Raw genomic sequence first — 144,179 nt, forward strand, 5'->3', positions numbered from 1 at the left:
ACTTTTGATCCATCTTTTAGAACTCAGTTCAAGCAGCCATCTTACCATGAGCATTTTCTCAGATCCCTGTCCCCACTGGATCTGTGCTTTTCTTTCTGGGCTCATCCTTTGTGTTTCCTTTGCATTTTCTTCACACCATGATTACAATCTCCATCAAACTACATTACAATCCTGAGTTTTTGCTACAATGAACTTTTATCTTAGTTCTGAATCCCAGCTTAGAAAATAGATTAATTTAACTGAATACTCACTATGTGCCAGGCATCGTGTGCAGCACTTTAGATAGATTAGCTCATTGATTTTTCCCACCAAGAATCCTACTATCCCCCATTTTACAAACCACAAAACTCAGGCTGGAAAAACTTAAATTGTTTGCACAAGGTCACACAACTAGCATCAGGATTTGAAAGCAAGCAGTCTTTTGCCTACGCCACAGTTTTAACCACTATAATCTGTCATACCCCTTCAAGACACAGAATCCCAAAGGATGAAGAGCAGTCCACCGGGCAGCCAACAGAGAGCAGGCATTCTGGACTTTAAAACCTACAGATTTAAAAGCTCAAAATACAAAATAATATGGTGTCTAAGAAGTGGAAGAGAATGTAATGGCTGGTGATTCAGAGAACTGAGTGAAAACAAAACCTTGACAGCCTTGTTTTTTTTTTTGTTTTGCTTTGTTTGTTTTTTGTTTTTTTAATTAATTTATTTATTTTCAACATAACAGTATTCATTATTTTTTCACCACACCCAGTGCTCCATGTAATCCGTGCCCTCTATTATACCCACTACCTGGTACCCCAACCTCCCACCCCCCCGCCACTTCAAACCCCTCAGATTGTTTTTCAGAGTCCATAGTCTCTCATGATTCACCTCCCCTTCCAATTTCCCCCAACTCCCTTCTCCTCTCTAACTGCCCATGTCCTCCATGCTATTTGTTATGTTCCAAAAATAAGTGAAACTATATGATAACTGACTCTCTCTGCTTGACTTATTTCACTCAGCATAATCTCTTCCAGTCCCGTACATGTTGCTACAAAAGTTGGGTATTCATCCTTTCTGATGGAGGCATAATACTCCATAGTGTATATGGACCACATCTCCCTTATCCATTCATCCATTGAAGGGCATCTTGGTTCTTTCCATAGTTTGGCGACCATGGCCATTGCTGCTATAAACATTGGGGTACAGATGGCCTTTCTTTTTATGACATCTGTATCTTTGGGGAGAAGATATTTGTAAATGACAGTACAGACAAAAGGTTGATATCGAGGATCTATAATGAACTCCTCAAACTCAACACACACAAAACAGACAATCATATCAAAAAAATGGGCAAAAGATAGGAACAGACACTTCTCCAATCAAGACATACAAATGGCTATCAGGCACATGAAAAAATGTTCATCATCACTAGCCATCAGGGTGATTCAAATTAAAACCACATTGAGATATCACCTTACACCAGTTAGAATGGCCAAAATTAACAAGACAGGAAACAACATGTGTTGGAGGGGATGTGGAGAAAGGGGAACCCTCTTACACTGTTGGTGGGAATGCAAGTTGGTGCAGCCTCTTTGGAGAACAGTGTGGAGATTCCTCAAGAAATTAAAAATAGAACTTCCCTATGATCCTGCCATTGCACTCCTGGGTATTTACCCCAAAGACAGCCTCGTTTTTTCAAAGGATTCAGAATTTGGACTTTATCCTTTAGCCATTTGGAAGTCATCAAAGGATGTTAAGTAGAAATAGGACAAGATTTTATTTGTATACTAGAAAGGTATTTCTGTTGGCAGTGTAGACGATTTAAGAGTGGAATTAGAAAGCTTAAACTTGGCATTAAAACTGAATGACTATTATGTGTCAGGCATTATACCACATTTTGGAGTGGGGGACACAAGATGGAGGATAATACAAGAATGAAAAATAACCAGCCCTAATTTTAAGACATTCACAGAACGGTAATGGAAAGAGACATATGCAACAACCACAGACAAATCATGACTCTACATTGAGTAGCTCTAGTTAAAATTTGACACACAGGAATGAAAGTAGTAAATTTATGTCATCCTTTCCTGCATTTCCCTCCCATGTTCCACCAATATCCTATAAGAAGGTCAAAGGTAGAGAAAGGAAGTAGACACTATGGTTGGTAGACAGCTAAAGGACAGATAAGGTATAGAAAACATGTGGCTGTACTCCACCATCCATGCCCACAGAAGGCATCATAAATTAATCAGGGGTCTCTTTCTGTGAGTGCAAATGTGAGCTCAGATATCTTCTCAATGGAATATTGGAGGTACCCACAACCAGTTGACCAGATTGGCTTCTAAGTTAAAACTGTCTGCCTCCCCTGAGAGCTGAGGCTTCCACTGTAAAGTGAATGGGAGACTGTATTGAAGGGTGTTTACACCTTCCCATCTTCAGTGTATCCTGGTATTATTGTAAGTAACCACAAACTGGAAAGTGGTTGAGAAACGCCATTTCAGTCAGGAGTTAGAAAAATGAATATCCTTTCTCTGTCCCAGACAGGACAGCTAAGCAGATGTCCATATATATCTTTACAGTCACGAAGAGTGACCTTGCTGCTATGAGTGAACCCAAGATCTAAGACCTTGTAAAGCTGTCCAATCATCTGAAAGTGATTGTGCTGTAGAAAAGATAGGAAAGTGATCTTGTGATTAAAGTGTTCTCAAAGCCACTTTAAAAGCTCTTTTCCCCCTCATGTAACTTCTATGAGTATAATACATAAGACACAATGGTACCAGATTTCCCCTAGGTTCTGCCTCCTCCAGGAACCTCTGGGAATATCCTCCCATTGTGAATGGCCAGACAAGAGATAGAAACTCTATTTTTAACACTTCCAGGAGATGCATTTATAACCCACCCAGCAACTTTATGAAGTTGGCAAAAACATCCCTGTTTAACAGATAAGCAGAAGCAATTAGCAGATTAGTTTGATAATTTTCCCAATGATGTCCAGCTCTGCAGCAAGCCCAGGATGTGAACTCAAGTTCTTCCAGTCATGCACTTGACTCTCCTTCTGTGTCTGCAGCCACACTTTGATGGGCTCTGTCAAGGAGGTGGATCTGGAACACTGGGCCAGCCCACCTTCAGTTAAACCACCTTCAGGGAATGGAAATTAGGTTGGCAGGAAATCTTCCCACACTGGCCACTTTGTAAGAGAAAGAAGAGAGGAAATCCAGACTTTGCCTTTGGGAACAAGCAGTCAGCAAAGAAGGTCTGGATGTCCTTTATTAATAATCCCATTAACTTTCACCCCAAAGGACCCACATTGTGGTTTGCTGTGTTTCTGCCTACTTGAGACTAACATTGTCTTTTTTTTTTTTTTTTAATATTATGGGCCCAAATAACACTTTATGGCAGAACTGAAGGTTTAGCCAATATAATCCTATTTGGCTAATGCCCTTATCTAGTTGCATGGGGTTAGCTAGGCCTGCCTGAGAAGACTGAGAGAATTGCCAGTGGAAGCAAGTACCACCACATCCTTTCATTTATAATCATGCTGAGTAGAAATGAAATGAAATTTTCCAAAAGAGGAATGTCCTTGTGTACCTTTCCATTCTTCCTTCTGTCAAAAAGCAGGCTTTGGTCCAGAGAAAGGATGACCTCAGTTGGGAAAACAAGACAAATAACAGTTTATTCTTTGATTTTTTTGTTTTACTGGACCCAGGTCAGGCAATTGAAGAAAAAGTTACAGGGTTTTGGGACACCTGGGTGGCTCAGTTGGTTAAGCAGCTGCCTTCGGCTCAGGTCATGATCCCAGCGTTTTAGGATCGAGTCCCACATCGGGCTCCTTGTTCCGCAGGGAGCCTGCCTCTCCCTCTGACTCTGCCTGCCACTCTGTCTGCCTGTGCTCGCTCTCTCTCTCTCTCTCTGACAAATAAATAAAATCTTAAAAAAAAAAAAAAAGTTACAGGGTTTCTTCCCCATGTTCTTCTCCCCAAATTAATCATTTTATCTACAGCTGATCTCATATATGCCAATTCTGGAATCTTTAACTTCTCCGTACCCGTACTCCATTTCTTTAGGGACTATACTCCACTCTCGTCTAGGCAAAAGGAAGAAGAGAAGTGGACTGATCGAAGAGTTCTGCAGAGGTAGATTTCAGGTCTTGGTGACTGATGAGGTGTTGGAAGGGAGAGCAAATAATCTAGGGTAACTCTAGGGTTTCTCTACAGAGCCCCTCATTGTTTCCTTAGCATATCAAGACTGAGCAATGGCTCTGTTTCTGCACAGGAAATTGACCTCAGAAAATTCCATTTCCCCTTGATGATCCAGAGACTAAAATTGCACACATCTTCATGTGACCAAGTAAAAGAAGAATAATGTAAATATGAATACAAGTTTGTAACAAAATATTCATAAAGGCAGACCCTGACTTGCAGCAGAAGGGCTCTATAAAACATAGTCCATGGTATTCTCAGGTCGTTTAGATCCCAAGTGTTTCTTAGTTAGAAAGACTTGTGTAGATAAAGGTAAAAGTCGTGCATTAGCACTTGGTTTAATTTCTCCTTGCTTTGATGTGCCCAAAGTGTTTTCAAGTTTGAAAATCATCAAGCATTCCTTGCCATGCATACTTCTCCTAAAAATATCCTCCCTGTATATGCTTTCTTCTTTTGTTTATGAAAGCATGTGCCAAAGCACCGTCCAAAATTCTTGCAAGAAATGCATCATGGGTTTTTAACTATGACTATTATAGGAGTGAAAAAAATGTTTAATGTGTGCCTCCTATATGAAGGCATGGTGCATGGACTATATATCAGAAATGATGAAAATGTTAGCCAATCCTTTCTGGGTCATATACATCAGTGCTTCTCAGATTTTCCAGCTGTGGAGGTGCCTACCTCAGCACACAAAAGTGGTGTGTACAGCTGGAGAGCTCTAAAGATAGCCCAAAGTGAACAACACAAAAGGAAAACTTTCTAAATCACATATTTTAGATTATACATTCATGGAAATTTTGCATTATACTCTCAAACATATGTTTGCATTTATATTACAATGACAGAAGATGTCCTGTGGTTGTCCTACAGTTTTACATTATTCCTGTCACAGCCCCATGTGTCCAGATGCAACCACATCTCTGTCTTCTGTGTGTGTCCTAAAGACCATAGCCCTGCCAAACACTAGACCCAACACAGAAATGGGCCTTTAACACTGATGACAGCCTTCTTTCCCATTCTCAATCTTTCTTTCTGCTTGCCAACCTAACAGTTTAATCTGATTTTCCTCCATTTCTCTTCACCTAAGACCAATTTTTGGCACTGCTTTCTGGCTCTGACATTTAGCCTGCTCCTTCATTCTCATTTTGCAAACTCCCACTGACTACATTGTTTTTACATTCTTTGGCCCTTCCCAGAGCTGGTCTCTACATTTGTGAAGACCATCAGTGTGATATGACACTATTAGATTCTCCCTAGATCCAGGAGAAATCCCCCTCCACAACCACCCCCCAAAAAACATTAATATTTGTCTCACAGTGTTAAGAAGACCAAGTCTGGCTCAAGCAATATCCAATGTATGTTTCCTAGGGCCATCCTAACAAATTACCACAAACAACGTGGCTTGTAACAACAGAAATTTATTCTCTCACAGCTCTGGAGGATGGAAGTCTGAAATTAAGGTGGGAGGAAGGCCATGCCCCCTCCAAAAGCTCTAGGGGAAAAAATGTTCTTGCCTTTTCTAGCTCCTGGTAGTTGTCAGTAATCTTCGGCATTCTTTGGTTTGTAGCTGCATGACTCCAGTCTCTGCTTCCATCTTCACATATGTTCACCCTGTGTGTTTCTGTCTCTGTTTTCCCTCCATATGAAGGACACACCAGTCATTTGATTAGAGCCCACCCTAATACAATATAACCTCATGTTAATGTATTACCTTTGCAAAGACCTATTTCCAAATAAGGCCATAATCTAAGGCTTCAACTGGACATGAATTTAGGGAAGACAATATTAGTCTCACTACCCCAATAAGCATTGATTCTTTTCTCTGTGATGTTGAGAAAGAGAGAGGTAACGAATTACGTGATTTGTATCAGAATTGGATTTCTTTAAATAGTTTTATAGGTCTGTGAAGTTCTTCAACTCTGGCGCTCTCCCTGAGACAACTTCTTGTCACTGGATATTGCATCATATCTTGTCACTGGATATTTGGGGCACCTAAGGGCAACTGTGGCAATCACTACAATTTATAATGTCCCAGGAATGATCTGGCATCATCTCATCTTGGTTTGCTATAAGAATATGGACTATGCCAGGCACACATCAGAGTTCTCAAATGAATCAAATGCCACACACTCCCTATGACTTTGTTTGCCTTCACTAGACTCTAAGCACTCCGTCTGACCAATGATTGATGTTTACAGCCTTCCCAGCAAGTGCTCACTAGCTGCTTTTGAACTAAACACATAAATTGGTATTGATAATACACTTAACATTCACCGAGAGTTTACTATATTCTAGGCCAAGACAGTCCAATAGAAATATAATGCAAGTCACCTATGTTATTATTAAGTATTTTGGTAGCCACATTTTAAAAGATAAAAAGAAGTAGGTAAAACTATCTTTAAAGTACATTGTATTTAAACCATATGACTAAATGTTATCATTTCAACCCAATATATCCAAAATATTATCATTTCAGTATTTTAAAATTCTTAAAATACATGCATCTTCCCTTTTTTTTTTCATCCTAAGTCTTCGAAATCCACAGTGTATTTTCCATCTAAAGCACATCTCAATTTGGACTAGCCAATATTAAGGATCGGTAGCCACATGTGGCTAGTGACTACCACATCAAAACAATGTAGTTCTGGGAATTATACTAAATATTTAATAAGTATTAATTTTTTTAATATCATAGAAACCTGCAAGAAAATATCACATATATCCCTATTTTTCAGATAAAGAAAATGAGACTTACAGAGTTTGCATTATTTGCCCAAAGTGACAAAACTAATGATTGCACAGTTAGGAATCAGCTGTGGTTTTGGCAGGATTGTATGCTTGAAACTGTTGCACTATATCACCACCTAACTTGGACAGAAGAATGGGTGGATGAATGTAAGTTCTTTGGAGGTTATTCCATGAATTCTGGGTTCCACATTTTTCCCCCCTTTTTACTTCCCTCCAACAAACAAGTATATGCAGACACATACAATCATGTGCTGGACCAATAGTTTTGAACTTTCCTCAAATTAGTTACCACCTGCATCAGAATCACCTAGACTCTCAAGATTCCCAGGGTCCACCCCTGTATGATGCTCACCCAGGAGATCAATGAAGTCTCACAAGTTAATGCTATTAATTTTCCAGATTAGTGATTTGGATGCCCATTAAAATCATGTTCACAATGTTGGCTGTTAATAGAATCACGGGGAAGTTTAAAAATACCATGCTTGAGCTCCATCCACAAGCACACTCATATAACTAGTCTGGGTTAGGACCTGAGCATCAATATTTTAAATGGACAGCCGGGGTCGAAAATTCTGCACTGGAGTATGAGATTCACTCTCATCATGCATCTCTCTCCTAAACCAGTCTGGATAATTATGCATGATAATGTTTAGAAGAATCCAGAAAAATGAATTTAAAGCTGCTAAACCTCCAGGTGTCTAGGTGGTCAATTAGGACAATGAGCCAACCTGAAAGTAACAATTGAGCCTTTACCTACCCATTGCAACAATGCAAGCAAGAGGCAAAAAAGAGGGGCTGATTCCCCAGGGCTTCGCTTTTCACCCTAGCACCAGGTATGTGTCAGTGGAATGTAGCGCAGCTGGACAGACACCCTGGTCTCCTACCTATCTATGAACATGTAAGCAAAGGGGATAGAGGGAATGGGCTAGCCATAGAAAGAGACCGAGTCAGAGTAGAGAAGTGCCTCAGCCAAGGCGTCCAATAAAGAGGTCTCTGAATAGAAGTGCCCCGAGAAATAGAGATAGACATTTAAGAGCATGGTTGGCGAAGGGGAGGGCGGAATGCCGAATCCTTGCACCTCCCTCCAGAAAACAGCAATTCAAGTCTAAGAGAAGGAGGGTAGCTTCCTTCCCACAAGGCCTGCCAAATAAAGCCTTATAATTGCCTTTGGTCGGATCTAAAGGATCACATGTAGGGTTTTGGCCAACTCCTCAAAACATCTATTATTCTTACAGCTGTGTTAGACATGATAAGTCAATCTGCACATGCTGAACTCTCCATACAAATGTGTTCTGAAGAACAAGTCAGCTCCTGAGCATTGTAAATTAAGCAAAGCAGATCATGAATTATCCACTTTAACAACTTGACCAGCTTCCATAGGGACCCCTTTACTATATGCTTCTTAGCCCTCAGGACTCTTGGCTCCTCCAACTACTGCAAGGATTCATTAGGATTTTTGTCAGCTAAAAATGACAGAGGACCAATTTAGACTAGCTTAAACCATAAACAAAGCTTTTGTTCAAGGAAAGTAAACAGACCAGAGGCATGGGTGACTTTGAACATGGTGAAATACAGAGGTCCAAATGTGCCATCAAGAAACTTGCTCTTAACATATAATGCATTATTAGCCCCAGGAGAGGAACCTTTCTTTCCAACATTCTTTTCTCTTGCCCTCCATCATGAGGGCATCATCCTCAGGAAGCTCTTTGTACAAAGCATGAGACATAACCAACCAGCAGCTCCAAGATTATCTTTGCTCAGAGCTAGCTTTCTGAAAGAAGAGAGCTGCTCCTTACCCACCAGCAACCACTGCAAACTCAAGCAAGGACTGCGATTGGCTCCTCACATGTCCATTCCTGAGCCAACGACTGCAGCAAGGACAGCAGAGCCACAGGCTTGTCAGCCCCACCAAAAATACTTGGAGAGAGGGAGGAGAGTTCCCAGAAGGAAGAGATAGTCTTTAGGCACATTATATTACTAAGGAAGAACTACACAACATTCTATCAAAACTTGATGTGAGGAAATCACTTTGAAAATTTGTTTTTTAAAAACACTGATATGCTTGCAGATCTTATATTCCTAAAGATTAAAAAAAAAAAAAAGTGTGTTGGTTTTTTTTTTTTTTTTCCAGAATACTTAACAGGAATCAAGTCATTAAGCCAAAAGAGAAGAAAGGGGAGCTTCTTAGTGAGGACTGACCATAGAAAAGATCAGGCACTGAGCTTGGCAACTTTCTTTTATTTCTTTTATCACTTTTTTTTTTTTTTTGTCACGATAAGTGTATTCCTTAATCCCCATCTTCTATTTCCACCTTCTCCCCCTTTCTGGTAACCATCAATTATTCTCTATGGTTAAGAGTCTGTTTCTTGGTTTGTCTCCCTCTATTTTTTGTTTTCTCACTTGTTTTGCTTCTTAAATTCCACATATGAGTGAGATCATATGGTATTTGTGTTTCTCTGATGGGCTTATTTTCCTAAGCATTATAATCTCTAGGCCATCCATGTTGCTGTGAATGGCAAAATTCCATTCCCTTTTATGGCCAAATAGTATACCACATCTTCTGTATCCATTCATCAGTCAATGGACTCTTGGGCTGCTTCCATAGTTAAGCTATTGGAAATAATGCTGCAATAAACATAGGAGTTCATGTATCATTTGAATTAGTGTTTTTGTATTTGGGGAGTAAATATGCAGCAGTGTGATTACTGAATCATAGAGTAGTTCTATTTCCTATTTTTTGAGGAACCTCCACATTGTTTTCTACAGTGGCTGTACCAGTTTACATTCCCACCAACAGGGCATGAAGGTTCCTTTTTCTCCACATCTTGCCAACACTCGTTTCTTGTGTACTTAATTTTAGCCATTCTGACAGGTGTGATGGGCCTGGCAACTTAATAAGACCAATTCATTGAATCCTCAGAATGATCATCATTAGGCAAGATGAGAAAATTGGAACCCAACAAGATAAGGCCCTAGCCCAAGAACCCAGAACTAGTAAATGAGAGCGCAGCTCTTACATTCCATGCTCATTCTCTAATAAAAATGCTATGTTTTCTTACTATGATCAGTTGACTGCTTTTCCACAGCACAGTCATATATGTTATCTCATTTGATCTTCACAACAGCAAAGAAGGAAAGTAAGGCAGGCATTATTACAGTTATTTGATAATACTTCCATGAGGTCAGTCCCTTGAGACAAAGTTGTGGGTCCAGCCACCAGGGGAGGAGGACATTAGAGTATATACAAGGATTCCCTGGTACCTCTGAACATCACATCACCCATTTGGGTAAGCCAGGACATTCCTGGATCCTCACATCTTCAAATGGAATCTCCCAGAGAGAAACAATACATTCCTGCTACAGCTTCCCTGTGTCCCCACTCCCTTCCCCTCGACTTTCCCTGGAGATCACTGACCTAACTGCAGGTTAGTTGTGTCTCTAATCATAATAGCCCATCACAATTGGGAGTGCTCAAAATGCTAATAAAACCAAACTAATTTGATTTACTTTATATAATGGCACTTGATGTTTAAAATTTATTTCCAGTCATCAAGGAAGAAATACTAGTTAATGGGGAGAATTTGGGCTGTGGACTCAAAGAGATGATGGTTTGAATACTGTCTAGGACAGTTTCTAGCACATAGTAGGTATATATGTTAATTTTTTTTTTCCTTTCTGCATCTGTACATTTCAATTCAAATGTAATGGAGTGGAAAGAATTTGAACTGGAAGCCAGAGAAGTGTGTATTCCAGCCCTCCTCTGCCACTGCTTTCCTCTGTGACCTTGGGAAGGTGATATACCAACTTGCTGTTCCTTGGTTTCTTCAATCTTTAAATGAGGATAACAATGCCAACCTAGCCTACCTCTAGACTATTGTGGGGACTGAATAAATGGATGTTCATGAATTCACTGTGAAAAGTATAAAGAGCTCCCTAAATATTAGGGATCACAATGGGACATAGCCTTCATCAATAATCTTTGGGACAGCCTTTAGGGAACAGGAATGCTTGCAGAAAAAATGCAAAGTGGCTGTTACCTTTGCAAGGTCACTGCTGTGCTACCGGCATTGACAAGCCTGAAGAACAAGCAGGTCGAATACGGGGAAAATCTTTCATGCAACAGAAGATTTTTGTCAGCAGAACTGAGTGGAATGCCAAGTCACAGACGGTTCTCTAAAAGCATGATTAACTTCCTGATCAACACTTTGAAGCAATTTAGAAAAGTCACCAGAAACCATAGACTCCTGGAAGTTAGATGAGGAAGAGAACCTTGTAAGTTGTAATCTCAAATGCTTCCTTTTCCAGTTGAGAAAACTGAGGCTCATTCACATAGCTAATTTCAAATCTGTATTCCTTACTACTATGCCAAGTATTTCTTTATGATAAAAATGAGGAATAAGAATCCTCAAAATCCTAAAAAATCATTAGAGTCATTACTGCACAGAACCCTTCAACCTGGACCTCCGAGGGGACTGAACCTCCAAAGGTTTTGGAAATTGAGATGAAATGTGAACAGAATATAGAATCCCCATAGACAGCATAATTTATAAAAATTAGTGTGGCATTTGAGGCACTTGAGATGAAAGTCACCACAGAAATGCCCAGCCTTTCATGAAATAACTAAAAGGAATAGAGGGTTTCACATTTTATTATAGCTTGCAGGTTTCCATTACATTTCAAAGTTGCCCTGTTTAGTTAAAAGAGTTCAGCCCTTCCTGAAAAGACGAACTCCAGAGTTTTAACTCTTCTTTGGTAATTTAATATGACCCTGTAAATTTTTTTCCTCCAGGCTGGAAACTGGGTTTTGTCACAGTAGAGGTGCCACAAAAAGGAGATAGCCCCCAGCAAATGGTCCCATCCGGAAAGGAGGTAGGAGGTCTTTTTTTTTTTTTTTTTTTTTCTTATTCATTAGAACACTATGATCTTGTTAGGATAATGAGAGAGTTGTGTGCACCCAAACAAACGTAGCTCACAGAGGACATGTTCATAAACACATGTGTGCAAGTGTAAGCTTGGAGCTGAGCTACACTCTTCCTACCTAAAAAGCAAACACTTAAAAATCATCCTCTCAAGTGGTGATGCAACATGGGGGCTTAAGTGGGTAGGAGAAGAATCCATGAAACAAGATGGGATAGGGAGGGAGACAAACCATAAGTGACTCTTAATCTCACGAAACAAACTATGGGTTGCTGGGGGGAGGGGGGTTGGGAGAAGGGGGGTAGGGTTATGGACATTGGGGAGGGTATGTGCTTTTGGGTAAATTGGAAGGGGAGGTGAACCATGAGAGACTATGGACTCTGAAAAACAATCTGAGGGGTTTGAAGTGGCGGGGAGGTGGGAGGGTGGGGTACCAGGTGGTGGGTATTATAGAGGGCACGGCTTGCATGGAGCACTGGGTGTGGTGAAAAAATAATGAATACTGTTTTTCTGAAAATAAATAAATTGGAAAAAAAAATCATCCTCTCACAGTTTCAGGCTTGACAGTTCATTAGGCATCCCATTATTATGCCCCAAACTTTCATAAATGAGATACCCTTAGGTACTCTCTGTTATAGTTTTCATTGTGGCCCCTGTAAAGATATATTAAAACCCTAATCCCTAGTATCCTATAATGTGACCTTGTTTAGAATTAGGGTCTTTGTTGAAGAAATTAGTTAACATGAGGTTAGACTGTAGTAGGGCAGACCCTTCATTCAGTACGACTGGTGTCCTTATAAGAAGAGTTGAGATAGGTGGGGTGCCTGGGTGGCTCATTCAGTTAAGCATCTGGCTCTGAATTTTGGCTCAGGTCATGATCTCAGAGCTGTGAGATCGAGTCCTGGGTTAGGCTCCACTCTGAGCATGGAGCCTGCTCTTGGTTGAGATTCTCTCTCTCTCCCTCTCCCTCTGCCCCTCCCTATCTCAAAAAAAAAAAAAAAAAAGTAGAGACACACGTGGGAAATGCCATGTGACAATAGAGAGAGATCGGAATAATGAGGCTGTAAGTCACAGAACTTCAAGGATCGCCAGCAACACCAGAAGCCAAGAGAAAAGCATTGAGAAGCTTCTCCCCTGGGGCCGTCCAAGCAGACATGGCCCTGCTGACACTTTGATCTGGAACTTCCAGCCTCCAGAACTGCGAAAGAATACATCTCTGTTGCTTTCAGCCACTCAAGTTTGCGGCATCTTATCGTGGAAGCCCTGGGAAACAAATATGCCTTCAGCTTCAATAAGGACAGAAAATCAGGCCTGAGACAAGGAAAAGCAATGGGACAGGGGTGCAGAGCAAGTCAGCCAAGGTTCAGGGCCTCCATCACCTGGCAGGCTGGGTGCTTAAACTCGGGTTTGAAAAATGGTCTCTCCTGTCACACGGCTGTGGAGAGAGAAGCAAGAAAGCCACCTTTATTGCTGACCTGGCATCATAAAAATAATTAGCAAATTGCCCCAAGGTGCTTCCGGAAGGTGATTCAGATGTCGCTGCCGTTCAGCCTGAGAGAATAGTACAGAGCAGCCGCCAGCCTGCTAATGCACCACTTTGAGGGAACGGCCATGTTTATGAGCAGATATTATTCTAAATTGTTCTCCACGGCACAGAACATCTTTCCTGCACTGGGGCCATCCAGACTTAGCTCACAAAGAACACCCGCAGGTGAGCAATGAAGGTCATGTCAGTCCGAGTGAGTGAACGTGACAGCTCCCATCAGCTTCCAAAGCCAACAGGCAGCCCATGGAGCAACCTGGGACCAGGAAGATTGATTGTGCAACTTCCCAGGAATGGGCCATTGTCCAGGAAGTTCAGAGTGTAGAACATAGGCCCTTGAAATCAGTACCTGCAGAGCTTCACAGGCCTATAAGCATCTGGAGAAGGAAAACTAAATAGGGTAAGATGGTTTGGTAAGATGTTTGCAATCAAACTTGATGCCCAAGCTCCCTTGTCAAGTTCTAACGATCGAAGACTCTCATTCTTTAATCTAACCCTAAGCATGCTTTATCTTCAGTACATACATAAGGATTCATTTCATGGCTATCATTTTAATTTTCGCTTTCTACTATTCACTGCAAAGTTACACATTGACATTGAACATAGAGAAGCAGGGCAGGACAGGGAGAACAAATGATGGTCCTTGCCACCATCTAACGATGACTTTGATGTTCCAAACAGCACACTGAACTCTTCAGCTCTATGGTGTCTTTTAATCCTTATTGTTCTGAAATCATATATGAGGAAACCAAGGCTCAGATGATTTACACGGATTATCTACTCCAAATCCCACTACAAGTTGAGGCACAGGTGTAATTCAAGCAGAGAGCTGTTTGCCATCAAAATCTATGCTACATATACTGCCTCATTTTTGCAATGGAGGGGGAAAAAAAAATTCAAAAACTGAGACTAATTTGTGATTCTAACACTGTGAGTGAGTCTCCATGGATCTCAAAGACATTCTGTCTTTCCCTGGGCAGGCAAGGATTTCTAAACTGTAAAGTGTTGTTCTGCAGACAATGGACAAGTTTCTTTTTTGTTCCCTCTGGCAATGCTTGGCATGTGCCAACAGGCACTTTTTCTCTGCTTCCACAGGATTTTGAACAAAGCCAGTTGTGTGGATATTGTATGCAAGGCAGGCAGCATAAGCAAGCAATTGGTTTGTGTGTGTGTGTGTATGTGTGTGTGTTTAAGTTTTTATTTGTTTATTTGAGAGAGAGAGAGTGAGAGAGAGCATGACAGGGGAGAAGGTCAGAGGGGGAAGCAGACTCCCCGTGGAGCTGGGAGCTGTGGAACTGGATCCTGGGACTCTGGAATCATAACCTGAGCTGAAGGCAGTGGCTTAACTAACTGAGCCACTCAGGTGCCCCAGGCAATTGTTTTGTTTGTTTGTTTGTTTTTATTTCTTTTCAGCATAATGGTATTCATTGTTTTTGCACCACACCCAGTGCTCCATGCAATACTGCCCTCCCTAATACCCACCACCTGGTTTCCCCAATCTCCCACCGCCCCCCTTCAAAATCCTCAGGTTGTTTTTCAGAGTCCATAGTAATGTTCATCATCACTAGCCATCAGGCAATTGGTTTTTAAGATGAGACTGGTAGCAAGTTGAGGAGGCAAAGAATGAAGTGTATTCTCTACCCAGTATGGGAACAAGGGAGGAGGCAAAGGAAGTCTCTAGACAAAGGTAGTAATTAAGTCAATACAATCAAGGTACAGAATATCTTTGGTTCTTCCTTGGGAGACTCTCTGATCCACAGGGGGAAAATCAGTTGAGAGCTTTCAACAAAAAGCAACTCAGGATTACTGGAGAGCCCCCAGGTCTTCCGTTTAGGACATATAAAATGTCTCACTCCCCTGCTTTTAAATCAAAAACAGGAAACTTTATTCAGTAAGTTCCAAAAACGGTTAAACAAATTATGGTATAACTATAGATTATAGTAATATGGCCTTACTAAAAGTCTTATTTTCAGTAATAGTTAATGCCATGAGACAATGCTAATAAGAGAAGATTACACATAAAAAAAAGAGGATTCCAGGGGCACCTGGGTGGCTCAGTCAGCTAGGGTCCAACTCTTAATTTTGGCTCATGTCATGATCTCAAGGTCATAAGATCAGTGCCCAAGTCAGGCTCTATGTGGGGTGTGGAGCCTGCTTGAGGTTTTCTTTCTCCCTTTCCCTCTGCCCCTCTCCTGCTCATTCTCCTCTCCTCTTCTCTCTCTCCCCCTCTCTAAAAACAAAACAAAACAAAACAAAATATTATTCCAATGTACCCCTAAAATACAATTCTATTTCTTTGAAATATATATAATGTCTGTTGATCTGAATGGAAAAGAGAGTGAAATGAAACATACCGAAATTATTAATGGTGGTTATCTCTGAATGAAGAGATAGCAGTTGATTTTTATTTTTTATTTATAGTTTTCTTTATTTTTAAACATATTTCACAACTCCATATAATGCTTTATAGCAAGAAAAAATAATGTCTTTAAATATTTCCAGAAAATAAGAATATTGAGCAGTAGATTGCAAGAACCACTTTCCTACTCCAACTCTGCTTCAAATTCCTTCCCTGGGCCAGGTGTCCACGAGGAAAAAACACAGAGGTTGCTGTTCATATCTAGAGTTCCACGACTCCAATATACACCAGACCCATTAGTGAAGGTAGGCAAGCAGGAAGCATATGGAAGGAATTGAAAAAAGCAGGATGCGGGGCACCTGGGTGTCTCACTGGGTTCAACCTCTGCCTTCTGCTCAGGTCATGATCAGGGTCCTGGGATCAAGCCCTGCATTGGGCTCTCTGCTCAGCGGGGAGCCTGCTGTCCCCTCTTTCTCTGCCTGCCTCTCTGCCTACCTGTGATCTCTCTCTCTCTCTGTCAAATAAATAAATAAAATCTTTAAGGGGGAAAAAAAAGGAGTAGGAGGTACAGAGGAGTCAGACAGGGCAGAAAAATTGAGAGAGAACAAAGAGAGCTAAGGAGAGAGAGATACAGACAAAGCAAGTGTGGATGCAGATTTTTGAGATGAATTCTGATTTCATTGGGCTCTACATTTAAGTCACAGTCCTTTAAAACTGTGATTCTTCACAGATCTTCATCTGCCTTCATTATTAAAACTTGAAACATCTAGCCTAATGGGTTCACCACACAATCCCACCAGGATAGAAATTAATCTCTGTGCTAAGGCAGGGGTAACTAGAGGAATGTGATGAATTCAAACTGAAATGTGAATCTAGTGCCTCAAGCTAGAAATGACTCACCCTTGAAATAAAGCAATTATTTGTGTTATCTGCCCACTTCACCTTTGGCCTTTGGTTTATGTGGAAAACAATTCAGTTAAAGATGGTACTGATTAACTCCACTCCACTAAAACACTCACAGGTCCTTTCACTCCAGACCCCCACTTGCCAGTGACTTGGGGACAAAACCCCCTCCCGTCTGAGGGCTACCAAGGCCTCTTTTCTCAGTAAAACAATGTGGGAAACAATCATTTTCACTCTGCTAATAAAATTGAGATCTCCATTTTCTGTCTCTGTTACGTCCTTCAGAACACCCAGCTATTCGAACCACAGGACACACTCAATAAGTACTTTAACTCTTGGGCAATCATAGTTTTTCAACCTTAGAGAACTCCATGGAAAATCAGAGGCCATCAAGATCAAGGAACAAGTTATAGTAGAACTTTAGCTAGAAACCATGGAATGGCTGGACCATTATATTACCAAAGAGATTCCTTAATTCCTCATGAGTACACACCACTTTAGAATCTTTGCTCATTCATAACCTTCGGGTAGGTGGGAAAGCACTGATTTTCTGAATTTACAGAAGCCACTCAGATTTCAATATTCTCTTTAGGGAGACTTGAGGCTGAATCCCCACCTGATAAGATTTTACATTTCTGCAAGAGGCAAAGAGTGAAGTAGTTGAGAAAGCAGATTCTGGGGCTAGATGTCTGGGTTCAAATTCTGACTTGGGCATGTACTAGTTATTTAACGTTTCTGCACCTCAATTTTCTCAACTACTAAATGGGGTATGATTATGGTACCACGTAGAGTTAGCATAAAAATCAAATAGTTAAGTTCTTTACCTAGTCCCTGACACAGTACCTGAAATCATTTTAAGTAAATGGAATGATCACCAACCCCCATTTGATCATAGATGTGCTTGGAATTTATTCCCTACCTAATTTCTACGAATTTGAAGAAACTACAATAAAGGCAAGTATTCTTTGCAAGTTAGTCAATGTGTTTATTATTCACATCAGAAAGTATGTGAGCACTGAAAATTTTTCATGCCAGCAACCCCTCAGCTCCAGGCCAACTGTGACTATTGGTCACCCTATGACTAGTCCATAAGAGGATGTTACAGACTAGAAAGAGTCATAGAAGAAACCCATTGAGACTGGGAGTGGGGAACTTGATTTGTACTGTGTTTATAGGCTGCATACGCATGTAAAAATCATCCTACTGAGCACCAAAGATTAGCACACACCATGCACTTTACAGTAGTTATAGCCTGCCTTTAAGAAAAAAAACAAAAAACAAAAAAACTGGATCTAGAAAAGATGATGAGCTGTTGGAGAAATAAGATGGCCAACAGTGCAGGAGACAGTGCCCAAAGTGGGTATTTCCCTTCTGGACCCCTACAAATCTCTGCATTCACCCCCTTCCCTGTCCTTCTCTCATATCTGACTACTAGACCTCAGGTCTTGGCACCACATCTGTCCTCAAAGAAGGAAAAAATGGTTGAAGGAGCCAGAATTCAATAATCCAGGGCTTTTTATTGATGGTCCAAATTAAAGATGGTACGAATGAATACCATCCCACCAAAACACTCACTGGTCCTTTCTTTCCAGACTTCCACACACTGGTAACTTGGGAACAAAACTCCCTCTTGTCTGAGGACTATCAGGGGCTCTGTGGTCTCAGGAGCACAATGTGGGAAACAGTGGCATCTCCCACAAAACCCCTGGGGCTATATGACCACCAGAGCCATCTCCAAAACTAGTCAACACTCACTTATTCTTCCCCCATTCTCTCTGACTTTTCATGGACCTGGATTCAACTCCTGCCCAGCCCCTTCAGGCTGGTGCTTCCGTCCTGCTGTTTGGCTCTCTCAAGCCAGCTTCACCTTCCAAAACTTCTGAAAGACATGGACTCTAATCTGCGGACCCAATGTGCCTGAAATTCCCAGCATCACCATAGTCACCACTCCTACAACTGGAGAAATTTCCTGGCGGCCTTAAGAAATGAGGAGCTCCCACTCTCCCTTCAAAGAATTAGGCAAGAAGTGGTTAGTAAATATTTGGCACACACATCTTCAATCCACCCGACTACACCTCAACAGCCGTCACTCATCAATGCTGATTCTCCTCTTCAGACATGGAGGAGATCTTGGAGTCCTCATTAGCCCAGGACTCTGTGTGTGATTCACAGATGAGAGGAAATGAAACCTATTAGCTATCCCTACACTGGCTTCCAAATTCACAGAGAGACATAATTAGCTTTGTACATAGCCTGAGAAGCAAAGTTATAATAGTACCTGCAGTCTAGCCAGCCTATGCACTGCTTGTAGATGACCTCAGCTCCCTTGCTTCATAAAATGAATTTGGCCCTCTTCCAAGCAGTTGGTCTGGTTGGGCTAGGTTTGCCCTCCTAAGGTCCTAAGCACTCCAAGTATCACTTGCCCCACTAGCCAGTGCCGTTAATTTGCCACTGAGACAGTGACAAACTATTTCTTCTCCTTTTCAGCTTCTTTTTATTATTTGTATTATTTTTATTGGTGTACTGATCTCAATAAAATGTATCCATATTAAATGTTCAGCTCGATGAGTTTTGCCAAATGTACCCCAGCCCCTTGTAACCACCACCCAAAACAAGACAAAACATTTTCCATGTCCTCCAAAGTTCCTTGCCGGTGGAACATTTCCCATCATGGGGAAAAGCCGGCAAAAGTTATCCGTTCCCTTTATGCAGATGGTATCAGATTCCTAGCTGGCTTGTTAAATTGCACTCTTTCAAGGGACTAGTCCAACTACAGCTATAACATCAAACAGCACCTTGTATTCTCTATCTAAAACAAAGAAAACTCCATTTTGTTTCTGTCCCTGAACTATTGAATTTTATCTCCCCAGGCTTCATTGACCTGCTAAAGGTTTTTTATATGTTTTCTTATATCCTGGTTTCTCCACTTATCTTCTTTATTGAAGTATCAGTTTTTCAGAATAGACTGTGTAAGTCCTTTTATAGCATTGCACGGCAATCTTATATATTAGGTATCTGGTGGGAGAGGTGTAAACTCAGAAGATTGTGGTGGGTATTGTGCTTGGGACCTGCCATAATATTTTTTTGTGTCTCGCTCCCTGTAATATCACACATGATTAGAGTCTCTGACTTAAAATCTATCTGGTTCTCAACCTGCGGGGATATGTTATATGTTCCGCATAACCTTTCCATACTACTCCGGAATTTTCTCAAATTCATCAGCCCCACTAAAGGAGAATTGTTTGTTAGAAATACAAAGAGAGTCATGATGTGGCCGCTGTTCTTCGTAAGGCAGAGTCATTTTGCCAGATGATGAAGGATGTGCCAGGTTCTGTGGTTCTAGGTACTTGCCAACCTCTATGCCCAAGCAAGTTAAGAATAAAATATTTCTAGGTATTTCCATGCTAGCCAGCAGTGGCCTGGATGGCAAAAATGTGACAGACACCCAATCTGATTCAGCTGAAAGGAGACGGACACAGGCAAAAGCCTGAAGGAGAGAGCAGAGGTCCTGTCCCTGATGGTTTTTTCCCAGACCCTCATTGCTGCCTGGCTGGGTTATTTCAACAGCCTCCTAATTGGTCCCCTGCCCCTGGTTTCACCCAGCTCTGTCCTCTATACCACTGGCTTCCTATATCACTCTGCAACGGCTTTCCCATGACAACAAACGAAGCCCAAACCACACTATGATCTCCATAGGGTAGCTCACCTCTGCCCTGCCTCCTCTGTTCCACTCCTACTACTACACCTGAGTGTTCCCTTCTGTTGTTCTACAGGCCTTGCCCAGGACAACCTGCTCTCTCAGATGTCCTTACATCCCCAGCTGCTTTTTCCTCTGCCTGACATTTGTGTGTGTGTCTCTCTCTCTCCTTTTAGTTAGTTCTGCATCATCATGAATTAGCTTGGATGTTATCTCCTCCAACATTCTTCCCAAACACTTCTGAATAGCCGTGTCTCTCCCTCTGCACCCCTATAACCCTGTCACCATCCTTTCAGTGCTTCTGCATACCCCTCCCAATAATAGGGGTACCATTCCCTTAGAACACAATGAATAGGACTCCCTGGAGCTATCCAACATGGTAGTGTTGAGCCTTTGCACCCAAATCAGGTGTGTGCATGCCTGTCTCCTGCCCTTCTCCCTCACTACCCCCACAGCAAACTCCACTTACAGTCATGACCACAGCTCTTTTCAGAGGCTCTCTTTTCTCCTGTGGGTCTTCAGGTTCTCTTCTGAACCTTCCTCCTTCAAACCTATCAATTCCATCAAATAAACCCATTTTGCAGATTCTGTGCTTTGGGATTTGAAAGTGTTCATTTTTCCAATGGTTCTCAAGTTCAACTTTGTCTGAGTCAGTATCATTGACTTCCACTAGGGTCAGATGTGCCATGGGCAGGCAGCACCATTCCCCACACAGCCCTAAGCCCCAGAATTCCTCCCTGACCAGAGTTCCAGGGCTCCTTACAAAGATGAGAATTCAGCCACATAGTAGTAATAAGGAAGAGTTTGGGACCCCTTGCCCCTTTAGTCTTAGCATTAGCTCTTTACAGACAAGGGTCATAACTTCTATTTCTTTTAACCTTTTCTCTCTCCCCCAATGAGGTGACTTCATTCTGAAGGCCAAAGAGGTTGGCTCCATTGTCCTACCAGCCTCGGTGGCACTTGGGTTAATTTCAGTCCCAGAAGGCAGCCATTAACTTGTCTTCTTCCTGGCTGCTGCTTTTAGCAAAGGCTTAAGGAGAATGAATTAGAAACTGTTAGCCCTTGTTCTTCAGTGCATATACTATTTGTTTCTAGGTTTGGGCAAGACAAGGACGCTTACAGGTTGCTCAGTGCAGCTGCTGCATAAACAAGGATAGAAGGCAAATTTGCATAGAGCTTCATTAAAAAAACAAAACAACAAAAAAAATCAGTCTACAAGACGCCCAACTAGGCTGTGAGCAGATGTTACCTAACAACAGAAACTTCAGAGCAGGAGCCCACCTGATCACGGCGTTGGCCCCAGGGCGTTGTGTTCACCAGTCTCTGCCTGAGCATGAGCATCTCAGGATCCTTATTCTAATGTGTTCCTATTCTTAGAGAGAAGAGAGATGCTAAGAAACAAACAAAAAAAACAAAAACAAAACACACACACAATTTCCTCTTTATCAACTAGTTAAATTATAGGTATACATAGTAATTACTCACTTAATGATTTTTAGGTAAATGCACTTACAAATTGACGAATGATTTGGAGGTTAGAAATGTCATTTATCTTTAGTTGAGAGAAGTATATTCTTTTTTTTTTAAGATTTTATTTATTTATTTGTCAGACAGAGATCACAAGTAGGCAGAGAGGCAGGCAGAGAGGAAGGGGGGAAACAGGCTCCCTGCTGAGCAGAGAGACTGATGTGGGGCTCGATCCCAGGACCCTGGGATCACGACCTGAGCCGAAGGCAGAGGCTTTAACCCACTGAGCCACCCATGCACCCGGTGAGAGATGTATATTCTTAAATAATAAAAAAAAATTGAACCAAAACCCATTTTGAAACATAAGAATCCATAAGCAATTGCACTACTGGGTATTTACCCCAAAGATACAGATGCAGTGAAAAGAAGGGTCATATGCACCCCAATGTTCATAGCAGCAATGTCCACAATAGCCAAACTGTGGAAAGAACCAAGACGCCCTTCAACAGATGAACAGATGAAGAAGATGTGGTCCATATATATAATGGAATATTACTCAGCCATCAGAAAGGATGAATACTGAACTTTTGCATCAGCATGGATGGGACTGGAAGAGATTATGCTGAGTGAAATAAGTCAAGCAGAGACAATCAATTATATGGTTTCACTTATTTGTGGAACATAAGGAATAACATGGGGGATATTAGGAGAAGGAAAGAAAAGTGAATTGGGGGAAATTAGAGGGGAAGATTAACCATGAGAGACTCTGGACTCAGAGACAAACTGAGCATTTTGGAGGGGAGGGGAGTGAGGGGTTAGGTGAGCCTGGTGGTGGGTATGAAGGAGGGCAAGTATTGCATGGAGCACTGGGTGTGGTGCATAAACAATGAATCTCGGAACAATGCATCAAAAACTAATGATGTATTTTATAGTGACTAACATAACACAATAAAAAAAAAAGAATCTGTGATCTATTTTGTTGATTTGATTACTCTACATTTTCACAAACATGAGAAGAGTTGCCTCTAAAAACCTCGAAGAACAAATCATAACAAAATGCCCAATCTGGCGCCTGTGATCAATAGAGAATCTCTTTGACAGGGAGCCTCCTGCACAGTGAACCAGGTTGTACTTATTCTTGCAAGTTGAATGTTGCAGATTCTCAGTTTATTCCTAGACAGTGAAGTCTCCCAAAATCATATATTAGAAGCAGATGTACCATGGAAGAGGGAAGGACGGGAGCAGAGGGGTAGAAGACGACTTTGGTTTATTTCCTGAACATGGCATGTTTATTCATGTTTATTTCCTGAACATGGCAGAACATCATTCTCTGCTCTCAACCTTGGTCCTGCAGCAACCTTGAGTCCACTTTCAGGGACAGCCCATAGGCCTCAAGAATCAATCTGCTTCACTGAATTTTTCTTCATTTAAAAAAAAAAAAAAATCAACTTGCTCTTTTGAAGCCTCGAACTGCCAAGTGAAATAATTTGTCTCTCCACGCTCTGCGAGGTAACCAAAGGCGGTTGGGCCGTCCGCCTCTGGATCTCTGTTTGGCCAAGTTCAGATCATATTCTATTCTTCATTGTTCATCATAAATCAGTTCTTCTGGTCTTTTAATCACCCATATTGCTGTGTTCTAGACTGGTTCCAGGGCAGTAAATCAATTAGGAAATGTTTGTAAAGTGGCTTTAAAAAATAAAAAGTGTGGTTAAGTACAGCATATCACAGAAACGTGGCAGTGCACCGAACAGGGAATCTGGTGTTCTAGATATGGTCTTTGTGTGCACGGGGGCATTCTTATAATAAATTCCTCAGTCGTCGTACTACAGTGGATTGATTCATTTCCCCTTTGATATTTCTCTTATTTCCTAGGAGCAAAACCAAATCATATTTCTCTGAGATATTTGCTTGGGTTGAAAGATAAGGACAGCCCTGTTTTTACAGCAGGAGAGATTGTATTTGGATACGACCTTCCTGATGGCTAAGCAAACAAAGAGATAATCAACGAAAGAAGACTGGAGATTCCATCAATGGAGATCTTCAGGAAAATAAACACACAAGCAAAAAGAGAGAGTGCTTGAATTAAGCCCAAGGTAGCAAATAGGCCTCGAGTTAGGTTGAATTTGGATCAATTCTGATCCATTGGTAGCAGCCGCCTATAAAAATGGTTTTAATCAGGGATGTGGAGGCCATGTCCAAGCTCAGCGGGGAAGTACCCCTATCAGTTAGCAACGTCTTCCCCAAATGTAGAGGAAGCAGACAGAGGCATGCATGATATCTATCTTTTAGACGTTAGGCAACCTGAAGGCAAGATGTACAGGGGTTGGCCTCACACAAGACACCCATTCTCCTGCCGTAGGAGACTACAAACTCCATACAGGATATGTGGCTATCAGCTAACATAAACTACATGAGTGTTCAGAGGTATATGTTAAGCTCTTGGAGGTAGTGGTCAAATGCATTCCACTTGTGACATAGTGAAGTTTACAAATGTTCACATCTATGTTTCCTTATGTTACACTCACTTCATTTACAACAAGTGTATTTTGCTCCTCCTAGGATTCGGATAGTACCTGTGAGCTGGATATAACTGTGAATCAAAAATAAAATATAGGTGCTGGCTTTCTGGAATTAACATTTTCATGAAGGCTAGGAGGGAAGAAGACATGGGTATGGAACGCAATTTGGAGATGAAAAAACTAGTGGTGGTTATTATGAAGGGCACATATCGTGGAGCACTGGGTGTGGTACATAAACAATGAATTCTGGAACACTGAAAAGAAATAAAAGAAAAGAAAAAAAGAAAACCGATGTTCAAATAACATGTATAATTTATCCATTAAAAAAAAGTGACATGCAGAAGAAAAGGACTCTAGCCAAAAGTTCCCAGTGTCATTTCTCTCTTTCTAGCCCTGGGCTTCTACTCCATTATTTTGCATAACCCCAATCCCAGAGCTGACAGCCTCCTACTTCCTCTTCTCCGAGGACCCTGAGGACTGCTTATCTCCTGGGCAGTGCAGACCTTCTGGGACACCCTTCTGCACCATGAGGGCTTCTCCAGTGGTGCCATAGGCCCCTGATGGCTCCTTCAGAGAATGGGAACCCGGGTCTGGAAGGGACCAGGGGGCTTCACAAGCAATGTGAGTCAAGCCTGTCTTCAGACAGCAGTTAAGATCTGAGGTGGAGAAGAGAGGGAAAGGCATTGCAAATGGGCAGAGTGTAAGAGTAAGAGGTAGAAAGGGCGTGAGCTGCATGTGAAGGTAGAAAATCACAAAACATGGAAATGCTTTCAGGGGACAATGAGTAGACAGGTTTAATTAGCAAAGTAAAAAAAATGCATACATTTAGTGCCTGTCTCCCATAAGCAGTAAAATATTCCATTTAATCCTCACAGCAATGACATGAGTTAGGAAGGCAGACATCTTCCCTCATCACAGATTAGGTAACTAATAATCTTCATTGCTGGTAAGCCACATGCCCAAGGTCATAGACGATTAAGTGGCAGAGCCAGGATTCATCCCCAGGTCTTGCCCTCTCCCTAACCAGCGTTCCCTCTGGTGAGTTCATGGCCAAGCATGCAAGATCCTCGGTCCCAAGACGGTGAGACTGGGGGAAAGAGTGTAAGCCGACAACAAACTGGGCAGGAGAGAAGACAGGCAGACCAGTTTTGCCCATCTGACAATGTTGTTATCCACAGTGGCCTCATACGTGATGTGTCTGAGGAAGATGGGAGTCAGCTCTCCATCAGCAACCCAAGCCTTCCGTCTGCCACGAAAAGGAATCCTTGACTGTTTCTGCTTTGAGGAACTTTAAAAACCTAGAGATGAGCTCCTCCTAGGCTCTCCCCACCTGTCCTCTTGCTGAAGATACAGGTGGTTGGCTTCTCAGAACTGACCCCTCTCCTTCGTCTTTCCCACGGAAGCTCGGCTTCATCCCTTCTCATCCTCCCTCCTCCACCAGGCCACAGACGCCCCGTCTCAGCAGGTGACTCCAGCTTAATCTAATCTACTCTAATCTAAGCCAGTCACGGAGGTCCCACTCCCTTACCCAAATGGACTTAGATATGAGTATGTGTTACATTTGGGCCCATGGGATATGAGGATGAGTCAGCCTGGAAGTTTCTGGGAGATGGTTCTTCACTTTTAAGAGGGTACAAAGAGGAAATGACCTCTGCTTCTTCTGAATACATACTTTTCTCCTCGATGCATGATGCCTAGAATTGTGGCAGCCATGTTGCAAACGTAAGGGGACCAGGCTAAGGACAGACCAAGGTCACAGACTAGTAAGTGGCAGTGCCAGGATTCATATCAATTTAACAGCACTGCTCTTACCAGCTCTTGTCTGACATGTCATGTATTCAAAGAAAGATGGTTCCCTGTGCTGATTCACTACGCATGACTGTTTCTTTTGGGGCCGGGGGGTGGATTTGATAAATAAGAGGTTCTAAAAAGGTAGTATGGGCTATAGGGGGAAAGGGACAAAAAAAAATATTATGAGAACGATCACTTTAGCTATTAAATGGGTACCACATAACATCCTTTGAGAGGAAGGAAAAAATAATGGAACTTTTAAAAATTTTTTTGGTTGTTGAACTATGCTTCTTGAATAGGAACCACTCAGAAGCTAGACCACAATGATCACGGCTTCAATAGCGTGAAAACAGTACTGAAGGAAATGAGTCACCACACAGGAGGCAGCTGTCAAATGCACATTTGTTGGTTTTGTGCACTCTTTACTGTGGAACGGGGGTCTGCAAAGTGCAGCCCTATGGCCACATCAAGCCTGCTCCCTGTTTTTATAAATAAAGTTTTGTTGGAGCACAGCCAAATCCACTTGTTTACATATTGTCAGGGTTGCTTTTGTGCTGAAATGTCAGCGTTGAGTAATCACAGCAGAGACTCTGCGGCGCGTAAAGCTGATCGTCCTTTTTCTATCTGGTTGTTTACCGAAGCTTTGCCACCCCAACTTAGAAGGAAGAGGACTGACTGACAGGCTGAGGATACAAATGATATATCTATCACCCACAACTAAGGTTTTCGGGCGGACTCCCTCGCCGTCGAAAGTGCAGGATACGTGGCCTTTGCTTTTCTCATCTGCCGGATCTCTGTTGATTTCCACAGAACTGAGAGGATCTGTGTCCTAATCCTGGATCTGCCACTTACTCCCTATGTGACATGGAATAATTCACTTCACCTGGAAGGAAATAAAAATTGAAAGTTAAAGAGGCTGATGGCCCCTTCTCATGGAGGCTCACAGGTTACATGTACTCTAAGGATGAGATTAGCGTCATTATATATACATATATATATATCATGTGCAAATATATATACACGTATGACCAACCAAATATAAAAACAACTCACCTAAACCCATATGAATTCTGATCCATAATCCACAGCAACCAGCCCGAGAAACCAATCCATGACTCCCAATAACCAGCTCAGGAATCCAATCTGCTACTTATAAGTTAGACCTGGGGGAAATGAGACCACTATCTCTAGCAACTAGTCCAGAAAGCCAAACAAATCCTGTAACCATCAGCCCAGAATAGCCAGGGCTTGATTAATAACTGACAGCTTTGCTAATTTTCATCCTCACTTCCAACGAAAGACCAACCAGAGAAAGCCAAATATGTGCCCCACCCAATCTTACAGGTTACTCAGCTTTGAAGGATCCTCCCTGCATCTTCCTGGTGCCTCCGGTCTCCAATAAGGACCTACCCAAAGCCTTCTTTGTTTCCCACTAAAATGCTTTCCCACTCCCGTGCCTGTCTTTGAGTCTCTGTAGAAACAGAGGTGATGGTGAAGGATTCTTTTGCAGTATCAGGTTCAGCAAAAACAGCCTTGCGCTCCTCATTTGGTTGATTTCTGTTTATTTCCACAGATCTTGGAATCAAAGAATCTTAGTTCTAGTCCCGGATCTGCCACTCATTTCATATGTGACATTGGTCTTACCACTTAAAAAAAAAAAAAAAAATTTAAACAGGCAGTGTCCCTACCTACAGTTAGTTTATAGGCTACAAACGCTTTAAAAGTAAGATTATTTCCATACTGAAACTAGGTGCAAAGGACAGAGGTAGCCCTGAAGGAGTGACAGGTGTATCTGGGTCATAAACCTAGTAATTGCCTGGTATTGATTAATTGATCATCATTGGTATCTTTGACTACTATCAGTAGAGTCATTGAGAAAATATCTTTCCCCTAAATTCACAAATTTCTTCCTTTCCAAGTAAACCTGAAAGTCCCTCATTTCAAAATATGGTGCAGTCATTTGTTTGAAAATCCAATTTCACAAATGGCTCATCTGTTAAAGTAATATTTTAATGGATCTTGATTCAAACCTTACTCAAACCTTCTTTTCTAAGCTTTCCATTAGTGGAGTCAGTTGAGTTTATCCAAAGCACTATTGGTTTGCTTCATGGGTGCCTAGAAATTTCCACAAATAATACACTTTTGAATATTTTAGATGTTTTTAATCTTTTGCAGAATACTTACTTGGTTTATGGTGGGCAAAACAAAAGACCGATTGTACAGAACTTTCACTAAGATATCACCAAGTGCCTTCGGTGATAGTATCATGATTTTGTTGCCCATGAGCATTCTATAAATGTCCTTAGATAAGTCCCAAAATAAACTTATAAAGCCACAGTTTCTATTAGTTAAAAAAGCAATATATGAATATTTATTTGCATTTTTTAGCTTCAGCCCAAATGTTATGTGACATATAAGCAAAGTCCGTCTTGTAAGTTCTGTAATATCCCAGGTTCTCCTACTATATGCAAATTGAAAAGTACATGGGACAGTGTGGGGAGTCCTGGGATCCTGACTAAGCTCCAGACAGTAACATCACAGCTTTGGATCCCTATTTCCTCTCTTGTAGGATATCACTGAGGTTCATTTCAAGACTAAAAAGCTATCATCAGTGAGCTCCATGAATTTTAAGAAATAGTAGTAGAAAAATAATCTAAGGGTTTTGAAGGGCAGGGGGTGGGAGGTTAGGGTACCAGGTGGTGGGTATTATAGAGGGCACGGATTGCATGGAGCACTGGGTGTGGTGCAAACATAATGAATACTGTTATGCTGAAAATAAATAAAAAATAAATTAAAAAAAAAAAGAAGTAGTAGTAGAAAATGACATTTTCCAGATGTTCAACAGGATGATGTCCATCTGGAGGAGGCTTAACTTCACGAAATTTTAACAATGTTCACCTCGAGGAGCACTGGGGTCAAAGTGGAATCTAGGATGACTTCTGTCCAGGTGGTGTTCCCGACAGAACAATATTTAGTTAGCATCATCAGCATGGTGATTGAAAAGGTCAATGAGGGAAGGCCTTGACTCTGCCACTCATGGAGCAAGAGCTGAGCTAAATGCTGGGAATTTGGGAGTAAGACACTGCCCATCCAGATGCCACAGCAGGTAAGGAGAGAAGTGATTTGCAAATGAATAGAGACCATTCACTTGGCTCTGATTTCACTGTATGACCCATTTGGTAAAGAAATGGATGATTCTTGTTATCTTCCCAGGTAGTGTGATAGTTACCAGCAATACGTGTGGATTCCAGGGTTCAAACCCCATTTTGCTACTGACCAGCTGTCTTCTGCCTCAGGCTTTTCCTCATCTAAAAGGCATGCAAATCTGAACCTAATGATGTACTATGTTGCGTTGGCTAATTGAATTTTTTTTAAAAAGGCATGCATAATAGTCATACCTACCTTGTGGAATTTTCTGAGGATTAATTAGTAAATATATATAAAGTACTTTGTATGATACCTAGCAAACTGTAAGCATTCTGCAAACACTGGTAACTTCTAGTTCCTGTTTATTGAGCATTGTTGAAATAGTGTACGTGCATGATGATGTTTAATCCTAAGGTAGGTTCTTTTCTTTTCATTTTGTAAAGAAAATGAGACTAAAACAATTTAGGTGGGACCATGATTCAAGCTAGTCAGTCTGACTCTAGCATTAGCACTAAATGTATACTCTATAATTTGGGGGAGGGGTGGAGAGGATGTCCACCCTCTTCCTTAACCTGCTTTAACCTCTATGCAGGAGGTTATTTCATGTTAGAATCCACAGTGCCACACATCTTAAGGCATAGTTATTAGAGAAGTGTAGCTGCAAAAATGCAAGTGATGTAAATATTTTTATTTCCCCCAAGAGGGCCAACAAAACACTGTGAGGTTCATCTGATAGTGTACAACAATCTAAATTAATAATGATAAAACAAAACAAGCTGCCATTTATATTTAACAAGTATGAATAGCACATGTGAAAACCACAACCAACAGACTGCCCCAATGATACATAATAACTAATTGTCCTTCCAGAATATAGTGGGAATGTCAGCCTGCATGCAGCCATCCATGGGAGCTTTTTGTTTTGATTTAAGACTTTATGTATTCATTTGAGAGAGAGAAATAGCACAAGTGGGGGAAGGGGACGAGTGCAGAGGGAAATAGACAAGCAGACTCCCCACTGAGCAGGGAGCCCTACTTGGCGCTTGATCCCAGGACCCCAAGATCATGACCTGAGCCAAAAGCAGACACTTAACCCACTGAGCCTCCCAGGTGTCCCCATTCATGGGACTATTTGAAGCTGTCTGACTTCTCACTGAACACCAATTTCAGCCTTTCACAAACTCCAGTAGTACTTAATTTCAGTTTCTAAATACTAAAGTTTAATATCCCTTAATGAATCATGTAAAGTGTAGAAGTGCATGGCATTTAAAAGAAATGAAAGAAGAGGGGGAAGAAGGAAGGGATGAAGGAGGGAGGAAGGATAAGAAAACCTCTGGAATTTTGCATCACCTACCAATAAGAACTGAAGAAAAGGATATCCTAATTTGTAAAATCTTTTCTTCCCAAAGTCTAGTGTACAGTCTGGACTGTGTATACATTTTCTTTTCACTAGAGCTCAGAAACTCTATGAGGTCATGGTCAACCCAAAAGGAGAAATCCCATATGGCTTCGTCTTACAGCTCTGTCACTTCCACTTCACCAACCAATTAACAATTCATAATTAGGTCCAGAGTTGAAATTCCTTAGTCACTGCCCCCTATGAGGGGAAGTTGTCAGTAAAACAAAACAAAAATATGCCGCACTTTTCCACTTGCAGACAGATAAAATTCGCCGCAGTTAGCTGGAGAGGTGATGTGAGCCCCCATGACTACAGTATCCTAACTCTGAGCACTTTGTGATCTGGGCAAGAGAGACATCTGGCCACTTCCTTCAGAGACCCACAGGGCTTTTATTATACCTTTAAGGATGGCACTTCTGCACATCTATATCTGTACCTGCATCTTCTTCTCTGTAGGCTTGTTTCCCCTCTTGTGCCCTGATATCCCTGAATATCTCTGTGGGATTTATTAATTCTAATTACCCTCCTCACATAATAGGTATATGGCTTCATTTTAGCATGCACTAATACTGAATTCCAGACCAAGTCTTGGTGACTCTAAATATCACATCCGCCTTTTGTAATTAGTTTCTTTTTTTCTCATAATCTGCCCATTTGTATGGAGGTTTGGAGACATAATTCACTCCTTGAAAACTGTTCTTTCCTCTAAGTCCCCAGACACAGTCTGCATCTCCATTCTTCTCTTGAAGTCATACTTATCACCCAGAGCAATTATTTTCATGACTATTTTTGCCTTCCTATCTGTATGAGTTTTCTCGAGCTGCCTTATCAAAGTCCCACAAGCCTGGCAGCTTAAAATGACAGAAATGTATGGTCCTATAGTTCTGGAGGGTAGAGGTCTACCGTGTTGGTTCTTTCCACAGCCTATGAGGGACAATCCTCCCTGTGCCCTCTCCTGGCTTCCGGTAGTTGCCAGCAAACCCTGGTGTTCCTTGGCATGTAGAAGCATCACTCCAACCTCTGTCTTCACATAGCCTTCTTCTAAAGACACCAATCATTGGAATTAGGGACACCCTAACCCAGTCTGATTAATTACATCTCCAAAGATCCTATTGCCAAATTAAAACCATTCACAGAGACCAGGGTTAAGACGTCAACATACCTTTTTGAGGACATGATTCGACTGAGAACACCATTCCTGTTCACTTTAGATCCTTGTGCTTCCATCAACTGGACTTTAGGACAGATAACCTGTTCTGTATTCCCAGGGATGGAACCAGTTCAAGGAGCCATCTCCATCTCTGCCCAAGCTCAGAATGCCAATTCCATGATGCAGCCCCATGGACACAGCCAGCCATGCTGGCAAAACTGCCACTCCCTTCCAAGATAGAAATATCCGTCAGAAAAAAATAATGAAACCGTGTCTGTGTTTCCACCATCCTGAAAACCCTGCTGGTGCTGTTTTTCCACACCTACTTAGGAAGGAGCTGATAATAAAGCACAGCAGGCCCTTGGCCACAACCCGAACATACCCATCATGGTTTCATTTGGTCAGATTGGGTGGTAAAGAATGAAGTCTCTTATCAAACAGACCTGAATGTAGATAAATCCTGGCTTTGTCCTTTACCACCTACGTGACCAGAAACAAGATACCTCACCTATTTTGCCTCCGATTTTATATCTGAAAATGAAGTTATTAATAGTACTAGCAATGAAATTATTATAAATATTACAAATGAGTATGTAAAGTGTTTGGTTTGATGTCTGTAATGGACTGAATTGCATCCCTCCAAAATTTGCATATTGAAGCCTGAAGCCCCAGTACTCCAGAATGTGAGTGTATCTGGAGACAGGGCCTTTAAAGGGATGACTAAGTAAAAATGATGCTGTTAGGGTGGACTCGGATCCAATCAGACTGGTGTTATAAAAAGGAATTCAGAGGGGCGCCTGGGTGGCTCAGTGGGTTAAGCTGCTGCCTTCGGCTCAGGTCGTGGTCTCGGGGTCCTGGGATCGAGCCCCGCATCGGGTGCTCTGCTCAGCGGGGAGCCTGCTTCCTCCCCTCTCTCTGCCTGCCTCTCTGCCTGCTTGTAATCTCTGTCTGTCACATAGATAAATAAAATCTTTAAAAAAAAAAAAAGGAATTCAGAGGCACAGAGAGACACCAAAGATGCCTGAACTCAGAGAAAAGCACAAGATGTGCATCTATAAACCAGAACCAAGCCTGCCCACAACTCGGTCTTGGGCCTCCAGCCCCCAGACCTGTGAGATAATATATTTCTGTTGTTTAAGCCACCCAGTCTGTGGTATTCTTTTTTTTTTTTTTTTCTTCCAGCTTTCTTGAGGTAAACTTGACAAATAAAATTGAATGTATTTCAAGTGTACACTGTGGTGTTTTGATGTAAGTATGCATTAAGAAACAATTACCACAATCGAGCTAATTAATATAGCCATCACCTCACATAGTTACCATATTTCTTGTGTGGTGGGAACACTTAAGATCTATTCTCAGCAAATTTCATGTGTTCAAGACCCTATTGTTAACTACAGTCATGATACTGCATCATAGATCTCCAGAACTTATGCATCTTGCATAACAGAAACTTTATACCCTTTGATCAACATCTCCCGTTTCCCTTTCCTCCCAAAACCTGGAAACCACCATTCGACTCTCTGCTGTTATGAGTCCAACATTTTTTAATTCCACGTATCAGTGAAGTCATGGACTATTTGCATCTCTGTGTCTGGCTTACTTCACTTAGCATAACGTTCTCCAGGTTCATCTACATTGACACAAATGACAAGATTTCCTTCTGTTTTTCAGTGAATAATATTTCATTGTAGCTATCCACCGCATTTTCCTTATCGATTCATCCATCAACAAACACCTAGGTTGTTCCCGTATCTTGGCTATTGCAAACAATACTGCAATGAATATGGGGATGCAGACATTGAGATGCTGATTTTGTTTCTTTTATATAGATATGCCTAGAAGTGAGACGACTTCTTAATTTTTTGACGAACCTCCCTACTGTTTTCCATGGTGCTCTACTAATTTACACCTCACCAACAGTGTACACAGGTTCCAATTTCTCCATATGCTCGCCAGCATCTATTACCTTCTGTCTTTTTTATAATGACCGTTTTAACAGTGAAGGTGCTATGTCATTGTAGTTTTAAATTGCCCTTCCGTGATGACTAGTGATGTTGCACACCTTTTTATATACATGCTGGCCATTTGTAAGTCTTGTCTGGGAAAATGTCTATCGGACCACTTGTCCATTTTGTAAATCAAGTGTATTGTTTTTCTTAAGCTGCTAGGTTGTTGGAGTTTCTTATATATTTCCGATATTAACCTCATGTAGGATACATGACTTTCTGGGCTTGCCTTCCTCCTCCTTTGATCAAAATCCAAATGTCTTTCAAACTTTGGCTAAAATGGCTCCTTGATAAAAGCTTCCACTGGAAATCATCTGCCCTTTCTCTGCCACATCCCAGAGGCCGGGAAACAGAGTCCAGATCCACCTCCGCTTGCCTTCTCTGTGTTGCTGAGCACAAGTCCCCACAGATAAATTCTGTTTGAAATGAGGGAAAGTAAACATAAAGCTGCAGCTTGGAGTAAAGATGAGGAGTGCCAGGACATTGTCTACTTAGGAAACAGCTTTATGTTTGCAACTTTGGTAAAATTCAAAACAGGAAACCCTCCCAATTTGAATTCCAAATCCAATGGCATTCATAGGGAAGGAATTCTACCGGCCCCTCCAAGAAACACGAATCTTCCAGACACAATGAGGGCCTAGCTATCTTGTCCAACACCCCAGATTCTCAGCATCTCCTGAGTAAAGAGAAAATGAGTTCTCAAGGGAACAACAGAGGTGGCTACTGTCCCAATGGTGTCTGCAAGGCTGAAGGCGTTCGTGGCTTTCAAGCATAATTTAAATGAACCTGAAGAAAGTCTAAGTATTGCCAGTGACAAGTTGCAAAAGGTAAAACCTCATTGTGCACTGCCCACAACACACACCAAGGCAGGCTGGCCAGCAATGGGCATCAGAGACAAGAACTGGACCTCATAGCCACATGGCTATATTTAATGATAGGGTAACTTTGGACAAATCACTTAACCTTTCTGGGCCTCAGGTTTCACCTATCCAAAAAGAGAGCCATAGAAGTTAATGTTAAGTTCTTACTACACCCTAGACGCTCTGCCAATTGCTGTCCATGCCATATGCAACCAGATTGAATGAGTTCACATGTTTAAAGCTCCCGGTTCAGAATGCAACACAGGATAAACATTGAAAACAATAAATGATGGTTCTTGTTACTGTGAAGAAAGATGTTATCCCTACAGCCCGTTCAGATGGACTGACAGATTTTTCGTTTCTCACAGCTCAAGCACTGGCTTTATCCCCCCCAACTCCCCACCCCACCCCTCAACACCCACCCCCCGCCTCCGCCGCTGGATGGGGGCTTGGCTGCACGTCTAAAGATTCTCAGCCTCCCTGTCTTTGATCTTCTAAATGCGTGTAACAATCCCTGCTTCACAAGGTCCTTGGGACCAGATACCCAGGTGGGATGTGCAGCTGAAAGGCCTTGAAACATAATGTATTGTGTGCGTGAATAAGAGTATTCTGAGTATTCCCCCCACCACTGTGTTCTCTTCGCTCCCATTCCCACAGTAAATGACCATGACTGAATGCTTAAGGGAAGAGAAGATGTATATCAAGCCTCCCCATGGGCAAGTACAGAGGACAAGCTATAACTCCATGCTATGCCATCCCAGAGGTCTAAGCCTTGTACCCTTCAAGTTGAGAGGCCACTAATAAGCCACACCCTGGTAAAGTCAACAGAGCAATAAATGGGCCAATGCATTTGACCAATCTCTGTCCTCCCCACACCTTCGCACCACTCTGGCTGCAAGGAGAGCTGGTCTACTTAAAAGGCAGTTGCGATGACAATGAATGGCCTTGGTGGGATGGAGAGGGGTGATTAGAAAGGAAATCATGGATTTGGGAGAGGCACAAGAAATGTTTACTTCTAGCCCCTGCTTAAGTGTGCTTCCCCTGAAATGTTTCCTGACCACGCTGTCTGAAATATCCCACCTTTCCTCATGACTTTCTAACTCTGTGCCTCAGTTTCCCTTTATAAAATGAAGTTAACAATTATACCTCTTTTAGGGTGATGATACGGATTAAACACATTATACAGGTAAATGTTTACAACAGGTATGGTGCATGGGGTTTCACAAATGTTAGCTTTCATCAATAGTCTTAGTATTACTATTTCCATCTAATCGCTATTTTACTCTAGCAGGTATGATATTCTGAAAGCATTATCTTGGCTTCTGATTTCGTTTATGTGGTTGTTACCTGACTTCCCCACTGGGTCTCAACCTTTATAAGAAGGAGCCTAGACTCTGCACTAAATGCTTAACAAATATCAGTAGGTTGGATAAATGAATGATTTAATGAGTCAATGAATGAATAGGCAACCCCCACACTCACAGGACTCATCTCTCAAATCCCAACAACATATTTGTAGAACACAGTTTCTTTCCTTTTTTTTTTTTTTTTTAAGATTTTATTTATTTATTTGACACAGAGAGAGGGCTTGAGAGAGAGGGAGAGAGAGCACAGTAGGCAATGGGGCAGAGGGAGAAGCAGGCTTCCCACTGGTCAAGGAGCCCCTGCAGGACCCAACTCAGGACCCTGGGATCAAGACCTTAGTGGAAGGCAGATGCCCAACCAACTGAGCCACCCAGGTGCTCCTAGAACATAGTTTCTTATATGAAGTTTAGACACAAAGAAATAGGGACACTGAAAGATGGACTATCCACACAGGAATGTGGGTGAGCAGTAGGCTGGCTCTATGCCACGCACCATGCAAAGCCCTACTGATTGACTATGGATTGATTTAACCATCCTCATGGTTGTCTGTTCCACAAATATATGTTAAGTTCCAAAAAAAAAAAAAAAAATATATATATATATATATGTTAAGTTCCTGTCCTGGACCACGCACTGGGCTCCCCAGCCCCATCCACAAGGGAGGCTGTCTTTAATCCTGGGCTGCACCATACTGCTGGACTCGCAGTTATATACACAGGAAAGCAAGACTGGAGGCAGACCTCACAGTGAAGTGGGGAGGCTGGGGGCCACAGACCCCACAGCACTCCTCCTGAAACAGCTGAAGCACAATTGAGTCTCTTCTTCCTGTGACACCTGATTTCCTCATAGATGACTGTCACAGCCAGAGCTACATTGTCCCAAGGACAAGGCCATCTGGGTCCAGTTTCGTGAGCCTGCAAGGGCAGCTTTGTTTGTTCCGGTGGGGGCAGGGGGAGGATGTTGATAAGCATCACCATGATCCATGACTTACCATTCATTTCCTAATCAGTCATCACATTTTGTTCAAGCTTAATGCTGACCTATCCTATTTAACGCCACATTCCACAGAAAAAAGCTACTGCTGAGATGACTGAGGGAAACCCGCCAGCTCTTGGACTTGCTGCTGCAGCAAGCAAAAGGAACTTGGATTTTCGGGATATTTTCCCTCTTGTTCTCTAGAGGTTTTCACTTTGTTCAAAGACTGTATCCACCTCCTCTTCCCTCTTTCCCCCTATGGTGCTGAGACAACCGGAATTACTTACAGCAGAGCTATGTTTGGCAACTTCCTCGACCTCCTCTCCCAGCTCCAGCCCCCTCCCAGCAGCTGAACGCAAACGCATGCACATACACGCACTCCCGTCATCACAACTCCAAGACCTTCGGCCAATCACCTCCTTCTCAACCTACATTTCATCAACTCTAAAATGGGGAGATTGGACTAGGTCATCCTTTTCTGTTCTGCAATGACACCATTCCTGTTCCGCATGATTCTCAAATGATGGCGTTAGAGTCCTAAATTATCTGAAATGGAAGACAGGTGTCGACATAATCCAAGATGCCATCCGCCATCTTCCAATGGTTTTCCACATCTCCATACCAACTATCCTATTATTTACTCAATTATTTTCCTTTAAGTTGACTTTTTTGCTTAAAGGCCTGTATTTAAAAGGGACAACGTATCACTACCATAATCAGAAAATCATAATCTTTTGTCATAAACAGAATCATAACTAAAAGAAAATAGAGCAAACAGAAAATTCTACTTAGGTACTATCACCCACCTGAAGACGCTAGCCAGCTGCTTGCACCTCTGTGTTGAAATGGCAGCATAGCTAGTGTTGAAAGGTGGCTAGAGTCATGCTTCCACAAAAGGTGATTTCTCCTGGCCTTACTCACCATTGACATGGGCCACAGTTCTCTCCCCAAGGCGTGCTGGTGTTATTTATCAGAAAGGCTGGACGCCATGCCACCCAAGTTCACTCTCACATCCTTCTCTTTGTGTAAAACATCTTCACTGTTGTTCTTTGTTCACTATGATACAGTGTTGGAAAGTGTCCCTGTCTGCATTTGTGACCATCTCCTTCACGTCCGGGTACTGCCAGGCAGCCAGGACAGGGAAGCAGAATACTCAAACATACCCTTACACACAAGCACAAAATGACCCCCAACAGCTTAAAAAAATTTTTAAAAACAAAACAAACAAACAGCACCCTGCCTTCCCTGGCTCTTCCCCAAGTCCACAGCACTGGGACTCTCTGACCTTGGGCAGTTCAATGTTGCTGCCTTTTTGAAAGAAATCACTGCCAGCGTACAACCAAGAACAGCTTCCCCTGAACATCTGAGGAGACTCTGGGCAGTTTGTCCTTTTCCCTTTCCTCTCTTCAGAGACACCAAGAGGAGGAGGAAGAGCAGGGCAGAGACTAGAGGGGTAGAGGCAGGAAAGAGCACAGGGGAGGCGCTGCCTTAGTGTATTTAGCACGGTGTAGGGAAAAAACACTTCAGTGTCTCCTCCTTGGATGCAGTCTGGCACCTACTTCCAATTCTATCATTTTGCAGCAACATGAACTTGGGTGAGTTGCTCATCCTCTCAGAGCTATCATCTCATCCTTTGCAAAATGGCTCCTGTTGTGAAGATGTCCAGAGTCCCGTCAGGTACAAGGCCAGCCAGGCAAGAGAAGAACACTCCCCAGAGATACCTTCTCTACCTCTTTTAGCTTTTCTTAACTTTGGCATCATTCATGGAGGTCCAAAATCTGCCCTCTTCATATTTGTTTATTTGTTTGTTTTGCCTCCCAAATCTTGGGTCTCATCTGCAAAGTAAAACAGAGAGACAGAGAGAGAGAGAGAGAGAGCACGTGCTGTGAATTTTCATAATTTAAGGGTTTCTCCTACAATCTGATTATGGAAAGTGATGTATAGGGGCCCAGTGGAATGACAAGGGAGCAAAGAATGGGGAAGAAAAGACTTTACACCAGCAAGCCCAATAATCAGCCGCTTTTGAATAATCATTAGCAGCCTACTGGAAGCTCCAAGTCCCCAAAAGGTTTTCGGGATGAGAGAGTAACACCATGAATCTAGAAAATGTGGTGCATTTTGTGCATAGATTTGAATTAGAATTCTTGGTTGGTTTTGCATCTGAAGTTGGGGAGGTAGGCAAAGGCACAAAGAAAAACAGAGAAACACTTCCCCCTGCTGGTAATAAGGTAGATAGCAGCATAGATGTAAAAAATTTCCATGAGTGTGGATGTAAAAAATTTCCACTCATGCCCTAAATGTTTGCAAAGGATTCACTACGTGCATTTGAATTTAAATTTTATGGAAGCCATTTTCCCATATGAAGCTACCTTCAAATGTTGTAGAAGTGATCAAAAAACAGGGGCCTGTTTTCCAATGATTATGTTCTTCACAGGACATTATTTCTTTTCTTGAACAGGAAATACATTAATATGATTTTAAAATCAAAACAATATAAAAATTATATGTTGAAAAGTGTCACCCCTGTTTCTGCCTTCTTTGCCCATACTTCAGATGCTTTTATTAGATTTTTTATGTAAATACAAACATATGCGGCTATATAATCTTTTTCCCTTCTTTCTCACACAATAGGTAGTTACTCAACACTGTTCTGTATATTGTTTTTGTCACTGATATGTCTCAGAGATGTTTCCATTTCAGAACACTGTAAGCTTCCTCATTCTTTCTTCACCGAGCATCTTAAATACAGAAGGAAAAAAAAAAAAAAAACAAAAACACTGCCAGTTGGGAAACCATATACATTGGTTGACTTAATTGCAAAATGTGAATGATTTAAAATTTTTAGCATAGATATGACCTTCAGCCCACATGACCCACAGACAAGCACTGTCCATGACCCTTTGTAATAAACTTGTCTCCTGCTTAGATTTTTGTTCCGGTCCTCCTGTGAATTAGCATCTCTGCCGTGGTACCCACCGTGTTCTGTGCCAGAACAGAGCTTTGTCACCAATGAACTTTACAAGCTGGCGCTCAGAACTAAAACAGCTTCATGCCACTGAGATTTCTATTAAAAACCCAGGGTGAAGAAAAAAGCCTTTCGCTTCAGCTGAAATGTTCTCGTAAAGGGCAAAACGGAAATACAAACACCGCTGCCTTTTTGCTGGTTGGTTACCACAGCCGTCAGCACCTCCCAAGCGTGGCAGTGGGAGCCAGGTTTGGCGTATTTGAAACAGTTAGAAAATGGTGCTTCCAGTGCAGACAGCAAGTCAGTGAGATTGTCAAGGTCAAAGAAAAATCCAGTTATCTATAACAAACACTGACCGTACAATTAAATTATACCAGTCAGAAAAATGTTCGATCCTCTACAACTGGCTTTTCCAGAAAATTCACCCTCAAAGCAGTTTGCACCATTGGTTAGCATCCAGCTGACCAATTTCCTTTTGTCAGCCAACATACTGCAATACGTCAGTATTGCAACTAGTCAATGCGTCAATGCCACTCACGTTTCCGGGGTCCACCCTAGCAGTCCCCCACAGCTTCAGTGCGAGCACACAGATATCTTACCATCAAGGAACTGCTTCTCTCTACCCAAGGGCTTTTATGGCTACAGAAGTACGCTCTGTACAGTCCAGGCATGCAAGGCAGGACAGATGTGCCAGGACAAGAAGTTCCCCATAGAGCAATGCGGGATGAAAACTGGTAGATACATACCATAAATAGTCAGCCTCCTTCCCTCTTGCTGGAGTGATGCTGAACGGTGTTGTACCCAGACTCTCGGGGGACACAAGTGCAAATGAGCCCCAAATGTTCACAGTAGTGAGCCACTCATTGACACGTTCTGTGTTGGCTTTTTCCTTCTCCACTCTCTTGTATTTTTCCTGGGATCACCCCCTATGACAATCTGGGTCCAACCAGGAGACAGAAAATACACAGTAACCCACACAAAGCAAGCTGAGTACAAAGAACCATTAACTGTGCTAGAGGAACCTTAAGATACCAAGAGACTCTGTAAGGCACCCTGTGGCTTCAGATGAGCACCCATGGAAGAACCAGGCTGGGAGGGATCCAGACATCTTTGGAGAAGGTGTGGCTCTGCCCACCAGGGAGCAGAGAAGTCTGCTGCTATGGCCAGGCTAGGGCTGGTCCAGAGGTGCTTGTGAGGTCACACTCCAAAGAGCAAGTGAGAAAGCCAACAACTAGAAACTGATCTTAGGGTGTAGAGTCAGGGAGTCCTTCAGAGACTGTCTGTGCTGCAGCCTCTGGTTTCCATGTTGAAGGTGCCACACGAAAGTTATGACCACCTCTGCAGAGACCGCAAAGTTGCCAAAGGGCCATGTTTTGGCCTGTGGCTGAGGGAGATCCCACTGGTGCTCTCACACCCTTAGCTGAGCTTCATCCGGTCCAGAAACGGCAGGAGACCTTCCTCTTTATTACTATTAATAATAATAATAATAATTTTATTATAATAAAAGACAGAGTCTCTGAAGGACTCCCTGACTCTACACCCTAAGATCAGTTTCTAGTTGTTGGCTTTCTCACTTGCTCTTTGGAGTGTGGCCTCACAAGTACCTCTGGACCAGCCCTAGCCTGGCCATAGGCCATATCTACTGAAGTTAAATAATCACCAAACATGTGGTCTAGTAATTCCACTAGCAGGTATAGACTGAAAAGAATAAGAGTATATATTCACCCAAAGATACTACAAGAATGTTGACAGCAGCTTTACTCACAATAAGGAAAAACAGCAAATAACCCAAATGTCCCCCAAGAAGAGATTAGATAAATAACTTGTGATGTATTCATAACAATGGATAAAAAAGACAAAGTACTAATATGACATGATAAATCTCACAGACATTATGTTGAACAAAGAAGGAAGACTCAAAAGCAAAATTACTAAAAAATGCCATTCTTGTGAAGTTAAAGAACAGTGAAAATTAATCATTGAGGCTAAGTGTCAGAACAGTGGTTATCTCTAGGTGAAGAGGTTACTGACTGAGAAAGCACACGAAGGAACTTTCTAGAAAGGTGACAAAGTTCTGTATCTTAATCTCACTGATAGTTATACAGGTGTATTCAAATTACCCTATATTTGAAAAGTCCACAAGCTGAACACTTAAAATTAGTGCACTTTGACAAACCTTGAAGTTCTTAATTTTACCTGTTTTTTTTTAAAGATTTTATTTATTTATTTGACAGAAAAAGACCACAAGTAGGCAGAGAGGCAGGTAGAGAGAGAGAGACAGGCTCCCCGCTGAGCAGAGAGCCTGATGTGGGGCTCAATCCCAGGACCCTGAGATCATGACCTGAGCCAAAGGCAGAAGCTTAACCCACTGAGCCACCCAGGTGCCCCTCAGTTTTGTTTTTTTTTTTTTTTGAGGACTTTATTTAAACACCCCAGTTTAACAAATTAGTAACTGCAAATAAAAGGCCTTCGGAATCAGAGTTCTGGATTCAAGTCTCATTTCCACCACTTCCTACCTTATGAGAACTTGAGAAATCTACTTAGCCTGTCTGAGCATCAATTTCCTCATTTACAGAATGAGCATAATAACTCAGTTGTCTCCAGTCTGCAGAGAGGATTCTACACATAACACGTGAAAAAGCACCTAATACTTACCAACTATTGTGTTCAATAGCTCTTCATTCCTTCTCCAGGAATTTCACAGTCCCTTCACTTTGACTTCCCCAAAGCAGGGTTTGTGTCTGTGATGGCAAACGTGGGATGGGCTCATCCCCCACTGTCCATTCCCACACCTGAGGATAGGGTAATTGGTGGTGCTCCTCTTCCTTGCTGACCCCTAACACAATCTCCACGAGGTGCTCCCTGAAGCTGCACATTCCATGAGGGCTGGCACATGAAATAAAACCTATGCACCATCCTGACCCAGGTTATATTAATCTTTGCCTTGTCTGTAGCGTCTGGTACAAAGATTTGTCGAGGTTGTGAAAAACGATAAAAGAACTGATATTTATTTAGCATCTAAAGCTCAACCAACTCAGCCCAGGGTTATATATAGAGAGATGGTACCTCTTAAATCTTCACAAAAATCTTGTGAGAGAAGCATAATTCTTGTTGAGTAGTCAAAGAAAATGATGTTCAGTCTTACTGAAGTCAGAAGCACCAATTCACAGATCACAGGTGGCTAAGGCAGGTATAAATCCAGGTCAGTCTGTCCCAACGCCCAAGGTCTGTCCACCATGGCATGCCACACTTCATCAACTATGGAAAACCAATGCATGCCTAACATGAGACAACAGACAATTATGGATGAATCATTCAGAATCGAGAACAAGGAAAATAGACATGCATGATGCCATTAAGAGTGAGTTAAAAAGAAAACATAGGAAATGATTTCATGCCAAGAAGTAAATAAAAATAAGTGAGCCCTGATGGTTACAAAGGAGCAACAAAGAATCGCCAGTCTACCACAGTCATCATTTATTGGCTGCTAATTCTGCAGATTTGCTTTTTCAAACATGAGCACATGAGGTATTCTGTCAATGGAGCACAGAGCGCCTTGGCTAATCCCAACTGAAGGTCAGCTTCACAATCTCTGCAGAGCCCTGCCGATTTTTCTTGCTTTCCTGCCATTCCATGTATCTCAATCAGAGATCAGAGATGGGAACACAGAGCTGGCCTCGGACAAAACAGAGCTCTTTGTTGGGGATATAGTGGTGAGCATAGCTGCCTTCCTATGCCATCTTTACTATTATTTTCTTATTCTCTTCCTTTAAATAAGTCCATTTACTTGACTGTATTGACCCTCATCCTAGGAAGCAGATCAGTGAAATTATACACTTGATGTGCTAGCTATAGTTTTCCTTACAGATATTAAAATAAATATGGTACTTATGAAAGTTAAAAATGTTCACCCAAAATCATGATGAGGTATCACCTCACACCTGTCAGAATGACTAAATTGAAAACACCAGAAACAACAAGTGTTGGCGAGGATGTGGAGGAAAGGAACCCTTATGCACTGTTGGTGGGAATGTAAATTGGTACAGCCATTGTGGAAAAAGTATGAAGGCTTCCTCAAAAAATTAAAAATAGTAAGAGTACACTTATCATAAGCACTAAGCAACATACTGAATTATTGAATCATTATATTGTACAACTGAAACTCATATAACATGTATGTTAAGGATACCTCAATAAAAAAAGAAATGAAAAAATTAAATATAGAACTATAATATTATCCAGCAATTCCTCTTCTGGGCATTTAGGAAACAAAACCCTATTTCAACAAAATATCTGCCCCCTCACATTCATTACATTATTACTTATAAGAGCCAAGACATGGAAATAACCCAAGTGTCCACTGATGGCTGAAGGAATAGAGAAAATGTGGTCTGTATGTAAAATAGAATATTATTCATCATGAAAAAGAATAAAATCCTGCCAATTGTGATAATATGGATGAATCTTCAAGACAGTATGCTAAGTGAAATAAGTCAGACAAAGAATGAATACTTACATGTGGTATCTAAAAACACTAAACCCATAGATACAGAGATTATATTGGTGGTTACTAGAAGCAGAGTATGAAGGATGGGAGAAAATAAGTTATAAAATAAATAAGTCCAGGGGATATAATGTACAGCATAGTGACTATAGTTGATACTATACTATAGATTTGAAAACTGCTGAGAAAATAGATCTTTAAAAGCTCTCATCACAAGAAAGAAAAATTGTAACTATTGTAGTGATGGATGGTAACTAGATTTATTGTGGTGATCATCTTGTCATATATATGATGTCCAATCATTATGTTGTCACCTGAAATTCATGTAAGGCTATAGGTCAAGTGTATTTCAAAAAAGAAAAAAAAAAAAAAAAAAAAAAACGTTCACCCATCTAACATGTAAAATCAACAATGCAACCCCCTAGTGGGACATGTACCATTAACATGATGACAAAATATTGCTAAAGGTTGTTGAATTCTAGCCTTTTTTTTTTTTTTTTTTTTCAGTAGTAGCAGAAATTCAGTGGTACAAGCACCTGGCTGCCTCAGTCAGTAGAGCATTTGACTCTTGAACTCAGGGTCATGAGTTCAAGCCCCACATCGGATAAAGAGATTACTAAAAATAAATAAAATAACTTTTTTCTGAAGTGCCCATTTCTAGGGGCACCTGGCTGGCTCAGTTGGTACAGCAGTGACTCTGGATCTCGGGTTTGTGAGTTCAAGACCCACATTGGGCATAGAACTCACAAAAAAATAATTAAAGAAAAATTAGAAGTTTAAAAAAAAATAAAGAAAGAAATTTAGTGTCCTAGGGGATTTTAAGGAAACCCAGCCTACCCAGTCCACAGCATAGTGACTCTGATCAAAGAGTAGGATGGCCAGGAAACCAATTCTTCAGCATCCACACTGCTGCCACCCCATCCCGAACCCTTGGCTGCTCCTTGTAGATCACATAAAGTGCAAAGAGGGGTACTGGGGACACTGTCCTTGAGGAGGAAACAGAGGCACAGGGAAGAGAGCTGATGAGCAAAGATTGAACGTGGAAGTGATTGCAGGAAAGATCTTGAGCCTGAGACCTCTGACATACATCTTGAGATACGTGAATTACCCTTGTGCCTTGCAAAAGCTTCCACACTGTGCCAAGGAGATAGCCCACGGTCTCCCTCCTCCTCTGGCTTCCTCCACACCTCTGGTCTGGACAACAATTGAAGCGTGAGAAGAGGCAATCTGGGCCAGGAAGGAAGGTAGAACAGTGGGTTTGGATGACGATGGCCAAGGTGCTACTGTTCTGAACGCTCTTTGCACCGAGAATATACAACCAATGCATGAGAGCTTTAGGGAAATAGACACAATTCAAATGCACCTGGACCATTTGGGCCCCCGTTCTCCCCTAACGAACATTGAAGCATCTAGAAACGCACCCACCAGCAAACCCAAATCCTACTCCACAAAGATCGAAGAATAATTTGAGACAGCTTCCACATCTTGGTCTCTTTCCTCAACTCTTCCCTTTTCTCCTCACTCTATCTCTCTCCAGCCATGCCCCTCTGGCATCCCGTTCTCGGGATCTTTCTCTCCCAGGGCATCCAGTATCGTTTCACCTGGAGAGCACACCAGCCTCTGCAGATCTCCCCACCCACCGTGCTGTTCCACACACCAGCAGCCCAGCCCACCCTGCTGGTGATGGAGTCTTCCTCGTCTGAAGTCTGGAGGTGGGATCATAAACAATGAAACTTGAACCGTCTTTTTCTGTCCACCCGATTTTAGCTCAATGTAAGCAATCATTTTCCAGAGCAAGAGAAAGAGAGTAAATAACACAGGGCCCATAGCCTGCCTTTCAGTGAAGAGCCCCATCACTCTACCTAATGTGACGCCTCCCAATGGTGATCCTGTATTGGTTAGGTGTCAGGACCACTACACTGACAACTGCACGGGGGTGGTGTGTGTGTGTGTGTGTGTGTGTGTGTGTAAGAGGAGAGAAGATGACTCAGTTGTGGGGTATTCGCTGTCCGGAGGGGCAACTCCGATTAGATGATGATTAGAATAACGAATTAGTAACAGACATAATAATAAGGCATTACAAGGTGCTCATTCCATGTCTTGTTTATTATTCTCAACTGCCCTGCGAGGTTGCCGTTATATCAACTTCATTTATGTGGACCAGGTTGCCCAGAAGAGAGTATTTTGTGTGGTTTCTCACGTGAAAAACTTGATCCTACTTTTGGGGCAAGTGGTCCTTTGTCTTGGAAATCCCCATTTCAGAAATCCCTCTGGGTTACACATATACAAAGTAAGTTCATTCCTACCCACAGATTTTGGGAAAAGGGGCTGTTTTAGTGGAGAGGGTGCTTGGGAAAAGCTTGTGTTTAGAAGAGAGAAGCTGATAAGTGGAGTGATAATGGATCTTCTCTCATATATTTTCTTAAAAATTTGATTCTTTCCTTCTTTCTTTCTTTTTTAACATTTTTAAATCTGTAAGAATCTACATAGTGGGCCAAGAAGCCTTCTGGGAGAAGAGGGTTTGGTGTTTACCTACTAATTACATGTATTAGAACACATCCAATGGACAAGGGTGGACACATATAAGGCCAGATAATGGGAAGAAAAAGAAGGATCTCCAAGAGGAAATTTATCAAGGGATAGGAGTATGGATGAGCACCCCAAGCATGTGTTGTTGGAGCACAGTGATGGTTCTGAGTCATGAGTGGATGCTGTAACTCACAACACTGCTCTCCGGGTACCAGGCTGTGACTTAGGAAATATGGTTGCTCCATGGTGAAGCGGAAGAGCTGACATCTGATGGGCCATGGACCTGCAACCCAAGCCAATCAGAGAGGAGTATTCCTAGTCAAAGGTAACCCAGAGAAGGACTATCGTGCATTGTTCTGAGGGACCATTTCTGCTGACTACAGGGACAGCCCAGCTTCAGCATGGCGACAAGGTTGCCAGGTATCGTTTGATATAGGAAAAGATATTAGGGTTCAAAGCCAATGAACAAGAAAGAATTCAAGACATCTTTGATGCAAAAAGGTGGTTTTATTAAAGAATAGAGACAGTGTGTAAACCTGGCGATTCACAAACCTGTACCCCTGGGGCTAATAATGTATGCTAATAAAAAAAAAAAAAAAAAAAAAAAAAAAAGAACGAACGAACAGAGACAGGACCAGTGGGCAGAAAGAGCTGCACTAGGGTCATGAGAAGTGGCCCATTATATGCTTTCAAGTTGGAAGGGGGTTAGGGTAGCCTAAGTCTGTAAGGAATTTTGGAAGCAAGGTTTCCAGGACCTTGAGGGGGCTACTTATTGTTGGGAAAGTCATTTATTAATGTCTAATAAAACCCTAGTTATGAGACCCTTCAGATGCTTGGTCATGCTTGGAGGATGATGGCCAACATGTATCTTAGGGGATAGAGATAAAGGAAATTTCAAAAGCAATTTTTTTTTCCTTTTTTTTTTTTTAATTTATTTCTTTTCAGTGTAACAGAATTCATTGTTTTTGCACCACACCCAGTGCTCCATGCAATCCGTGCCCTCCCCATACCCACCACCTGGCTCCCCCAACCTCCCACCCCCTGCCCCTTCAAAACGCTCAGATTGTTTTTCAGAGTCCATAGTCTCTCATGGTTCATCTCCCCCTCCAATTTCCCTCAACTCCCTTCTCCTATCCATCTCCCCATGTACTCCGTGTTATTTATTATGCCCCACAAATAAGTGAAACTATATGATAATTGACTCTCTCTGTTTGACTTATTTCACTCAGCATAATCTCTTCCAGTCCTGTCCATGTTGCTACAAAAGTTGGGTATTCATCCTTTCTGATGGAGGCATAATACTCCATAGTGTATAGGGACCACATCTTCCTTATCCATTTGTCCATCCGTTGAAGGGCATCTTTCCAAAGCAATTTTTACATGTTAAAGTAGACTTACAGGATTCTGGGGATTGGGCTAAGATTACCTGTTGCCCTTAGCAAAATATTAGCTGAGTCCCTAGAAGAAGGTCACTCTGCCTGTTTCAAGGACTTGTCAATGAGCTATAGGTGTAGGGAAGTTTAGTAATTTCTCTTCTGCCTTTGTTTCCTGCATTATTGTTCTTCTCCCTCAGTGGAACCCCAGTGGGGATTCTTGGGCATCTCATGAAAGGCCCCTAAAGACAAGGGGTGGACAGGGGAAGAGACGGCACTGCCTGCGCATCTGAGCAGGAGGACTGCAGGTAGGAGGACTGTTAGCAAAGGGAACCATGTTGTATTTCTGTGAGCTGTTGAGGTCCACGGATTTTCAGGTTATGAGCATATGAGCCAGCTGAGGCTTAGAGAGGCTTAATAAGAGGATCTCAGCAGTTTTTAACCCTCGCAACTCACAGAACCACCCAGGGAGTTTCTCAGACAAACTGATGCTGTGTTTGAAACCTAGTCCAACTGAACCAGTCCTCTGGAGTGGAGCCAAGGAATCGACAATTTTTGAAAAGCTCCCTAGGTGAATCTAATGTGTGGCCAGGTTGTGAAGTACAGGACTAACTCAAGATAGAGGGTAGATGAGAGACAGTGAAAGGGAGATGCCGCCATTTTATGGATTAGGAAGCTGGGCGCTAGAAATTCAAACGAGCAGCCCCAGTTCATTCTGTCAGTAGCAAAGTCCTAGGTCACATCGAGGTCGGTCTGATTCCTGCCCCACATGGACTGTATTCTATCATGTTGCTTTCACAACTGGAGAATGAGAAAAAAGAAACCAGGACAGACAGAACAACAGAAACACCCTCCAAGACTTCAGCTTGGAGGTTGTTAAAAATATCCTTGCAGGAAGTAAAAGGATTTTACAATACTCCTGCACAGCAAGGAAAAGCCACTCAGGCCAGATCAACATATTTCAAGAAAGGCTTCTTTCTCCCCACTTCTTTGTAGCTGGAAATGTCAAGCTCAAAGCACTGAAGGTACGGAGGCCGGAGCTGCATGAAAGGGAGAAAGAACACAGCTGGTGTGGCTTGGACTCCGAGGGAATCGCAGGCGTGCCTGGGCTCCCAGCCACAAAGAGCTCAGACAAAGACCGCCACCTTGTGGGAGAAATAGTGCAAGACAGGCTGGTCCCAGAGCCTCAGACCAGGGCCTCTGGGCACTTGCACTTTCCTCAGAGTGTCTGTGAATACGCAGAGAATTTCAATTAGAGCTTCCCTTAGAATTTCAATCAGAGCTATCATTTATTGAAAGCTTACAATGCACCATGTTCTAAGCAAGGCCGTTCAAGGGGGCCCTTCACAAGCCACCCCCACCAACACACACAAACCATGGGGTTGGCGGTATTCTCTTCATGACAGCAATGAGGAGACACCCTAGAGATGTGTCTCTAGCTCAAGTCACAGAACAAGTAGTGATGAGCCAGGATTCAACCTTGGGCTCAGGATGGGGGATGCGGGATGATAGTGACCCTCATTTGCTATTAGGAATACAGGGTCCATTTGACTCCAGAACTCTTGGCAGAGTATGTGATGGGGGAAAATGCAGGCAGGAAAATGAACGCCAGCCAAAAACCTGTCCTGGCAACTGTCCCACTCGCTCTCTTTTTATGCCCTCTCCTTGGTCTGTAACTGGGCAGAAAACAAGGGTGAACCTGAGGGGCACTTGAGTGATGTACTGGTAAGTATTTAAAAACTGGCTTTGTAAAAAAAAAAAAAAACTGGCTTTGTTGGGGGGAACCCTCATTTGTGGCATTTTTCAATGTCTGTGGTATAAATATTCCCACTGTGGCCAATTTCAAGCTACCAACTTGGCATCAACTGCTTCACAAATTTCCTGAAAATTTAACACAAGCTTGTTGTCTGAACTGGCCCCAATATACCTATGGAACCGATTTGGTCGAAGAAAATAATACTGGGCAGTTACAAGTAGGGACCACCCCATCCCCCAGTCGGTCCAAATAACCCAGAGTGTTTTAGCACCCTTCAGTGATCTCATTCAGGTTTCTTCTCACAAGAGCTAATGTGTAATTTACTTCATTTTGGCAGACCCACACAACCGGGTTGTGCAACTGGCATTGTGCACAGAACACTAATGAATGAAAGCTCTGGGTGGGGCGCCTGGGTGGTTCAGTGGGTTAAAGCCTCTGCCTTCGGCTCCGGTCATGATCCCAGGGCCTTGGAATCGAGCCCCACATCGGGCTCTCTGCTCAGCAGGGAGCCTGCTTCCCCCCTTCTCTGTCTCTGCCTGCCTCTCTCCCTACTTGTGATCTCTGTCAAATAAATAAATAAAATCTTTAAAAAAAAAAAATGTCTTCAAAAAAAAAAAAGAAAAGAAAGCTCTGGGTTCCACGGGCTGAAAATCCAAGTGAGTGACATTCCAGACCAGAGGAATAGGTTTCTTGAATCAAACTGGAGAAAAGATCCATCCAAGTCAAGACTGGGTTCAATGGATGAAGGAACAAATTAGAACCCTTAAAAATGAAAAAGCAAAGTGAGAGTGGAGATGAACTACATACATATATGTATGTATGTATGTATGTATGTATGTATGTATATACTCTCTCTATATGACTTTCCTACTAGGGGAGAGGAGGTCACAATGAATATTCGTCTTTGAAAATCAATATAAACCTAAACAGATAATAACGGGATTTCTGTAAAAGAAAAAGGAGTAAGGGGCACCTGGTGGCTTAGTCAGTTGAGCAAGCAACTCTTGGTTTCAGCTCAGGCCATGATCCTGGGGTCATGAGATCAAGCCCCACATGGGACTCCTACACTCTGTGCAGAGTCTGCTTGAGATTCTTTCTCCCTCTCCCTTTGCCCCTCCCCCTGCTCATCCTCTCTCACTCTTTCTCGCTCTCTCTCTCTCTAAAGTAAATAAAATCTTTAGAAAGAAAAAGGAAGGAAGGGAAAAAAAAGGGGAGGGAGGAAGGAAGAGGGAGGAAGGGAGGGAGACAGACGGACTATGGTAACCAGGGATCATGCTTTCCTTTGGATTCAGATTCATTTTGTTGCTTCTTAGAACACTGGGTTAAGTTTGGTCTTCCTGGGAGGAAACAGTGGAATGCCTACCTGCACAGGCTAGTCACGTGACATTTATAAACCTCAGATTCCTTGTCTATAGAATGGTGGTATTGATGATACCTTCAAACCCACATCTTAGGTAAATTGAGTGTGAACATTTATCCACATTTTATTTCAAATTGTCGGCAAGGGAAAATACTTCAAGAACACTAGTTCAAAGGTTTTCTTTGCAGAGGAAAACAAATGTGATTTAATAAACATTACTTGACTGGAGGTTTAAAAGATGAATGTGTGGTTTACAGATTATTAGAATAGCATCAGGCTTAAAAGAGCATTGTACCTTTGAATATCTGGTTAAAAGCTACTGCATGTATCTAAAGAACAAGAGTTCGCAGAATGGAGTCAATCTAACTTCCCAGGAGGACTCTAAATCACATTAAACTCCATCAGAAAAAAAACACCAGCACTTTATCAGGAAGGCTGGAGCCTTCCCAAAGGGGCTAAAAATCACATCAGCCCACAAAGTTCTGCCCCAGATCAGATTTGGAGTGATTTCCTTTCGTGGTAACCATCACACTGGGCTGGTGTGAGGATTAAATGAAGTGCTAACAGCAGTTAACTTCTACTAAATGTGTGTCCTGTGCCAGGACCAGTGGTGAGCACTTGACATCCATTAAAAAATCATGTCATTCACCAGTTTAAAATTCTCCAGGGGCTTTTCCTTGCACTTAAGAGAAAACACATCTCCTATCCTTGATATCAAAGCCCTACATGGTCTGATTCCATCTGCTATCCCTTTACCCCTTGCCCAATATCCTCCACCTGCAAACCTTGTTTCTGCTCCTCAAACACAATAAAGCTGAATCCTGCCCCAGGACCTTCACACTAGCTGCTCTGCCTGCCAGGGCTGCTCCTCTTCATTTTCTCATGGCTGGCTTCCCTAGGACCTTCAGATTCGAGAAAGACCATCCCTAACCTGAAAGCTGCTAGCCCCTCATTCTCGATCATATGGCTCTACTTAATCTTCTGTAGGGCACGTATCTCTGTCTGAAATGCTATTTTTGCATTTATTTGATGACCACCTAATTCCACTGGGACAGAAGCACTGTTATGACAAAGGTTTATCTGTCTGGCTTACGTGCATTCCCTCCGACATCTAGAACATTTCCTGAGAGGGCACCTGGGTGGCTCAGTCAGTTAAGCTTCTGCCTTTGGCTCAGGCCATGATTGCAGGGTCCTGGGATGGAGTCCTACATTGGGCTCTCTGCTCAGCGGGGAGTCTACTTCTCCCACTCACTCTCCCTTTGTGCTTTCTTTCTCTCTCTCTCAAATCAATAAATAAGATCTTTTTTTTTTTTTTTTTAAAAAAAGGAGCATTTCCTGACATGTAGTAGGAGCCCAAAACATACTTGTGGAATGAATGAATGATATCAATCATATCTTCTCCTAAACCATATGGTTGCTCTATTACTCTTTTCATTAAACAAATAAGAAAACAGCACAGAGAGATGTGGAACAATTTTCCCAGTCAGACTGCTAGAACCAGCAAAGCTAAAAATGCAAACCCAGCTGTTGCTCCAAAGCCCCCAGCCTCTACCCCTTCATAGTCATGCCTGTAAAAACAAGCTTCTTCACTCATATAATCTATTTTATATATACTCATGCCTTCCACACCCCCTGCCCACCCACTGACTATCATTTCTTTTAAAACCAGGTTCAAGGCTGCCTTCCTACAGACTGCTTGCTTTACCTCTGAACTCAGCTTCCCCCAGCACCCTTCCATATATGTACATACTCATTTTTTTCCCATGTTGTCCTCATTTTTTACATGATCTGATTGCATTTATTTTACTTCAAATATATATTATAATTTAAATTGAAGCTTAAAAAGTAGGTATTGTTTGTACCTGCCAAGCATGTTTTGTCTTTACAGTGAGCACTCTGGCTCCTTGGGAATGGGGCCTATGCCCACGGGGCTTCCTGTATTAGGCAAATGTACATGAGACCAACAAGATAGTGGAGAACATCTCTTCAGTTGCCTATTAACAGAAAATGTGAATATATAAATAAAAATGCACTTTCTTCTCCCTTCCTTGTTGAAATGTCTAGATTTGGGGAACAACACAGATATTTTTTTTTTATTGCAAAACTCACTGTTTAACCACAACTATAACTTGTTCAACATATCTACCACATCAAAGTATGTATTTCTGATCACCTAAAATAGTGGAAATTCAAGTTTACATTCAAGCTAAAAGAATCTTGAGAGCTAGTCAAGCTTTTTTTTTTTCTTCTTTGAGAAATGTGGTTGGGGAGGCACAGAGGGAGAGGGAAACAATCTTAAACAGACTGCATGCTCAGCACAGAGCCCGATACAGGGCGGGATCCCATGACCCTGGGATCAAGACCTGAGCTGCAATCAAGTCAGCGACACTCAACCAACTGAGCCACCAAGGTGCCCCAGCTACTCAGGCTTTTATTATCATTTTTTTAAATGGTTACCTGAATCTCATCTGTTAATTATGATCTCACTCTTTTTCATAGAAAGCGTGTGCAAAACATTTGAATAAGTTCCTAACTTAAATCCAGAGAAGCATAACCATTGCTTTAGTATTCATTGCCAAAAATAATTACTGATGACTATTTTATTGTTTTCTTTGAAGAAGTGAGCATTTGTCTTGTCTTTCTCTAACTAACTTTGATATATCTTGAGGCATAAGGTTCAACTCCATGGAAATCATTCTCTAGGGACACCTGGGTGGCTCAGATAGTTAAGCATCTGCCTTTGGCTCAAGTCATGATCCCAGGGTCCTAGGATCCAGTTCTGCTTCTCCCTCTGCCTGCCACTCCCCCTGCTTGTGTGCATCTTCTCCTGCTCTCTCTAATAAATAAATTAATAAAATCTTAAAAAAAAAAAAAGAAAGAAAGAAAGAAAGAAATCCTTCTCAAGTCAAATCATTGTAGTGAGAAAGTTCCTGCATTTTAAGAGTTGTCCCCACCCAACCCATGGCCTCTCTGAATAACTGAGGCACTAATATGGAAAGAACAATTCATCTGCCTTGAAAAATATCACATTTGTATTGACACTGTGATGCACATCCGTATCGATTAGGAGGAAGTGTTGAGGTCAAGGTGGTTTACAAAGGGGTAAACACTGATGAACATTGGTGTTCATTAGGCTCCTGCACACCTGACACCACTTTTCAGCATCCCTTCCCATCTGTGGGAACATCTATGGGAGTTCCCCCCATAAACATAACAAAGCACATTCCATATTAAACAATAGGACTTTCATCAATTAGGATGATTTTTGCAATTTGTCTCACATAATCAAAGATGACTAGGACAAGTAACTGGGTTGCAGGAATATGGGGAATGTGGGCAGAGCCTTCACCCCCGATCTCTTATCTGTGTTTCACTCACCGGGTGCACAGTTTTTGTTTGTTTTATTTTCCCCCTCTCACAGACTGACTCTGTCCGTGTGGAACAGGACCTAGTGGTTGACTACTCCAGACGTGTGTTTACATCATGGCCACCAGAGAGGGACACCAGTTACCTTCAAACGTCACAAGTTCTAATTTGTGAGGCTCAGATCAACGGCTTAATCCTAGATTGTTAACGGTTGTCTATAAACCTCTTTATTTTCCTCATTGTCTATAAAGAACATGAGTCAGCAGTGTAATCAGTGCCAATTGAATTTAAAGCCAATAAAACTGGCCAATAAAATTGGATGTGACCTGAGATAGCCTAGCTGATAACCCACACTGCTCCCTATGGCAATGACTCAATTGGTTCACTATAGTGTGGGGCCATCCTTCAGTCTTGCAAGGCCAGAAGGTGAATATCAGGTCACGAAGAATGGATCTGAACCCCAGTAGTTTGACAATTAACCAAACTCTTAGAGCTTTGTACATTAAAATAACTCCGGGGACTGGAATTAGACTAAAAAATTAAAATCATTCATGGGGAGAGGTACTTCCACCCAGTGGAGAGATTACTTTGAATCTCTCCAGGTGTTGAACAGCATCTTTTCTTCCTATAGTAAACTATCCCCCCCTTTTTTTTAAGATTTTATTTCTTTATTTGACAGAGAGATAGCACAAGAAGGGGTAGCAGCAGGCAGGGGGAAAGGGGGAAGCAGGCTCCCTGCTGAGCAGAGCCCAATGTGGGACTCAATCCCAGGACTCTGGAATCATGTCTTGTTTCCATGATTTGATTCCAAGGCAGACGCTCAACCAACCGAGCCACCCAGGCACCACCACCCCCACTTCTAGTAAAATCCAAATGTGAAGCCAAATATGCCCCAAATGTTACCTAATGATCACAGAGTCACAAGAGGAACAATTAAGATCATCTAATTAAACTTAATGGCTTCCACCTAATAGCTGAAGGGGTTCAGAACAAGTGTTTCCAAAATATGCCACTTTGTCATGAGGATTATTTTGAACTAAAGGTAGTCAAGACCCAGCAGATTCAGGAAAAGCTCTTTACCTCCTCCTCAGCTGCCTAAGCTTACACAGGAAAGGGAGCCTGTAACACGAAGAGAACTATTACCAGTTTTTTTGAAAAAGTTCAGCTTTTTATTGTACATGTTACAAAAGAGGTTTAGTCAAAAAGACCGAAGTCCCCGTCATCATCAGACTCCTCAGATTCTTCTTTCCTTACTTCCATTTCTTCTCCTCAGATGGGACAGCAGAGTTGAAATGGGCAGAAGCTCTTGCTAGGGCAGTGCCAGCTGATGGGGCAGGTCTACTAGTGCCTACACTGCAGCTGTGCTGACATTGGCCAAGGTCACTGCAAACAAGCCTGGCCAGAAAGCTTCAACATTTACACCTGCTGCTTTACAGCAGGCATTGATCTTATCTTCTGTGACTATCACCTCATCATCCAGCAGAGTGGATGCAAGTGAGCTTCAGGGGGAGGCCAGACTGCAGGTAACTGCTGGATGGGCTCTGCCAGGCACCATGATAGTCACTGATGAAGGAGGACCTCACCTCAACATGGTCTCACCTTCCTTTGAATAGCTGAGCACCTTAGTGGCAGCTGAAGAAAGGGGTTAGAGATCCCTTCTTTCCTAAGAAAGGTACCTGCAGAGCAGGGCAAGCTTTGTTTTCCAAACATCTCTTGCCTTGCCATGAATAGCCTTCCTTCCCTTCATATCCCCAGACCTCTACCGCGTTCCTCAGCTGTTACCTGGCTGCCCTTCAGGTCTCATATGTTCATAGGGTTCCTCTATGTACAGAATGATATTTGTTTTTCTCCTGTTAAATCTCATATCCATTTAGTTGTTTGACCAGCCAAATAACCTAGCAGGGAAGAAGGGATAATTCTTCTGCCCCTACATACCAAACATATTCTCTCCATAGACAATGCCAATTCTAGACACTTTGGATCCCTTCCTTTCACAGATGCCTGTCAACCATCTCCCCTCTGAAAATATTCCTTACTCTAAGGTCAAATAGTCTTATTACTTAAGTATGCAATTGCTTGCTTAAAATCACTGTTTTCACCTCCTCAAATTTTCTACCTAAAATTTCTACCTAGATTCCACCTAGACCTGAATTGGATTTAAGGTATTCAGATAATATCACATAATTTCCACAGATCTTCCTTTCATTTCTTCTTTCCCTAATTTCCTTCCAGGAGGTGTGACTTTTAGTTTTCAGGGTACCATCTATCATCTAGAATATTCAAGAAACATATATATACACTAAAGCTATTTTTAAGATAAAAACAATTGGGTGCCTGGGTGGCTCATATCATGATCCCAGGAGTCTTGGGATCGAGTCCCACATCATAGTCCCACATTAGACTCCCTGCTTAGCAGGGAATCTGCTTCTCCCTCTGCCCCTCCACCCTGCATCCTCTCTCTCTCTCTCTCTGTCTCTTTCTTGCAAAAATAAATAAAATAAAGACAACCATCATGAAGACTAATTCTTATTACTGTAAAGCTCTTTTCCATCTTTATAAGCACATATAGAATATCTTTTATTTAAGCCATCTGCTATGTCACCCCAGTTGTCAAAATAGCCAGCAACTCAGTAACATTAATAGATACTGGCTCCTTAACTTCATAATAAATCTTAGTTTTGGTAATCTGATCACTATCATTACCAGTTTAAATCTTAAAAGCTGAGTAATATGAAAAAAGTGATGTCATCTGCGTTAAAGGAGTATCTTCTTATGAAAAAAAAAAAAGTGTTCACACCAGAAAGCATGGAACAAAAATATGATAAAAAAAACTCATTTAAGGGAAAGGTAAATGGCCATCAGAGTTCCCCAAACACAGATGAAAAATTCATATTTTAAAATTCTATCTTGGTATACCCACCATCTCCTTCCCCCAAGGCTAAGAGCAATTTTTTCACAAAGTAGCAAATCTGCATGTATCTTAATGGACAGTTTAATGTTAACTGATGGGCTCCATCACAGAATATTTCTTACAGAAATGAAATAAACATCCCATAATAAATTAACATCTATTATGCATATAGTATATACCCAGTACCATACTTAAGACCTGGTTTTCTACCTTGATTATATTCTCATTTATGGCACACTTTGACCTTTTACTTTATACTCTGACCTCTGCTCAACATGCAGAGCTTCCCCCTTTTTCTCTGTCCAAAGTACACCCATTCTATTGGGGGAGGGGGGTGCGGCAGGGAGGCAGAGGAGAAAATCCCAGATGCCAGGCTTGATCTCACAACCCTGAGATCATGAACTGAGCCAAAATCAAGAACCAGAGGCCGAGAGGCTCTTGGGTGTCTCAGTTGGTTAAACGTCTGCCTTTGGCTTAAGTCATGACCCCAGATTCCTGGAATTGAGCCCCAGGTCACATTCCCTGCTCAGAGGGGAGTCTGCAGTTCCCCGAGCTTGTGTGTGTTCACTCATGAATAAGTATCTTTACAAAAGAGAGACGCTTAACCAACTGAGCCACAGAGGCATCCCACAACTCCAACCATTCTTAATGATTTACTTCATCTGGGATGCATATTACAAACCACCGTCATTTATATGACTTGGCTACCCTGTGAATTAAGCATTATTTCCTCTGTTCAGAAAAGTAACTTGTTATCTAGTGAATGGCACTTCTTCAATACAGACTTCCCCACTGGAAGGTCTCACAACCACACCTTTTGCTGCCTCCTTCCAGTCCAGGGATTGGCAAACTTTTCCTATAGATTGCCATATGGTAACTCGTCTTACCTTTGCCAACCAGTCTCCATCTCAACTGTAGCCTTGCAGCCAAAGCAGCCAGACAACTGAAACCAAGCAAACCCAACAGGTGTGGCTATGTTCCAATTAATATTTATAAAGACAGGTAAACAGGATTAGGTCCGTGGTTTGTCTAGTCTGATGTTTCTCAGATGGTGATCCCTCAGCGTTTGCTGAAAAGTGAATCTCGGGTCATGACCCAGACCTACCAGATTAGACTCTGGGCATGGGGCTGGCACTGTGTGTTGACCAGCCCTCCAGATTTGGGAGGCATGCTAAAGTTTGAGAGCCACTGCTAATGTTCCTGATTACCCCCACAGGACTCTCCTATCGCATAAAGTATGAATAACTAAGGGGACAGATATGTCCCACTTCACCAGAAAGTGTCCATTCCCTGCCTCCCACCCCTCCCCTACTCCTCCCCCAACCCTCCTAACTTCTCTCCTTCTCTGGATTTCCTGCCCCAATATTCCAGGGGCTTGTGTTGCCCAATCCTGGTTCTCTGCGGCCAATCCCACTATCTTGCTGTCCCAGTTCCATCATCCATTCTACCAGCTAGGTCTCAGCTGCCTTCTTGAATTCTGCAGCTCTTCCAGCCCCCATTTCCAAAGCACCCCTACTCTTGAGCACTCCTAGAATGGCAAGGAATGAGGTTTCCAGTGTCTGCCAAATGTTGCCCAGGAACCACCCATCCCCCTTGCTAGCTTATCATCCCCCTGCACTGCCCCACCTCCATATTCTGACCCCAGAGCAAAAAGGCAATTCTTTCAAGCTCCTTCAAGACAAAAAGCAATCCCCCTTTCAGATTCACATTTGATAACGCTCTGCCCAACTATTACCTCCACCTGTACTGGTGATTTTATACTGCAGCAGAAATAGAGAGATAGCTGTGAGCTTGGAGTTTGCTATGGAAAGGCAAATAATACTTGTCCTCTCCCATACAACCTTACAAAAACTGTCACAAGAACTTAATGGGAGTTTGAACCCCACCTAAAAACGTGTTCTATTCTCACTGAAAACATGAACTTTCGAGGTTTCAACTGGGATCAGTGTTGATGGAGAGTCATTTAGGAAATGATATTGGTCAGTCTTTTGATTATGAAAGGCAAGACCTAGGGCCTGATTTGGAGTGGAGAAGCCCTGGGGAGGGGAGGGAAAGGAACCAATCCTGCCCAATAAGCCAATGGGGGTTAGGAGATAGACATAAACCACTGACCTTCACTGGATTAGCCCTCAGAGACAGAGTTTAGAGGATGGGGTAGAGGTGGGTGGTCAGGCAGGCTGGTCTGTAAAGAGGGGGAAATCACAGGGCCCTGTAAGGGCCTATTTAGCCAGAGCGATTCCATCCAGTTAAACAGTGATTTTGTTGTTTATACAGTAGAACTTAAACTGTCCCTGACCCCTTTCCCTCCCCCGTGGGACTTACTTAAAAACAAGTCCTAGAAACCAGTCCCAGGTAACCAAGCCCAAACACAAGGATGGGTCAGGCCAAGTGGAGGTATCCAATCAGTGGGGGCCCATACTGTCTCCCTAGCAACCAAGGAGTATGGGCCCCGCCCCTTGGGCGCCTTTTGGGTACCAATTCTGACTAAGGTAATAGGCTAGTTCAAATATCTACTACAGGGTAAATTGTAATTCAGTTGGTCACTTATGTGTGACCTAGCATGACTGTGTAGCTTTCTCTGTGTGTTACAATCTCATTGGCCACCTGTGCGTGGCCAGGCCCAATCACAGAGCCTTTACCCTTAAAAGCTAGTCTGTAAGACAAAGAGAGGTCACCTCTTTGTAAGAGATGGCCCCGATCGGTAGGTTTGACAGTCGGTTTGATTCTCAATGCTTGGCGTGAAATAAAGCTTTGCTTCACCCTTCGCTTTGTATCAGTCTCGCTCCTTTGATTATGGACCCAACAGCCCAGACACCTGGCAGGAGTATGGTGTCCAAGGATATAAATGGCGACCAATGAGTTGCTGCCATAATAAATAACATACATTTAGCAGTATATTATATCATTCCCCGCATTCCCAAAGTACTCATAAAATTTGTTAACCATCATCTTAGCATCAGACTTAGGGAACAAAATCGCAATCATGTTCTTTGAGAAAAGCAATTGATCCTTATCAGAATGTTCCAAATTCCGACACAGTGGGGTAGGGGAACAATGGCATTTTTTTTTAAGACCTCACACTCACTATTGTCAAAAATTATATAGACAATTATATTGTCACAAGAGATATCAAAGCAAAGAGGTCATGGTAAGAAATGACTGCTTAAAACAGATTAAAAAAAAAAAAAAAGATTTAAATATATGCCATTTCCCCTCCAGGTATTCACAATACTCATCTCTAGGACCTGTCTTCAAGAGTAAAGAAAAGTGCCTTTGAAGAGCCAAAGCAGTGAGGATTAACGACCCTCATTCTTTCAATGTAACTAGTTGACAAGGCTGCAAAATTTTCAAGTTACACTGTATCTAGTATGTGTATACCCAGTGTAACTTGAACCCATGGATACAAAGTTATTTCTTTTAGATTCAATGTGTATTATTGAGTAAAACAGTTATTTTAGATTCAATGTGTATTATTGAGTAAAACAGTTAACACACATTTTATAAAACTGTGAATCATCTATTTAGATTATAATCAGTTTTCACCTTATTACATTTTAGAAAATATTTAGGATTTTCTATAGGTTACTCACAAAACAAAAACAAAAAAAGTAAGATTTTATTTATTTATATGAGAGAGAGAGAGCACACACAAGTAGGGTGGAGGGGCAGAGGGAGAGGGAGAAGCCACTACCCACTGAACTAATTTATTTTTGCCAGCAAATGCCTTATTGTCTCATTATATTTTTAAAACTTAGATCACTATGCCTAATTAAATTTACGGAGTTTTGCTGAATGTTTGTGGGTGATTCTTAGTTATTCCCCAAAAGCTGAATAAATTTGATACATGCACATAAATATACCAAATGCCATGTCTTTTATCTTACTATACACGTAGTAAATAACACATATTTAGCACCATATTGTATTGCATTGTTGATAATTAAGGGAAACATCATATTTGCATCTTATTTTCTCTAATTTTAAAAATGGCTAAAACAATTATGTCTTACACTATTTTAATTTTCATTGCTTCTAGTAATCTTTTAAGATTCATTCCATGACTTTTTCTCTCTGCAGTCTTCATTATGATCCTCAAAAAGCATGACACTTTATTTGAACTGAAACAATGAAGCCAAACTGTTTCTCACAGAAAGTGAATCCGATTTGGCTAGTTTTATGTTGAAAACAGGCTCTGTTAGCAATGGCCACAGTCGCCAAACTGTGGAAAGAACCAAGATGCCCTTCAACAGACGAATGGATAAGAAGATGTGGTCCATATACACTATGCAGTATTATGCCTCCATCAGAAAGGATGAATACCCAACTTTTGTAGCAACATGGACTGGACTGGAAGAGATTATGCTGAGTGAAATAAGTCAAGCAGAGAGAGTCAATTATCATATGGTTTCACTTATTTGTGGAGCATAACAAATAGCATGGAGGACATGGGGAGTTAGAGAGGAGAAGGGAGTTGGGGGAAATTGGAAGGGGAGGTGAACCATGAGAGACTATGGACTCTGAAAAACAATCTGAGGGTTTTGAAGGGGGGGGGGGGAGGTTGGGGTACCAGGTGGTGGGTATTATAGAGGGCACGGATTGCATGGAGCACTGGGTGTGGTGCAAAAATAACGAATACTGTTATGCTGAAAATAAAAAATAAATTTAAAAAAAATAAAGAAAGAAAACAGGCTCTGTTAATTAGGGTATATGACACTTTCCATGCTTGACAAAGTTTCAACCTGAATGAGCTGTATCATTAGCTGCAAAGTTTTGACCAAAACAAAACTGAAGTATAGGATAACAAAACAAGATTTAAAAAAGCACTTTAACTGAAACCATTTATGAAAATGAACAATGTCTAGATGTTCCCCAAACTTTGGAATATATCAGGTTAAACAAGATACATCTAATTGGGAAAAAAAAAAAAAAGTCTCATTTATAGTCATTTGATATTTTAATAAAGTCTATTTGGTTTATTTCCCAGAAACTGAAAAAGTGAACAAGGACTAGATAAACAAATCCTTTGGCAAGTCAGGTGGTTTTCAATTCTTTTGCTTTGAAGGAAGGTTGAACAGTGAATTCATAAGTCATCAAATCTAATTTTTTGATACCAAGAATTGAACGGCATTGCTACAATAAAAGTCCATTCCCGGATATAGTGCCTGTTTATACAAATACGGTTTTTCAGGGCATACAGATGTAAAAATTAGAAATAAGAATAAAAGCTAAAAAGAAAAAAACAGAAGTGATGCTCAGCTTTCCAGAAACGAGACATATTCAACCATACACATATGAATTTGTAAAAGTAAAATATCCACTTCACCAAGAAAAGTATTTTCCAAATAAACTTTACATTCCATTAAATAATTAGGAAAAATACTTATTCTATTTTGACCATCTACAACAGTAATTTAAAAAAAAAAAAAACCTCAGCCCAGAATTACCCGATTTGCCTGCTGTCTGTATAATCTTGGGTATTTTACTTAATGTCTCAGTTTCCTGATTTTGCAAACTAAGGACAGTACTTACTAAGACGTAGCTCAGTGTTGTTCTAAAGACTGACCGAATTAATGCACATAGGAAGCGCTTAGCGCCATGCCGGGCACAGAGTGCGAGCTTTATAAGCGTTACCTGTTACTATTATTAAAGTAATCCACAGCAAACCCTCAAAATTAAAAGCTTGTGGGTTTGTCTTCACCGTTAGGAAGATGCTGGAGGGATGGACCAGAGGCACCCTCGGAGAATAAGAGGGGGATGTCCCCGGGAAAACAGGACGTAGAGAGGGGAGGAGAGACAGGAGGCCCCTGGAGCTCCCAGCTTGGAAGAAAACGGGAGCGGGTCACAGGCTGAGAGCGCAGACGGGTAGGAGAGTTTTGATAAGCAGTTCCACCTACGGTTCGCATCATGCCTGCGGATCGCGACTGCTCCGTGAAACAGGAGCAAGAGCGTCAGGCCTAAATGCCACCGGGAACCCGGCCAGCTCCGCACCGGCACCCCCTCGGCCCCCGGCCCGGGGAGTCGCTTGGCTCACGCGCCAGACCACCCCCAACTCCGAAACTGACCTTTGGCCCAGACGCCGCGGCTGGCTCGGCTTTGTTGCCGCCACTTCCGCCGCAGCCCGGCCTCGCGAGGGCGCCCGCGGGCCCGGAACTGGCCCCTCGCGGCCCCCGTCGCCGCACCTTCCTTGTTATTGTCACCGCCTTTCCCCCCACTCTTCCCCTGGTTCCCTTTCACTTCCGGGGTTGCTCTGGATCCGCTGGTTCCGTAACAACATCCCGTTGGCTTCCCTCAGGCGGCGGGACCGGTGCAGCCGCCGCCTACCAGGAGCGCCCGCCCGCCCGGGCCTGCGCCTTCCCTGGCCCAGGCCTCCATGGCCACTAACCCGCAGCCGCAGCCGCCTCCTCCGGCGCCGCCGCCTCCCCCGCCGCAGCCGCAGCCGCCGCCGCCGCCGCCGGGCCCCGGGGTTGGCCCGGGTGCGGCGGGCGGCGCGGGGGCCGGTGCAGGTGCCGGAGACCCGCAGCTCGTGGCCATGATCGTGAACCACCTCAAGAGCCAAGGGCTCTTCGACCAGTTCCGCAGGGACTGCCTGGCCGACGTGGACACCAAGGTTCGGGGCGCGCGGGGGCTGCGGGGGAAGGGGAGGACGCCAAGGGCCGTCTTCTCCGCCACTCACTCTCATTCGTCCATAGGCAGGCTGCGCTTTGACTTCAGCTGGGGCTCCTCCTGAGCCCTCCCCAGGTTCACTGTGCCACTGCTTCCTCTTTGAGAGGCTGCCAAGCACCAGGCACTGTGCAAGTCTCGGTGCGTTCATTCATTCGCCGATCCTTTCGTTCGTTTAACCGACTAGTGTTAATAACCTGCTACATGCAGGCACTGCTTAAGCTCGTGGAATATAGTGGTGAGCAACACTAAGTCATTGTTCTCAAGGAGACTTGTCTGAAACACTAACGCTAATCGGGCTTTCATCTCGGATTTCCCCCCCACACCCCTGCGGCTCACTTTGTATCCAAGTTATTTTTACGTCCTTTTTTGAAGATTTCTGGGCGGTAAGAGTCTTGTCTTTGTCCTTTGGGAAAATGTTTACGTGATAATGAATCAACTTAACTTGCAGTGTGGGGATGCAAAGGTAAGGAGGCAGACCTAGATGGCTGGAAGGTGGCTTAGGGAGATCGGGACTCTTGTTTTCACCCATGACTACCTGATTAAGGTAGTTTAGGTCAGGTCACTTCTCTGAAGTGGCAAGGGGTTGGGGATACGGTGAAGGGTTGGAGGAGAGGTGACAGCAGGTACTGAAGGGGAAAAGGGACAGGAAAGAGGAGTGAGTTCTGGAGAATAATGGGAAGAGGGGGAATGGTCAGCAACGTGCTTCCGTGTATAGAAAGAGTTAGGGGCTAGAAGGGGAAGGATTTTGTACCAAATGTCAGAGTGAAAGGGGTGGTAACAGGAATGGGTACAGTGAGGTGGTTCTGCGAAAAATGAGCAGAGAACACCAAGACAGAGCAGTCAGTGAGACAGATGGAAAAGGGAGTCTGGAATTCTGGAAACTCTTGAAAGAAACAATTAGAAAATTGGGGATTTGGTCTTATATTTGGTTGGGTCCATCAGACTGTAGTTTTGATGGAGTGAGGGTTTTCTCAGCAAATTCAGCTTTTTTGAGGAACCTCGTTTCTTTGAGAAAGGGGTGTTTTCAGCTTCCACAGATGCTTCCTTGTGACTTGGAGTTCACCTGGATTTGATGAGACAGCACACAATTGTGCTGTCTCCTCTGGGAAAACCCTTCAGACAGTCTGGGGGTATCTTCTCTTATAAGGGCTCTGGTCCACCTTATAGACCAGGAGTAGAATTCAGAATTGGGGTCTTTACATCACAGAGAATTAAGTATACTTGTGGATGTTTTTCTGTGTAGGAAGTATATAGTTTTCTCACTTTGTTGTAGGGAATATGCATAGCCATCATTTTGAAAATAATCCCTTTTGCTCCTTTTTTCCCCCCCAATGGGAGATTAGACAAGTCCAGGTAGATGTTACCCAAATAAAGGTGGTTATTTGTATCCATCAAGTAGAGATCTCAGTTTGCTTTTCTGAAACTTAAAGATCTGTATGTTATCCTTGTGTACCCACATTGGAAATTTAAATATGCTGAAAGGGGTGCTACATTATTTAAGACTTAACTTTTTTTTTTTTAAGATTTTATTTATTTATTTGACAGAGAGAGAGAGATCAGAAGTAGGCAGAGAGGCAGGTAGAGAGGGAGAAGCAGGCTCCCTGCTGAGCAGAGATCCCAGTGTGGGCCTTGATCCCAGGACCCTGAGATCATGACCTGAGCTGAAGGCAAAGGCTTAATCCACTGAGCCACCCAGGCACCCTAAGGCTCAACTTCTTCTTTCCCACTAAATGTTATTGTTGCATGTCAATAATATCCCTGCCAGATCCTCTCAAAGTAGAGTTTGAAAACCTTTATTGGGGGGAAGGAAGGAAGTACTGTTGTCTTGACAATCTAATGAAGCTAGGACCTTCTCCCAAGAAAAATGCACATACGTATTAAAATACAGTTTTTGTAATTCAGAAATGGTCAACTCTAGACAATTACATGTGGCTTAAACTAATACATAGTTTCAAGGAGTTCAGCGGCCACAGAATAAGGTCTCTTGTTTTAATGTTTGAAACTAGGGAAGAGTAGAACCGAAATGATACCCCTTCCCTGGCAGAAGAGTTTGCCTGGGTATGGTGGAAATTCCGCAGCCCTCGCGTCCTTTCTCTTTATTCTTGATGCCTGCCCCCCTCTTTTTCTCTTTGTCTTTCTACCTCTGTGAACTGCTCTTTCAGGTTATCTTGCTTCTCTCCCCATGACTGTCTCCCTCTTCCTCTTCTTAGCTTTACAAATAATTATGTCAATTTTAATTTAATTTAAGGTATTGCTTCTTATTTTATAGCACCTTATACTCCCTTTTCTTATTTAAAAAAAAAAAAAAAGGTCTTAAGTTTGAAAGTCTCAATAAACATACAGAAGGGGCGCCTGGGTGGCTCAGTGGGTTAAAGCCTCTACCTTCAGCTCAGGTCATGATCTCGGGGTCCTGGGATCGAGCCCCACATTGGGCTCTCTGCTCAGCAGGGAGCCTGCTTCCTCCTCTCTCTCTGCCTGCCTCTCTGTCAAATAAATAAATAAAATCTTAAAAAAAAAAAAAATACAGAAGCCAAGGTTTTCTTTGGTATGAGCTTAACATCTTCCCAGTGTGCTGAGTGGACCAGAGTAGGCCTGAGATGCCTCACGCAGAGGCGCATCACGAATAGAACTGTTGAGTCTCAGCTGTAAGAACACCTTACAATTGAGACCTCTTGTGGTATGGTGCTTTTGGTCACTGAACCCAGAAGACTGACCTGCTTTGTGTCAAACTCTAACCTACAGTATATACTTTGTAGGGTTGTAGCAATAACTGAAGTGTCAGTCACATGCATATTTAAGAATCAAGACATTTGATACCTATCAGGTGCTTTCCAAGAGCTGAAGTGTCATCCAGCCCAGTGTGTTTAAAACAAGGTGAGAAGTACCAAAGTCTGTCTCCATTCCAGAAGACTGTAAAACCTTCCAAACTGTCCTGGGGTCCTTAGCCAACCAAGAGAGGGATCTGACCATAACAGACCAAATCTCCTACCCAAAGAATTGGAACCTTGGACATCCTAACTAATGCTGAGGCTCCTGTGCTGTAGATTACAAACTGCCAGATCCCTGGAGCAAACCAAGAGGTTACAAAGTTATTCTGACCTTTTGCTCTGAGGTCACACTGGAGAGTATGAAGAGGGAAGAGCAAGAGAGGCCCATCATTCTATCCCCGGCAGGGAGCTCACCAACCAAATAAATGTAGCACCTTTCTCCCCAGGTAATAAAGGTCAATTTTGGATACTTTCTCAGTTACAAGTGTCTCCTGCTTACTGTGATTATTGCCTATCTTTTTCCTTTTAGATTTGAAAGGAGTATCAAAGAGCATATAAATTTAATCACCCAACAAATATTTGTTACATACCAGGCACTATATTAGGTGCCAGGATGCAGCATCCCTGCTGTTATGGAGCTTGCATCCCAGCAAAGAGAAACACAGGGAATAATGTGTAATAGGTTCTGTGGAAGAAATAAAGCAGGGTGAAGGTGGAAAGGGATGCTGATTTGTTTTCAGTAAGTTGTCTGGGGAAGATTTCAGTAAGATGATACTTGAGCCATCACTGAATGAACTGAAGAAGCCATCTAGCTATATGGGGCTGAGCATTCTAAGTAGAGACCACAGGTGAGGGGGAAAGTGATAGAAGATGAGAGAGAAGTGGCCCTCCTGTCCTCCCTTCACAGATCTGACAGGCCCTGGAACTCAACTCATAAGAGTTGAGCTTTTACTAGAGCAGAGAAGCCACTGGCAAGTTTTGAGCCTAAGGGCATGATCCAACTTCTCTGTTAGTATATGGATTGGTTTTAGGAAATTATCAGTAGTCCTGATATGGTTTGGATAATGAATTATATGATTACCCTGATTTTAGAAGATTTACCTAACTGCTGTATGAAAAATAGACTTCAGTTGATTAGGAGTAGAAAGAAGCCAGGAGATCAGTGACAAATCTAGAAAAGAGATGAGTGCCTTGGACCAGAGTGGTAGAAGGGGGGGTGGGTCTGCCCAGATTCAGACTGTATTTTAATGCTAATGATGACAATTTGCCAGAGGTGTGAAGCTGGTGAGAGTCAGGGATGACTCCAGGTCTTTTGACCAGAGAGCACTGGCAAAGAAAGAAAAGAGAGAGCATCTCAGAGGAAGGTTGGAATCCAAGATACTGCTGGAATCACTAGGCTTTTTATTGAAAGGAGAGTGTGGCAACAGGGAGAATTACCTATTATCCTTCAAATTGGAGCTTGCTATGGAGCCACTAGAGGGCTAATACGCTGTGATGTTTGAGCCCAGTGGGAAGGATTATGTTTTAGAATCACTGGGTGAAAAGAGTTAGTTTTAGTTCACATTGATGTTGGTTAAATGGAGGGGGGTGTGAGAAATGATCATGAGTGTTTCTTGTAGGATAGAAAATAGGTATCAGCAAAAGTCTGGAACTTGGGGAGGGATAAGCTGATATAACAAAGGGATGAAACTTTACCATCTGTGCTGGAGATAGTTATCTAGCCATCTCCTCTAACAACTGCATTTTAATTGCTTATCTGCCAAGCAATGTTGTAAACTATGTGAAAGCAAAGATTAAGGGAGTGGGAGGAGGAGGCTTCCATTCAGTGGAGAAATAAATGCCGGCCCCAACCACCTACAGTGCAAGAGTTGTTGGAAAGATGGTATATATAGAAGGAACATGGGGGAAGGCTAGGGAAGCCTAGTATGGGTGTCGGAATGACATCACAGAGCTTACCCTTGAGCTCTGAAGGTGAGAAGTTTGCCAAATGGAAAACAGGGAATGGTAAGTATAGAAGATTGAAAGGCATGAGAATTTATCGCAGGAGTATAAGCTTTGAAGGATAAAGAGAGCAGCAAATGGCAGAAGATGAAGCTGTAGTGTTGCTGAAAGTCATTCAGAGATGCTCAAACTCATCTACATAAAAAGCCACATGAAAGATAGAACATGAGTTGGGGGGGGCAGCCTCTAGGAATGGAGTGTGCAGCCTTGCTGGGGTGAGCAAACATTCCTTCTATGCAGTGTCCTTTTAAGAAGTGACACAATATGGGGCACCTGCCTGGCTCAGTCTGTTAAGCATCTGTCTTTGGCTTAGGTCATGATCCCAGAGACCTGGGATCATGCCCCCACATTTTGCTCCCTGCTCAGCAGGAAGCCCACTTCTCCTCTCCTGTTTCCCCTGCTTGTGTTCACTTTCTCTCTCTCTCTCTCTCTCTCTCTCTCTCTGTCAAATAAATAAATAAAATCTTTAAAAGAAAAAAACAAAGAAGTGACATAATCTGTGTCCTCTCTTCTGATTCCCTTATCTTAGGGGTTCTCAGCCTCAGCACTGTTGACATTTTGGGCTAGATAATTCTTTGTTGTTCTGGGTTCCCTTCTGCACTCTAAGATATTCAGCAGTATCCCTACCCTTTACCCACAGAATGCCAGTAGCAGCTTCCTGAGCTGTGACAACCAAAAATGTCTCTAGACATCATCCAATGTCCCCTGAGGTGAAAGTAGAGGGCGAAATTGCTCCCAGTTGAGAACCACTACCTTACATCAAATTAATGCCCAGTTCTAGTTTTGCCCCTTTGTAACTTCTCTTGGTTCCATGCCTTTCAGCCTATTTCTGCCACCCAGTACGGACCTTCATCACTGGAGTTACTGCATCCTTTCCTATATGTATTTTAGGTCTCTTTACTCTCTCTCTCGGAAGATTAATCATCAGAAAACTCAGCTGTCACATATCACTCTGCTCATGTGCACTCAGTTCCTCTCCTCAACTCCATAATTTCAGGCTTCGTTTTTTGGTTTTTTGTTCTTTGGGTTTTTTTTTTTTTTTTAGATTTTATTCATTCATTTGACAGAGATCACAAGTAGGCAGAGAAGCAGGCAGAGAGAGGAGGAAGCAGGCTCCCCACTGAGCAGAGAGCCTGATTCAGGGCTCCATCCCAGGACCTTGGGATTATGACCCAAGCCGAAGGCAGAGGCTTTAACCCACTGAGCCACCGACGTGCCCCAATCCAAGACTTCTTATACGGGTACCCAAAGTGCTCCAGCCCCCAGCCCCAACCTGTTTCCAACCTCCTATCTCTGCCCTTTTATATTCTCTTATCCAGACAAATTGGATGCCCGCAAATGCGCCTGACCCCACATTTTCTCATTCAGTTTCTCTTTGCTTCTGTTGTTGGCTGTTTGTTCAGGGCCCACCTTTCCAGTTGCCGGTTGCGTTGGGGAACCTTGAAGGTCCAACTCAGATGCCACATTATCAGCAAAGACTTCTTCCTTTGCTCTTCTCCCTTTCTTTGTTCCAAATCATCTAACATTAATATTTATTTGTGTCTTATTTTCTAGTCCCTTGTCTACAAATAAGACATGTCTTTCTTCTTTGTGTTCCTCCCATCTCCAAACATCTTGTCTTAGGCAAAGTAAGTAGTATTTGAATGTCTAGGTTATCCTAAAGCAGCATAGGCATAAGCTGAGAAACTTAGTTGCCACTAAGTTTGATACGGTAATCTAAAACACATTGACACTGTTAAAAATACTCAAATTCCTAAGGCTATAAATACTGATATTGTATAACATTGGAGATTTTTAACATTTGTGTTTTTTTTCTCCCCTCTCTAGCCTGCCTATCAGAACCTGAGGCAGCGAGTTGACAACTTTGTTGCAAACCACTTGGCAACTCATACATGGAGTCCCCACCTCAATAAGAACCAGCTAAGAAACAATATTAGGCAGCAAGTGCTCAAGTAAGTCTCAGAAGGGCCCAGCCCCTGGGCAGGCCTGACAATGTCCATCTACTCTGTGGAAGGCAGGGATGTTACATGGAAGTCTGATGTTATTTTGTCAAGTTTGATTGGCTGTTGCATATGTGATGCTGTGTAATTTTAGAGCGAGCTGTCTTATCACTGCACATTCCCCATAAATTATAGCAGTGTGATTTCTCCTGTAGACCTGGGGAACTAACTGAAGGAAGAGGATGACAATGTGACTTAAAAAACAAAAACAAAAACAAAAAAACCCTAGCGTAGAATATTAATAGATGGTAAGTGCCAGAATATTGCTATACCATTCATTCACAACTGTTTTCTTGACCCTAAAAGATCAGGCTTTTTTATTCCTCTTTGACAAATAAAAAGACATTCTAGATCATTGCAATCAAAATAATTGCCTCTGACTTGAGGTTGTGTCTTGTGTCTTCTAATACAGTACTCCCAGCACCCCCCCCTTTTTTTTTTTTTTGCACTTCACTATGACTTTTAACTCTGTTTTTAGTGATGATATGCCCAGTAAAGGAAGGAAAGTGTGTTTGGACCTGTCAGAGCCACTTTTGGGTAAACGTAAGATAAAGAGAATGAAAAGAACTGGAATGTTTAGAAGGATCTTTAAAAAAAAAAAAAACAAAAAAACAAAAAAAAACGGTGTTCCTAAAAAAGCAGATTTACATACTTTCTTGTTCTTGAATATAAATATTTGACAAGACAAGAAGACCTCAACCCTGTATCTTTGCTTCACCACCCCTGCAGCCTGCTCAAGGAGTTACTAAGTTATTTAAAGAGTACCATGTCTTCCTCTCTTGACAAATATTTACATTCAAGCTCATGAAATGTGACTTCCAAACCGTTAAATCCATTTTCTACCTGCCACCTTTTCATACCCTCTTGTCCTATAGGAACCTCACTAACCTAATAGTGTGCATACTCCATTGATAGTTCTACCTGCAAGAAACCTCACAGAACTTCCTACTCTGACTCAAAAGACCTGTTTAGGTTCAGGTAATACGAGAAACCAGGAGCCTGGGGGCTCTTACTATCTTCTACCACAGAAGAGAGGAGGGAAATAGAACAATAGTTTTGTTGTCTACATTTTATAGGAAGTTTAAGGAACCTATATAAAAGAGCCTAGGAGAGATCAAAAGATGCCAGGGAGGGCTGCATAGTAAGATCTGATGAGAGAAGCCAAAGCCCTTCCTAAAAACCTGAGGCAGCAGTGGTTTGCTGGGGGCAGGGCCTGGTGGGGTACTTATTTCCAGGCTTTCAAGAAAACAGGGGGAAGGGGGAGAAGCCTACTGACTATTTCTACAGAGTACTCCTGATTACTGAGGGCTCTCACCCTTTTCACAAATGATTATATAGCTTTAAAAACAGAGTTTTTCTTGGGTTGGAAGAGGAGGTGCTTTCTTTTTTTCATATATTGAGAGACTAAAGTGGAAGGCAGATTTTCCTGTATTACATTTACTCCTTAGCATACAAAACCTAGAAAGGATGGAAGCTGTCAGTTATTTTTTTCTTGCTCCTGTAAAATCAGGCACTTGAAACTCTTAGGGCACCAATATTAAGACATTTTCACAGACTCTTGTTTGGAGAGGGGTTGCTATACCCCATCAGTAAAGGGTTCTCATGACTACTAATAGTTACTGTTGTAGTGTGACTGGCTTCTAGAGACATTTTAGAACAAGGGAAACAGCTGTGTCTTGGATAGCTTAGTCATTACTCTTCTTGGGACATTTGTTAATTTTCTTCTAGCCATGTTATTATTTTTTTTTTTTAAAGATTTTATTTATTTATTTGACAGAGAGAGATCACAAGTAGGCAGAGAGGCAGGCAGAGAGAGAGAGAGAGGAAAGCAGGCTCTCCACTCAGTGGAGAGCCCGATGTGGGACTCGATCCCAGGACCCCGGGATCATGACCTGAGCCGAAGGCAGCGGCTTAACCCACTGAGCCACCCAGGCGCCCGCCATGTTATTTATTTTTAAATAAAATATTCTTTTATTTAATTCCATTAGTAAAGTCATATGTCACTGATTGTAACATTTTCAGGCTTTCTTAAAGAAAGAGTTGTGTCCAACTACTGTTGTAGGGAGAGACTAGTCCCTATAAATAGAATTTCAAAGAGTTTTTCATACAAAGACATTGAGAAATATTCAGTTGACCATTAGCTTGAACCATCTACAGTTCCCATTTTTGTAGAACAAAAAGCATCCAATTTCAGCAGTTTCAAATAGTTGAACTTAATCGTTGCTATTCTGACTCAGTAGTATGCTTTTTATGCATTCATTTGAACAACAAACTCTAAAATGCTAGTTAGCTCTAAATAATGATCTTAACTGAGCAGTTTAAAAGGAAGACAATGAAGTAGCTTCAATCAGGAAAAATACCACCTGCTGGCCTTTTGGCCTTGCCCTTGGATGGATACAGGGTTGTGGCTTCTCAGGTGAGGCAGATGTGACCACACTGTGATTGAGTGAGCCCACTAAGAGCCCACAGTGCTCTTAGTGGGTTTACTTGAGCACAGTGTGGTCACCAGACTGGCCTCCACTTTAAGATCAGAGCTGACCTTGGTGGAAGACTAGACTGAAGTAGACGAGGACCTGGAATATAAGCAGAGAAAGTGGCTGCAGCAGTAATTTTAGGGAGGGTGGGTTTTATTTTTTATGTAACGCCTTTGTATTATGCCTTAAAACATTTTTTAGATTGGTTGTCCTTTTCTTTTCCACCTGCTGTATTTTGAAGGTACCTCTAAGATGTAACAGTGTTTGCAGGACTTGCATTTTTTTTTTTTAAATCTTAGAACTTTAAAAGCAGGTTACCTACTTTATATGGTGTTGACTCATTTTTCTCTGTGGCCCACATAAGTAGAATTATAGTATCACAAGGCTGCAAGGCGCCTCAGGAAATGGAAAGCTAATCCATCCTCTACTCCAGACTGAGCTGCACTCAAAAATAGCATTGTAATGTAAAAGAAGAAACACCTCCCCCATTCTGCAGAGAGCCTGAGGCCTAGAGGCTGGAGGGACCACCACCCTGCTCTTGCAGCACTCTCCAGGGAACTTTGGCTCCTTGGGTGGTTTGTTTTGTTTTGTCTTAAGGAAGAAACACGTTTTAGGTACATTTCTTAAAATCCTTGTCCTCTTCTCTATCGCGTGTTCTCTCTCTCTCTCAAAAAAAAAAAAAAAATGCTTGTCCTCTTATTTTACTCAAGGTTTTGTGATTTTCTACAATATCAGACTTCGTTGCTCCCTTTGCTCCTTTATCTCTAGTGTATATTTCTCTGAGCTCGCTCTTCCTCTTCTGTGGAAATCAAGGCTCAGTGCAAATGTCTTCTCTTTGTGACACATTTCCAGATGTTCTTAAATATATCTAATAATTCTTTATTCCACTTTATCCCTACAGTAGATAGTGTGTTGTCGTGCCTATCTGGTATTTTAATTGTTTGTTTCTATTTCTCCTGCCAGCCGGGGACCAGGTCTGATTTGTAGTGGACAGTGACCAGCATAGTGACATTCATAACATAATTGTTGAATGAATAAATCACCAGTTTTTGTTTTTGTTTTTGTTTTTGTTTTCAGAAATACATTATTCATTATTTTTTCACCACACCCAGTGCTCCATGCAAGCCGTGCCCTCTATAATACCCACCACCTGGTACCCCAACCTCCCACCCCCCCCCCCCGCCACTTCAAACCCCTCAGATTGTTTTTCAGAGTCCATAGTCTCTCATGGTTCACCTCCCCTTCCAATTTACCCAAATTCCCTACTCCTCTCTAACGCCCCTTGTCCTCCATGCTATTGGTTATGCTCCACAAATAAGTGAAACCATATGATAATTGACTCTCTCTGCTTGACTTATTTCACTCAGCATAATCTCTTCCAGTCCTGTCCATGTTGCTACAAAAGTTGGGTATTCATCCTTTCTGATGGAGGCATAATACTCCATAGTGTATATGGACCACATCTTCCTTATCCATTCATCCGTTGAAGGGCATCTTGGTTCTTTCCATAGTTTGGCGACTGTAAATCACCAGTTTTTATAGAGGAAGATAATAAAAAGAAAGCCTGAAGTCTTAAGTTTTGTTTTTGTGTTTCTGAATTTTTCTTTCTTTTTTTGTAAGTTTTAATGAAAATTACACGCTGTGTGTTTTTCAGTTTTCCTAAAGATCCTAATACTTATAAAAGTTTTATATTTTTCTGTTAAAAAAAAAAAAGTTGTGGTACATAGGTTTATTTTATACCCAGAATTCATCTTTAGTAAACATTTATTCTCATATGCCCTGCCAGGGTTAGAGTAAGATAGGCATCACCTGTTAAGTGTGGACTCTAGATAGTCTTTTGTATCTAGCTTTCTCTCTTTTTTAAGATTTTTTTTTATTTATTTGACAGAGAGACAGCAAGAGAGGGAACACAAGCAAGAGAGTGGGGGAGAGAAGCAGGCCTCCCACCAAGCAGGGAGCCGGATGCAGGGCTCAACCCCAGGACCCTGGGATTATGACCTGAGCCAAATGCAGATGCTTAAAGACTGAGCCACCCAGGTGCCCCTATTGTGTCTAGTTTTTAAGGATTTGTTTTTTGTTTTGTCTGCTTTAGTGTTTCCACTAGTGATACCAATGATAAAAAGCATACCGACTTTCTTGTAGTGTGGTGTATTTCCCACCGCCTATTCTTTCCATATATTAAGATGAGTGGATCAGGGCAATTTAAGGTTGCACATACATGTAATAGATACAGTTTACTTAAAAGTAATTAATGAAATAATTTGAAATTTTTTTTTACCTTTCTGTAAAAATTTTCTTGTGTTTCAGATCAGGAATGTTGGAGTCTGGTATTGACCGAATTATTTCTCAGGTTGTGGATCCAAAGATCAACCACACGTTCAGACCTCAAGTAGAGAAAGCTGTGCATGAGTTTTTGGCCACACTAAATCACAAAGAGGAAGCAAGTGGCAGCACAGCCCCCGACGATGAGAAACCAGACTCTTCCATCATTACACAAGGTGCCTTGCTTTTCCTCTTGGTCAGTTCCATTGCTTTGCTTCTTGAACCGAGTATAAAGTTAGGGATATGTATTTCCTTAAAACATCTATCTCCGTGGCAATGCTAGTGAAATTATATTTATTTTAAATATCACCTATATTCCTTAACTGACAGAACGTTTCTTTTTTAGATTAACACAAAATAATAGACATTTTACTAATGTAGTGAGAGTGTGTGTGTGTGTGTGTGTGTGTGTGTGTGTGTTTCAGTAGAGGGAATAATTGAAATAGCTAAAGGGAATTAAGACTAGTCTCAGTATGGTGGCTTTCCTGTGATTCAGTATTAGAACAGTAGAGAATTTAGAATGTGCTAGGTATTAACACTGGTATCCAAAAGTCTAAAGAAATATGAATGGTGTGTATAGCATATGTGTCTTATAAAGATGGCAGTGGCTTGTAGTGTTAATTCAGCAGAGGGGCTTATCTTCTGCATAAATGTTTTCTTTCCCTTTTTTTAAAGGATTTATTTATTTTAGAGAGTGCAGGTGCATGAGCACAGAAAGGGGCAGAGGGACAGGGAGAGAATCCTCAAGCAGACTCCCTGCTAAGTGCAGAGCCCGATACAGGGTTCAATCCCATGATCCTGAGATTGGGACCTGAGCCAAAATCAAGAGTTGGGCACTCAACCAACTGAGCCACCCAGGCGCCTCTGCATAACTTTTTTTTTAACACTTGTCTTTCCCTCAAAGGTGTCCCAGTTCCTGGACCCAGCGCTAATGTAGCCAATGATGCCATGTCAATCTTGGAAACCATAACTTCTCTTAACCAAGAAGCCAGTGCGGCCAGGGCTTCGACAGAAACGTCAAATGCCAAGACCAGTGAGAGAGTATCCAAAAAACTCCCTTCTCAGCCAAGCATTGACACTAGTACTGAAAAGGAAAAAACTTCAGAGGACATAGCTGATAAAGAAAAACCTATACCCGATTCTGCAGGGGAAGGACAGGAGACAGCTCCCAAGCCTGAAGAATTTACTGATCTCCCTTGTCCAATTGAAGAAATTAAAAATCACACAAAAGAGAGCAATAATTCAGTTCTGCTGAATAAGGATGTTCAACAGGAAAGCAGTGACCAAAAGAACAAATCAACAGACAAAGGTGAAAAGAAGCCAGAGAGCAATGATAAAGGAGAAAGAAAAAAAGAAAAGAAGGAAAAGACTGAAAAGAAATTTGATCACTCCAAAAGGAATGAGGACCTACAAAAAGTAAAAGAGGAAAAACAAACAAAGGAAAAAGAAATAGAATGTTCAAAACTCCCTTCAGAAAAGAACAGTAATAAACCTAAAACCATTGAAGGGACAAAAGAAGGTATATAAAAATTTGCAAAAATCTACAACTGTTTACACATCAGAAAGTGTCCATCGGGGACAAGGTGTCAAATTTGCCTTCAGATTTTAGTAACTATTTCAGCTGTTTCAAAAGCCTAAAAAGTCATATCCCCTTTGCTAAAAAATGAAGAATAAACATTTGTATATTTTCCATGCCAATGTACCAACTCACAAAGTAAATGAAGAGAAAAAGTCTAAACCTTATAATTTAACTTGTAATTTATGTACATACATTATTCCAAGCAGCTTAATTCATAGTTATATATCCTAATCTTTAAAATATTAGTAAATAATTCACTTTTAATATTTTCTTTGGTATATGTCATTTACATCATAAATTAGTAGTTATTTTTACAGAATACTAGTTTGCCTTTGTATTTTCTCAAAACAGCTCTACCTTGATATTGGTTACAAATGATGAGAGATTTCTATTTTTTTTTTCTATTTTTTGAGAGATTTTTATTTCTAAAGTTGAAGATCTTTGACATGTATTTAATGCGGGACTTATAGATGTAGTTTAAGAATTGGGTGCTGAATATGTTTTTGTAACAACGTGATTTATCTTCGTGTTTTGTTTCCTTCTTGAAGATTGTTCTTTGATAGATTCTGATGTGGATGGACTTACAGACATTACAGTTAGTTCCGTCCATACCAGTGACCTTTCCTCTTTTGAAGAAGATACCGAGGAGGAAGTTCTAATGTCTGATAGCATGGAAGAAGGAGAGATTACATCAGATGGTAAAGCATTTTACTTAATACTGCCTCTATGAAGCTTTCCGTGGAACATTATTTGTATATTCAGATGGCTGTTTCGTGAAAGACAGTGTGGTATAGTGGCAAGAGCATGGGACTTTGTAGCTGAAAGATTTGTTTCTGAGTCCCAGCTCCGAGGTTGTCTGTCTGAGCAAGCTTGGTAAGTTACTCAATAAGCCTTGGTACTCCATCTTTTAACTCCATTCCTCAGGTTTATTAGAAGGTGTAGATGAGACAGTGTACATGAAGATGCTATATATGTGTAAGTGTATGTGTCTGGGTTTGTACAGGTGATGTTGAGGGAACACAGTCTACAAGATTGCCCTTACTTCTGACACCAGTTGCAAATTTGGGATCCCCAAGCCCACCGTTAGGTTTGATAATTCTCTAGAAGGACTCACTGAAAGCCGTAAAATTTATGGTTATGGTTTGTTACAGCTGAGGGACACACATTAAAATCAGCCAAGGAACAGGCATATAGGTCAGAGTCCAAGAAAGTTCCAAACATTGAGCTTCCAGTTGGCCTTTTCGTGTAGAGTTATGGAGAGCATTACTTTCCTGCCATTGATGTCAGACAATATGTATGGCTAATCGCCGACTAGGGAAACTCACATAAGCCTTGATGTCCAAAGTTTTTTGTTGGGGCTCCGTCATGTAGACATAATGTCTGATCTCAGTCCCCAGCCTCTCTGAAAGTCAGGCTGATACCTCATGGCCCAAATCTTCCAACCCAGATCATACTGTGATATGATTTAATTTGACCCAAGAGCCCCAAGCAAACAACCACCTGTCAGACACGACATTCCAGAGGCTCAGAGATCACCTCCCAGAAGCTAAACCACAGTCATGCCTTGTCCCAAGACAAAACCATACTTCTCTTTACAGTTTGTTTTTCAGCTAACCCTTATTAAGCACTTACTGTATTCTAGTCATTGTGTTAAGTTCTCACATTCCTGTGTGTATGAGTTCTGTAATCCTCACAAGAGCCCTGGGGAGTGGATCCAAGTGAGGAAACAAAGTTACCAAAAGAAGGGTTCCTGTCCAGGGTCACGCAGCTGTTGAGCTCCAGGGCCAGTTTCAAACCTGAGTCAGGGCTTCTAACCAGCATTTTGTGTGGCTCTATATCACATGATTAACTTCTGCTTATGACCTTTTTAAAAAACCAAATATTTGCAACTATTTGTAAGTAGCATCTTGTAAATTTGCTGTTGGCTTTTGGATAAAACACTGTAAAGAGAAAATCCTAGAGGAGAAAAAGTAGATGCTTTTAATTCCACAGATGTATTTTTCAGTCTCTCCCATTTTGCAATCTTAGTAGCCCCAGGATGACCAGCTCAAAAAGCAACATCAGTATTCAGCCACTTTTCATACCTCTTCATGAGGTCAGTTCTGTAGGCTTTATGTAGGATGATGAATGCTACTCATCCTGTGAGCACCCCACTTTCTGAAGCTGACTAAAATTCTCATTCTGGGTGCTTTTGTGGGGCTCTTCAAGTTTTTTTCCTAGACAGGACTCCTGGTTTTCTATGTATGAGATCCAGAAAGTAAGAAGGTGATTATTTTTAAAGTACTAAGTGGTAGGAAATGAAAAACTTGTTTATAAGTATTCTACTTGACAGTGTCCTGGGGCAACATACCCACCTTCCTAGGGTAGAGGTGTTTTATTATTATTTATTTTAATTTTGTTTATTGATTTGAGAGAAAGAGCATAAACAGGGGGAGGAACAAAGGGAGAGGGAGAAGCAGACTCCACACTGAGCAGGGAGCCCAACTCCGGGCTTAATCACAGGACCCTGAGATCATGACCTGAGCTAAAGTCAGATACTTAACCAACTGAGCTACCCAGGTGCCCCAAGGTAGAGGAGTTTTAGTGTATACTTTGTGTAGGGCCTCTTGTGTAGGGACTCTTGTATCATTAAAATCTCAAATTAAAGAAAAGAGTTTCAAGCCCACTTTAAAATGTGGCTTCAAGTAAATTTATTCAGTTTTACAGTGGTAAAATATTCATACCAGGTCCACTGACCTACAAATGAGAATTAACTATTTGTCAAGGAACAATAAATAGCGATAAGATCTGATTTTTCTTTGCTTTCTTTATGTGTGAGAAGTTAATTGTAAGAAATAAATTAAGATTTGGATTACAGCCATTAAAATGTTTATTTCTGATTTTTTGCATACTGATATTTCCTGTTGGATCTCAGATGTACTTGAACTACATTGGTACTGTTTTGCCACTTGATGTGGATCAAGCATAATGTTAATTTTATTGGTCATTCACAGAAGCACTCCTTTTTCTGTTGGCTTTCTTCCAGATGAGGAGAAGAACAAGCAGAACAAAACAAAAACTCAAACCAGTGATCCCAGTGAAGGAAAAGCAAAAAGTGTACGGCACGCTTATGTTCACAAACCGTATCTTTACTCAAAATATTACAGTGATTCCGATGATGAGCTTACTGTAGAACAACGGCGCCAGTCGATTGTAAGTTCAGACTAGATCTGTTGCTATTTTAACCTATTTGACTGGTCTGTATGCAGAGTACTGGACAGCACACCAAACTGACATGTCCGTTCTGCCTTCAGGAACTTGTCATTTAATGAGGCAATACAGACATAAACATGAGAATATGGGTCTTTGTGTCTTGATCAGTAGTGAGAACTTGGTAACAGTGCTTCACAGTATGGACATGTTTGAATCCAGCGTGGATCGAGCCATACAAAGAGGATGTGCAGCCATCAGTCTAATATGAAGAGGGGGTACAGTCTGTATATTTTCTAGTTAAAGATGGGTGCTTGGATTATTAACAGCTTCTTTTTTTTTTTTTTTTTAAGATTTTATTTATTTATTTGAGAGAGAGAGAGATCACAAGTAGGCAGAGAGGCAGGCAGAGAGAGAGGAGGAAGCAGGCTCCCCGCTGAGCAGAGAGCCCAATGCGGGCCTCGATCCCAGGACCCTAGGACCATGACCTGAGCGGAAGGCAGAGGCTCTAACCCTCTGAGCCACCCAGGCGCCCTATTAACAGCTTCTTAAAGAAAAAGATTGCCACTTCATCATATGTGTGCATCTGTTTTAAGATGACTTAACAGTTTTAGAAACATTAAAATACGGAATTACACATTTTAGAATAAGGAAATATTGTACAGAAAAATTATTTGAAAGAAGTAGGAATGCTAATAATGGCTTATCTCTTGAGAAACTGGCTTCATCAGGATTTATGCCAATACCTAGGATTTTTGGCACTTTGAGACTTTGAGTTCTGAGTGGGAATGGGGTGGTGTGAGTAACCCACAATAACTGGATTCTTGTCCAGTTATTTCTTGGCTTTTTTAAATAGAAAAGCAGAAAGTCCCACATTTAAAACCTGGGTTTCCAAGAACATAACCAGCCAGTTGTATTTGTTGTGGGACTAGCCTGTCTCTTAAATCTGCACAACTTTCTCCTTTAGAATAATTTAAAAATTATGATATATTTGCCTATGTATACTTGATGTTCATACATAATTTCCAGCTTTTTTTTTTTTTTTTTTGAGGGAGAGAGTGAGCAGTGGGGCAGGGGGCAGAGGGAGAGACAGAGAGAGAATCTTAAGTAGGCTCCATGCCCCAGCGCAGAGCCTCACATGGGGCTCAGTCTCACAATCCTGAGATTATGACCTGAGCTAAAATCTGGAGTTGGATGCTTAACTGACTGAGCCACCCAGTGGCCCCTCACAGCCCTCCTTTTAGTTAAACTAACTGGTTTATTAAATCACCATTTTCCAAAATGATACCTTCCCATTCTTTAAACTAATGGCAATCTGAAAGAATAATTTAAAATTTTCACATCTGTCTCTTATTCTTCTGGTAGCTTCCAAATGGTATAATGAATATGCAGCATTGCAAAGCCCCTTATTTGTAAGAACATCTGAAGGGTAAACATTTTTTTTCAGTGTTTTTGCTTTTTCCTCATGGTCAGGATAATTGTGACTATTTTGTGGTTTTAGGCTAAAGAAAAAGAAGAGAGGCTTTTAAGAAGGCAAATTAATAGAGAGAAACTTGAAGAAAAACGAAAGCAGAAAGCTGAAAAGACAAAGTCTTCAAAAGCTAAGAATCAAGGTATAGGAAGTGTTAACTTTAATATTTTAAATGTCTTATATACTTCATTAATTTTAGATATCCATATTACTTCTGAGATGATTATAAAATATAATTATCTAAATTATATCTCAAAAAACTGTGTTAAAAAAATTAAGCTATTTTCAGGTATGGGAGATTCCTTTTTAATCTGATGTGTTGAATAACTTTTTAAATTCTATTTCTGTGTCTAAACATTCTGTCGGGTGCCAGCTTATACAACCCACATTTTAGCGATTTATTTTCTGTGATTGTGGAATGAATTATCTCTGGAAAATCAGTTGTTAACCCATGAGTAATCAAGCTTTGATGGTGATATGAGTAGAATTAATCAATGCTTTATGTTATCTAAAGTTTCAGACATTTATCTGGAATATTTCATTGACCCAAACTGAACTTACTCTGGGCAGTGATCCTATATAATATACAAAAACATATATACATTTGCAATTTAAAAAGTATGGCTCCTCCCTCTAAAATATTTTTTTTATCCCAGCACAACTTAAGGATATTAAAGCTATCTAGCATTTTTACAGTAATTAGAAAATCTTAATGAAAAAGAAATACTAATGCTGTTTATAAACTCTGTTCTGAAATACAGTTTATTGATTATTTCTTTCCTAGGCAAAAATAGTGTGGATTTAGAAGGATCATCAGCAAAGAGTGTGGAACCTAAAACCCCCAGAATTAAAGAAGTCCTTAAAGAACGGAAAGTTTTAGAGAAAAAAGTAGCCTTAAGCAAAAAAAGAAAGAAAGATTCGAGGTACATATTTTATCTGGCAACATTCCTATGGTAACATTCCCCTGGCATGCTTTCAGAAGAGCATTGACAGAATTAATAAAGCGCCATACCTTGAATGTGTGTGTCTTTATCACATGTTTATGAAAACCATAGTGTTTCACTTCTTGTCGCATAATTCATTGTGTTAATATCTATATTTCAAAATAGTGTTTCTTAATCATTTTTGGAGGGTGGTCCCCAGAAAAACGCACACGCATAAACAGTTGTTTCTAGAATTTCAGAGTTCATAGCCCCTCTAGAATCTCAGGAAATATCTCCACTGTGGACATTCAATAACCTCTTATTTACAGTGACTGCATGCATTTTCCAGGCTTGCTAGGCATTCTCTTCAGTAGTATTCATGCATCTCCCCATAATCCAGAGGGCTGACCCAAATTCTTACTTATCATTGTGTTATCATAGGTAATTCTGTAAGAATTAGAAAGCTGAAGAGACTCTAAAAGTGACTCTGAAGTCCTTGGAGCCATAAGCTATGACCAGGTTGCAATTATGGACATTTATCACAGACGTCAAGGTAGCAGAATCAATAATCTGCAGAACTCAGAGGAGTCTGCTCTCAGTTTTCTTATTGTACCTCATTACTATTGATCCGAATAAATATGACTACCATATTTACTCAAAAGGCAGTAATACGTTTGAAATCTAATTATAGCCAATCAGGTATTCATTTTCAAGCAACAAATTAGGAATTTTTTTCAAGTATACTTAACTTTAGTGCCAAGAGTAAGTTAGTCACAGTGGGGATTATATTTGCTTCTGTTGACTAAGATAGGAATTAAACTGAAATGCAGGGAGGCTTCATTTATGGATTAAGTGTTCATAATAAAGAAAAATGAAGCTTTTTTTTTTTAAACCTTGCTGAGAAACACTTATATTTGATTCAAATCAAGTTAATATATGACTCTTCCCTCTCACTTAGGAATGTTGAAGAGAATTCTAAAAAGAAACCACAGTCTGAAGAAGATTCAAAAGAAACTCTCAAGACAAGTGAGGTGTGTCTTAATTAATAAAACCTATTTTAAATTCTCTTTTGTTAGATATAGGGCATTCAGTCCTTTGGAGTAAAACTTAGAAATTCAATTTGCTCTTTTCCAAGTTAAATAAAAAATCCCTCATCTTTAGCATTCTTGAACTCCCATTCTATTATGGCCTGAATTCCTCATTTTAACTAATTGATTCATGTAATCTTTTATTTAGTTAACAGCTACTTTTTCTTACCTTCCTTTCCCTCATCCCCTAACTCCCCACCCCTATTTCTTATACTGACAATTACAAAATTGCCAGTAATGATAATAAGAAAAAGGGTGGGGGGGGATGGCGCCTGGGTAGCTCCATAGGTTAAACGTCTACCTTCCGCCCAGGTCATGATCTGAGTTCCAATATCAGCCCCACATTGGGATCCCTGCTAAGTGGGGAGTATTCTCCCTGTACCTCTCCCTCTACTCATGCTCCCTCTCTCTTGCTCACTCTTTCTCAAATAAATAAATAAAATCTTAAAAAAGAAAGAAAAGGGAGGGCTCTAAAATCCCTCCACCGCAGCGGACCATCCATTTCATTCTCACACACTTTTCATCCATAAATGTATGTAATTTTGTAGAGTGGATATAATCTTGCAAAATGATTTTAACATTCCTTCTTACTCATCTCATGTTTCTTTGTAGGCTTCTAACTATTATATTTAACGACTGCATAGTGTTTAATTGAATAGACATATCCATGATTTAAGCATTTCCTTAGACTTGAACACTTAGATTACTTACAAGATCTGATCAATTGAAATAGTAAAAATTATGTTCAGTGAATGTTTGGATTATTTTCTTGGGGTAAACTTTTACTTTCACTGGATTTAAATCCTTATTTGCCCTGCCATATTTACAATTCTGAAGCCAAACTTTTTTCTTTTTCTTTTTCTTTTTTTTTTTTTTGAGTAAGCTCTACACCTAACCTGGGGCTCAGACTCATGACCCTGAAATCAAGAGTCATATGCTCTGCCAAGTGAGCCAGCCAGGTGCCCCTAAACCCTAACTATGTTAGGGAAAACTAATAAAGATTATTTGTTCGTACCCAATAAATAATCTTCATTTCTTTATTTAGAAATTACAGGTATATTTATGAGTATATCCTGATGTATTAATGGCGTATTTTAAAATATTTAGCTTAATTTTGTGATAAATTTCTTTGAAAAAGTATCTCATAAAATTTTATTCATGTTAATTGGTTGGAACTACTATAAAATTAGGTTGATAAAATCCGTGTTCTTTCTTTGATGAATTTTAAAGTGTTTTTTTAAAGATTTCGCTATGCCCTACTCCCTGAGTTAGTAGAATTTCATTAATCTTTGTGTTAAATGCTAAGACAGTACATTGATAAACTGACCCAGAGACACAGAAATCTTTCTGAGAACTTCACCCCATTATTTGAATAAGAATAATTACAGGAAGTAATGAGACTGTACTAAAGTATATTTCATTCATTAATACTAAAAATCTCCTCAGTGCCATGCCTTGGGGCTGGAAGGAAGGTCAGATGTGCTCGTCTATCAGTATCTTCCTTTGGTTATATAAACATACGCATGTTTGGGGGACCTGGGTGGCTCAGTGGGTTAAAGCCTCTGCCTTTGGCTCAGGTCATGATCCCAGGATTCTGGGATCGAGCCCCGCATCGGGCTCTCTGCCTACTTGTGATCTCTGTCTGTCAAATAAATAAATAAAATATTTAAAAAAGAAAAAAACATACACATGCTTTATATGTGATATGGTTAGTGTTACAGTGAGTTATCGTGTGCATTTGAAACTTCCTAAGTAAAATGTCCTACAGGTAGCCTGGATTCATGAGGTTTCCATAAATAATTCAGGCTCCTAAATTAAAATGTTAGGAAACCTTTATTTCAGTATAAAATTTTTAATTATTTTCATTGTCAGATATGCTTTGGGACTAAAAAGAATATCAGACTGTCATTTGTGCAGCTTATATTTATTAATGGCTATTGGGTATTAGTGAGCTTTAATAATTTGAAGTTAAAGGCCTCCTAAATGCATGGACACATCTTAGGAGAAATAACTAATTGTGCACAGATGTCTGTGATATAGTGGGAAGAGTCCCCAGCTGAGAATGAAATCCTCTCAACTTGTTGCCTGGGTATCAAGTTATGGAGCCACTCTGACCTTCAGTTCCTGGTGCATAAAATGAGGTCACCCATACCTACCACAGGCTGCTGGCTGAGATTAAGTGACATGTCATACATGACAACATTCAGCATATCCAGTGTACCCAAATGTTAAGTTTAAATATAAAGGTCGATTTTAGTATTGCTCATATTTTAACTTTTATTTTCTTACAGCATTGTGAAAAGGAAAAGGTATCTTCTTCAAAGGATCTGAAGCATGTTCATGCAAAAAGTGAACCAAGTAAACCTGCCCGGAGACTTTCAGAATCTTTGCATTCAGCTGATGAAAACAAAAATGAATCCAAAATAGAAAGAGAACATAAAAGACGCACATCTACCCCTGTTGTGGTGGAAGGGGCACAAGAAGAGCCTGATACAAGAGATGGGAAAAGGCAAGCAGAACGGTCGGAAATTGGCACAGAAGAGCCCCAGAAACAGAAAAGCACACTTAAAAATGAAAAGCATCTAAAAAAAGACGATTCTGAAACAGCACATGTGAAAAGCCTACCTAAGAAAGAGACAAAATCTTCCAAGGAAAAGCCTGAAAAAGACAAGACTCTGTCAGAAGACAAATTATCTACAAAACATAAATATAAAGGTGACAGTATGCATAAAGCAGGTGATGAGACTGAGCTTCATTCTTCAGAGAAAGGTTTAAAAATGGATGAAAATATCCAAAAGCAAAATCAACAAACGAAACTTTCTTCAGATGAAAAAACGGAGCGAAAAAGTAAACATAAGAATGAAAGGAAGTTATCAATTTTGGGCAAAGATGGAAAGCCAGTTTCTGAATATATTATAAAGACAGATGAGAATGTTCGTAAAGAAAACAACAAAAAAGAGAGGCACATATCAGCCGAAAAGACTAAGGCAGAGCACAAATCAAGAAGATCAAGTGATTCTAAAATTCAGAAAGATTCTCTGAGTTCTAAGCAACATGGAATTGCATTACAGAGAAGAAGTGAAAGTTATTCAGAGGATAAGTGTGATACAGACTCAACTAATTTAGATAGTAATCCAAAACCAGAAGAGGTGGTTCACAAGGAGAAGCGAAGAACAAAGAGCTTATTAGAAGAGAAACTTACGTTAAAGTCTAAACCAAAAAGTCAAGGCAAACAGTTAAAAGTAGTTGAAACGGAATTACAAGAAAGTGTCACAAAACAGGTGGCCACTCCAAAACCAGATAAGGAGAAGAACACAGAAGAAATCGACCCAGATAGACAGCGGAAGTCTAAAGTTGAAGACAAACCTTCTGAGGAAATTGGTGTTGAAGTTGTATTGGACAGTGCCGCTTCTTCAGCACATGGTACACAGAAGGATTCTAGTCACAGAACCAAGTTACCATTAGCAAAGGAGAAATACAAAGCTGATAAGGATTCAGGCTCCTCCAGACCCGAGAGAAAGTTATCAGATGGGCACAAAAGCAGAACCTTAAAGCATGGTAGTAAGGAAATGAAAAGGAAGGAAGAAAATAAATCAGATGACAAGGATGGTAAAGAAGTTGACAGTAATCATGAAAAGGCCAGAGGGAATAGTTCGGTTTTGGAAAAGAAATTAAGTAGAAGGTTGTGTGAATACCGAAGAGGAAGCTTATCCCAAGAAATGACCAAAGGAGAAGAAAAACCAGCAGCAAACTCCTTGAGCACTCCCAATAGTTCCTCTGTTCAGAAACCAAAAAAGAGCAGTGATACCACAGTAATGCCTGAACAAGAGCCAATGGAAATTGATTCTGAGCCATCTGTTGAAAATGTATTTGAAGTATCTAAAACCCAAGATGGCAGCAGTAATAGTTCTCAGCAAGGCAGTGACTCTGAAAATGTTATGAAACAAAAAACCAATATCGTTCTAAAGGATGAATTAAGAACTTCCACAGTAGATTCAAAAACAGCAGCTCCAGCCTGTAAATCAGGACGTGGAACAGGAGTTACTGGTAATTCTGAAAAACACGCTGACCATAAAGGCACCGTTACCAAGAAAGTGCATATCCAAAGTGCTGTGTCCAAACTGAACCCTGGGGAAAAAGAACCCATTCAACAGGGAACTCATGAAACAAATACAGACTCTGAAACTAGTCATAGACTATTGTCACGAGCCCCATCAGAAAATGATAGGACACAGAAGAATTTGAAAAACACAACCACACTCACTGAAGAACATGTTGCTCAAGGAAATGCTGATCATGAGCATTCCCCAAATTTAGATCCTTCACCGTCCTTAAGTTCAGTAACTGTAATCCCTCAGAAGGAATCTTGTGATGCAGATGTAAGTCCTTTGATTGACAAAAGGACTGTTTTAGAAGGTGGCACAGCTAGCACTTCCCTTGTAGAGCACTCTGATATTCCTAACCAAAGTTTGACTCTTAGGGAATCAGAAGTCCCTAGGACAAGTGACAGCAAAGAAAGTGGGGCAGTTTCCACAGTAGATACACTGGCAAAAGCAAGCATGGATAGCAGAAGACACATACCAGAAGGTTTCCAGCCTGCTGTGCTGCACACTACACAAGGAAAAGTAATTGTGCCTGTTGGTAGCAAGTTAATGGATGTCAATACAGAAAATGAGAATGCTCACAAAGAAGGCAGCTTTATGGACATGGCCAGAAAAGAAAGTGACTTCAACACAGAGCCCAGTTCAAAGGAGACAACAAGAGTGGTACTAGAAAATGGCAAAAAGCATGGCATCACTGTTGACCCTGTGGTAGGCATAAGAACAGAAAAAGATGCTGAGACCGTCAAACTTAAGTGTAGTAGTGGCCCAGGTGAAATGGAAAACAAATCCGTTGTGTTTGAAGGAAGGACTGAAAGTAGCGAGGTCGACACCAGTGCTGGAAATAACGCTGCTTCCTTAGTTTTACAGCAAAGGAATGGAGAAACTGCCGATGGCACAACCGGGTCTGGCAGAGCAGAAAAGACTTCTTTTGCCACTAGCACTGCAAGGAAAGACGAAGGTGTTCCCCTAAATACAGTAAAGGCAGGGGATGCCACGACCACTTCCTCAGAAACAGGAGAGGGTGAGGTGGCTGTGCCCTGCACAAGCATTGAGGCAGATGAAGGCTTCATAACAGGTGCATGCTCTAAAAACAATCCTCTTCACACTGGGGCAGAAGCCAGTGAATACACGGTTTTTGCTGCAGCAGAAGAAGGTGGCAGCGTTGTCACAGAAGGATTTGCTGAAAGTGAAACCTTCCTTACAAGCACCAAGGAGGGAGAAAGTGGAGAGTGTGCTATGGCTGAATCTGAAGAGAGAGCAGTGGGCCCTGTGACTGCTCATGAAGTCACGGTTGAAGATGATGTCAACAGTGGTGTGACAGAAGAGAAGGATGACGCTGTCACCAGTGCCGGCTCTGAAGAAAAATGTGATGGTTCTTCACGTACAGACTCGGAAATGGCTGAAGGAACTGTTACCTTTATTAGTGAGGTTGAAAGTGATGGCGCGGTGACAAGTGCGGGGACAGAAATAAGGGAGGGCTCCTTAAGCAGTGAAGAGGTGGATGGATTCCAGAGAAATCTGACGAGAATGGGCCCCAAAAAAGAAACTGAGGGAACTGTGACATGTACCGGAGCAGAAAGGAGAAGTGCTACTTCTGTTATGTGCCCAGTAACAGGCGCCAAACGACAGGAAGAGCATGTGGTTACAGGCGCAGCTGTGGCCCTTGTCAGTAATGACACACCACCAGGAACCAGTGCCCCCCAGGAAGGAAATGCTTCTGTGAATGACGGGGCAGAAGGCGAAAGTGCCGTCACCAGCACAGGGATAACAGAAGAAGATGGAGAGGGGTTGGGGAGCTGCACAGGTTCAGAAGAGGGCAGTGAGGGCTTTCCTCTAAGTTCTGAATCAGAAGACAACGGAGAGAGTGCAATGGACAGCACAGTAGCCAAAGAAGCCACTAACGTACCATCCGTCGCTGCTGGGCCTTGTGATGATGAAGGAATTGTAACCAGCACCGGTGCAAAAGAGGAGGATGAGGAAGGTGAAGGGGTGGTGACCAGTACTGGAAGGGGAAATGAAATTGGGCATGCATCCACTTGCACTGGGACAGAGGAGGAGAGTGAAGGGTTATCAATTTGTGGAAGTGCCGAAGAAGGTGACAGTCAGATTGGTACTGCAGCAGGGCACGTGGGAGCAGAGGCTGGAGCCACCATCACCAATGCCAGCGAGAGCAATGTTGACAGCATGAGTGGTGCAGAGAAAGGCATGAAACATAGGGAGATCTGCTTCAGTGCAAAAGGGATTGTAGAAAGCAGTGTAACCAGCGTGGCCGCAGGGAAGGGTGAAGTGGCACCAGTTCCCGAAGGTGGTGAGGGTCCCATGACTAGTGCAGCTTCAGGTCAGAGTGACAATTTGCTCACCAGAAAAGAAAAAGTTGATGATACCACAATTTCCACCGGCCTGGTGGGGGGCAGCTACAAGGTGCTTGCATCCAGGGCAGTCCCAGAATGTGAAGCTGGTCACACATCACCCAGTGGAAAAGAAGACGAAGGTATCATCACCTCAGTGGACAATGAAGAATGCGATGGCCTTATGGCTAGTACAGCTAGTGACAGTGTTACCAACCAGACTTGCTTAGCTGGGGGTAAAAGTCCAGGCAAAGGCTTGATGATTTCCACCAGTACCACGCATGACTACAGCACTCAGTTAAGCACAGTTACAGCCGTGGAAGAAGGTCATTCAAGTGTGCTGAGAACGGGAGAAAATAAGGAAGGCACCAGAATAAGCATGGAGGAATTTGAGGCCCCCATGCCCAGTGCAGTGTCCGGAGATGAGAGCCAGCTCCCTGCTATGAGAAATGAAGAGAAAGATGAGTGTGCCATGATTTCCACGAGCATAGGGGAGGAGTTCGAAGTGCCCATTTCCAGTGCCACAACCATCACGTGTGCAGAAAGTCAGCAGCCAGTGGCCACCATGGAAGAAAGCGCTCAGGACTCCGGCCTAGTGAGCACCGACGACTTCGAGGGGCCCATGCCCAGTGCGGCCACAGCGGTTGAGAGCCCTCTTGCCTCAACTAGCAAGGAGGAGAAAGACGAGTGCGCGCTCATCTCCACCAGCATAGCAGAGGAGTGCGAGGCTTCTATTTCTGGCGTCCTCGCCGAAAGCGAAAAGGTGCGACCCACCACTGTGGGTCTGGAAGAGAAAGACGGGAGCGCCATCATCTCCACCAGCTCGGGAGAAGACTGCGAGGGCCCCGTGTCCAGCGCCGCCCCACAGGAGGACGTCCAGCCCTCCGTTACCCGAGCAGAGGAGATCAGCGACACCACCATGATTTCCACAAGCACCTCCGAAGGCCGAGAAGCAGTCATGATGGGCGCTCCCCCGCAGGACGACGAGCCACCTGACGCGGCAAGGATGGAGGATTTGAGTGACGCCGCCATCATCTCCACCAGCACTGCTGAGTGCGTGCTGGCGCCCGCCGGCCTTGACAGGCTGGATGAGAACCCGCGAACTGCAAGTAGCGTGGATGGGAAAGCGCAACCGTCGGCTCACAGGATGAGCAAGGGCGAGGCCCCGAGGCCCTGCCTGATGTGCGCAAACAGCTGTCCACACCCTGGGCCGCCGGCAGGGGGCAGAGCCGCGGGCACCGAGGAGGGGCACCGCAGGGTGGCAGTCTATGAGCCTTCTGCTGCGGGCGGCCCGCCAGGGGCTGCACAAGCATCGGAGGAGGGGTGCAGGCGGGACGGTTCCTGCGAGGTGCCACTAGTGAGGAAGGGACAGAGTGAGAGCAATTTGGGCCTCATAAATGCGGCAGAGAGGAGTGTGTGGCTGAGCTCTGTTCCGAGAAGACGGGGGAGCCAGGAGGTGGCTGCCGCAGGCCATAGCACCTGTTGGGCAGGAAGGGATCTGCAGAGGGGAGTGGACTCACCTGAGAATCTGGCGGGACCAGAGCAAAGGGCGGGGCTAACGACGGAGGACCCCTCCCTCGGGATCTGCTGCTTGCCAGCAGTAAGTCCTGGTGCTAAGAACACAGATGACATGCTACCTGCCAGAGACACTGCAGTGGAGCCATCCTCCCCTGAGCAGTCCTGGCCCACGGCCCCCGTGAACACTACCACTGAATGTATTAATGGCCAAGAATCAGAAATTGGCCCTTGCCACGCGCTAGTCCTTCCAGCTGCCTACAATGTAGCTCTGTCTGCTCCAAACTATGAGCACGACTTGACTGTAAAGGGTGATCACAATGACAAACGGCTGGTTCAAAGGTCCAGTGAGAAAACAGAAGATGGTAATGGCATGAGGAAATCATCCCAGGAGGAGGTAGACCTCAAGGTTCCTCCTGAAGAAAATTTGCATGACATAGGTGAGAATCTCTGTAATTGCACATTTTAACATCTTACAAAGATGATTGCTTGTAGAGTACATTTTAAACAGTCTTCCAAAAGAGGATTTTGGTTCCAGAATGTCACAAAATAACTTCTCAAATGGGAAGATTGAGCTTGGAAACTTGGGTTTAAAATGAAAACCTTAGACCCATTTTTCCTGTGCTAGGAGAGCAGAGGCAGGAAGCTGGGGGAGGGGAAGCTATGTGCAGGTTGCTCAACCTTTGACTCTCAGGTTTCTTGTGAGTCAAAATGAACACTACCTTACAACAGCCCTGCGAAATGAGTATTTTTTTATCATCCTCATTTTACAAATGAGGAAATGGGTTCTGATTGTTTAAATAACTTGCGTAGTCCTTGGGGCCTGTTAGACAAAAATTACCTCAGAACTTCAGTTTTCTGTTGTGTAAGATGGGGACAATAGTTACAAACACCATTCCAGCCTTCATCTGATGTCCTATTGTCTTGTGGTATGTCAGTTTAGTTCAGCTGGCTACTTAAAATCAGGGAAGCACTTTTTTTTTTTTTTTAACTGAGTTTTATGTTCAGGTAAAATGAGTTTTGATTTGAAATTTGAAAAAAAAAGAAAAATGTTTCCTCCTGACAGGCTTCAAAGAGTGTCAGTCTTGCTAGACATACTTGATAACTTTCAAAGGGGTAAGCTTTTGGGCTCAGTCATTCACTATGCCATACACACAGTAGTGCCAGCTACTACTGTGCTAGGCTCTGGGAATGCAAAGGTAACTCTTCAAAATGGGGAACAGCTGTGAGTCCAGCCTTGTATTTTAAGTAGGCAGTGACACTCTGGTGGCAGGTGCTTAGAATCTTTGAGAACTCAGAGGGACATCATGGGCTAGACTAGAAGGGTCAGGGATGTTGACTTTTCTACTCTGGCTGTATAAATTTTGGTGTCCTAGATTTTTAAACTGGAACAGACCTTGAATGTCATCAAATACAGCCTCAGGAAGCTGAGGCCAGTAGATTGAGTCCTGTTCATTATAGGGACTTAAGAAAGGCGCCGTTAAGAAGTATTCCAAGGGTTGAAATAACTTGGAAATTTTTCCATTGAATTTAGCCTGGGTAAATTGAATGATTTGCAGATTTTTATGACTTAACCCTTGCTACAGTCTGTTACTCCTTCCCCTCCCCACCTTTGTTTCCATGAAGGAGCAAAAAAACAGAAGAGTTTTTTTTTTTTTTTTTTAGATTTTTTATTTATTTATTTGACAGAGAGAAAGACCACAGGTAGGCAAAGAGGCAGGCAGAGAGAGAGGGGAGGAAGCAGACTCCCTGCTGAGCAGAGAGCCCGACGCGGGGCTCGATCCCAGGACCCTGAGATCATGACCTGAGCCGAAAGCAGAGGCTTAACCCACTGAGCCACCCAGGCGCCCCAAAACAGAAGAGTTTTTGCCAAGGAAAAGCCTGCAGCCTCTTAGAGAAAAGAAGGATTTTCGCTGGAGGCTTCTGTATGGGTGGGTGAAAGAACTGGAAGCCACAGTCACAAAGGGACAAGGGAGAGAGAAAGAAAGGACTACAACAGGGATAGGATTGAGTCTCCACCAGAGAAAATGCCATTTTCCTTTTGTCTGCCTCATGGCTTCCTAATTTGATTTTCAGCTTTGCTGTGTCAGAGTGAAGCAACAAAGTGAGTCTGTTCATAAACATTTTCTTTGTTGAGAATATATATCAGTGGCCCAGAATATTTTCTTTTAGGGCCAAACTTGATACAGAACACTGTAGAAAAATATTTGGAAATGTGATGTCTCCAGAAATAATCTTTTGTTATTCTTTCTGGGCCGCCGTCTTAACAGCAAGAAACAATTTCACTCCCCAAAATGAGTAAATGACCCCTGCCTTTCATCCAAGACTTTTCATCCATATTCCTTTTATTGTTTTCTACTGATGGCAAAATAAAACAGCAGAGGAAGGGGTCATGGCATGCTAGATAATAGCATCCTGTTACCTTTTAATTCAGCGTGTATTTTGTAAGCAAATTCTTTAATTGGTTTATGGTCTGAATTTCATTAGGCAATGAAGAATCTCCACCGAATGTTCTGGGAGGACGGGCACTGAAAGGCACCTTGAAAACTGAGGTATGGCTGATAGTCCAATTATGCTGAGCTATAGGTGATATGAGTGCCATTTGACTGCTGCACGCAGATGTATGTGTCCTTAAGCATCATGTGGCTCCTGTTGCCAGTGTACTTAATACACTGACACATTGTTTCTGTCATATCATGAGGCAGGAAAGCTAAGAACCTCAACAATCTCGGTAAATAGTGCCATCATATTTCCATTTTCTCAAACCAGACAGGAGGAGTCACCTTCAGTCTCTTCTTGTCACCCCATATTTAATCTATTGCCAGTTCTTGCCCGATCTATTTCCAAAATATAACTTGAATCTCCACAGCCCCTTTGCAGCCTGACCTCATGGCACCCTTTTGAGTATATGAGAAACAAGGTAGCAATGTACATGCAGAGGAGACTCCACTTACTAGCCAGAGCCATGGGTATACCGACAGGAGGGTTTGCAAGGAAGATATTGGAGTGGGGTTTTACAAGTAGAGTAGAAGTTTACCAGAGGAGAAAGAAACAAAAAGAGCCTTGCAGGCAAAGATGCATGTTCTAGACACAGAGCAGGAGGGCCAATTGTGAGCCATGGGCACTGCAGTGATAACAGCATATTGTGTGGACAAATGCAGACCTGACGAGGGAAGGGACATGATTAAGGAGGGTCATGTGTGTCATTACTGATTTGGAGTTTAACTTTTAAAGCAACGGGAGAACCATTGATGGATGAAATATGAGATTAGATTGATTTTGGTTTTTGTTTTAGAAAGTTGGCATGTATTCATTTTCAATTTTGCACAGACTTGAAAGTAGTCTTTTATGTTGTTACAATATGCTAGATGTTTTAATTAAGTTTAGGTTAGTCATGACTTCTTGTTTTAAAAACCTCAGTTAACTTAGTTTTTTATGGTGCTTTGGTCTTTTTAGACATTTGTACCGTCGGAGGAAGAAAAAAACCATGAAACTCTAACAGCACCAGCTAGTCCATGTGGGAGAAAACCAAGTGGAGTAGGTAAGCTCCTTTCCGCAGTGGTTCACATTAATTTCCTGGCCTATGGTTTTTTCTTCCGTTACAGCTTAAAATCAATAGCTGAGAGGTGCCTGGGTAGCACAGTCAGTGAAGCATCTGCCTTTGGCTCAGGTCATGATCTCAGGGTCCTGAGACCAAATCCTCCATCAGACTCCCTGCTCAGTGGGGAGTCTGTTTCTCCTTCTCCCTGTGGCCCTCTTCTCCACTCATGTTCTCTCTCACTCGCTCTGCTCTTTCTCAAATAAATGAATCTTAAAAAAAAATAAAATAATAGCGGATTCATAATAAAAACCTGACAGGCTATGTGAATTTGCCTCTCACTTTTTAACATAGGCTGGAGAGGATTCTGTACTATTTTATTTTTAGCATATACTTTTTCTCATCAGTTATCGGTCAGTTTTATGTAAGGTAATGTGTAAATCTCTTATTTCCAAATAAGTAAAGCAGAAAGCAAGTTGCTTTGAAGCAGACTCTTGCTCTTTCCCCAAAATGTGTCTCCATGCACCTTCCTTCCCTTCCAGGTGCTGTCACACCTCCTTTCCAAAAGCTAGCTTACAGTCCATGCACCCACTCACACCTCTGCCTGTTGGCCTTTGGACTCTAGCTGGGCCCCAGTGACCACTGACGCTGCTGCCAGTTTGCACAGGCTCTTCCCAGTCTCTGTGCGCTGTCTTCAGTGTCTACTTCATGTTTTGTAGGAGAGAGTCTTTTAAGGCAGCAGCTCCCAAACTTAGGACCACTTTATACTCTTAAAAATTATTGAGGATCCTAGAGAACTTGCGTTATGTGGATTATACCTGTTGACATTTACCAAATAACAAACTAAAACTGAGAAGGTTATAATATACATATCCATCCAATATAATTAACTCACTATAGGTTAACATAAATAACACTGTTTTTCATGAAAAGTAGCAGATTTTCCCAAATGACAAAATGCAGTGAGAAAAGCGACATGGTTTTGCATTTTCGCAACTCTCTTTAAATCTAGCATAATAGAAAGCAGCTGGTTACTCATGCTGTTCCTATATTCAATATGTTGCCGTTGTTGCCTTGGTTGAAGTATATGAAGAAAATTCAGCATCACACTTAACATGGTTGATTTTAATAGCCTTTTCAGATAATTCTGGGAACATCACATGGCCTCTGGAAAATTGCATTGTGTACTCATGAATTTAAAAGGTGAATAACATCTTAGTATTTTGACAGTAGTGTGGACCTCCTGGAGCCCTTGAACGACAATTTCAGGAGCCCCAGGGGTCTTTGGACCACACTTTGAGAACCACTGGGTTAGGGAAATAGAAATGAGAATTGTGACAATGGACAATTATTTCTGGTTTGTATTCTAGTCATTACGGTATTGTCTCTTCTGATCTGCATGTTAACTAGGGGGGAAAGTAAAAGCAACTTTAGAGCCTGTCACCAAATTTATGCTATTTCTTTCTTTCCCCCGCCCCCCCATGTTAAAATGTCCATGCAAGCTGCCTAGAGCAGTCAGGGTGATTTTAGTTGCAAGTCACAAAAAAACCTGCAAATGTTTACAGGAAATGTATTAGCTCACCATCTTAGGCAGTTTAGGCTCTTAGAACAGAATTCCATAGACTGAGTGCTTAAGCACCAAATACTTATTTCCCTTGGTTCTGGAGCCTGGAGATCCAAGTTCAGGGTGCCAGCATGGTCAGGTTCTTGGTAAGGAATCTCTTTTTGGTTATATTTTTGCATGTATGCATGCAGAGAAAGAGATCTCCTCTCCTTATTCCATAAAGACACTAATCCCAGCACAATGTTCCACCCTCATGATACTTAAACATCCCAAAGGCCCTACCTCCAAATACTATCACACTAGGGACTTGGGGTTTCAATATATGAATTTTGGGGGGACTCAAACATCCAGTTCATAATATTATTCACAAAATTGCAAAGTTCAGGCAGAGCATGATCCAAGAGCATGGTGATGTCCCCAAAGACCCATCTTGCAAAGACCCAATTTCTTCCCTTTCCCTTAGACCCCAGTTGAGGTAATTGCTTTCTCATTTGCAAGTCTCTAGAGAAATATCTTTGTCCTCTCATTCCTGGCCAAAATCCCAAGACTTATTCTGATTCAGCTTAGGTACCTTTGTCCATTCTAAACTAATTACTTTGGCCAGATGAACGTACTTGCTGGTTGATTAAAAGTAAATCAAGTGCTCTGTTCCTGGGGTGAGAGTAGAGGTGGTATCCCTGGAAACACATTGTGCCCCAGACCACAATCCAAGCTCTTGGGGAAGGTGCTAGGACAGCAACTAGATGTTTACAATGTGATGACCTTGGCTCTTTAAATTATTCCCCCAACAAACATTGGTAAGCAAGGTAAGGGAAATTGAGGTAGAGAATGAAGTCCCTGTCTGCGCTCAGGGAGTTTGCAGAAATAACATGCTGGGAGAAAGGTGCTTTCTCTAATAAAGATACGTTCGTGTCTGGTGGGATCAGCTTTGCTGGGGAGGGCTTTGGGGAGGGCTTTGGGGAGGGCAAGGGTTTAAACTGAACCAATCTCTCTCTCCCCTTTAATTATAGAAAGTAAGACCCATAGAAGCGCATAATCGTTTTCCCACTTCTCATGATACCCTCCTTAAATACAACCCTATATTCAAACAAAAATGTAATCATAGTATTTGTAGTGTTTTCTAATTTCCTTTTTTTTTTTTTTTTACTTAGTGCATACAGATTGACTTCATTTGTTTTAACAGCTGAAAGTAGTCTGTAACACCTTTTCCCACTTGTTAGATCTTCAGTGGTCTCGTTTTATAGTATTTACTATTATAAATAAAGCTGCAATGAACTTCATATGTGTGTAGTTATGTGTTTCCCTAAGTATTTCCATGAAAGAGAACTGAAGGCTCAAAGAATATGTAAGTTTTGAATTTTCATAACACTCGTCACTCCCCCTAAGTTGGAACCAGATATGGAGGCATGAATAGGTTTGCATTAGGTGGACACAGCAAAGGGAAGAGCAGTGTGTAAGGAGTAGTGTATATAAATCCTCACCCAGGACTATCTGGGGTGATCAGGGCAGGGACCTTCTAAGGCAAAACCATCTGAAGGGGTGACCTTCAAAGTATGTGATCTCAAAAGCCTTATAAACAGAAGTATCAGGCAGTCCTGGAAGACCACCCCAAGGCCTGAGAAACCATTCATGCTGATGTGTTAAAACCGTAATGATGACAGATTTATTCAAAACCTAGATGTATTAGTTAAAACTTGTATATATGTGTTAAAGTACAAATAATTGAGCACCTAGGTGGCTTAGTTAAGCGTCTGCCTTCGGCTCAGGTCATGATCCCAGGGTCCTGCGATGGAGCCCCACATCCAGCTTCTTGCTCAGCAGGAGTCTGCTTTTCCCTCTGTCCCGCCCCCCCCCAAGCTCTCAAATAAATAAATAAAATCTTTATTTTAAAAGGTACAAATAATAATCCCATTTGTTAATTGTCAAGAAGGTAACATTTTTGGATTCTGAAGTCCTTTGTTCCCACAGTTTATTCCAGATGACTTCACTGTGTTTAGGTACGATTCAATAAAGGATCTACTTACGTAAAAGGAAGTTGTTTAAAAGAAAAATGTGCGTTCTGTCATTGTTGAGTAGAAACAGTAGAGCTCGTACTTCAAGTTTCCAGAGAATATAAATAGACCATTGCTGTTTGAAGGAATAGAATCTTAACTTTTCACTTGATGGCATTATTTTTAAATGAACCAGTGTCACTTTGCTGCTGAACAGTTACAGCAAAGGTCTACCTTTCTCCTAAGCTTCAGATGACCAACATAGTTAAATAGGTGCAGGGATTTAATGGACCATTGCCATTATTATAAAAATGCAGGCAACATTAATTTCTGTTGTTTTTCTAGAATAATGGCAGGCACAGTTTATAGAAAATAATTGGTCAGAATTTAATAGTTCATAAGGCAGCTAGGCAATAGCGACATAGTCCTGCTTTACCTTAAAAAATTCTAAGTTTATTCTCTGTGGTTCAGAAACAATATTCAGTTTCCTTGTTTCTCATTTTTGTTTTCGAACAGCCGAACTACAGAGGGAGCCTTTCTTGGTGAATGAATCACTTAATAATGTAAGTCACCGTAATGGTTTGAGTTTTGTTATGGGGCTTGGTGTTTTGAGAGCAAATGTAAAAGGGACATCTAGCAAAGGTAGTCTGTGCATTCTTTAGGAGACAGGAGGCTATTTCTAGTATGCTCTCCACTCACGTGCAGCATACCAGCTGAGATACTCAGGCCAGTGTACAATTGTATTTACTGATGTTAGGAATTTTAGTTGTTTTCCCCAAGAAAAAAGATCACTCGTGAAACATTTAAGGAAACAGAAGAAGGCCCAGATACCTCAGACTAGGAAACTCACCTTGGAATTACTAATGAAATCCTTCAAAGAACCATGAACTTTCTATTTTTTATTATTGTAACAAGTTTGATAATTGGATTACAACATCTGAAATTATCCTGGTGCTATAAACAAAACATTTTGAGAACTAAAGTTCTTTTTGTGTTTCTGGAAAGCCTTTATGAAGATACTACACTCTAATTGCCACATATACTTATTCTTTCCCAGCTGTGGCTGTCATAATGTCTTTGGTGCTTGAAAGAAATTTTATGTCTTTCTTAATGCACAGGGGACCTGATACCAGGAGAGAACATTCTGTAAAATGCCTGCAAATTGCAAAGAGACACATTATTTCCAGTGTCCCAAGAGAACTCCGGGGAGCTCTGTGCACTGCCAGACAACAGAGGGCTATCTTCACCCCTTGAAACATCCTGCTTTATGGCTAGAAACTCATATACAGTCAGCTGAGTAAGAGGAAAGAGAAAAACCCATTTGGTTTGGTTCAGATTTACTCTCCAACAGGATTCCAAATGTGGAGCCAGTGCTCCTCCACACCTCATTACCCTGAGGACCCTGGCAGCTACCTTTCCCCAATCTGAGAATATCACTGGCCTTTCCAAATATGCATGAAATTCTGTAGTTAGGATTTAGAATGTTGTAGGAAATTCTAAGACTTCCCCTCAGTTAAAAAAATAAAAGTACAGTTGATGAGATTTGCCAGAGAGATGATGACAAAATGACAGGATCCTTTAGCATTTTTAAATAAAAAAGTTATGAGGATATGGATGGGAAGAAAATTCATAGAATTCAAAATTTATTTATTTATTTTTAAAATTTCTTACACTTTTGTTATAACTGTTTTAAAGACAAGGAGAATAAAACATAGTAGGATGATAATTTGTTAAACCAAAACTTCTTCAAAAGGAAGATTCTCTGTGCTCTACCTCTTGTAGATGAAATTTAAAAGAGCATGTATTCCAGCCCATTTCCACATTTCCCACAAACAACCAGGTTATGTCAGTTCTCTTACTTGTTTTGGTGATATTATCCACAAATAACCTTTTCTGTGGTATGTTTAGGCCAAAAATAAGGGCTCAAGAGCAAATGAAGAACTTTGTAGCAAATCTCCTAACACAGAAGGTAAGTTAATGAATTTTGTAGTATTAATGTTGGTTTTAATTGTAGTTCCCATTTGAATTAAATGCTTTCTATATGCCAAGCCCTGTGCTAATTTACTTCACAAATTTTCTCTTAATTCATATCATTTGGTAGGTATTAACAGCATTACTTCTGTAGCTGGGGAACCAAGGGTGTGAGGGGTCCACTGCTTTGTTCAAGGTCCTGCAGCTATTAAGTGGCGCCTTGACGTAAATAGCTACTAGAACTTTCTCAGTAACTTCACTGTGGACTTAATCCAATGTGAATACAAAATGTGTAGCTGCCTGAGGTTTGTACTATAGAAGTTCTGTGTTTACTTCTGACAGGCAGTCTCTTTTTGGTAGATCAAGTGTATCACATTTATGTCGATCTTCTCCTAGGAGTCAGGCCTCATTCCATGAAACCTGTGGAGGCTACCTACTCCAGAGGGATAATTCTCCTCTCAAAAAGAACATAGAATGTTGTTGATACCTTATTCCAAGAGGGGGAAAGAAGTCTTTTTATAATAATATACCATATTTCAAAGCAAAGTAAAGCAGCAATAATTATAAACATTCATGTACTTATCACCTAGTTTTGTCATATCTTTAAAAATGTAGTATGTTTGCTTCAGGTGCTTTTAAAAAAAATATTACAGATATAGTTGAAATCACATATGCCTCACTGATCCCAATCTCTCTTATCTCGCTCAAAAGGGAGCCACTGTTCTGCAATTGCTATATATATTTCCATAAAAAATATGTAGCCTGATGTTGCATAGTTTAGGAAGAGGGGATCATGTTAGAGAAACTGTCCACCTTGTTTTTTCATTTGGTATTATGCTCTGAAATTGTGTCATGTTGATATGTATAACTCTAACTACTTTATTTCAGTTGCTCTTTGGTATTCCATTGTGTGAATATACCACTGTAATTCTCTTTTGCTTTTGTTGGTGGACATTTGGGTCTTTTGCAACTTTTCCCAATTGCAGAGTGCTGCTGTGCATGATCTTGTACCTGTCTCCCAATGCATATGTCATTTACCTGGACTTAAGTGTGGAATTGCTGAGTTGGTGGGCACCTCTTCAGGGATGTGCCATATTGTCCCCAGGTGGTGTACCAGTTATAACTCCACACCTTCTCTTTTTTGGTTTTACCAGACTGGTGAATGTTTGCTAATCTGACAGCTATGAAATAATACCTCTTGTTTTCCTTGGATACATCTTCACATTGTATTGCTCCCTGAGCTGGAGGAAACTGGCTGTGAAGTCACTGTGCAGAGTCCAGTGACCTCATCCCTCCATAAACCCATTTATTTACATTCTGCAAATGCGAATCATGGAACTTACGTGGTTGCTATGAGGACCCCATCAAAATGACTTATAAAGTGTCCTTCCCGCTGCCATGCACACCCTAAAATAAGTATTGGAATGAATAAATCCTTAACTTTTTTTTCTCTTTTTTGTATTTATTAATCAGAGATATCCAGCGGCAGAAAAGACAGTACAGAAGCCTTAAGAGATCACAGTGTTGAAACAAATCCTAAAGAGGTGGGTTTGCATAAGAAACTCAAGTATTCATGTTTTGTATATAGTGCTTTTGTACAAAGGCCTTAGTTCTTTGTATGAATTAAAAATTAAGTGGCTCTCCATATCACTTTTTATCTGTTTATACTCTCGTGTAGGTAATTATTGGTAACTATGTCCACATTGTAGTCAGGAATGCTAAATGTTATTTCTTACACTGTCTTTCCTCAGTTCTTTGCTAGGCCACTGAAAGAGGAGAACACTACCAATTAATTTAGGACATGCCACTGATTGTAAGACATATCTTGACTTCAGAGATGGGAAAAGAAGCAGTATGTTGTTTGGTTTTTTAAAACATATTTTAGAATGGTTGGAATACATTGACTAACCAGAAACAGGCTCTAATGTTTTGTATGGATTTACATTCAAATACAATACAAAAAAAAAAAAAAAGAAGAAGACTCAACCTTACAAAATAAGTGTCATCCAAATCTAGATGCTGAAAGTGTTATTCTAGATTTTTAAAAAACTTATTTCAAAGACTAAAGCTAATAAATGTACTGTCATTTCGGTAGATTTGGTTCCAAATTCTGTTGACATTAATATATAGTCATTCTTGATTCCAGGATGAAGAGGAAGAAAGGCAGATGCCTAAAAGAAAAAGAAAGAAGCATTATCCCTCTTCAGAAGATGAACTGGGTAACATATTTAGACCATATATATTCCTTTTTCAGACATCTTGGAAGATCATATTATTTTTACATCCAAAATATTGGGCCAATATCGAAAATTTTTGAGAGGAATAATTGCTTACTTTTACAGCTCTGGAGTCCAGTTTGTATCCAGACTGGCTTGACATCTGCAGGGCTTTTTTTTTTTTTTTTTTTAAGATTTTATTTATTTATTTGACAGACAAGATCACAAATAGGCAGAGAGGCAGGCAGAGAGAGAGAGAGGAAGGGAAGCAGGCTCCCTGCTGAGCAGAGAGCCCGATGTGGGGCTTGAGACCATGACCTGAGCCGAAGGCGGAGGCTTAACCTACTGAGCCACCCCGGCGCCCCTCCAGGGCTTTTTCTGAAGTTGATTTAGAAACTACATTTTTACCTACAGAAGACCCAAACCCTGGAACTCAAACAGACCCACACTTCTCTGTAACCTGTGCCTGGGACCCAGCCAGATGCCATCTAACTCCTTATTTTATATCATCAACAGATGCCCCACAGAGCTAGTGAAGCATGTTAATAAAAATTCATGTAATAGCTCTTGTGTGCTTTATACTGTTGATTTTCCCACGGTCTGTAACAGTGCTATCCCACAGAACTTGCTACAGTGATGGAAATGTTCTTTTGTCTAGTACAGTAGCCACTAGCCACGTGTGACTATTGAGCAATTAAATGTGGTTGGTGGGAATGAAACACTGGATTTATAATTGCATTCAATTTTAATTACTCAAATTTCAACAGCCACATATAGCTAATGGCTACCATATCAGATGATACAGAGACTTATACATTGATACCTGGCATAAGGTACAAATGTAACAAATATGTATTAAGTAATATGTGAGAAAGAAAGGATAAATACTTTCCTTTTTTGGTTAGGAGCATGTAATTATTTTATAATTCTTGAGTTCATATTTTAGGTACTATACTTGTTATTTTATACACATTCATAATAACTGTGTGAGTTAGGCATTATTGTCATTTTATAAATAAAGAAATTAAGATTCGGCAAGATTGTGACTTTATTTCCACCAAGTAAATCTGATTCCTAAACCCATGGTCTCAATCACTATGCTGTACCTCCTAGGTGGTAACACATTCAGGAAGTTAAACAGATCTCTGGGAACTTTGTATGCCCTAAGCCCTTACCATAGAGTCTTCTAGCATATTGATATCAGCTAAGCATTTGTGGATTTTTTATTTTACTTTTTATATTTTACTTTTTTGGTTTTGCAGGGGCCACAGTCAGTGTTTAGTGCTTAAATCACATGACATAGTACATTTAGAATAACTTTTCTTTTCACTGTATCACAAGACTAAAAAAGAAGTCTTAAACTGTCTTAAAATAGAACTGTGCATTTCATTTTTCATTTAGCTTTTATTCCTTTGTGATTCTGTCCAAACTGATTTACAGATGATAATCCAGATGTCCTAGATTCCAAAATAGAAACAGCACAGAGGCAGTGTTCTGAAACTGAACCGCAAGATATAAAGGTATTCTTTCCACGTATTAATTTTAAGTTTTGGGGTAACCTAATTTCATCACTGTGAACACTTATTAAAATATTATTTTTCATTCTAGTATTCTTTTTACTTTATGTATCTCTAATGTTCATTATATTATAAAATGTATATTTTTTAGGATCCTGCAGGAAAAAAAAAACAAGTACTGTACTTTATTATTTTATACTGTAAGAGTGTAATAATTTCACAGTTTTTATATAACCATTGCTTAGGTTTCTGTTCAATGATGTCATTGACTTCAGGCTTCTAGGTGCTTCCTTCCAAAGTGTCAGATGCTTTACCACAGATGTGCTTGTATCAAAACATTGAAATATGGCGATACATATTATGTTAAAGTTTTAATAACCTGCCTTCTCTCTACTTTACTTCCTGCCTCTAAAATATAAGTTGTCCAAGGATTGGCCTCACTCATTGCCCTTTTTTCATATGGTCTTATTTTCATCTGATGACTCAGGGAAGTGGCTCACAAATTTTATTTCTGTTCCTGCTCTCTAGGCCCAGATTTCTCCATTTCCTGCTAGATAGCTCCTCTTAAGCATGCTTTCATTTCTGAGACTCAGTGCTGCTCATTGTCTATTCCAAACTAGTTCCATCTCCTTTCTCTGTCTTTCCCTAATTTATTTTTTTCCACCGTGTTCCAAAAGTGTTTAAGTTAGCTCATAGAAATATATGCAGTTGAATTCTAGCTTACTAAAACCAGTTCAGAGTCTCTGTTTTTTGCCAATGACTGATGAACTAAATAAAAAGTAGTCAAAGAATTTTTAACAACCAAGCAGAGAGTCATGTATCGTCATGAATTTCAATTGGTCATGGTGAAGGAAAGAAACAGGATTTTAACCCCATCCTTCCGCCTGCCCTGTCTATCTAGAACAAGAATCCTGAGACAGTACTCTTTAATTTGGAGAGAGGCAGGAATATTGAAGGGGTATCTTTTTATTTTCCCTTCAATATCATGAAAGTTTTTTAATGCAGAATTTAACTAAAATATACCAACCATTTTCACTAAGAAATCACATCTAGATAATGTTTTCAATATTTATAAGACAAATGTTTAGAAGACAATTCTAATTTTATATTTTAATTTGTGTGGGTTGGGGTTTGTTTTGTTTTTTACATACTATATCAGTATTACAGTACAACATTTTGGTATTTCATGCTGAAAACTGTTCTGCAATTAAGAGTGAATGATTCAACTGTTGAGAGACCGTTGCTCTAAATCAGCCTACCCTGATACCCTGAAATTCTCTTAGGTGCTTTCCCTCTTTATCCCTTCCCCCTAGTCCCCTCCTCCAACACCCAATAAAGAAAAGAAATCTGTTGCAAGTTCCTATCAGTTCCTTCTTTGGAGTTTCTCTCGGAAAGATAAGATACAGGATGAGGGAGGAAAAGACCGATTCTATTTTGCAGGGAGGAAGAGAGTGCCCTTGTTGCTTTATGGTTGAGTTTTATCTCATTCTGTTCCGCCTTCAGAATTTGTATCTCTTTGTATAGCCTCACTAGCTGCAAAAAAAGAGTTACTTTTTTAAAATTCTGCAACAAACTTATTAAAAAACAGCTAGAAATTTGTTTTTGAGATAAAAAGGAAAACCTTGGGGAGGACCAGGGAGGCAGGGTTAAGAAGCTTCTTGTATTGTTTAACTTCTCCACAGGAGGAGAACACTGGAGATTTGGAAGGATTATCTAAAACAAGTACTAAGACAAACAGCACTGCTTCAAGGGCCATGGATGAAAAAGGTGAGTATACTATACAGACTTGGATGAATTGTTTTGAGATGAGACTCCCTGCTCACCAGGCTTCATAGCCTAAACCGTGTCAAGTTGTTCACCCTCCCTTGAGAATGCACTTTATACTCACAGGGCTTGGGAATCATTTTGAATTTGGGTCTCAACCCAAAGTATGCCAGACTCCTGCTTGTTAACTTCAGTGGCATAGGCCCGCGATGACATACATGTGCATGTGTGTCTGGGGCCATGCAGGACACCTGGGCAGGTGTGGTGGCCATGTGGCTGACTGTGGTCCCCAGCCCTGAACAGAGCTCTGCTGTCTCTGCAGACGAATACAGCAGCGGCGAAGCTGCTGGCGAAAAGACAGAGCAGAATGACGATGACAACGTGAAATCTCAGGAGGTAGGGGATGACTTTTTTGTATCTTCCTGTTTAGATATTTAAGTACTAATGGCAAATAAAATGCATTAAGTGCTATTACATAAAGTTTTTGTCAAGTGCTTTTGAAGTAGTTCATTTTTTTAGTGCAGTGGGACACCCTTTCATACTGTGATTTTATCAGTGTCAGTTTGATTAATTTTGGTCTCTTCATTTTCATTTCATCCATACATCTGTTTGAGACCTATTTCTGTCAAGACTGCATAGGATAAGCCCAGAGCTGTACCTCAGTTGTTAAGTCACATTCCTGTCCTGGCAGTGGGGCATGGCCGAGTCAGGCAAGTGTTTAGGTCAGACAATCGGGCTGCTGTGCCCTGGAGTGTGGAGAGGACAAAATGGGCGCAGCACAGCAGGGTGTGCAGAAGGCCTACAGCTGATGTCCAGTGGAACCCAGTTTTGTGAGGCCCCGTGGGGGATTCCTGGAAGGCAGCAGGAACAGGCCAACCTCCAGCCCTGCCCCTCCCTACCTCAGGGGATTTACAGGGAGCCCAGTGCAGGGAGGAATCCACTGGCCTGAGACAGGCCCTAAATCAAGGGAGACAACCTATACACCAGACACATCTAGATAACCATTACCAAGTTTGTCTGACACCCTTTTTTAAATTTTATTTTTAAATTCAAGTTAGTTAACCTGTATTATTAGTTACAGAGGTAGAATTTAGTGATTCATCAGTTGCATGCAACACCAGCACTCATTCCATCAAGTGCCCTCCTTAATACCCATCCCCCAGTTACCCCATCCCCTCACCCACCTCCCCTCCCACCACCCTCAATTTGTTACCTGGAGTTAAGAATCTCTTCTGGTTTGCCTCCCTCTCTTGTTTTTATCTTGTTATATTTTTCCTTCCCTTCTCCTGTGTTGATTAGTTTTGTTTCTTACATTCTACCCAGTACAACTTCTTAATAGTTCCTATTGTTTTCTCACACTTCTGTATGAGAAGTTCAGTGGCCTCCTTTCTTTTTCGTAAGGGATAACATTTGGTCACAAGTGACTAGGACTAAATCCAAATTTAAATGTGCGTGCATACTGATTGCCGAAGTCAAAGTGGACACAAAGTGCTCACTTCGATTACCTCATCATAGATTCACAGTACAGTTCTCAGTGTTTGTCAGGTAATGGAATGCACAGAGAGAAATGAAGCACAGGGGTCATGTATTTTCTTAAGTGACAGGATCGGAGACCTCTGAGGAGGGAACTCTAAATTTTTATTGCTTTTTTTCCCTCCCTTTCCCCCTTAGGAAGATCAGCCAGTCATTATTAAAAGGAAAAGAGGAAGACCTCGTAAACACCCCTTAGAAACAGCGTTAAAAACAAGTAAGTATTTGTTGTGTTTTCGGTTCACATGCAAGACATTTTCACGGGGTGCCTGGCTGGTAGAGTGCAGTTCTTAATCTCAGAGTCGTGAGTGCAAGCTCCATGTTGGGTATGGGGCCTACTTTAAAAAAAAAAAAAGACATTTTCAAACTGATTTTCTAAATGAGATTTTTATTTTTTGTTTTTTAGAAGAAGACTGCAAAACAGATACTGGCATTGTCACTGTAAGTAATTGTAACAGACGAGAACTCTAGGAGTTCTTGACCTGGATAGTGTATACTGCAATATTTGTATTTTCCACTACTTTATTTTTTCAAATATTAGAAAAGTATTAAAAGAATCCCTTAAATAAAACACTGAATAACCATTTAAATAATATTTCAGTTACTAATGTCTTTACATAAATAGTCTTCAGTCTGATCCCATCCTCACTTGTGAGTTTGCTTATATAAAAATTATCTAGGGACTTAGCTTCTTGTCATCCATTACAATACAGAAGATGGTTGTTTTATACGGTTTTTAGGTAATTACTTCTTTATGGAAATCCCAGTGTGTCTCACCTCTTACTACTCTCTGTAGAGTTCCTGTCATAACAAAACATACACTGATTTCAATGCAGGAAAATCTTCAGTGACACTTTATCTTTTTAAACTTTATCTTTGACTCTGAATTGTATGTTCAGCAAAAATCATTGTATCAAGACTTTATTGCATGACAGCATTAATAGAAGGACAAATATATGTCCAGTGTCCTGAAAGCAAATGAGGTTCCAGCCTCACCTTTGCCACTTACTCCCAGAACTGTGATGCCGAGCTGATCATGTGACCCTCTTAAAGCTCCTATTGGACATAAAGTAGCATAATAATACCTATAGTGCTCATCTCAATAGAATTATTACAAGACAGCAAAACGAAAGCGCCATAGGCAAACACATTTGTCAACACATAAGACATTATGGGGAATATGAGCAGTGGCCTGGCTGCGTCACCTCCTGTGCCCATCTCCCAGGGTTGCAGTGGAATGGCTGGGGAAGAGGCTCGTGGGAGCCCTGATTGTCTTGTTGAAAGACCATGTGTTCAGAAGCATGGCATCTATATTTGCTTGGTATTCTTAATTAGCTGCAAAAGATAGGTTCCAAGTACTCTGTCTCCATAATAGAGGTCCTAAACCTGCCTTGCAGAACAGATGACTTTCTTTGTGATGATGACTAACTGCTGACTTCAGTTTTTTGTTGGTTTAAATTTAGGTAGAACAGTCTCCACCTGGCGGCAAACCAAAATTAACACAGACAGGTGTGTACCTAGAGCATTGTTCTGCATTGGATCCAAGGAAGGGGTGGGGGCAGCTGGCTATTGGGGAAGGTTTTAGAGTTTCGTTGTTTTACCATGAAGTGGATTAGAGGGTTGTCCTTTTAGCCCTGGGAGACTACAGCTATTGGCTTTTCTTGTGATCTGAGCTCTTCTTGGTTTTGGAAGTCTCTAGGAAGCCTCCAGAGAGGAGGATAAAGGCAACAAAAAGTAAAATGGGGATGACATTGCTGCGTCCAAATTATAATTTACTGGATATGTTTAAGGGAGAAATAGATCAGCCTGGGAACTAGGCACTCTTACCAGGAAGTCGGGAATTTACTCAAGAGCCTATTATTCTCAGAAAAATAAGAATTTTTAAAACAGCCTGTGTAGTTTCTAAAGCCAGAGTGCAAGAGATAAAACTGTTTCAGTTATTTTTTGTCCTCATTCCAAGGAGAGAAATACTCCAAAATGTTGACAATGATTGGCTCTGGGTGGTTAGATAATGGGAACATTCCATGTTGTTAACATTGCCTAAATTTTCTGGAATTTTTACAATGTGTATATATTAATGTCTTAGTTAAAATTTTTTTCTACATAAAAACAGCAAGACCGGGGCACCTGTAGCTAAGTTGGTTAAGCATCTGACACTTGATTTTGACTTAGGGCATGATCTCAGGGTTGTGAGATCAAGCCCCATGTCAGGTTCCACACTCAACAGGGAATCTGCTTGAGATTCTTTCTCCCTCTCCCTCTGCCCCTGCCCTCAGCACACACGCTCTCAGTCTCTCTCGTAAAAGCTTTTTTCTTTTTTAAAAGGCAACAAGGCCTTTTGGTGAGTTTTAAAGTGTTGGCATAGGCAAAAAAGATGAATGTGACAACTGTTTTGGATAAAATAAATAGCTGATTAGATCAGGAAAGTACATACATAATCTAACCAAGGTAAAGCAAATATGTAATTTAGAAACCTTTCCACATAGTTAACTGTGTGTGATCTTGTGATCATATTTCAGTTTTTTTTGTCTCTTGGAAAATTAAGGTTGATTTATTATTTTTTTTTACAAGGGGAAATTCTGCTTATGTTTGGATTTTAACCAGTTTTTATTCATAATTTTATAATATTTTGAATCAATACAACGAGAAAGAATTATAAAGAAACCTTTAAAATTTGATTGCCCTTTAAGGATTGTAATTTGAGCTGTGTGATTATGTTTTGGGGTTTGGCAGCAATTTTCCAAGTCTGGGTAATGATGACCAGTTATGACAGGCTTCTTCGCTGTAAGCCTTCTTGGTATAACTCTTCTGTCTACATCAGTGTACTGAACTTGCAAAAAGGGTGATACATGGACCTCGCCACCAGTGAGAAGTACCTTTGGGTTGTCGAGTGTCTAGGGAGTATCCCTGAACTCTAATTTCAAACAGTACATTAAACTAAACTTCATTTTTCCCCAAGATACATTTTCAGAAAATTGTAACTTCTACAGAAAGCAAATATATAAAGAGTAGGCATACACAGCCTAAAATAACTTAAAATATGTACTTTTCTAATTGCTCTGATGTAACTGTTTATAGTCAAGAGAACTCTAGCTATTACACTACTTATTAGTCATGTGCTGAACATATTACTTAAATCAAGTTACTTGAGTCTCATTTTTCCTAACTACCAAAGGGGTATCGTAATGAAGAGGGAGCTACATAAGATATCAGTGAGATCTGTAATCCTGACCTGTGGGTCCTGGTGTGGTTTGAGGGCTCCGCGGATGTCCCTTTCCTCCTCTCTTTCTGGGTGCAGAGCATTTGATCTGAAAGGGACCATACAGGTGGTCTGACCCTTTTATCTTATGGATAAAAACTGAGGCTTGAAGAATTTAAGTAATTTTCTCAGATTGCATAGGTTATTTGTGAAAAGTCTGAAGTACAGATCTGGAGGTCCTGACTTGTATTCGAATGTACTTTCTGCTAGGTATTCTGACTCAAACTCTGCTTGCCTGTTATAAAATAATGTTAAATTGTTAAACAGAACATTAATCAGCACTGGTACATTCAGAGACAATAAGCCAGACTGTTGAAAAGTTAATTTTATACTAAGAGAGTGTTAATGCAGACATTTTCGTTTTCTTAAAGATGAATCCAATAAAGAAACCACTACCCTACAAGAAAGAGGTATAAGCAACGTAAGTGTCAGTTTTCTTATCAAGGTATGTCCTTTAGGTACTGAACAAGGTATGTTCAATTAACCATCCTTTCAACTTTAATTTTATTACTTCCAGGACGATGGTGAAGAAAAAACAGTAGCAAGTGTGCGTCGGAGAGGAAGAAAGCCCAAGCGTTCACTCACTCTGTCAGATGATGCTGGTGTGTTTCTGGCACATTTCTTAATTGCAGGGTCTTATCATTTCAAAATCCCCTTTTTAAAGAGTTTTTCTCTGGATGAGGAAAAAATCTAGTGGGGCACAGTCAGTATTAATATTACATAAATATGTGTGAAATGACTCTAATCCCATGTCAGAAATGGTACATCCCAGATGCTTTTCTGAGTACATGTGAATTTTTCATGAATGCTGGCTGTGAACTGCCTAAGTAAACTATCCCAAATGTGTTTGAGATTAAGTTAAACAGTTGTGAGTTGCAAGTGCTGAAACAAAAGGAAATGGAAAACCACTTCTTCTGCCTCCAAGTCCCTAATATCCTACATTCTAAACTTCATGACTCTCCTTTGGAAGTGTCTTGGGAAATTGTACAATCCAGGTGTTACCCTTCTATTTGAACAGAATCTTCAGAGCCAGAAAGAAAACGCCAGAAATCAGTTTCTGAAGCCACTGAGGACAAGAAAGACCAGGATTCTGAGGAGGACGAGGAGGAGGAAGAAGAAGATGAGCCCTCAGGAGCCACTACAAGGTCCACCACCAGATCAGAGGCTCAGAGGTAACGGGGGCAACAGAGAGCTTCCAAAGGCCTTCACTACCTTCTCCATCAGACAGCAGCTTTGGCTTTCATTGATTCTCTTTTCATTGACTCACTCGTGCCACAGTGTAAGCCATTTCCTTTCATTTTATCTTAAGCAGAGAGCACATGCTCTTAGCCATTGGACACTGCAGTTCTTCTTGAAGAAACCCGCCTTGCATCTTAAATGATTGTTGAGGATCACACCAGGCTTTTCCAGGTTCAAAGTGCCTGTTCGGTGAAATGCATTCAGTTCCTGTACAGATATTTATTGAGCCTCAGTAGCTATCTCAGATACTATTCTGGGCCCGTGGGTGAAAGCAGGTCATGTGTATACAGAACAGTCCCTACGTGTAGTACGCCCGGGTCAAGTGCAAGAGAGAAGGCAGGCATACCCATCACCATCATAGGATGCTTGGAATTCTGCAGTGCTATGGTATAGGTTGACATGTGAAATTGCCCATATGCAACCATGTTTTACTAACATAAATTAATTTCATGTTTCCCAAAGTTTATTCTGCTAAACCCCAGTATGGCCAGAAGCCCCTGGAAAAAAGTGCCATGGTCAAATGAGTTTCAGGAATGCTGGTGAATTCCTTTTCCTTCTTAAGTCACAGTGCACATTAAAATATTAAGAGCCTGGCATAGTCCTAAAAGAAAGAAACCAGTTAAACTTTGAACAAATATTATTTGCCAATTATACCCCAAACCTATTAATACCAGTGTTCTTTTCCCCACTGCACATTTTGAGACATATTGCATCCGTTTACTATTTATCAGTCTACTAAAGCAAAAATATTTTCCATTTCCAAGGTGATTCAGAAGTTGTTGATTTGGTATTATCTTTTGTCATTTCATTAGCCATCTTTAATCAAAAAGTTCAGGGACATTTATTTCAAGAGTATCACTTACTATACCTGTCACCGAAGTGTAACAGTAATAATGTCTTGTGTTTATATAAAGACTTAAAATCAGCCTATTTCTGTTCACTTCATACTTGCATGTTATTAGCCTTTCATGCCATGGTTTGATTTCTTAAAAGAGTCAGAATTTTAGAGCCACAAGACTTTAAGAGCTCCCACAGCTGAAGGTAAGGTGGGGTCCCATATTTGTTTTTAGATGGAACAACTCAAATAAATGGAAGAGACAGAAGCAAGTTTCCTGCTGATGGGAGAGGCTGGGGATGCTGGAGCACACAACCCCAGCACCACCACTCCTGAAACACCCACACAGAGGCCACCCAGGACAGCAGGGCCCCACTTCAAATTGTTTTGTAGGCCAAAAGGCCCCACTTCAGATAGTTTCATAAGCCAAAAGTAGCAGTGAGGTTGCCCTTTTAAATTTCGTTCTTTGAAAACAAATCTTATTTGACCTGTGATTCTGTAAATACCTAGACTGTCAATATTCCTCCTTAACGGACCTTGAGAACTGTTGATTTACAAATGGATCCTTTTCTCTTTGTTTAGATTCGTCAGCATCAGTCTGGGTTCCTGGGCTCTGGCATCTTCCTCATTGCAGATTCTTAGGGTTGGCTGGGGTCTTCATGGGTTACTGCCTTACTGTGTGCACCAGCAGCTCCTCTGCAAAGGTCTTTCTGCTTGCAGGTTCCTTGGGGACAGGGAAGCCTCCTTCTCCTCAGCATTCTCTTCCTTGTGTCCAGTAGAAGTCGGCCTCCCTGAGGCATCTGCTCTTGTTCTAGTTCTGCTCTTGGGGCTTCTCTGCAGCATTTCCCTGAGCATTGGAGGGCAGCTTCCAGGTCTTCTGTTTCGATCCCCCTCCTCACCCCTGTTTGTTCCAGAATTTATCTGCTCTCCTCTGTAAGGAAGCACAGGTTCTGCACAGAGCGTGGGCTGATGAACTCCGAAGAGGGTTTCCCCACCTTATCCTGGGGTACCTGCTTCCACATGCACCCAGTCTCTGTTCCCTCCGCTGGACCGGCACGCTGGCTCAGCGAGTCCTTTCTCTTACAGTTTCATTGGCAAGCCTGCTCTTCCATCCCCTAGTCCTTGTGCAGTTGCCTGCCTGGACCAGTTGCAGGGTCTGACCATCTGGCCTTGTGAATTATACTATTTTTACTATCCTGGCCCCTTATTCTACTCTGGTGAGCACTTGAGGAATTGTCATCTTGTCCACCAGTGTATTGTTTATTATCACAGAGTCGTCTTTCTCTAAAATGATGACAAAAAACCCTGCACAGTAAAAGCAAAGACACCGTCATGCAGGCAGGCAGTTGTGGACCACATCAGACCTACTTTTTACCAACAGTCCAGAAAACCAACCATTTTCTGCTTTTTTTGTCCCCATTCTCTGACTCACCCATGAGGAGCGTCGTCCTTTCTGAAGTGGCCCTGGGCCTGGCGTGTTCAGTATACCGCTGCCCGGTGTTTCTGTCATCTGTTTCAGAAGGCATCATAGCAAGCCATCAGCACGTGCAGCATCCACGTTTGGCAGCCCAGAAACCATTTCTGCTAGAAATCGCCAAATATTAGCAAAAGAGAAGTTATCTACCCGCGAAAAAGTTAGTAAATCTCCCCCATTAGGAAGGTAAGTCCCTGCTTACACTTGAAGTCATCTTTAATCCCCAGAGACTATTTTTTGGTACGGTAATGTTTCCTTCCCAAATTCCTTTAAGATTTTTCTCTTGCCACATAACTATCTCGGGATCATTGGTTTCCCAAATGGAAACTCACTCCAGAAGGCATTGGGGCCGCAGAAGGAATCTCAGGCCTCGTTTCACACCCTCCTCTACAGACTTGCCTTTGAGCTTTGTGAGCCTTACACATGGGTTCCTGTCCACCAGGACCAGAGGTGAGGCGTGTTTCTTCCCGAGTGGTCCCAGGTCCGAGTACTTGGCTAAAGCAGCACAGCATGGCCAGTTGCGTCACAGCCCAGAATCGTTTCTGTTCCGGCCAGCATGTTAGAGAAGCAGTGGGGTAAACAGAGTAAAACAGTCACTTCCAGCTCAGCCCCTGGCTGGCTCCCACTGCCTATAGCCTCGTTCATCCTACCACTTCCCACAGGCTGCGCCCAGCCCTCCTTTGTGGCCTTGGCTTGTGCTGGTTCTTGAGTGCCCTTGCCCCAGCTGCCAGCAGGCCAGGCACTGCCATCCTTCCCACTCCCTCTTTAGGAGGCCCCTGCTGCTTTAGTTCCTCTCTGTCCTTCCCGCAGCACTACCAGCCTGCTGTGCACAGGATGGTGGTGTATGCCGTCTCTGAACTCTAAGCTTCTTCCTTGAGTCTTGTCTTACTTTCTGTACATTTTAGCATCGACAGAGCTAAAAGACTCTTCACAGTGTACAAAAACTGTCATGGTCTTCCTAGCATATGGGTAATGTAGTATGTGTTATCCGCCCCATGTTCTAGAAAGGGAAGCACAGTAAAGTGCCAGGTATCTTTCATATGCATTCTCCCACTTAATCCTCATTAAGTGAAATGTCATATTTATTCTTATTTTATAAGTGAGGGAAGGAATCTCAGGAAGGTCTGGTCCATATTTCTCAAAATGGAATTGCAGACCAGTCGGGGAAACCTCAGTGCTAAAATTCTGGGTAGGGCCTGAGAGTCTGCATTTCTAGTAGCTCCCGGGTGATGCTGGTGCCGCTGGTCACAGACTACACTTAGGGTGCAGGAAAGGGCTTGGGTGACCCCCTGAGCTCAGACAGCCCGGAGGACGCACCGTGATTCCGAGCTGCTGTCCCCTGCTATATGGAATCTTGCACAGCACTGGCGTGCCCACTGCTCTCCAGCCCCTCTCGGTACATGCATGTATGTCGAAACCGTATCCTATGCAGCACCGAGCGACTCGGTTCGAGTTTACTCACTTGTGCCATCAAAAGAACAATAAGAAGACCTGTCTTATCAGTGCAGCTCCATCAGTCCATCTCCTGCAGTCTTGGTTTACCAGGCCTTTTCCTTCATGGATAGAACTGTGGCTGCTTGCTGATAATGTGCCTTTGTGCAACATACTGGGGAGAGGAAAGGAGTAATACCCAGCGGTGGCCCTGGAAAAGGATCCTAGCGGGGACATTTGTCCATGACGTGGAAGCTTTTTTGGCACCACCCACACTAAAACTCTGTTGTGCAGTACATTTGCAGAATGCTCACATTCGCCGCTATCACTGCAACAAAACTTGCACATTGTTCAAAATAATGACTATAGCCTACAGCTGGCAAAAGCCAGCAGGTAATTGACAGTGGTAAGCACTCTTTTGAAGACACAAAGTGCTGTGGATATCCAGAGAGCATCTTACTCTCTGGTTAGGAAGGCTTGGAGGGCTTGCTTTTGAACTGGGACTTAAAGATGAGGATGTCTGCTAGATGGGAGGTATGGGGTGATCTCTAAAAACTCACATGCCAAAGCATGAAAATGTGAAAGAATGTCCTGTGTTTGGGAATGGCCGTATTTTGGCAGGACTGTAGCCCAGGGTGGTGTAGAAGCCAGGGCAAATTATAAAGGACTTCGTGAATTCTCAGAATGACTGATCCAGAGGGCATCCGATAATCAAGAGGAATATACGTATAAAAGATAAACAGGACAGTGACTTGATTCATTGGGGTTTCTGACAGATAATTCTGGCAGATGGTAGAGCAGGGATAGGCTGGTAGCAGGGAGATTGGCCAGAATGCTGCTCTGAAATTCCCATGTGTTTTCTGACCTTGCCGGCTCTCCTCCAGAACACTGTCTCATGAGACATGATCGGGCACCACTCAGACATAGTCCACAGTCCTCTGTTCCCAGTGGTCACCTCAACTTGGGACAGCATGTGGAGGACTGACTGGCTGTTGATTGTTTTGTAGATAAAAGAAGTAGGACCCAGAGAAGAAGGTAGATTTGACACAGGCCGGCACCGGGAGTGTGACCAAGCTGGGACCGGAGCACGGGCCTCCAAGCTCCTCTCGGGCCATTTGGGTGTGAGCTGGTCAGCAGACGACCAGTTAGCACTGTTCTTCTAGAGTCCCCTCTTCTATATACATGTGACCCGGGTTTTCTCTTCCTGGCTCTCAAGTCAAAAACTTTCCCTGTTTTAAAGAATTCCCAAATTATTGAAGCCGCTCCTTTCAGCTCTTACCACTACCTTGATTTTTGTTTACTGCAGATCGAAGGCCCAGCTCTCCCCTTCTAGCAAGCGCAAGAGGGAAGCCAGCCCCCCCGGAGCCCGAACCAGAGGCCAGCAGAGGGTGGAAGAAGCCCCCTTGAAAAAGGCCAAGCGGTAATCCTGGCCTCCACTGCCCTGGCTTGTTGGGGACACAGCCAAGAGAAGAGAATCAAGCCTCGGGGCCATAGCTTTTTTTTTTTTTTTTTTTTTTTTTTTTTTAAACCAGGGAAAGGACATGCATGTGCTCTAAGTTCCTAGGTGCAAGCTTTTTCTCGTTCTGTTTTAAACAGCTTTATAAACTATTGTTCATAGAAGATATTATGTACATTTATTTCAGATAAAGGAAAATAAGTTTACTTTGTATCTGAACTCAAAACAAAGTAGTTGTATATTTTAACATTTGAAATTGGGATTTCCCGATGTGACACATCACTAATGCAAACCCTTCCAGCCCATCAGACACCAGGCTGCCTACTGGTAATCTGTGTACAGTATATAAACATGTAAAAATAGGTTGTATTTTACTCTATGTATGATGCTAATCAATGAACACTTTATTTATTTTACAGAGAAAACTTATCTGTGAACTTTACTATATATCTGTTTATTTTATTTTATTATTTTTTTTTATAAAAAAAAAGGGGGGGGGTTAAATGCTATGCAGTCATTAGTAGAAATGTTTTAGGATGCTGCCTGCCTTGTAACTCTCTGAATATGATCTGGCAGGAAATACAGAATCTTCTCGCATGTATCCAAGTGAAGTAGTTTAGCTCAAGAAAGGGTCTGCATTGCTTCTCTGTTCACAGTTGTGACTGTTTTTAAGAATGTAACTTGTTTTTAGATTATGCTCGCATCTGTGACTTTACTTCCAGCCCCACTGGTGTGAAAGGTTCTGGTTCAGGTAAAGTTACATCCTGCACCTGCAGCAAACATGCCTCTGTCATTGTTCATTCTTCCCCTCTGTGCTTTTCTGAGGCTTCTGCCCATTCTCTTTCCATATTGTCCTTTTCAGTGAAGGGAAATGCATCGAGATTAGGTCACTCATGTCTATCGAGCTTCAGGATTTTATGTTGTTTTATATGCAATTATTTCAGGATAGAAACTGGCTTTATTGCCAGATTCTTTTTTAAACATGTTTTAACTCCCATATGAACAAACTGTCCAACTTAAGTTTTTCATAAAATTAAATTTTTCTTAAGATCAAATTTGTCTCTAGCAATGATGTGATGAGTTGCCAAATAATTGAGATTATTTTAAAATGTTTTGTTCATATTGTTTTATAATTAAAATTTACATTCAGTGTGTGTGAATTTTTTTTTGACTCTTAATGTAAGGTGGATATTTCTGTCATTTTACATGGTTTCTTACAAGATTTTTTATATAAATTATAAAATGTTTCCAAAACTTGAGTGGTAAGAATTTTTTTTCTATATTTTAAATTTTCTCCCTGTGGAAACCATTTCTTCTCCCCAAATACTTCGTCTTAGGTATATTGTGAATATATACCTGAATGCAAGGGAAAAAGCAGATGTGCTGTTCTTTGGGTTGTTTATGGAAGAGCAGTGAGCCGAGACCAGGCAGTGGCAAGTATGGCAATGGTCTGGAGTGTTTCTCAGTCTGTCTGCAGGGGGAAGCGATAGGCATTTGGCATAGATGTTTCTGTGGAGGCAAAGACCATCTTGTGCACTGTAGAAAGTGTAGCCTTCCCGACCTTTCTTCTGAGAAAAAAACAGGGTTTTGGAGGGGAGGGAGGTGGGGGTTAGGTAAGCCTGGTGGTATGTATTAAGGAGGGCATGTATTGAATGGAGCACTGGGTGTGGTACATAAACAATGAATCTTGGCACACTGAAAAAATAAACTTTAAAAAAAAACATGATGGGACTAATTCCTCTCCAGCTGAAGCTGGTAGCCCACAGGCACAGTCCTTCCCTCCTTATTTCAGGCCTTTCAGCATTACGACCCTTGGCCACCACTACCACCACAACAGATAGACTTGCTAACTATGGCTTGTCCTAAGCACTCCAATTAGAAATGGCCATCATGTGACATTCCTCTACCTGACAAGATCTCACACTCAGAATGGTTGGTGGCCAAGTTGAGACTAAACTCCTCTAATGCTCAAGTCAGGATTCTTTGTGTGAGAAATCTAACCAATTTGAGATTGAAGGTTAAGTTGAATTCGGAAATACTGAATAGGTTTGCTTTCTGTAATTTTAATTTCATGTCTTTATTCACTCTATGTGCAAGAGCACTTCACCACATTTCCCAAAATTATTACTTATCTATCATTCTATGATTGAGTCAAGAACAAAGCAGTTTTCCATTATTCACGGACAGACGCTTCTCTCAGGGGAAGGAAATGGTTCTAGAGCCTCCGTCTTCTGACTGATGAGCTCCTGTGTCATGCCCAGCAAAGGAATGCAAGTCTCAAGGGGTGACAGCTCCATGAAGCAGATAGCTGTGCTGCACTGGGATTGGTGTCCAGTCACGGGGCACGCTGGGGAAGAAAATCTTCCTGAGAGAAGCCGATAAGGGACTAACTCCTGACAGATGAGGAAGACTGGGTTTTTGGTTTGGTTTGGTTTTAAAGTATAAAATCGAGTTTTAAGCAAGGTTAGAACCTAGAGATGAAGACATTTTGGAAACTGAGGATCAGGGAGAACTAGAGGTAATGACATGGGTTACTTTTACTACCAAGTCAACCTTCCAGAAACTTCTGGAGAAAATCCATACAGATAATCACTATATAGCGCTACATCATACAAAATACTAGTCGCAAGAGCTACTCCTCACACAGCAGCCCTTCTGTGATAGTCATGGGACACATTAGTAGTACACCTAAATTTCTAAGAAATCAGATTAACTTTTTCCATCCTTACTAAACCTAAAACCCCTGTTTACTCACCCCATTTGTGCACACACAAACAACATCTATGGACATTGGTGATACACAAAACTTTGAAAACTACACTCAGTTGTAACAGCCCTGTAAAGGTGTATCAGACCCCCTACTTTACAGTTAGGGGAAGTGAAGCCCAGAGGTTCTAGAACTCACTGTTGAGAACACACGCATTACACACTCTAGGACTGGAACCGAGATGCTGTGAGTCTCCTCAGAGCTCTCTCCACAGAGCAGCTTTGCCAGTGCCTGCCACAGCAGGATCCATGTGACCTGTGGGCGCACGTCAGCTACCATTTTGTCACGTTCTCTTAGTTGTATGCTTGACCTTTTTTTTTAACAAATTATATGAATCTGAATGTTGCTCAATAATGGTATTTTTGTTCTCAAAGTAATGTCCTGGTCGTAGGGGGAAAAAAAAAAAAACATAGGCAGCGATGAAAAAAATCACTTACAAACTCACAAGTCAGATATATTATTTCTTTGATAGCCAATTCCTCCAGACTTTTCTATTTAATTAAGTCCAGAACTCATATACTGTATTTCATCTCATCTAAGATGCTATTGACAGTACACTTTATATACTCCTGAGGGGGAAAAAAATACTAAAAGTGTGACACAAAAATTAATCACAGTCTCACCAGATGCATGAATCCATCATATCCACTTGCTGTTGCTTTGAAAAGTCTTTTCTCTATTCCAGGGGATTTGATGATTCCTCTCACCATTAGCTGTGTGACTGGGAATGCACTGGATAATAACTTTGCGCATATATCAGGAACAAAATGCAACGGCCTCACTACCCTGGAATATCTTCCTTTCTTAGGTCTCAGAAGATCCTTGGCTGTTAATTTGCAAGAAGAGATGAGATCACAAGTATTTCTTCAACACTGAGTACTGGCCCCCCGATATAGAATGTATATCTTGTTGCCAGATTCCTGTGTACACAGTACCCCTGGCTTGTTGCCAAATTATAATGAAGTCTATTTAAAGACATCTTAAGTGGTATTTAAAATCGAAGCACATAGACTCAATGATGCACATAATTAAGTGACAGTAATATCAATAGTTAGAAACAAGAACACATGACAATGGTGATTATAGCCTAAGTGCTGCTTGTTCAGTGGCAATTTTAAGATACTTTCTAATTTCATGGGTGTTAAACTGTGGAAAGAAAAAGTGTGCCTTTGAATTAATGAAATATGTAGATACTACTTTTATACAAAAAAAAGTGGGATTTTTATCTATCTACCTTTTTATACCCTTTTAAAAATATTATACAACTTTATGGAATATTTTTTAAATGATTTTAACTTTAAAATTTTAAAATTTTGATTTTAAAAAAAATTTTGAAATCGTATACAACTATATGGAATATTTCTTATAATCAAAAGGATAGAGAGCTTTTATATATATACATATACATATGTATATATATAAGTAGATAAGAATATTGTATATCTAATATGTATATATAAGCATAGATATATCATGTGTATATGCACACGTTATAAGATTATATATATATAATGTGTATATATATATATAATATATGTATGACATATTATATAAACAACTGTTTTTTTTTTAAATCCCATTTACCTACCCTTAAGCTTGAGACAGAATAATAGCAACATCTTGGAAGCTTCCACATGTCCACAAGGTTACCAACACTCTAAATACAAGTTTATAATTTTAACTACATATGTATACAACCCTACCCATTTTAAGTTGTGAATGTTTATACACCTTACATAAATAGAATCATATTTTAAGGATCATTTGAGACCTGCTTTTTCCTTTTATACTGTGTTTTGGAATTCATCTCTGGTAATGGGTGTAGCTCAGGTTAGTGCATGTTCACTACTATCTAGTATTCCACTGAAAGCCAGTATTGCAACATACTAAATAAAGCCATTTCATTGCCTGGTCCTGGTCTTTAGGCTGTTCCCGGGTAAACAGTGGTGCTGTTAGTATTCTATGAATATGTTGTAGGCAGACCTTAATATCATTGTACATACAGAAAATTCTATCTGTAGTCACACTGAAATAAGCAGAAGACAAGGCTGGTTGCTTCCCGAGGAGACCATCAGCCTGTGTACCAGAGGACCAGGTCAGCCATCCACTCTGAAGGCTAGAAGATCAATATGTTCCTCTTTTCCACACCAAGACATACCCAGATTTCTGCTTCAGGGGTACAACTGCTGATGTCCAGGCTAAGCATGTTTTCAGCTTTGCAAGGTAATGTCAAAGGGTTTCCTAAACGTTTTTACCACCTTGTACTCCCACCAGCTAGGTACTTCTCTCCCTTGACATTTAGTAAATTTAGAACTTCTTGATTTTTGCCTATTTGGGTTTTTTATTTGCACAGGTTTCAAGAAGATCGAATATCTTTTCATGTATTTATTTTCCATCTTGTTTCCTCTTCTATGAAATGCCTGTTCCTGGCTTTTGTTCATTTTCCCATTTGGCTCTTTATGTTTTTCTTATTGATTTGTGAGAGTTCTTTATATATTCTTACATAAAGATATAAATACAGGGGTGCCCGGGAGGTGCAGTTAGTTAAGCATCTGATTCTTGGTTTTGGCTGGGGTCTGATCTCAGGGTTGTGAGATCGAGCCCCATGCCAGGCTCAGTGCTCAGCCTCTGTGGGTTTCCGTTTCTCTCTTGCTCTGCCCCTCTCCCTTCTGAATAAATAAATAAATCTTTACAAAAAGATATAAATATATATATCTAGTATTGGGGGCAATAACCTTTGTGTATATGTGTCATAAATACCATGCCCTCAAACACACACCACACACATGAACACCACACATACACACTGCACACATGCATGCCACACACACACACACCACATATGCATGCATCACACACATACACGCACCACACACATACACACACTGCATGCCACACACACACACACCACATATGCATGCATCACACACATACAAGCACCACACACATACACACACTGCATGCCACACACGTGCACACACATACACTGCACATACGCACCACACACATGCACACACATACCACACATGCACACACACACACCACACATGCACATACACACCACACATGCGCACCACATGCATACCCCACACACATGCACACGATACACATATTATGTGGTTTATCTTTCTTTGTCTTACTTTTCGTGAACAGTTTTTAATTTTAATGTAATTGAATATAAATTTCATTTTGTAGTTAGCTCTTGCATCTTAAGATTGAGATCAAATAGATATTCTACAAGTTTTGATGTTTTGCCTCTCACGTTTAGGGTATGGAGAGGAAAGCAAGGGCTGTATTAGCGCGAGACCCAGGCAAGCCAAGTATATGAAGAAATCGAGCCAAGTTCTCCCAGCCCAAAGCCAGAAGTCCTCTTGCTGAAAACAGCTCCCCACCTACTGTCTCTTGGGTCACGCTCCTCCAGTGTCAACTGGCCTCCCCCTCATCCGGGGTCCTCTACCCACTGCCCCAAGGATGCCCTTCACTCATCTCTTGGATCCCCTCGGCCTGTATCATACATCTTCAGCTGTTGTTTCCTCCCCTATTTTGATGAAGCAAGAGTAGCATTCTGAGAAATGGCCTCTGTAATAACATGAAGGACCAACTGTCAAATCAGACTCCTCTGTATCAGAGCTCTTACCCAGCATCACGTGTTACTAATTAGGTCAAGGACATGCGTAGTTGCTGCACACAAAGGAAGCACGGAGGTCTGGGCCAGGTCCTACCCCCTCGGTCCCTTCTCATCAGGACACCCATGTGCCCTTATGAGTGCAGGTCTCTGAAAACCACCTGCAGCTCTGTTATTTACACGGAAAGAAGATGTTTCAATCATGCAACAGTCCTCCTCAGATGATTACGTGGCTTGTGTGACCTTTTCCAGGGAGCTATGCCCATAAATCACAGATTCCAAGCAGGGATTGTTTGTTTGTTCTGTTGTTGCTATAAGCAATCCTGGAGGGACCAGGTACATCCTGCCAAAAGCATTCCGTATGTATCAAGTCTCCCACAGCAAGCTCCATCACTCTTCTGCGTGGGGGCCCCTCATTAGCAGGCTTTTAAGAACTTCCAGCTCCAGGTCACCTTGTTTCTTTCTCGGGGTCTCTCTCAGTATCGGATAAAGACCTGATGTTATTCATGTTCTTCATATGACATTATAGCAAATCATTTGAAGCTTGTTTCACCCTGGTTCAGTCAGCTATGAGAAAACACATCAGTTACTGTAATGAATAACTCAACCTAGGGAACTGGCTTTGATTCACAAGCATCAGGGTGACACAGATGGAAAGCAGAGTAACATCAGAAAGCCACCATCACCACTGTGTGGCTTGGGAAGCACAAAGGCAAGGTCGTGACTGGCAGGAGACAGAAAGAGAAGAGTTCAGGGGCTCAGACTCAGAGGGGTGCTGCCCATGGGGCACTGGCCCCCCCGACACAGGACAGGGAGACCCATTCCAAGCAAGTGGGGCAAACTGGAAACTGAAGTCAATTGTGACCCATCAGCTGCCACCACTGGGGGGAAGAAATGTTGCAGGAGTGACACTAATAAAAGAGTGAACCGACAGAAAGCAGCAAGCCCCTTCCCCAGCTTCAGCCTTTGTCTCTTTTTAGTGCCTCCAATGACAGACTACAGAGAGCCAGCAGGATAGGGAGGAAGTCGGGCTGCAGAGAGCTGGTTCCGGACCACCAAGCTGAGGAGACCTCCTGGCTCAGGAGCTAAGAATTCATAGCTTAAGCATTATTAACAATAGCCGGGGATGCCTGGCTGGCTCAGTTGGTTAAGCATCTACCTTCAACTCAGGTCATGATCTCAGGGTCCTGGGATAGGACCCCACCTTGGGCCCCCTGCTCAGCAGGGATCTGCTTCTGCTTCTGCCCCTCTCCCCCACTCATGTTCTCTCTCTCAAACAGATAAATAAAATCTTTTTTAAAAAAATGAAAAACAATAGTCAAACTATGAAAAAGGTCAATGGCCATAGACAGATGAATGAATAAAGAAGAGGCATCTGTACACAATGGACTATTACTCAGCCATCAAAAAGAAAGAAATCCTACCATATGCAATGACATGAATGGAACTATGGTGTATTATGCTAAAGGAAATAAGCCAATCAGAGAAAGACAAATAATACATGATCTCACTCATATGTGGAATTTAAGAAAGAAAACAGATGAACATCTGAGGGGGCAGGAAGGAAAGAAGGAAACAAACCATAAGAGACTCTTTTTTTTTTTTTTCCATTTCTTCTGGCAATTTCCACCATAAGAGACTCTTAACGATAGAGAACAAACTGTCGGGTTAATGGACATAGATGCTGGGGGATGGGCTAGATGGGGGATGGGCATTTTGAGGGGCTCTTGTTATGATGAGCACTGGCTGCTACATGTAAATGATGAATCACTGAATTCTCCAGAAACCAATATTGCACTGTATATTAACTAAGTAAAATTTAAATAAATACATATTTTTAAAAAGCACAATAGCTTAATAATCGGCACATGCCACACTTCTGAGTACTCACCCCCCACGCCATGCTATACATCCTGAAATTTCAGTACAGGGACGATAGGTGGCTTGTGCATTTCCCTCATTCTCTAGCAAGCTCAGCAATGCATTTAAGTCTGCAATCCAAGTGTGTATCACCTAGCATCTGGGTGTTTTGCTGCAGTATGGCCTTGGCAAATTCCTACTAGGGCATGCTTTCTAAAGTGGGGACTTCAAATACATGTTTCAAATCCTCTGCAGAAGTCGTTGGTGTCCTCATTCACTCACTTTATATCTCCTGAAGGGTCAGCCTCTCTGTGAGCTTCTAATAAATGTGTTCCTTATGACCACTAACAGAATCCATGCAATGTTTTTTTTTTTAATATCATCTTTTCAAAATGAGTTTATCATCAAAACACAGACTTGATTTTATTTGTGGAAACCAACCTGTCGGTCTTCACCAAGGCTTACTTGAAATAGTCAACATTTTTTTTCAATTGAAAGGAAGTACTCCACAAGAGCTTACGTTTTCCTATTTTGGCTCATGTGTCCCTGTTTACCCTCAAACATTGTTGTTCACTTCATCTCTGTCAGTTTCAAGTCCCCTGGTGCTTTTCCCAGTAAACACTACAGGAGTTTAAAAGGATATAGTTTGGCAGCAGAGGGCGCCTGGATGGCTCAGTTGGTTGAGCATGTGACTCTGGATTTTGGCTCAAGTCATGATTTCAGGGTCATGGGATCGAGCCCCACTTTGGGCTCCAAGCTCAGTAGGCAATCTGCCCAGGATCCTCTCTCTCCCTCTCCTGCCCCTCCTCTCTCTCTTTCTCTAAAATAAACCTTTAAAAAAAATTAAAATTAAAAGATACAGCGGGTCATTTTGAGTTCTTAAAATTAAAAAAGTAAATCTAACCTTTAAGTGAAATACATGTCTCAATAAATGTATCCAGCCTCCCACCCCCAAAACTCCACTTTCTTGAATCTGGACTGATTATAGAGCCACGGTTTGGACAGGAGGTGCCTTTGCTTTTCTTTTTGTGTATTTCACTAAGAATCCTTTCTGAGCCTACAAGAGACACTTGTCTCCAGCCCAGTTCACCTGCGTTTGTGCAGGGATTTCTCCAAAGACGCCTCGAGCGTCTTCCTTTGACAGTTCCCAGGACAGCCCGGTCCCATCTGTTCATCTGATTTTCCATTAAGTCCGCATGCTACCACGATCTCCTGTGTTCCCCTTCCTGTTTCTAGCCACCCTTACTCAGACAGAATGACAGTTTGCTGCAATTCCTTAACATTAATCTCCCCAGTGAGCTTTCTCCCCTGCCCTACACCCCTTTCTCTGAAAGCACAGCCTTCTGGCCCTTTCCCTTTCAAAGCCCGGTCCAAAATATCCCATAATGGAAATAAACATCTCTAACTTAGGTCTCAAAGATGATTTAACAACAACAGAAGAAACTGAAATATGTTATTTGTGCTAAAAACCTAGGAGAACGGCTCTGTAACAGAAGATGTTGGAGAGCTCACACGTTTTACAGGGCAGGCTCCCTAATGCAGTGGCCATGTTCTGCATGACCTTGAATAAGGCCACTTGGCCCCTCTGAGTCTCGGGTTCCACATCTGTAACTAAAAACTCTGATGCCCACCCCACCGGTCTCCAGCATTGTGTGAGGATAAAACGAGACCATCCAGGAAATCGATATTTACTAAGGGCCTGTGAGATGCCAGGCCCCTCCCGGGTATTGGAGATCCAACCATGAGTCATTTAAACACCGTGTGTATGAGATCCTTCCACGTGGCTGCACGTGGGATTAGACTGCTGATTCTCATTGCTGCATAGGATCTTATTCTGGGGCTGTATCAGACCAGATTTATCCATCTATTCTTCTTGTTCTTCTTCTTTTTTTTTTTAGATTTTACTCTTTCATTTATTTGAAAGAGTGAACATGATCCAAGGGAGGAGCAGAGGGGGAGCAAGAAGGAGGGGTAAGAATCCCTTAGCAGACTCTGCACTGAGCCTGGAGCCCAACATAGGGCTCGATCTCATGACCCTGAGCTCATGCCCTGAGCCCAAACCAAGACTGGGACGCTTAATTGACTGAGGCACCCAGATGCCATCCTTCTTACTCATAATGAGCATTTAAGTGATTTCCCAGTTTTTGGAAACTAGAAAACAGGGCTATGGACATACTGATATATGTCTTTGGCAAAATTATGTACACATTTCTGTTGGGTCGGTTCCCTTTCAGTCTTTTTTGTTAGGTCAGAAAGACTCCTGCTGGAGCTAGCGTGTGGCCACACCTCCGCACCGCGTGAGAAGCTGTCCCTATAACAGGGAGCCAAACCCAGGCTCCCATCTTCAGCATCCCGTTATATCTAGCTCTTTTACTAACACTGTTTTATCGGCATCCAATATTTTTTCAGATTATGTTTGGCAAGAGGTTCTTGGTGCTCCATTTATTTTTATATACTTATATGTAAATATATGTTATTTATACAAAGGTTCTTTTGAAAATAAACCTCTTTCAAGTTTAAAAAAGTACCTCACTTAAATAAAGATGTTAAGTAACTAATGATTATAAGTGGCTTCGGATGGCAAAAAATGTGAAAATGGTGGGGCACCTGGGTGGCTTAGTTGTTAAGCATCTGCCTTTGACTCAAGTCATGATCCCAGGGTCCTGAGATTGAGCCCCACATAGGGCTCCTTGCTCTGTGGGGAGCCTGCTTCTCCCTCTCCTTCTGCCCCTGGTTGTGTTCCCTCTCTGTATCTCCTTCTGTAGAATCAATAATTTAAATTTTTTTTAATGTGAAAACAGGGGCGCGTGGGTGGCTCAGTGGGTTAAAGCCTCTGCTTTTGGCTCAGGTCATGATCCCGGGGTCCTGGGATCGAGCCCCGCATCAGGCTCTCTGCTCCCCCGGGAGCCTGCTTCCTTCTCTCTCTCTGCCTACTGTGATCTCTGTCAAATAAATAAATAAAATCTTTTTTTAAAAAATGTGAAAACATATCAAGCGATGGTAATTTTGGAAAAGCTATTCTAAAAATAACCCACACTTTCTAACTAAATATCTTTCTTTATCATCATTGGGTAGCAACTTGCCCAGATGAGTCAGTTTAATTAAAGACAAAGTGTTCAGGTCAGGTGCCTCAGCAAATCATCCTAAACCACTGTTATTTTTTTCTTTATTTATTTGAAAGAGAGAGATCATAAGTAGGCAGAGAGGCAGGCAGATAAGGAGAGGGGGAAGCAGGCTCCCTGCTGAGCAGAAAGCCTCATGTGGGGCTTGATCCCAGGACCCTGGGATCATGACCTGAGCCGAAGGCAGAGGCTTAATCCACTGAGCCACCCAGGCTCCCCCAGATGAGTCAGTTTAATTAAAGACAAAGTGTTCAGGTCAGGTGCCTCAGCAAATTATCCTAAACCACTGGGTTTCCCCATTTCTGGGAGGTAAAAATCACAACAGGTACAGGTGGAAGAGTCCCATCAGGACTCAGAATGAAAGCAATATATGAGCTGAGCTTAGCAGGTGGAGAACAGTATCTTTAAAAAAAAGAAATGTACATTTCTCTTCTTCCGTGTTCTTTTTTAGACTTTGTGGGTCAGTGGGATCTCCACAATAAGTACCAGGGCAGAAGGTGGGAGGTGGGAGAAATAGGAGCCAAGGTTGAAGGGGTTTCTTAGGAACATCACAGCATCACATGGCTGTGTTAGGAAATAGGGAAAGAAGGCAGGAGAGCACCCCTAATCATCAGTGCTTCCACCCACCCTTGACCTCAGCATTACCAACAACCTGAGCACCTCTGAAATCTTGACTGTGTCCTCAGATCTATGGCCATGGCTCTTTCCAACTCATATCGCTGATACTCAGGTTCCAGGAAGTATCTTACTCTTCCAAGACTTCTAAGCCTAAATCTATCCTAAATCTATCCATCACCTTGCTCTTGTCGTTATTTTTGCCCTGATCCAGCTTAGACTCCTTGGTTTCCTGATTATAAACCCTCCCCTACAGAGAGCCTGAAGCCCTGCCTGCTCTCGTTCTAAGTGGCCCCATTATGCCCTAACCTCGGCAAGTCCAACTGTCTACCCGGTCTACGCTGGGGTTTTTTGTTTTTTATTTTGGGTTTTGGCGGGGGTGGGGGGGTTGATTTTTTGTTGTTGTTGGTTTTTTGTTTGTTTGTTTATTTGGTGTTTGACTTTTGGGTTTGTTTTGTTTTACCCAGAGCAGGGAAACATTGCTGGACAGAAGTACACATCCTTGCTAACTGGTCACGCTTCACGTTCATGCATGTGGGGGCGCCTGCATGGCTCAGTGGGTCTCTGCCTTCCGCTCAGGTCATGATCTCAGGGTCCTGGGATCGAGCCCCGCATTGGGCTCTCTGCTCAGCAGGGAAAATCTTTCTCCCTCTCTCTCTGCCTGCCTCTCTGCCTACTTGTGATCTTTGTCAAATAAATAAAAAAATAAAATCTTAAAAAAAAAAAAAAAAGTTCTTGCATGTGAATCTCAAACAAGCCCTCAGTCCTGCTTGGCTCTTCTACCTCACCCTGATATCTTCCTATCCCATTGTCCAAAGTGACTATTTCTCACTTCCTCACTGCCCCCACCCAGTCCTCCCTGCCCCACTGTCCACACTCATCTTGTCCATTCCAGTTAAGAGAATGAAATCAAGTAATAAGCATTAAGCACTTGGGGCACCTGGGTGGCCCAGTCAGTTAAGCATCCAACTTTGGCTCAGGTCATGATCTCGGGGTCTGGGGATCGAGCCCCACATTGGGCTCCTTGCTCAGTGGGGAGCCTGCTTCTCCCTCTCCTTCTGCAGCTCCACCTGCTTATGCTCTCTCTCACTCTCTCTGTGAAATAAATAAATAAAATCTTTATTAAAAACAAACAAACAAACAAACAAACATAAATCACCTGAACAGTGCCTGGCTCATGTGCTCAGTAAACACCAGCCACTGTTGTTATCCCTTCACCTTACCTTCCAGCATTCTGTTTACCAGACATCAGCCCCCCTCACATTCTCAAGGGCTTCACTTCTGCCATTCTATCTTTTCTCCTGAACTATTAAGTATCCCTCTTTGTTAGATTCTTTACACAAATACATAAGCATATTCTAGCATCATCTATGTAAAACTGACATTCTAGATGAAAGAACCCCTGCACTCCCATCTTATTGCTCTGTAATCCTTCATGGTCAAACTTCTTTAAAAAGTTTGGAAGGGGAGGTGAACCATGAGAGACTATGGACTCTGAAAAACAATCTGAGGGTTTTGAAGGGGCGGGGGGTGGGAGGTTGGGGTACCAGGTGGTGGGTATTATAGAGGGCACGGATTGCATGGAGCACTGGGTGTGGTGCAAAAATAATGAATACTGTTAGACTGAAAATAAAAAATAAATTTTAAAAAAAGTTGTTTATATCTACTATGTTCACTTCCTCCCCTCCTGAACTCATTCCAATCTAGTCCTCTTTCAACTAATTCCCAACACGCTGCAAGACAGTGCCTGTCAAGTTGGCCAGTGACTTCCATTTGCCAAACCCAATGGCCATATCTCTGTCTCATGCTACTTGAATGCAGCATACTACATAGTTAATCTCCTTCACCGTGCCAACACAGACTTCTCTTGGCTTCCTCAAATACTGCACTCCCCTGGATCTTTCTACTGCACTGGTGATTCTTTCTCGGTCTCTTTTGGTGGGTCTCCCTTCATTGCTGAACCTGTTGGAGAACCCAGGTTGGAAGTCTCTCTCATTCCTAGGTGACCTCACCCAGTTCTATCCATGCTACCTACTGTCTGAAAAATACTCAAATTCCTCCTTCTGGCCTGACCTCTTCTTGAAATGTTATATTCACTGGCTGCCTCACACCTCTACATGGATGTCTATGAAGCACCTCAGACATAATATGTCCCAATGGAACTTTCCTCTCACTCTCACCCCAAGTCTGTCCCACCTAGGTGAGCAGCAGCCCTACTCACCTGAGCCCAAGTCCAGGAGATAGCTTGGGTCAATCCTTTTCTCTCGCCTCTCCATCCAATTGACTGCATGCTTCAAAAATACTGCCAGACAGTCCACAGAGTGGTAGAAATATTTTCAAATTATATATCTGATCAGAGATCAATATCCAAAATACACAGAGGACTAAAGCTCACCCACCGCTACCACAAAAACAACCACTCTGATAACATGAACAAAACTGTCTACAAAGATATTAAGATGGCTAATAAGCCCACAAAAACAACCCCTGGGGAAACAAGAATTAAAACCACAGTGATATATCATTTCATACCCATTAGCATGGCTACTACCAAAAACACAACACAACAAAAAATAGTAAGTGCTGGCAAGGCTGTGGAGAAATTGGAATCCTTGCTCACTGTAAGTGGGATGGTAAAAAGGTGCAGCCATTATGGAAAATAATATTGGGATTCCTCAAAGAACTAAATGTAAATTAGTTTTTTTACACTAAAAAATTGATCCAGGAATTTCCTTTCTGGGTATACACCCAAAATAACTGAAACCAGGGTCTTGAAGAGTTGTTTGTACACCCATGTTTTCATTAGCAGTATTCACAATAGTGAAAATGCATATAAGCAACCCACGTATTCACTGATGGATGAATGAGTTGTTTAGTATGTAGTATATACACACACAATGGGATATTATTCAGTCTTAACACAGAAAGGAAATTCTGACATATGCTACAACATGGATGAAACATGAAGACATGATGCTAAGTGAAATAAGCCAGTTGCCAAAGGAAAAATACCGAACGATCCCATTTATATGCAGGACTTAGAATAGTCAGATCCATAGAGACAGAAACTAGAATGGAGGCTGCCGAGGAAGGGGGTTGTTTCATGAATACAGTTCTAGGAGTTTCAGTTCTGTAAGAAGAAAATGTCTGGCAATGGATGGGGGGGATCCTTGCACAACAATGTGGGTGTACTTAATGCCAATGAGCTACACACTTAAAAATGGGTAAAGTGGTAAATTTTATGTTATGCACATTTTACCATGATTCTTTTAAAGAAAGTATTTTTTAAAAAACACCCCCAGGGCACCTGGCTGGCTCAGTCTGTGGAACATGCAACTCTTGATCTCCATGTTGTAAGTTTGAGCCCCATGTTGGGGGTAGAGGTTACTTAAAAATAAAATCTTTAAGGGGTGCTTAGTTGGCTCAGTCAGTTAAATGACCAACGCTTGGTTTCTGCTCAGGTCATGATCTCAGGGTTGGGAGATCAACCCCCACCTCTGACTCGGAGTTCAGTGAGGAGTCTGTTTGAAATTCTCTCTCCCTCTCCCCCTGCGTCTTCCCCCACTTGCTCTCTCTGTCTTTAAAATAAATAAATCTTGGGGGCGCCTGGGTGGCTCAGTGGATTAAGCTTCTGTCTTCGGCTCAGGTCATGATCTCAGGGTCCTGGGATTGAGCCCCTCATTGGGCTCTCTGCTCAGCAGGGAACCTGCTTTCCCCTCTCTCTCTCTGCCTGCCTCTCTGCCTATTTGTGATCTCTCTCTCTGTGTCAAATAAATAAACACAATCTAAAAAAAAAAAAAAAAAAAAAAGAACACTACCAACATAGATGTCAAATCTGTCTATTTCCTCCATCTCCAGCACCACCTAACCCAGGCCACCATCTCGCATAAGACTCACTAGCTTCTAGGGTCTCCCTGATTCCCCATTTGCCACAGCTGTAATCTTTTTGTTGCAGAACAACCAGATGAAGCTCATATTCCATTAGCTCTGTGCTTACAATCTTCCCGTGGCTTCCCATCACACCTAGAATAAAGTTCACTTCCTTGACTGTGTTTTATAAAGCCCCATGCCAACCCGTCCCTGACCACTCTGCCCCTCCCACTTCACTCTGGCCACAGGAATGTCCTGTCCTCGTCCCAGAGCACACGGACTCTCCCCACTGTACGCCCTGTGTAGTACTTTCTCCCTCAGAAAATCTTACCCTCCATATCTCTTTCTGCCTCGAATCTCACTCCATCTAAAGCAACCCCAAATCACCTTCAGCCACATCACTCTGCTTCCTTCTCTTCCCAGCCCTAACACCATCTGATGTTGCTCTGCTGCTTTCATAGACATTTGTTTCTGAATGGTATTCCTCCACTAGAATGTTAACCTGTGGGGAGCAGTGCCTTACAGTGCCTTCAACCCCAGGGCCTAGAACCTCTCCTGAGACACTGTAAGTGTTCAGGGAATATTCGGCGAATAGGAAATGAATGAAGGGAAGAAACTAGAGAAAGGTAAAGAAGTTGGAACTTTTTGCAAGGAGAAACTGGCATAAGGGTTTGAGGCCCCCCAGGATAGTTACTCAGAGACAGGAATAGGATAAACTCCGAAGACTCCACTTGTATTTTATAAGCACCTCAAACTCGACACAAGCAATGGCATAGAACATCTTCCTCTTTACCTACTCAAACTTGCTCCTCAGACTTACCCACCCTCCCCTCAATTAGCGCCATCATCTGCCCACTGTCCCATAGACAACCGAAATGAGAAAATAAAACCCGAGGGACAAGATGGGCTTGTTTGTAATGCCTGAACTTTCTGATGTTTGAGGTGAAATACCCCTATTAGTCTCATAAAGAAACTAGCTTCTGAAGAAACAGGAAAACCTTCATACGGCCCCAGTAAACAGTGTGTGTCCTAAATCACCATCCATCGGGAGCCTGGTCGAGCAGTCAGCCTACCGAGCCAGTATCCAGGAATGGAGGTGCTGTTAGGTCAGGAGGTCTCTGGGATCTCCCCACTGCAACCACTTCCATTCTGTAACTGGTCTCTTGGCACACCCTGGGGGAATCCCATCTTCCCCTGGCCTGGAGTGCGGGGAGTCTCCAGTGCGGTTCCGGACAGTGTCTGCATGAGTTTTTAAAATGGAACACCTCAGCTATTACATCACTGACAATGCGAGACTGGGGAAACATAAAACTAAGAGCAAAAACATGCCGTTTTGCGAAGCCAACATGTTCTTCTATAGAGGAGAACGCCATACATCCCTCAGAGGTGCCCGCTAGGTGGCGCTCGTCCTCTACTGTACGCAGGCGGGTTCCGGAGCCCGGACAATTCTTTTTAAACCTGAGAGGCTTTTTACAGGTAAGAAAACGAAGCTCCAAAGTGTCTTCCGTGAGGCCGTATCACTGCATCTTGGAGCCTCGAGCAAACTCAGGTCCCCATATTTCTGAACTCAGCTAACTTCCATCACCTGGCTGTCTCCCTCTACACACGGTTTAGTTTATTGATTAAAATAAAAACGGTGTTTTCTTTCTTTGTATGTAACAAGGTTTGGGTTCAGATCTGCAGGCCTCAGAGTCCTTTATTTTCAAACGCTCGGAACAAAAAAATCGTCATATTTGCCTGCCTGGGTCCTTTCTTTGATTTCCTTGAGTTCCGAGCTCCGTTTCTGAAGAATGAGTAGCACAGAAATGGGTAAGGAAGACTATGGGAAAGGTTTAACGAGAAAAAAAAAAAAAAATGTGAAGGTTTAAGGGGGAAAAAAAAAAAACGATTAGAGTAGAAAACCAAACTAGATTGGCATTAGTCAGATTTAAATCCTCATTTAGCCACTTGCTGATGTCAAGTCATTTAAACTCCCTGAGACTCGGTTTGCTCATCTATAAAATGGGGATAATCATGTTTTCTCCTAACTACACCCCCAGGGTTGTGTAAACTAAGTAAAACAATAGGCTGTGGCTCCTGGTATATTGTTGGTAAACGACATTTGTTTAAATACAGAACCTCCTTGGCCCATAATAATCCTCTCTTCAGTCTAATATACCTGAACCATCTTCATGAAAAACCCTAGTGAGGTAGGGAAATGGATGATTTAGGAACACAGGAGCCGGTGTCTGCTGGCGGGAAAGTGGCGTGTAGCTTGAAGTCTGGGGTGCTGCGGCTGCTTCGCGTGCCCTCAGGAGCCCGCGGATGGGGACAGAGGTCAGTCCTGGGCGCGACCTCTGCCTAGACCTGGCCCTGACGAGAGCCTGCACGCCTCCTCCTCTCACCTGCACGCCAGTGTGCGCGGTTCAGGGGCGCCTTGGAAGACGCCTCACACAAGCCCTCGTTTTAAAGGACTGGGAACCCTGGCCTAGAGAAAGCAGGTGACTTTAGTCAAGGTCATCGGCTTCTGAGGGCCAAGTCCCGCGTGGCCTCCCACTGCACAGCCGCTGCGGGAGTGGCTTCACTCCCGGGGGCCTCTTCCCCGCACAGAAGACTGTCTCTCTCCTCCCCTCCTCTCAGACCGAGGACGGCCAAAGGCGCAGGTGGAAGGCGGCAGTGGCGCAGACGCGCGCTCAGCAACTTTCGGCTAGCGCCGGAGGGCCGGGGTTTCCCCTCTCCTGGCCCCCGCGCCTCTCCCACCGCCCTCCCGTCCAGCGCCCGCGGCCGCCCGAAGCTTCGCTGCCCCGCAGCGCTTCGGGCCCGGGGCCGTTCCTGGGGCGGAGGGGGCGCGGCACGCCAGGCGCGCGCAGGGACCAAACAGCGGAGGAGAAAGAACAGAGAGGAGTGGGAGGCGAGAAGAAAGGGAGGAGAGGAAAAAGACTAGGAAAGAGCGGAACGTGCGGCCAGGGAGGAGGGCTCGGGAGCGGAGCTCCCCGGCCTCCTCCTTGAAGGCTGGCGGGCTGCCGCGGCTCCCCGGCTCCGCCGATTCCCGCGGCGGGCCCAAGGCCGAAGCGCGGCGCCGACGGAAGGTCAGGCGCGGTCAAGGAGCCGCGGGGTTCCAGGAGCTCGTGGCCATTCCCGGGGCAGCTGGCCTCAGTGGGCTGGGAGTGGGGGCCCCGCTGCGCCCGCGCGGACGCGCCCCTTCCCCGCGGACCCCCGGCCCTCTGGCACCCGCTGACCTGCCGAGCCCTGACTCCGCGCGTGTCCGGGACAATCTCTGCCTACGACTACTTCTGCTCACCGTCTCCGAAAGCCTTTTCATCCCCACCCAGCCCCTTACTAGCAACTTTTAGTTGTAGTTCCAGACCAGGGTACTTAACACACCTCCTGGCCCTGCCTGCAGCCACTCACCAGACTTAGAGGTCGACAGCGGCGTCAGTTGCCCAGAGATGACACGGGTCTCTCTCACTTTGTGCCTGCTGAAGTCTCGGAATGCAGCCACTGTCTTGCAGTCTGGGGACGCACAGAAAACGGACAACTCAAAACCTCCTCGGAACTGCATCTTTAATGCTTTGACAACCTCTGCTGAAGACTGTGGCAAAGGGCATATCCTACCGTGGATCGGGTTTCTTTTTAAAAATATATTGGGGGGGCAACTAAATAGTAGTTGCTATTTACAAGTAAGTCTTTGTATAGCCCCCAAACTTACTTATACTAGGTCATTCAGCCCCCAGAACATCTCTGTTGCCTGTGTGTGAAGAACTCACCCTATTATTTCTCCACACCAAGCCCTCACCCCACAAAGGCACACAGTTCACACCTGTTCATCTCTCACCTTCTGGGGGACCTGTGTCAATCTCCCCCTAGACGTGATCCCCAGAGAGTAACAGGATGGTGGGGGAGGGAGGTAATTTAAAGAGTAAATCAAGGTCAGTGGGAGGAAGGAAAGGACACTCTTTCTTTTGAAACCTCTGAAGCATTCTATTCTGTTTCTTCCCGGCCTGAAGAGCATCCCGTTTCTTCTATTTGCGTTATACTGACACCAAATTTAAGCACCTTTCCCTCAAAAGTGATGTAACCCTAAAGAGCTAGAAAGGACAATGATCTTTTCAAGTGAGAAATTGTAACCCAAGTACATTACAGGATCTGCACTGTAGTGTATTGGGGATGAAAAAAAAAATCATGTAGCTAAAATTCTGGAAAGTACAGATGCTGCAAAGAAAGCCCTCTTCCCCTCCAACACACCGAGCTGAAAACTATGAAGAGTGTATTTCGTACTGCAGTGCACAAGAACCACCAAAAAGAAAGCAACAGGGAGAAATGCTATTTATTTTAGTGACACCAAGAGCACAAATTTACTAAACTAAAATCACAGTTCTTTAAACTTACTTAATGGTTCAGATTGTGTCTTCAGTGTTAAGTTAAACCTTTGTAAGATTTATGGAAGGCAGTAAAGTATGTTACTTGAGCAAATTTTTTATTTAAAAATAATTAACGTAAATAAGTAACAAACGTTTTTATACTATAATATTTGTGTTTCATAGCTCGGTTCCTTCTATTACATGAAACAATTCATTACTTATTTTTTAAGAAAATCAATTTAATGCCGTCAGTTCAGGATCATGAGTACGGTAATTCCCACATAGTCCTTTAAACAAACACATATATTTTCTAATCTTATTCCACTCACAAGTAGCAGAATATTTAAATAACAAGTTGAAACATTTTTTCCCTCTTTCCTGGTGTAAAATTTAACAAACTCCAATTAAATTCAGTATTAACCGTCCAGGGAAATGACCGCGCAATTTCCAGAAACTCTTCCCAAAGATGACTTCTAATTTCTCGCCTGCCTTTAGTTCTCTAACTGTACCATCTTTTTCTTTTTAATTCCTCCATAGAAATCGAATCAAGTAAAATAAGGTGAAGGAAAAGAAAATATTTCTAGTGATTTTAATTGATTATATCAGTGAAAAGAATTAGCAGTCAGGAAGCCCTAAAACTATAAAGGTTAAAAAAATTTTTTTTTCTTCTCTTTGACCCTTCCTAGAAAACGGAAAACTGAGCGCGCGGTTTATCGAACTGCGTTATCTTGGATTTCCCCCCCTCCCCACACTCCCAAGCCTAGATTTCGACTCGACTATCAAATATCGTGTTCCACAAAAGCGCAGGAATGGGTGGATACATCTGCAGAGATAAGAAACGCGGTTTCTCAGACACGGTGTGTAGGTGGGTAAGCCTCCGGTTGCTGGGGGATGCTTCGAGGACCAGGCTTGGGAGGAAAGGGGTTAAGCCAGACTCTGACTTTCTCCGCGCAACGTGCCCGGTTCTGTCTGTTAAAGTCAACGTTGCCCAGCTGGAGCCAGCCAATAGGCGGCCTGGAGGGCCCCGGACAACCCAGTGAAGGGGCGTGGCCTGAAGCTGTCACTCAGCGGTGAGGAATGACACCCGCGCGGGAGGGGGGATACGGTGGAACGCCGGGGAAGGAAAGAGAGAAGAAACAGATAAAACCAGAGCAGGGGGTAAAAAGGTGCCCCGCGCCTCTCAGAATCCAGAGGCCGCCGTCGTCGCCGCCGTCACTGGGGGTGGGCTCCGGAAGAGCCGGACCAACTAGGAAAGGACTAACCAGGAGCGAAATCCTGCAGCCAGTGAAGAGACCGAGGCGCAAAGAAAAAGTGACTTCGGCCGTGCGCCCCGGAGGCGCTCAGGAGGGGACTGCAGCCGCGGTGGGGGCCCCGCCGATCCGCCCCCAACATCCTCCGAGGGGGCAGACCCCGGCCCGCCCCTAAGGGCGCGAGGCGATGAGATAATCCAGCTGAGCTGCGAAAGTCGAGAGTCTGGCTCTGAATTGGGGGGGAGGGGGTCTTCGGGAGGGGTGGGCCTCGGAAGTGGGGGTGAGGGTCGGCGCTGATCCCCGGCCAGAGGGAGGCGGGGGCTGCTGGGCCGCGCAGGAGTGCGCTGTTGGGGCCTCGCGATCCGGCTCACTCGCGCTGCGGCGGCCCGCGCGCTGCGTCCAGCTCGGTGCTGCCCCGCGCCCCAGCCGCCCGGCCGGCCGGCCGCTCTGGCTCACGGAGCAGATGGCTGTGCGCGGCGCCAACACCTTGACGCCCTTCTCCATCCAGGCAATCCTCAACAAGAAAGAGGAGCGTGGAGGGCTGCCCGCGCCAGAGGGGCGCTCGGTACCCGGGGGCACCGCAGTGGCAGTGGCTGAGGCGCCCGCTGTCTGCTGCTGGCGATTGTTCGGGGAGACAGACGTGGGCGCTCTGGGGGGCGCGGAAGACTCTCTGCTGGCGTCGCCTGCCGGGACCAGAACGGCTGCAGGGCGGACCGCGGAGAGCCTGGTTGGTTGGGACTCGGACTCGGCGCTGAGCGAGGAGAACGAGGGCGGGCGGCGCTGTGCGGACGCGCCGGGGGCCAGCGGGGCCGGCTGTGCAGGGGGGACGCTGGGCCTTGGCCAGCCGGTCTGCGAGCTGCCCGCCGCCAAGGACCTAGAGGAGGAAGCCGCAGGCAGGAGCGACAGCGAGATGTCGGCCAGCGTCTCAGGTCTGCCGAGGCTTGGCGGGGAAGGGGCCGGGCAGAGGGGCTGGCTAGGAGGGAAAACATGCCGAATGGGGTGGGCCTGCTGTGAGTACCCTACGCCCTGGGGCCCTGGGGCTGGCCAGGACCCGAAGCTCTTCGCGCTGGCGCAGGCTGCTCTAATTCTCTGGGAACCAAGCCCGAGAGAGAACCGAGAAACTCCTCAGAGCCTGCTTCCTGGGGCGAGGCCTGAGACGTCCTGGGGCAATTGTGCCCTAGACTGCACTAAGAGAAAACCACTGCACCCTGCCTTTAAGTCCATCGCCAGTGCTTCGGCCCTGTCTATGTCCAAATCCCCCAAATCAGCGACAGGGAAGATCCAGGGGCCTGGAGACCTCGAGTAGTCAGTGCCATGGTCCCTGGCCCATAGAGCAGAAATGCTCCCAGCTCCAGGTCCCAAGGCTCCGAGGTCCTCTGCTTAAGGATAGGTGGTGAGGGATACCTCTAAGTGGTACTGAACATGCATGTGCCAAGCCTGGGCTTTGGGGGGAGGACTTATTTAGCTTTCCCAGACCCCAAGTTCAGGGGAACTGGGATGGGCTGAGGACCCAATACCTGGCAGCACACCCTGCAGCCAGCTGAAGGCAGGGGGGCTTAATGTGGCTTAATTCCACAAGTAGCACAGAGAGGAACATCCCCTGCCAGAGCTGGCAGGTCACTGGGTCAGAAAGACACCCCACACCCACTCCCCTGTGGGCTGGTCGCTGCTGTAGGCCTCACCCTGGCTCCAAGTAAATAGTACTTGCCCGAGGCCAGATCTCTGAACCTCTCTGCTAGGGTCCTATGGGGAGATCCAGGAAGGGCTGAGGAGCTGGCGTCAGATTAGGGTTCAAAGACGTGAAGCAGGGGCACCTCTCTCTCTTCCCCTCAATCTTCTCATTTTCTTGCAAAGAGAGAGACAGAAGCCCACCAAGGCTGCTCTATTGCCACAGATCTCTCACAATTCCGGGAGGTTGAGGGGTTGGGGGTAAGACTCGGAATACATCTGTCCGAGGATTCGGCCCCCCATCTTCACCTTACGTGCAGTTGACACGTGTGTGTTGCACCAATGAGTATGTATGAGCGTTGAGTGTGCCGGTGGCGGGTAAACCCAGGGAGAGAGCAACCAAGAATAACCCCCCTCACCCCAGAGCTCAGCGCTGAATACTTATAAGGCTTGTGAGGATGCTTAGGCCTGGTGCCCCCACGTTACTGAGGGAAGCCTGGGGCACAGTGAGGGCAGGGAGCTGGATCTTGGCCACACAGCATTGATACAGCGGCGGAGTCCCCTTCCCGAGTGGACAGGCCTAGATGTAAGAAGCTAGTAGAACAAGGTTCTGAGTCCGGTCTAAAGGACCCATGGTTTACAGACCCTCACCAAGCGCTCTGCTGGGATCAAAGCGTATTTTCGTCCCCCTCCTCCACCCCCCGCAGTTGGGGCCAGACCTCCTTTGTTTGCGGCGCTGACAGTCTGTTATTTCTGTTCCCACTGGCGTTCGCAGGCGACCGCAGCCCTAGGGCCGAAGACGACGCTGTTGGCCCCGGAAGTGCACGCGTACCCGCGCTGTGCAGCCGAAGCGGCGGCGGGGGCGGCCCGGCGGGCGGCGCGGAGGAGGAGGAGGAGCCCGCCGCGCCCAAGCCGCGCAAGAAACGCTCGCGGGCCGCCTTCTCCCACGCTCAGGTCTTCGAGTTGGAGCGGCGCTTCAACCACCAACGATACCTGTCCGGGCCGGAACGCGCCGATCTGGCCGCGTCGCTGAAGCTCACCGAGACGCAAGTGAAGATCTGGTTCCAGAACCGTCGCTACAAGACCAAACGCCGGCAGATGGCTGCCGACCTGCTGGCATCAGCGCCCGCCGCCAAGAAGGTGGCGGTGAAAGTGCTGGTGCGCGACGACCAGAGACAGTACTTGCCTGGCGAGGTGCTGCGGCCACCGTCGCTGCTGCCACTGCAGCCCTCCTACTATTACCCTTACTATTGCCTCCCCGGCTGGGCGCTCTCCACGTGTGCAGCCGCCGCGGGCACCCAGTGAGCCGGCCTGGGTCGAGGCAGCAAACGATTCCCGGGTCCCAGCTCCGGACGGCCGCTGACGGCTGTGCAGGTTGTGCTCTGTACGAGGGCGCCCCGGCGAAGGGGCAAGTGGAGGATGCAGTACAGCCCAGGCTCAAAATCCAGGAGTGCTCCGTGGCAGCGGGACTGAGTCTGTCCAGAGGGGGCGCTTTTTTCTAATTTGAAGGCACCCTTTGCCTAATTAGGAGGCACCCTATGGCCTAGGGTTCTTGCTCCCCCGTTGCCTGCGTGGAAGCTCTTGGACATTATTTATTATCACCACAAAGTTGGATTTGGATTGTATCTGCCAGGACACGGCGTTTCCCTGGAGCGGAGAGAACTCCTGGATCCACATAGCCTGAATCCCCAGAATTTCAGGCTGTCTGGGAGCTTCGTGCAGTAGGCCACAATAGTTCATGGTATCCATGCTACCAATCTATGTTTATCTACATATCTATTATTTTTGGAAATTGCATTTGTAAGGAACGGGTGCAGAACCTTGACAGCCCCAAGGAGCCCCGAGCCTTAGAGGGTTAATTTGAACCGTGAAAATTTTGCTTTTTGGGCCCTCTGCCCCCACCCCTCCCCATGTCAGAGCTGGGGTGTGGACGCCCTTTTGGGTGCTGAATGTAAAGAAGGGAGCTTCTGAGCACAGGGCTGGGCAGAGGCCCCCCAAAATCTTTCCTCTCCGGAGTCCACCACCAACTCGGTAGCTTCCGGGAACCCGGAACCGGGAAAGGGCAAACCCAGCAGCCCTTGGCAGAAACTTTCTTTTATTTCTTTTTATTTTTTTAAAGGAGGTTAAAACTTGTAGCACTTTTCGGTTGTTTGTATTCAAATAACGGTTATTTTTGTATTCAATGTGAATATCCCTGACCCGCCTTTCCCCAGCGTACCCTGCAGTTCAGATGCCGGGCCCTCTGTCTCTAACGTTCTCCATGATTCCTGCATTTTGACCCAAGATTCTTCCATTCCAGCCCCTGCCCCTAAGACAGATGATCCTGTCAGTATTGTCGCTTTTTGCCTCCTTAAGGGCACTGTGCACTCAACTAGAATATTAACTTTGAAAAGATTTGTGAAGTTTGGAAGCTCTGTTCGCTTTATCTTTCTTTTTCCTTTAATTTATAAACTTTTAGTTTCACATGCCCTCCTGGACACCGTGTTGTCTCTGAGCCTCTTTCTGTCCAGCTGTATGGTAAAAATGTCTGGGGCTCCTCTCCAACCACTTTTCAGTCCTGGAACCAAGAATGTCTCCTCCCTCTAGGGAGCGGCCTGGCTGCCCACCGGGAAGAAAGTGTTTAAATCCACGCAGCTCAGGGAATTGCAAAGTAGGGGACTTCGCAAAAGTCACAACTGAATCCCACTGAATAAGGAGCAAATGGCTAGGATTCTCTCTCTCTCTCTCTCTCTTTCTCATGGGATTGGTCTCAGAGTGTGGAAAGTGTCCATAGCTGAACCCACAACCAATTTCAACCCCTACCTAACCTGCTGTCTCCTTCACCTGCCCACATCCTCTCTGCTTTTGATTTTCCCAGCATTTTTGGAACTGACCCTGTCTTCATTTCGTTTGGAGAATAGGCTAGCAAAAACTCGTTGAAATTCTTAGGGCTATAATAACCAGATCTATTAGAGGTCTCTTGGGGAGGATCAACTGAGCTTTGACCCCGGCAGGGTGCACATGGCCCTCTACATTGCTCCAGAGTGATGCCACTCACTC

The 144,179-nt window shown here is 42.6% G+C and overlaps 2 protein-coding genes and 1 long non-coding RNA gene across 9 annotated transcripts; 2 read left to right on the forward strand and 1 right to left on the reverse strand.

Annotated features, from left to right (window-relative positions):
• Window positions 1–25,174: 25,174 nt before the first annotated feature.
• On the reverse strand, window positions 25,175–63,932 carry LOC122890485. 5 transcript variants are annotated; one of them, XR_006381082.1, is made up of 6 exons: window positions 63,857–63,898; window positions 43,062–43,274; window positions 40,742–40,931; window positions 37,952–38,865; window positions 31,837–32,052; window positions 25,175–27,011 (listed from the first exon to the last, which is right to left on the reverse strand). It is a non-coding gene; the product is annotated as an uncharacterized LOC122890485 (long non-coding RNA). The 5 variants fall into 5 exon arrangements; XR_006381078.1 differs by lacking the exons at window positions 25,175–27,011; window positions 31,837–32,052 and having other exon boundaries at window positions 36,272–38,865; XR_006381079.1 differs by lacking the exons at window positions 25,175–27,011; window positions 31,837–32,052 and having other exon boundaries at window positions 36,272–38,865; window positions 43,062–43,253; window positions 63,857–63,897.
• Window positions 63,933–64,106: 174 nt separating this feature from the next.
• BOD1L1 (biorientation of chromosomes in cell division 1 like 1) lies at window positions 64,107–119,277 on the forward strand. Of its 3 annotated transcripts, none has more exons than XM_044226129.1 (27): window positions 64,107–64,401; window positions 71,054–71,178; window positions 76,008–76,198; window positions 76,927–77,541; window positions 78,150–78,299; window positions 80,627–80,793; window positions 82,292–82,403; window positions 83,046–83,184; window positions 84,143–84,215; window positions 86,564–92,678; window positions 94,726–94,790; window positions 95,695–95,779; window positions 99,848–99,894; window positions 101,240–101,300; window positions 102,776–102,846; window positions 103,449–103,521; window positions 104,959–105,038; window positions 106,718–106,802; window positions 107,122–107,195; window positions 108,471–108,546; window positions 108,736–108,770; window positions 109,793–109,838; window positions 111,960–112,009; window positions 112,106–112,190; window positions 112,607–112,760; window positions 115,182–115,322; window positions 117,874–119,277. In XM_044226129.1, exons 1-27 carry the CDS (start codon window positions 64,165–64,167, stop codon window positions 117,989–117,991), a joined length of 9,270 nt encoding a protein of 3,089 aa, XP_044082064.1. In that variant the 5' UTR covers window positions 64,107–64,164; the 3' UTR covers window positions 117,992–119,277. The 3 variants fall into 3 exon arrangements, with proteins under 3 accessions (XP_044082064.1, XP_044082065.1, XP_044082066.1); XM_044226130.1 differs by having other exon boundaries at window positions 115,185–115,322; XM_044226131.1 differs by lacking the exon at window positions 115,182–115,322.
• Window positions 119,278–139,935: 20,658 nt separating this feature from the next.
• Window positions 139,936–142,590, forward strand: NKX3-2 (NK3 homeobox 2). The gene is made up of 2 exons (XM_044225330.1): window positions 139,936–140,401; window positions 141,916–142,590. The coding sequence occupies exons 1-2, from the start codon at window positions 139,936–139,938 to the stop codon at window positions 142,443–142,445; spliced, it is 996 nt and encodes a 331-aa protein (XP_044081265.1). The 3' UTR covers window positions 142,446–142,590.
• The last annotated feature ends 1,589 nt before the right edge of the window (window positions 142,591–144,179 follow it).

This window comes from Neovison vison, chromosome 11 (assembly GCF_020171115.1).
Source record: "Neovison vison isolate M4711 chromosome 11, ASM_NN_V1, whole genome shotgun sequence".
NCBI lineage: Eukaryota > Metazoa > Chordata > Mammalia > Carnivora > Mustelidae > Neogale > Neogale vison.

Excerpts from the sequence above, each read along its gene's own strand:
- BOD1L1 (XM_044226129.1), top strand. The coding sequence starts at position 64,165 with ATGGCCACTAACCCGCAGCCGCAGCCGCCTCCTCCGGCGCCGCCGCCT. Across the intron at positions 76,199-76,926 it reads CTCTTCCATCATTACACAAG|GTGTCCCAGTTCCTGGACCC; the intron begins GTGCCTTGCTTT and ends TTTCCCTCAAAG. Across the intron at positions 99,895-101,239 it reads TGAATGAATCACTTAATAAT|GCCAAAAATAAGGGCTCAAG; the intron begins GTAAGTCACCGT and ends TGGTATGTTTAG.
- NKX3-2 (XM_044225330.1), top strand. The coding sequence starts at position 139,936 with ATGGCTGTGCGCGGCGCCAACACCTTGACGCCCTTCTCCATCCAGGCA. Across the intron at positions 140,402-141,915 it reads GATGTCGGCCAGCGTCTCAG|GCGACCGCAGCCCTAGGGCC; the intron begins GTCTGCCGAGGC and ends TGGCGTTCGCAG.